The sequence below is a fragment of the Macrotis lagotis genome, chromosome 5, assembly GCF_037893015.1.
Source record: "Macrotis lagotis isolate mMagLag1 chromosome 5, bilby.v1.9.chrom.fasta, whole genome shotgun sequence".
NCBI lineage: Eukaryota > Metazoa > Chordata > Mammalia > Peramelemorphia > Peramelidae > Macrotis > Macrotis lagotis.
In genome coordinates, this window is record NC_133662.1 from 78,491,162 (window position 1) to 78,635,340 (window position 144,179).

At 34.5% G+C, this 144,179-nt stretch overlaps 1 long non-coding RNA gene across 2 annotated transcripts; it reads left to right on the plus strand.

The window, feature by feature from the left end:
- The first annotated feature begins 5,912 nt into the window (after positions 1-5,912).
- On the plus strand, positions 5,913-101,187 carry LOC141487661 (uncharacterized). Of its 2 annotated transcripts, XR_012468489.1 has the most exons (7): positions 5,913-6,598; positions 6,664-6,768; positions 17,361-17,514; positions 18,466-18,594; positions 23,973-24,095; positions 62,893-62,971; positions 100,800-101,187. It is a non-coding gene; the product is annotated as an uncharacterized LOC141487661 (long non-coding RNA). The 2 variants fall into 2 exon arrangements; XR_012468490.1 differs by lacking the exon at positions 62,893-62,971.
- The last annotated feature ends 42,992 nt before the right edge of the window (positions 101,188-144,179 follow it).

The window sequence follows — 144,179 nt, forward strand, 5'->3', positions numbered from 1 at the left end:
CTCCTGACTCCAAGGCTGGTGCTTTATCCACTACACCACCTAGCCACCCCCAACCTTTTCCTTTTAACATGTATTGACTTTATTAGATTGTTGCATTACTAAGCAAAAACCAATTGTTCAGAAGCAAAAACAAGTTTTCAATCAGCAAAACCTTATTTGATTCTTACTGCATATCAACTGTGCTAATCACCTAATATATAAAGTCAAAGAATGATTCTCAAACATCTTACATTCTAAAGGGAGGAGTAAATATACATATCCACAGGTATGTAAAAAATAAAGAGAATAAAAATAAAATAGCTAGATACACGATAGTTTGGGAAGGATAGGACCAGAATTTTGAGGAGGGAATGAATCTGGTAAGTCATATATAGAAGTGGCATTTGTGAAAAGTTTAGAAGGATGACAGGGATTCTGGGAAGTAGAGGTGAGGAGGGGGTGTATTCCAAGTATGGACACAACGACTATAGCTAAGACACTTGGAAAAAAGATTGGGCTAATTTGGTTAAATATTAGAGTATGGGAAGGGGAATAATATACAATAAAACTGGAAAGAAATGTTGGGGTCAGGTTATAAAGAGATTTAAAAGCCAAATGGAGGAATTGATACTTTATTTTAGAGATAAAAGGGAGTCACTAGAATTTATTGATCGTGGTACAACATAGTCAGGGCTGATCTTAAGGAAAATCACTTTCCCAGTTGTTTAGAGAATACATTGGAGCCAGGAGAGACTTGAATTAGGGAGACCAATTAGAAGTCATTGATAAAGATGTGAACTAAAGGGGTAGCTGTGTATGAGCAAGGAGAAAAGATCAGATTCAAGAGATGTGAGAATAAAATAAGTTAAGTAAAGCTATTTGTAATCCAAAAAAAGTACAAATGACTATTATTACTTGGCAAGGTCAGTTGAATGGTCATCATTTCTAACTTACAGAGGACTTTCCTTTCCACTTGATATACTTCAATACTGTACAGTCTATTAACTTTTGAGATCTCTGGAAATTCTATTATGTTTCCCTTTATTAGCAGATTAAATGAGATCCCCAGCAGTTGGCCCAAGGTTTGTGATATGTGTTCTCAGCAAGACAAGCCAAATATTAAACGCTGTATGAGATAGCTTTGTCTGAGTCCATTTGAGTAAGTGTTACTTTTTTATATCCACATGAAGCAAAAACCTATTCCTTTTTTTAGTAGCAATAAATGAAATTAATGAGTCATCCTTGCTCCTAAGTGAACCATCTGTAATCTGCCACTAGACCTAACTGGAAGGCTGTAATCAGAACTTTTGGACAAATGTCTAATATCTTTATGGGGCACATGCAGATAAATTAACCCACGAGCTTGAATGATCAACCTCTGAAGGATGTTTGGATTTAAAGAGAACAAAGCCCTTATTGGAGCTTGCTTCCTACAGGTTGAGTTATAAATTGTTCTTCAATTTTTCTACCATGTAATTTTAAGTGATGTCAGTGTGTCCCTGAAGTCAAATAGTAGAGGAACAGTTATTATAAATTAAATAATTAAAAGCAAACTATTTATAGCAAAATAATATTTGATAGGACAAGGCATATAAGTAAGAATTAATTTGTGTGGTATGTAGAATCAACTTTTCTTCCAACACATATTCATATATATGTATGTGTGTGTATATCATCTATCTCTATCTCTATCTCTATCTCTATCTCTATCTCTATCTCTATCTCTATCTCTATCTCTATCTCTATCTCTATCTCTATCTCTATCTCTATCTCTATCTATCCCTCTCCACACAATGTATATATACATATATATGTATATACAAAGTTTGGGAGACGAGGATGAAATTTTGACCCAAGGATAGAGAAGAGCTAATTATACTTGTTATTAACTATTCAATAAACATTTATTAAATGTCTGCTATATGCTAGTCACATACAAAGGCTAATAATATAAAGATAATAATGAAATAGTCCCTGCTCCAAAAAGCTTATATTCTTTTGGAGAAATAACATGTATACATGCAAGAGGTACATTAAGAAAATTTCACATAATTCCAAGATGGAAGTGCTAGCAACTAAGGGGGTCAGATAGGAAGCTGTGGGCAAAAGATGGCACAGTGGATAGAACACTGGGCTTGGAATCAGGAAGATTCAGTTCCATGACTTCCAATCTAACCTCAGACACTACCTGTAAGATCCTGGGCAAGTTACTTAAACCTGTTTGTTTCTGTTCTTCATCTGTAGAAAGAAGTGAATAAAGAAATGACAAACCATTCCAGTTTCCTTGCCAAGAAAACTCCAAATGAATTCACAAATATTTGGACAGTATTGAATGACAACAGGAGGTTGTACTTTGATCTTTGAGAGAAGCTTAAGGTGGAGGTGAGGAAGGAAATCATAACAGAAAACCTGCCCAAAGGTATGGGGACAAGGGATGGACCACCAAGTGTGAGGAAAAGGAGACCAATATGATTGGATCATCTTGTTCATGAAGGGCAGAAATGTAAAATAATCCTAGAAAGATAAGTTGGAGACAGGTTGTTCAAGGATTAAAATGTCAGGCAGAGGAATTTGAATTCATTTTAATGGTCTTATTCTCCTTAAGGTCCCTAGGGAGATGTTAAAAATTACTGAGCTGAGGAGTAAGATGGTTAGATCTGTGTGTTAGGTAAATTGGCAGGAATAAGTATTACTCAAATAGGAAGCTGAGAATTGAGACTAGAAGGCAGAGAGATAGGAAGAGAGTCAATTTGTTAAAGAATCTACAAGTGATAGGGGTTATCATTCTCAGGATTTTAGGATGGAAGCATTGACTTAGTTACAAAAGGTCAAGTGTCCACTGAGAGATCTGTATTCAAATAAAAGGAAACAATATAAAATAAGTCTTTTGCTAAGGACAGTTTGTGCTATAGTCCATGTGGGAGTAAACAGCTACTTTTTTTTCTTTTGGAAGGCAGTGGGGTTAAGTGGTTTGCCCAAGGAAACACAGCTAGGTTATTATTAAGTGTCTGAGGCTGGATTTGAACTCAGGTACTCCTGACTCCAGGACCAGTGCTCTATTCACTGTGCCACCTAGCTGCTCCTAACAACTACTTTTGATCCATTCTTTTTGACCATAGTCTTCATCTATCTAACTTGTATTATTTCAAAACACTAAAAAAATGCCAAAAGAAGAGCAATTAAAAGCGAAGATAGAAAAGGAAAATCCTATAAGTTAATTACCATAGAAAAATGGTTAAAAAGCAGAACCATTTATTCTCTGTCATTATTTCAATTTAGTTCAATTCCATTAATTTTCATTCAATTCAACAACTTATTAAATGAAAATTTTGTTCGAAGCACTAGGGATGCAAAGACAAAAATTTTTTTCAAAAAACTGAAAACGAATATATCATACAGATGGCAATGAAAAGGAGCATGTGTAGACAACAAATGAGCAATGATGAATAAAAAGTCTGACCATGGAAATGTCTAACAGCATAGAAGATGAGTTGGTCACATGACAAGTATGAAGGATGACAGGTGGATAATCAGATTCTCTATCTTGATAGATGGTAAAAAGGATTGAAGGCTTCCAGCATTTTAGTTTGGACTCTCTTTATTGAATTTATGGAGAGCAGGAACAGGAGTCTCACAAGAGGGGAAAATATGGATAGATTTTTGTCTATACCATTGGAAGAAATATCCAAAGAATTTTATAGGAATTTACCTTCAGTGGGGGTAATCAATGCACAAACTGACTTATATGAATGGATCTGTACTTTCATGGATGTGGGCATTTTCTTCAGCATTGTAATTTGTAAACCACTTTTTTCTAATCTTTATTCAATTTGTGTGGAATTCTTGTTTAAATCTCCCATAAATTCACCATGAAGGACCCATACAATATTCCAAGAACTTTAGAAATAGTTATTTTTGAATAAAATCTTGTATTTCCAACTCAACAAAGTAGTAGAAATATTAGGGGAAAAAGAATGGAAGAAACATGCTAAAGGATTTGTGATCTCATCAGTTTGGATATCCCTCCAGTGGTATAGACTAAAAGCTATCTATGCTTGCCCCTCCTGTGAGACTCTTGTTCATGTTCTCCATAAATTCAATTAAGAGAGTCCAAACTGGGGCAGCTAGGTGGCACAGCAAATACAGCACTGGCCCTGGAGTCCGGAGGACCTGAGTTCAAATCAGACTTCAGACACTTAATAATTACCTAGCTGTGTGACCTTGGGCAAGTCACTTAACTCCATTGCCTTACAAAAGCAAAAAAAAAAGAGTCCAAACTAAAATGTTGGAGGCCTTCACTCTTGCTGTGTGACCAGTTTATCTTGTTTTAATATTAGACATTTCCATGATCAAATCTTTTATTCCTATTGCTTTTGTCTTATCTATACACATCACATTCTTTTCTATTGCTCTCTGTGTGATATATTCATTTTTATTTTTTTGAAAACATATTCCATATCTTGCAATCAAATAACAATAGTGGCGAATTAATGGAATTTAAAATTCAGGGAGAATCTTGGGGTCATTAAAGCAATTTTTCAATTTCTTTTTGGTTTTTGCAAGGCAAATGGGGTTAAGTGGCTTGCCCAAGGCCACACAGCTAGGTAATTATTAAGTATCTGAGGCTGGATTTGAACTCAGGTACTCCTGATTCCAGGACTGGTGCTCTATCCACTGTGCCACCTAGCCACCCCAATTTTTCAATTTTCTAAATGGAATCTAGAATTCTTTCCTTTTCCTGTTTAATCTTGAGTCCAAAGCATTGTTTATGTTTATTAAGTTTCAGATATACATATTGATTGACAAGTTCTATAGATTTCCTATATGCCATATTTTGAGTTGCTTACCTGGTATAGTCCTTAAGTTTGTATATATCATATTTCCCAAATAGAACACAGCTTTGAGGATAGGAATTGTCTTGCCTTCACATTTCTATTGCCTGTTATGTTATCTCACATATGGTAGGTAATGAATATTTATTGGACTGAATTGCATAGGAAGGTATGAGACTGGTTGACATTTGGGAAATTATACTTTGAATGATCCTAAATTGCTATTGCTACAAAAGTACATCTCTTTAACATCAATAATATACTGGGAATAGGAAGCTTTGTCCTCATACAGGCTTAAACCTCTTCTTCTGAGTTCCAGATGTAAGTACTAAGAGCAGCTGTAGTCTCTCTGTCTCTTCTTCCCTCTCTCTCCTCTTCAAAAAGTCATTAACCTAGTACAACTGTCCTAGAGGAAAATTTAATGTTGGTAATAAACTTTACTATGTGATAGGCACTGTGCCAAGAGCTGAGCAAAGAGCTTTCTATTTGCAAATAGAAAGCAAAAGGAAAGATAGTCCTACTTTCAGGAGCTTAATTGCAGTGAGGTAAGACAAAACATGGGAATGGGTGGGGAGTTGGATATTGACTCCATAATCACCTAAGAAAATTCTTTTGTATTTTATATTTTGAAAGTTAGTGGTTAAAAAGTGAGAGAAAATATCAAATATCCTAGGGACATTTTACCACCAGAGAGTAAAAGAGTTCTAATATTTTTAACCAAGCCACCAGTTAAATAATTGCATTGTTCTTTTAGAGAGACCACACAGAGAGGAACTAGGAACTAATGTATGGAAATGGAGGATCGTGGCAGGGGTCTCTTGTATGCTTGCTGAGTGGAGTCATGGGGGAAATGAGGGAATGAACAAAGTCTGACCTCTCCGTCTTTGGAGGGAGTACTTAGGAAGGTACTTTGAGTTAAAGGAACTGGCTAAGTCCCTGGGAGGAAGAAAATCGAGTTCCTTTGGGATAGGGAATCTCTCTTGACTTTTTGTTGGACTTGGTGTCCTTTGCTGAATAAATAAAATATGATCTATGGTAGATACCTTGTGAACCTAGGTATTTATAAAGGGATCTAGTTGGTAAATGTCAGATACCGATTTTTGCAGATCCTATGTGGGTTGAAGCAAACAAGCAAGAAAAGTAAGAAGTCCTGGAAGTGTACCCTAGATCTTGCCTGCAAACCTCTGATATCAGGGTCATGCCTGTCTTTTCCTGGTGAGCCTATCACATTATGACTCATAAAATAGTATGATCTCGGAAGAAGATAAAATCAATACATCCCCATTCCTTTGCCTTTTCTGGGAAACTGATAAAACAAAGATTTCAGTAACTCAGAGCAGACACATAGTAAGCCTAAGTAGCTTGCAAGATGTTACCAATAAGGATGTGTAGGAGAAGTAGAAAAGATACATTTCAAGGGTATGAAGGAACAGTAGCTTAGTCGATTGGTAAGAATGAAAGATAACAAATACAGACCAAGTATTATTTTGGCCTCTGCTCTGTTCTCTTTCTAACACCTCCAAGCTAGAGAAGAAGACTTTGAATGTATTGGGTAAACCTTCTATAGAAGATTTACAGGAGGATTCTCAGGCTTTGTTTTCCCCCAACACTTGATATAGTCTCTGACAAATGTTTATTGGTTTATTGAAGAATTGTACAGGATAAGAACTTTTGGAAGCATTTTTTTCTACTCTTGTGTAAGAAGTACCTAGCCCGATGTTTTCATGGATCTAACAAGAATTAAAATAATGAGTAGCTCCTAGTCCAATGGGAGTGAGAGAGGGAAGGTAAGACTGGGAAGGGGGTGAGGGACATTTCTGAATCTTCATTAACTTGAGCATCGGTATTACAGGGCGAAGTGAGCTGACTAAGTGGAAGATGAATCCAAAATGTTGTCTGTGAAAGCAAGAGGAGTCAATGACCCAAAGGAGGGAAAGGAGAAGAGAGGTGAAGAGGGGTAAGTGATGGAAGCTGGAGACAATCTGGATCACATTTTACTATGTTCCAAGTTAACTGTTGGGATACTTCATTATATTAAAGAAGTTTTGGTTATGTCCTCTGCCTTTTTTCTTGATGGACAGTAGCTATGACATTGCTATCACTGTCCTCAGGCAGCCATAATTCTTCCTTTAGTTGTGTACCTCAGTTTCCTCATCTGTAAAAAGAGAAATTTATAAGGATAATGAAATAATAGGTATAACTTAGTGAAAATAAAGACTTAGAGTCAGCAAAACATAGATTTTAATGCTTTTAAAAATGCCATAGGGGCACTTTGACCTCCAGAGAGTAAAAGCATTTTAACACTTTTAACTGAGCTACCAGTAATTGGTCTCTTCTTTAAGAGAGCTGAAATATATATATATATATATATATTTTTTTTCTCTTTATGATATTTTTATTTTTATGTCATCCAGATCTCTCCATGTTCCTTTCAAAGTCATACCTTATAACAAATATTTTTGAAATAAAATAAATTCAGTAAAACTGACAATACATAAAAAACTGACATTATAAACAAAGTTACATATTTATGGATCAACTTTTCCACCTTGTATTATTTACTTTTACAGAACAGACATAATTACTATGCATATTTCTTTGTTCAGAATTTTATATGATAAGAGCAATTCCTTTTTTTCTTTTTAACTTATATTGCCAGAAGATTACAAATGGGAAAAGAGAAAAATACATTATGTGGATATTATGAGTTTAGGGTATTTGTTCCAAAGAGAATGAAACAATTTCTCTGAGATAAATGTATAACTGTCAGACAAGACCAGTTGGTCCCTGAAGTCTTTAACTAGGCTGGATTTAGAGCATTTTCTAAATCTTTTCTATTTTGGCACAGGAATCACTGGTTTCAGTTGAAAGGTGTACACAAGATATAACTACAAAATAATGTCTGATTTTTTTAACCTGTCATAATTTATACATCCAAATGAATGTCATATATTGCAAAATAGTCATTTGGGAGGTATATTTACTACAGTGATATTGTAATTCTCACAGCATTTTTGGGAATGTCTGTTTTTTTAAAAAAACATTTCAAATAGCATATTCTTTTCAATTTCCTCTGAGATGATACTATCTTATTTTTCTTTGGATAAGAGAGAACTTGATAAAAGAGACAGGAGGACATTCAGAGAGAGCTATAGGAGCAAACAGGAGCCCATTGAGCTCAGTGTGGGGCTTACTCAATAGTTAACCGAGTAAGGTTACTAACCCAGTAATAAACAGTAGTTTGGTTTTTTACTCTTTTCTGTTATCACTTGATCAATATAGACTAACACACCCTTCCTCAATACTGTCTGCTTTCATAGAAACACTAAGAGAGGACCTGACTTGGGCAGATGTCTAAGCCTTTGATTCAGAAACTTACATAAAAGGTCAATTAAGGGAGGAATCTTAGAATGCATAGGGAAGGGACTCTGATGTGTACATACAAACATCCACACTCACCTCTCTCTCTCTCTCTCTCTCTCTCTCTCTCTCTCTCTCTCTCACTCACTCACTTACTTTGTCCCTGCTCCTCCCCTCTCTCTCCCTCTACATAAATACATTCTTCTATAAAACATGCACACAATTGTGCATGTATGTACACATGTATAAAACATACATCTGCACATAAATGATTCATTTGCACAAACACAAAAATATACAAGTATGCATTTATGTGTGCTTATATACACATACATCTCCATATTTAACAATAGTTAGTAGCATAGGGCCTGGAATCAGGAAGACCTGAGTTCAAATATAGCCTGGGCAATTAACTTAATTTTTGCCTCAGTTTCCTCAAGTGTAAAATTAGGATTTTTGAACTCCTGTTTGTGGTCTTGTTGAGAGGGAGCAAATAAGATAATATTTGTAAAAAAGCACAACACAATATCTGGCACATAGTAGAAACATAAATGCTAATTTCTTCTCCCCAACTTACCATTTAAACAGCAGATCTCTTCCTTGGAGATGAAAAAATTTCTGTATTTGCTTCCGGGAAATAAGGGTTGGAGACCCAATGATGGTAATCTCATCACCGGACTATATAAGTTTTGAGTGGAGAAAAGGCAAATGATGAAAAATGTGGTTCTGTTTAAATCTATTTTGAAGGTTGCTTTTAAGATGTCCTTCTTTGATTGCCCCTCTTGGCTAGTCAAATTTTGCTGCCAGCTGGTTTTCTTGACAATGTTTGAAGGGATGACTTGCTTTTGTAGCAGGTCTGTGCTTCTGATGCCAAATGGCAGTGATAAGACACAAGTAGTAGTGGCAAATCTTCTTTTGAGGGTGGAATTGACTTTTAGGGAAAAGGCAACAAAAATAGAGGGAAGTCTTGGGAAAGAAGAGATTGATTCCAATATAATACATACTTTGGGGTCTCAGCACCTTGCTCTGGAGTGATAGAGAAAGGCTGATTATTTTCCTCTTAAGGTTAAAGGGAGTCCTGATAGTATGAAATGATGATGACCTAATTCTATTGCTCATGAGCCTTTATCAATGTGCTTTTTCTATTGATTATCAGTTGATATCAATTAGCAAGTCAGACTTGATTAGTTTTTAGAAGTGGATATTTATTAAGGTATAGAACAATTGGTGCAAACATCCTCCTACCTTCTCTCATAGTCTGTTTCACAGTATATAGAGTCTAGAAGACCCAAAGGGTATATTTTAGTTTAATGCCTTTGATTGATTCAATAGAAACTTTCTTATCTGATAAAGGTATCAGAGCTTATATATATATATATATATATATATATATATTTGTATATTATATATATATGTAGGCACACACACATATACACATATATTAAGCTTCTGTAAGTGAGAGTGGGATGATTGATTTAATTACTCATTTTATGTAAAAAATAGCATGTATAAAATTATAAATCAAGCATTTTGGCCAATTTTTTTCCATAATTGATAAATTTCTTCTGAAGACTATTTCAGGAGTTCTAGAAATATTCTGAATGATGGTAGCATGATTGGAAAAAGTTTTTGAGACTGTTTTTCTCTACCACTTTTCTGATTACCTTGTATCTTTTTATCAGAAACTTTAAAAATTATATTTTGAAGTTCTTACATTTTATTACTTTAACTTCCTATTTACTCCATCCATTTCAACTCCAAATTGCACTCTCTCTTATTAAAAAATGAATATAGTCAGGCAAAACAAATGAACATATTGGTCAGATCTGAAAATGATGTCAACTGCATTTATATAGTCCATTGCCTCTCTCCTGAGATGTGAGAAACTGCTTCCCAATCACTTTTTGAAGTCAAGATAGGTACTACCTTATTCAGAATCTGAAATTATTCATTATCTTTTTCCTTTACACATCATGATGTAAATTGTCCCACTGTTTCCTTTACCTATACTGTGCATCAGTTCATATAAATTTTCCCAAGTTTCTCTGAATTCTTAACATATTTTTCATTTCTCATGGCAAAATAAAATTCAACTATAACACATTTTGGGTCACTCATTCTTAAACTGATGATCACCCACTTTCTTTCCTTTGCCATTGCAAAAAGTGCTACTATAAGTTCTTTTGTTTGTGATATCTTTCCTTTTTTTTAAAAATCTTTTTTTTGGGTGGGGTTATATGCCTAGTAGTGGTATTTCCTGTGTCAATGTATATTCATTTTATGACTTTTAATTTTAGGTTTCACTTATTTATGCAAGTTCTAAATTGTTTTAATTGATTTTCTTTCATCTTGTATGCTAATAGAAATAATTTTTCCCCTCCTTTACCACTGCCTGTTTCTTTAATTTATTTGTTTTGCTTTATTTCTATATCTAGGATTTCTAGTACATATCACATTATAATATCTAATAATATCGGAAGATATTTTTCCTTTATTGGATATTGTTTTCTATATTAAGGAAAAATAACTTTTATTCCTTTTTAAAAATAGTATTTTGATATGAATGGGTGACTTTTTTATCTTCTGACTTAATCATGTGATTTTATTATTTTTGCTAATATCATTATTAGGTATAAATTCAACATGGTAACAATGAAATAATATTTTGATTATATTTCTGTAGTCTCTTTGCTAATATTTTATTTGATATTTTTGTGTTATTATTTATTAGAAATATTGATCTAAAATTTTCTTTCTTTATTTCTTCTTTCCTTGACTTGGGTTTCAGGATCATATTTATTTTTTAAAAAGAACTTGTAATATAACTTCTATCTCATTTTTTGAAAAATTTGTGTGCATTTGGAATTAATTGTTCTTTGAATGCTTGATAAAATAGATGGTATTTGGGTCTGGGTTCATTTTTTTGAGAGTTGAAATATATCTTCTTTAATTTCTGTTTCCAAGATTGGAAGATCAAATTATATGTTTCTTGTTCTGCCAATATGAATATGCCATGCTTTTGGAAATGACTGTCCATTTTATTTAATGTTTTAGTTTTGTTGCCATACATTTGTTCACATCTTTCCTTAAAACTTATTTCCTCCTCATCAGGTATGAATTTCTATTTTTAATTGTTGATTTTGGTGATTTGGTTTTCCTCTTTCATTAGAAAAAATCAAATTAACTAATGGGTTATTTCTTTTTCTTAGTCTTTTCAAAAACCAACTTTTATTTATTAAATAGTTTATTTAAAAATTTAAAAATATTTTCATTCTTTTCTAGAATTTCTCCTTTTGTATATTTTTATTTATTGAATATTCTAATTTTATTCTCTTATTTTCATGCTTCATTCATTTCTTCTCTCTTGTTAATGAAAGTATTTATGTATTTGTACTTACATATGTAAACATATAAAGCATGCATTTCCATATTGTATCTAAGACTATTGTATTACATTAAATTATTTGCATCATGTTACATTATATTGTGTTATGCTAGATCTTCAACTCATATTCTTGGAAGCTATAGTTGTTTTGATTGGAAACCAGTAATGGCAAGGTTGAGGGTATTTCTCCTCCTCCTTGGTCCTGATAGCAAATTCTAAACAGCCTGTCAGAAACTGGATGCTATACGTTAATTATTTTGCCAAAGATGGCTAAGCAGCAGATTTCTGATGTATCCTATCATCTTCTACATTGTCTACTTAGAAGAATAACACTAACTTGGAAGCTAAAACTCTTAGTTTTGTAATGAATAATGCAAATAGTCTTTTGTATACTGTAAGTAGAGAGAATAATTACACCTGCCTCCCTGGGTTGTTTTGAAGATTAAATGAGATAATATTTGTAAAGTGCTTTGCAAATCTTAATGTGCTTTATAAATAGCAGCACTTATATTACCACAGGTGTGTGCAGGAATTCCCATTATAGATTATCTCAAAATTCCTGATATCAGTTTAACTCATCAGTTCTGTTTTTGTAATCCATGGAGGAACAATAAGAAAAAAATAGTTTTTTCTATCTCCAAAAATTTTATTAACAAGAAATAATAATTTTGAACTGTAGTCTTCATCCTTAGGTGGCAGGAATAATGTGAATTCTAACTTGGTTGTTTTATGCTCGCAAATCCCCAACACCTGAGATTCAACCTGTATATCAAAAGTTATGGTTTTAGAAAATGGTTTACAAATATTTACTTGTCCTTTGACCCCCTTTTGACAACAATAAAACAACAGCAACAAGAAACAAATATATTTTATAAAACTCCAAGGATAATTTCATCTATTTTTTGGAGTTAGGAAGATCTGAACTGAAATCTGGTCTCAGATACTTGATCCTGGGCAAGGAAAAAAGGAAACAAATATTTATTAAGTGATTGTATGCTAAATGCTTTACCAATATTATTTCATTTGATCCTCCCAACAATGGTAGGAGGTGAATGTTATCATAATACTTATTTTATAGTTGAGGAAACTGAGGCAGGCAGAGGTTAGGTGACCTGCTCAAAGTCATACAACTAGTAAGTATCTAAGACTTGATTTTTATCTCAGGTCTTTCTGACTTCAGACCCATTGTTCTATACATTGTATAACTAGCTGCCTCAAGTCACTTACTGCCTCTACTTCCTCAACTGCAAAATGGGAATAATCATCACATCTACTTTACAAGATTGTTGTAAGGATCAAATGAATGTAAAACCTTGTTATTGGGTCATTTCAGTTGTGTTCAACTCTTTATGACCCTATTTGGGATTTTCCTTTGACCAATATACTGGGGGTAATTTGTAATTTCCTTTTCCCAATTCATTTTATAGATGAGAAAACTGAGGCAGAAAGGATTAAGTGACTTGCCCAGGGTCAGACAGCTAGTGTCTGAGGTCAGATTTGAACTCATGAGAAGGAATCTTCTGATTCCAAGCCCAGTCCTCTATCTACTTTACTATCTATAAGGCACATTTATTGCTCTTCAGTCAGTTCAGTCATGTCCAAGTCTTTGTGATCTTATTTGGAGTTTTCTTGGCAAAGATAGGAGTGGTTTGCTATTTCCTTTTACAGTTTGTTTTATAGATGAGAAAACGGAGGCAAACAAGGTTAAGTTATTTACTCTGATTCACAGCGTCTGATTCACAGCATCTGAAGCTGAATTTGAATGCAGGAAGATGAATCTAAGCCCAGTGCCTTCAGATGGCACATAGTAAACACTTAAATACTTATTCCTTTCCCTTCCCTATCTTTACTCATAATATTCTTTTTAATTATTTACTGCTTAAGGCATCATTAAAGAATGTTTTGCTCAAACCCACTGGAACATCACCATGAACCACTAAATAGTAATTGATGCCTTTGAGGTTTACAGAATGAACAGAAGAAGAAGAGTTGGGAAAGAGCAAGAACAATGGACTTGAATATAAATAATAAGACCCCTCCATGTGATGGAGAACTAGAAATCTTGTTCCCAGTTGGAAGTGTAAGGAAATTCACAGTTCATGCCATTATTCAGAGGAGTGTTGAGAGATCAGTGCGATTCTTTGAGGCAGCCTGGCTCTTAAAAACCTTCCTCCCTGCATGTATATATGTTGATCTAGCCTACAACCTGATTTCCCTTGCCAATTTCTTCCAATTATTGATTCCTGACAGCTGACATTTAGAAAAATACACCCCTCTATACTTAGCACCTCACCTTTAATATCTCTATAACCTCCCCTTGCCTCTGTGTGTGTGTGTGTGTGTGTGTGTGTGTATGTGTATGTGTGTATGTGTAACAGAGGAGAAATGTTACAAGATCACATATGAAGAAGTTTAGGGCTTACAATTTCATTTTTTTGAGGGGATACATGGGGGGATCTTTAGCAGGGCCAGTCTCAGAAGACGCTTATCTGAGAAGTAATGTCTTCCATGGTCCAAAATTTTTTCTTGTGGTCTGTGAGTTCTGCTGTTAATCATACTTTTGTCTAAACATCCTACCAGTTTTTATTCATTAATATCCAACATCATCTATGATTATTAGTTCCTTTATCATTAAGAGGGGGTTCCAAGGAAATGGAAATGGGAACAAGTAAATTTTGGGCAGGTGAGTGGGACCAGAATTCAGAGTATCTCTGAGACTGTCAACGAAAAGAAGGAAATACTGAGATGTGTTGCAGGAATAGGAGACCTAGACTAACCTTAGCAGAGGGTTTGGAAGGAAGGCACAATGAGAGTAGATGCGGAGGGCAAACATACAGATGGAAAGATTCAAAAGACAGATTTGGTTCAATCTCCTTCCATTCTTTACTCATTTTTACTTCCCCTGAAGCAACAATATTTTGCACAAAGAAGGCAAGCAATAAATATTTGCTGAATGAATGGCCTACTTCAAAATTTTGCTTTGGTTTCAAGAATTCTCAGTTGAGAGTGGGGAATAGGAAGGAGGACAAGGAGAGAGGGGGAGAGAGAAGGAGTGAAGGAGAGAGAGAAACAGAAATGGGAAAATGAGACAGAGAGATAGACAAAAACACAGAGAGAAATAGACAAAGATACAAACAGGCAGTTGGAGACAGAGGAAAAGGGAGAGGGGAAAGAGAGACAGGAAAAGAGATGGAGGAAGAAAAGGAGGGAAAGACAGATGAAAATAAAGTTAGGTTGAGAGGAAAAGAAGATGAATGAAGAATGGAGTTGGAGAGGGGGGAAAAGGGAAAGAACAAATGAGGGAGAAAGGATGAAGAGGGCAAGAGAGAGTGAAGGAAGGGAGGAAAAGATGGGAAGAGAGAAGAATAGAGAGAGACAGAAAGGGGAGAGAGAAAACAATGGAGATATAGAGAGGGGGAGAGAGGAGAGAGGAAAAAAATTAGAAGAAAGTTGGAGGAGAGAGCAACCACAAGAGATAGCAACAAATAGAATGAGAATGATATTAAGATTCCAAAGTAGTTGACAGGAGAATGAAACAAAGCATTCCAGATGAAAGATATTAGTAATAATAGCTCAGATTTACACCACAACTTTAAATTTTACAAAGCACTTTCCTTACATCACCCCTGTGAGGAAGTATCAAAATTTTCAATATCATTATATTTTAGATGAAAAATTGATTTTGAGTTTCAGGGTTAGTAAGTGACCAACTGTTCTAGCTTTAAAGTCCAATATTCTTCATATAGACATTTGGAGAAGTTTTTCAGACAAGTTATAAAAATGTTGCTTAGTCTTTGGTAAGGATTATTGCCCCATTTGATCAGAAATTCAAACTCCATTAGCTCTAGCCTTGGACTGTGGATTGAAACAAATGTCTATAATTTATTTTCAGAAGTTGAAATCTTTCCAGTACTCTGGCCGACCATTCATTGACTGTGATCAGCTATAATAAGACCCACATGTTTTGCATAAAGAGTATGTTGCATTTGAATGGTTGTTTTTTTCCCTCTCCACATCTGTTGCTCTGCTGCCTTGTCTATTTGGTTTATGTAGAAATAGAAGTATCTTTCTTGTTCTTCCTCTGATATTTGTAATGCTTAAAGTTTCTTATGGGCCATGAAATAAAGGTTTTATTGATGGTTTCTGGAATAACATTTATTTTAAATATCACTATTTTTGTTTTTTTTTTGAAAGGCAGTTGGGGTTAAGTGATTTGCCCAAGGTCACACAGCTAGGTATTTATTGAGTATCTGAGGGTGGGTTTGAACTCAGGTCCTCCTGACTCCAGGGCTGGTACTCTTATCCACTGTGCCACCTCACTGCCCCTAAATATATATATTTATATGTAATGCAGTGAACAGAAGCACTCAAGTCTGAAGAAAACCAGAGTTCTAATACCAGCTCTGCTTCGTAAGAAGCTATGTTACCACAAGCTTTTCCTTTCTGAGTCTCAGTTTCCTCCTAAGTAAAAGCAGGAGATTGGGTTAGATGACACTGAGTCTTTTCCAGGTTTAAACCTTATGATCTACATTTAACATTTTGTTACTTACAAAACTGTTCTTTTTTTTTGATAATATTCCTATGAGGCAAGCAGTGCCTCTTCTAATTTGTATCCTTGCCTATTGTTATTCATCCTTCATTTTCGAAGAGGACCAGTGACATCACAGACAATATCTTGATTTACTCATAAATTGACTTTTGTTTTTATTTTTATTTTTTGAGGGGCAATGGGGTTAAGTGACTTGCCCAAGGCCGCACAGCTAGTGTGTTTCCAGTGCCTGAGGCTCCTCAGGTCCTCCCCAAAATGAACTGAATTTAAGTGAGGCAATGTTGTCAGCCTCACTCTCTTTCAGAACATCAATCCAATGGCAAGACAAAAGTCAGGATGCAGTTGATGACCTTGGACTCTGTCACTGGACTCTGATAACAGCCATGTCTCACTTAAATCCAAGTTGTTTGCAAGTCAAGACACCATTTTACTGATGTCATTTGTCCTTTTTGTCCTTTTTGAGAATGAAGAATGAACAGCAGTTTAGGGGCTCACTGTATTTGTGCAGGATTTAATTCAGCTACTTGCTACTTCTCAGCTTGAGCAATCCATCAGCCTTCATCTCTCCAGTAGCAAGGATTACAGGTCTATGCCCAGCCTCATGGTTTTTTTTCCCTGAGATCAGTACTTTGTGAAACTCAAAATCTTTTATAAATATCACTTATTTTATATATATATATATATATATATATATATATATATATGTGTGTGTGTGTGTGTGTGTGTGTGTGTGTGTGTATACACACATATGAGGTAGAGGTCCATGTGCATAGGGATAGTGGTGCTATGGCTAAGATTCTAGTCTTAGTTGCCTTCTCTCCTGAAACATCCATCATGCCCTGTAATCTCCTTCTCTCATTGGTTTCCACAAGGGTCAAAGTCTTATCCATCCTTTTGTATGCAAACTTAATATAAGCTTGGTTATCAGTCTTCTTGACTCTAAAGTCAGAAAACTCTGGCACCCTAGAGCAGAGGCCCCTCAGTCTAGTCATGAATAGAACAAGACATCCCAGGTTTCCATGTAATGTATTAAAAACCAGGCAGGTAATATGCAGACTCTAGAAATTGGCTGCCAATTGGCCAGCCCTCTCATTTTTTATGCATAAATACAATGCATATATATATGTATGTAATGTTTGTTCTTTGTTCTCAAAGAAGATCATGACATCAGGGAGATGATATCATGATAAACAAGTGAATTGGATTTGAGGGAGGGGATATTGTGTTAACTCACCAGTCTTACTTTCTCCTCCAGAGCCATCTAGGTCCAATGGCCAGATGTGAATCAGGACAACTGGAGATGACTTGGATATGAGTTTTTCAGGATTAAGTGACTTTCCCAAGGTCATACAACTAATAATTTCAGTTGTCTAAAGTTGGATTTGAATTCTCATCCTCCTGACTCCAAGGTCAGTGCTCTATCCACTGTATCTCTTAGGTACTCCACACATATGTGTGTGTGTGTGTGTGTGTGTGTGTGTGTGTGTGTGTGTGTGTATGTATGTATAAAGCTGTATGTTAGGCACCATCAGCTAGTGCCTAGAGAAGGCTATTTGAATATTTGAAGACAGGAAGACCAGGTTTCTGAAACACACTGGTAATGTGGTTTTGGGTAAATCATAAATGACAACTTTTTAAGTTGCAGAGAGGATGCTGCAGGAAATTATAAAAGGAAATTCTCCCCCCACCCCAGAGTTCCCTATTCAAATGAAATCACAGGTCTAATCTCTCTCATTATGTATGTGTATTACACACACACACACACATGCACACACACACACACACACAATATCTATATGAAATACATACAATGTAATTTTCTTTGCCAAGAAAACCCAAAATGTGGTCATGAAGAGTCAGACAGGACTGAAATGATTGAATAAAAATGGGGAGGGAAAGAAAGAAACACTAATCCTAGCAGCAGATGATAGTATTTGAGTTGAGTTTTGAAGGAAATTTGATATTCTAGAAGGTTGAAGTGAAGAAGGAGTGTATTCCATGCATGAGGAACAGCCAGTGTAAAGGAATGGGGAATAGGTAATACTGTATGTGAGGAGATCTAAGATTAGTTGGTCATAATGGAGAGTGAATGTGGTCTATATTTTGGTGTAAATTTATCTTTTAATTGCAAAAATATCATTTTTGGGGGGAATTTATGTAATGCATTTTATATTTCCCCTTTAAACTTAAGGCTTATATTAGGTCTGATTCAATAATTTTTGCAAGGTAATAATTAATGAGACATTGAATTGTCAGTTGATTATGATTTGGAGAAAGAAATCTAGAACATAGCGCTAGAGGCTAAGAATTGTGTGTGGATGCATGTGGATGCACTTACCATTTTCTCTGTCTCTTTTTAGTTTACTCTCTAATGGATGCCTTAAGCTCCACCCTTAAAAAGGAGTTCCTGTAGCCATGTATGGATGGGATAATGTGGAAGGCAATATGACTCAAAGAGAATCCAGTTCCTTCAATAGCCAGCAAAAGAGGTCAATTTATTTTGATCTAAGAGACAACCTAGGTTTTAGCTTTTTGATGCTTTGAACTGGAGACATGTTTGAACTGGAGCAACACTCACAACATACATCACTGTCTGCCTCACTTGACAACTCTATTCACAAAAATGAGACAAAAGGATCTGAAGCAGCTAAGATTGATGACTTTATATAGTAGACAAACTCGAAACTAATTAATCAGCAGTCAATTCTTATCATTGCTTGTTTTTCATGATTGATTATTTCCCTTCCTCTTCAAAGGGATATTGTTCTTTTAAGAATGACTTATTTTCTATAATCCCTAGATGCCCATTCATTTAGAAGCTGAGGATCTTCTTCATGCTTAAAGAGAAATATACTTCACATCCTTGATATACAATATTACTGACATTTTTCATATTATCAAGTCATTTTCCCAAGATGATTAAATGATGGAGGACAGAAAAAGCTCATATTTCTTTTATTTCACATGTGCAAGTTAGATTCTGGGATTTGAAGGAATGGAAGCAGAACCTTACGCTCAGTTACCCTAACTATAGCATCTATTGAATAATAGAAAATTTCCATAGACATATTCACTCATACAGGGAAATTAAACTTCACACTGGGTCACTGTCATTGTCTGTCCTAGAAAGATGAAGTTTAACCTATAATTGCTCCCCAGACGCAGCTGAACTGCAATAGTTCAATAACTGAATAGCTCATAAATTATAGGGATTCATACTGAGAAAGATAAAGTCAAAATCTCTAACAGAGAAATAAATAAATAAGCAAATAAGCAAACAAACAAACAAACAAACAAATAAATAAATAAATATGACACTCAATAAGACTGGTGGGGGTAGAGTTGATAAAATCCATTTAGAATAAGGGGCAACCTTCAATGATACTTATCAATAATTCCAATTGTCTTTATGTATAATGTCCTACTATGTATATGAAGGATCTGGCCTTTCAGATTATATTATTTGCCACATCAAGGACAGTGCTAGATATACTTGCTCCATAAATGTTTGTTTATTTATTGAAAAATAACAGGGGAATTTCAGACTGGACAAGAAAAACCTAATGTATTTAGGGAAGAAAAATCAGAGTTGTATTCTGATTTGAGGAACATTATAGATCAATTTTTTGAAGATGCCAACCAAAGTGATGTTGAGCCCCCTCTCATAATTTGATACCACATCTATCTAGTGTCTTTAATTTCTGTGAAGCCTCTAGTTTGTATTTAAGGAAAGTGCAGAATTTCAGGGGTAGAAGCTTTAAGAATACAGGAATGGGGAGTCAGGCAACCTTTCCAATATAATTAATGAAGCTCCAAGGTAATATTTATGGCTCTGCATAATGAAAGGAATCAGAAAAAAAGTTCTCATCTGAAACAAAACTTCAAGCTTGCATAGGAGAAAGTGTGATTCAGTGGAGGGAGTGCCAGACTTGAACTATTTGATTTGGAGGTAGAGTTTGAATTCTGTATTTGCCATACTAAGTATGCAACCTTGAGCAACTATGTCCTCATGGGCTCAGTTTTCTCATCTGTTGCATCAGATAATCTCTGAGATCCTTCCTGGTCTAACTCTATAATACTCCCACTTTTTCCTGAAAAAGAAGATAAAATGTAAAAAAAAGTGCCAACAGGAAGAGGGTAGCTGTGGGTATGATGAATAAAAACTTTAGAAATAATACCAAGTCAATGAACAATAAAAACTTACAAATACAGAAGCAAATCGATAGCGATTCTGGGAGAAATAAGAGTTGGAAATCCAAGAAAGTACTCCAGAGATGATATTGCCAGAAATACAAAGAAACTTTAGAGGTAGAGTCATTTTTGAACTAAAACAAAACCATAGGAGGATGAGTTGTTCCTGTTATGAGCATTATTTCTCTCACAGGTAGCATGAGAATCAGAGAAAAAAATGTGTTTATTTTGGGGGGGTATGTTTTCTTCCTTGTTATTTTTCTTACTGCTTAGTTATTATATGCTTTTGCTTCTAATTAATACCTCAGGTTTGGGCTAGTAAAAAGAAGTGTGAAATTTAGTTCATGAATTGCAGTTTTAAAAACATGCTAATTGAAACAATATCTTGAACCTGAATATGACTTTTCGGGAGCCACCAAAGATATCCATAAACAATTACTTCTTGAGAAATGTTATGTATTATGAGAGAATTCTGAGACAAGGAAGGAGAGACATGGAGAAAATAAGAAAACCATAGAAAGGTATTCTTACCATACCCATATTCCTGAAAGTCATATTAAATCTTTTCCTGGTACTTTAAAATGCCCACAAAATTGGTGAGGTTTGAGTGGAAGGGATGCACATGATAAGATATTAAAACACCTTTTTTAAACCATGGGCTGTGCATATAGTATGCTGATAAATGTTTTTATAATAAGATCTCTGAGAAACAAGTGTACATATGATGTATTTTTAAATTTAATTTTAATTTTTTAACAGTTTTTCCTTCATTTAAATTGATAAATCAGCAAATTAATAAATTAAGTCTTGAATTGTAGAATTTGCTGCTTTCTGAGGGGCAAATGCTTATAGTAAAAATTTAACAAATGACTTGCCAGAGTAGAAGTGAGCCATCAGACTACTGCTTATGCCTCACTGGGAGATAGGAATTAAATAATTTATAAAATTATTTTCATATATAACTCTTGCAAAAAACCATATCTACTTCTTTCAATGAAAACAAGAGTTGAAATAAAAGTCAATAAAAGCAAGAATATTATGTTGATTTCATTCCAAGTGACACTGAATGCAGTACAGGGATTAATGTAGTATGTGTAAGCAAGGTCAAATTTTAGTATGGATGTGGTAAATCTCAATGCATTCACAATCTGCTCCCTTCACCACCAATTAATATAGATTCATTGTAGAGGTGACCTATATCATCAAAATTCTTGGAGTAAATATAAAGTTTATAAATTCAAAATTGTCTTTTTATGGAATTCAAAAATACCTTAACATCTTTTTCTTCTCCCTATTATTTACTTGGTTAAGTACATCACAATTTTCCTTTCAAAAGAAAACAAACCCCCAAAACTAAAAATAATTGAGATCATCTGAAAAAAATTGTAGTAATCTGAGATGTTCAACAATTTTTGAAAATGAAATTACATTTTTGGGGGAATATATAAATGTACAAATAATTTCAAAAGAAAATCTACTGTAACAACTGGGAGAAGTAGAAAGAAAGATTGAGGAAATAGCTTAAATAGGCAAAATACAGAACCAAAACAAGAGTCAAATCTAAAATGCAAAATCCACTATGTTTATTATTGAGATCCACAGTTATTATTATGGCTAACTGGAAAAGTCTGCTATATGTGCTTTGATATTTTAGCTTCAATTAACCATAACCTAAAAAGTTGAAATGATATCTTAAAAGAGTATATACAGAAAGTGACAGCCAGACAGGAGCATCATCAAGTTGAATTACCTGATTGTAATAAGCAACAGTCAATTTTCAAAAATCATACCAGTAGCATCAAAAAAATGACTTACATCATTTATAGAACTATTATGTGTAAAAGTCTCCTTTAATGGATTAAATAGTACTGCCTGTAGCTATTTACAGGTTTGAAATGATACTTGATGAATCATATGCAAAGCAGTTTTGAATGGTAATTTATAGATATAAATAATATAGTGGGAGGGAGAACTGCTTATCTTTTTGAGGATATTTGCTTTCAGTTAATTAAGAAACTAGAAATTTCCTATTTTGCGTGGCAAATGGATGAAATGTAGTTATAAGTACTCATCTGATTGTATATATTTAGGATATATTGTTGAAACTGATTTTGAAAAGATTTTTGGTTTTTCAAATGAATTGATGGAAATCAGAAATTTTTAATATAATTGAAGCATTTTTGAATGAAAATAATGTGATAAATTTTTATTGAATACTTCTCTAATATAGTTCAGTCAATGTCAGGATGAACCAAAAATCCACAAATACCAGTTAACAAATGTTGCCCCTTGTACATTAATAAACCATATAAATGTATATGTATATATGCATATATATATATATAACTACATATCTGATCTATAAATATCTTCTTGGGGTGCTAAGAATTGGAATTTGAGAGCATGCTCATCAATTGGTAATGACTGAACAAGTTGTAACATATGAATGTGATGGAGTACATTTGTGGGGGGGTGGTTCCTGAATATAACAAACATGGAAAGACCTATATGAACTGATTCAAAGTGAAGAGAAATGGGAGATCATTGTGCACAGTAACAGCAATGTTCTAATGATGATCAATTGGGAAAGACTTGGTAACTCGGATCAATACAATGATGCAAAATAATTCCAAAGGACTCATGATCAAAAAATGTTAAGTGCACCTCCAGAGAGAAATGATGAACTCTGGGTGCAAACTGAAGCATAATTCTCTTCCTTCCTTCCTTCCTTCCTTCCTTCCTTCCTTCCTTCCTTCCTTCCTTCCTTCCTTCCTTCCTTCCTTCCTTCCTTCCTTCCTTCCTTCCTCCCTTCCTCCCTCTCTCTTTCTGTCATTCCAGCTTCTATTATTTTTTTTAGGTTTTTTTTTTGCAAGGCAAATGGGGTTAAGTGGCTTGCCCAAGTCCACACAGCTAGGTAATTATTAAGTGTCTGAGGCTGCATTTGAACTCAGGTCCTCCTGACTCCAGGGCCAGTGCTCTATTCACTGCACCACCTAGGTGCCCCAATATTTTGGTTTTTAAACATATAAAATGAATCCACCACAAGGGCTTTTCCAAAGTCTTGCATCATTGGTGGACACCCTGAACTCTCAAATTCCAAGGCAGTGGAATAGAAATACTATTAATTATTATCATGCTTGAAAGACTTAGAATATATATTTTTGGCTACAGGAAACCCTCCTTTCTGAGGACCAGCTAGTCAATAAGAAAAACTTCACAAGACATATGCCAGTAACTTTCTTTTACTGTAGCAACAATGAAACAAAAGAACTCAATTAAAAAAAAGAGAAATGTAAGACCTAATCATTTGTTAGACACGTGATTAAATTCAAGGCACTATAACAAGCAATGGGGATACAAAGAAAAAGGAGAAAAAAAAGAACAGTTTATAATCTTATATCTACTAATGGGAGAGATAACATAAACAGAAATTTTTCATAAGACAAATAATTCCTTTGCAGGGAATGCATAGAGAGAACTTTCTAGAAGAGATGAGACAAGATATTTTCAGTTGATGGGGGGGGGAGGAAGGATTGGATATTTAAAGACAAATTTTCAAATTTCCTGGATAATTATTTTGAAATAATTCTTGTTGGAAGAAAGGGTGTTCACTAAGCTTTAATTGACTTTACAATAGAAATTAATCTGTACATTAATGAGATTCTTCTCCTTTCAGAGTTATCCCTTTGAGGGGCAACTAGGTGTTGCAGTGGATGAAGTACCAGCCCTAGAGTCAGGAGGACCCGAACTCAAATCACTGCCTCAGTCACTTAATAATTGCCTAGCTGTGTGGCCTTGGGTAAGTCACTTAATTCCATTGCCTTAAATAAATACAAGTTTTTAAAAAAGAGTTACCCCTTTGAACTGATTTCTTTTTAAGAATCCATGAATTTACTTTACTCAGGTTAGAGATTTTAACAAAGTTAATCAATTAAAAATAGGTTTGAAAGGAATGAAAAGTAAAATGGACAGCACTGCTTCCTGAAAATTGACTGGAATTAAATTATATCTATCTATCTATCTCTCTCTATATTTTTTGCAAAGTAATGGAGTTAAGTAACTTGCCCAAGGTCACACAGGCAATTATTAAGTGTCTGAGATCAAATTTGAACTTAGTTCCTCCTGACTCCAGGGCTGGTGCTCTATCCACTGTACCATCTAGTTGCCCCCCAAATTAACATATTTTAATGAATCATGAGTGAACCAAAATTTTTTTTTTAAGATTTTATTTTGAGTTTTACAATTCCCCCCATCTTACTTCTCTCCCCCCCAGAAGGCAATTTGCCAGTCTTTACATTGTTTCCATGGTATACATTGATCCAAATTGAATATTATAAAAGAGAAATCATATCCTTAAGGAAGAAAAATAAAGTACACAAGATAGCAAGATCAGACAATAAGATATCAGTTTTTTTTTTTCTAAATTAAAGGTAATAGTCTTTGGTCTTTGTTCAAACTCCACAGTTGTTTCTCTGGATACAGATGGTATTCTTCATTGCAGATAGCCCAAAATTGTGCCTGATTGTTGCACTGATGGAATGAGTCAGTCCATGAAGGTTGATCATCACCCCATATTACTGTTAGGGTGTACGATGTTTTTCTGTTTCTGCTCATCTCACTCAGCATCAGTTCATGCAAATCCCTTCAGGCTTCCCTGAATCCCCATCCCTCCTGTTTTCTAATAGAATAATAGTGTTCCATGACATACATATACCACAGTTTACTAAGCTATTCCCCAATTGAAGGACATTTACTTGATTTCCAATTCTTTGCCACCACAAACAGGGCTGCTATGAATATTTTTGTACAAGTGATGTTTTTACCCTTTTTCATGATCTCTTCTTGTACCCAAGAAGTAATGTGGAGCCAATTACATTTATGGGGTAGCGGAGTGGTGGTAGTGGTATTGCTGGATCAAAGGGTATGCACATTTTTTTTTGCCTTTTGGGCGTGGTTCCAAATTTCTCTGTAGAAAGGTTGGATGATGAACCAAAAATTGTTTCAAAAAATTGACCAATTTGACCTAGTCCTCTCTGTTTCTCTCTCTCTCTCTCTCTCTCTCTCTCTCTCTCTCTCTCTCTCTCTATATATATATATATATATATATGTATGTTATATATTTTAGTTTTTGCAAGGCAATGGTGTTAAGTGACTTGCCCAAGGCCACATAGCTAGGTGTCTGAGGCCAGATTTGAACTCAGGTACTCCTGACTCCAGGGCCGGTGCTCTATCCACTGCACCACCTAGCTGCCCCCATATCTATATATTCTACCTATATTCTTCCAATGTAATTATCAGATGATAAAGAGTACTTTTTATACACCATATATTTCTTATAACAAAAACCTTGTAAAATAAAGCACAATAAATTTTTATTTGATGCTGTCTGTTAAAATTTGTAGATATTTTCATTCTCATTTTATAGATGGAGGAACTGAACCCCATGGAGGGGAAGTAAAATATAATGTCACACAGTAAGTATCAGATAGAATTTGAATTCAGGTACTCTGACTTGAGTTTGTGTTCTTTTTACTCAAATTGTTGAATTGAACTGAACTGCTGAGTCAGAGGAAGTCAGGGACTTCAAAATTATCTATGAATGAAAGCCTAAACCTGATAGGTATTTCATTTGATTTGAATCCCTGGAGCACCATCTTTAAATATATTTATTTTCATCTTGATCGTTCCTTTATTTTTAGCTAGCAACAAGCATGATTTCATATTAACTTCCAGCAGCTTTGGCAACCACAATTAGTCACACCAGAAACACCAGGCAAAGGACTAAGTTATATCATTCCGAAGGAAATAAAAGTGTCAACACTGTTGAGGGAAGATTAGTGGCTGTCAGAGTGGATGTACTACACTCTATCCTAATTAATGACTAGTTAGTTTGATGATTGGAACTCATTACACCTGTTGCATTTTCTTTTAAAGAAGAGCTCAATGCATGTATCTAAGTTTCCAGGACCAGCATCCTCATTGAAATATTAAGAACTCTAATCTTCCATGGATTCAGTTAATACTATTAAATGCCTGCCATATGCAAGACACTGTCCTGAACCTGGGAGAGTCAAAGATCAATATGACCCAGTTCCCCCCGCCCCAGGAAGTATAGTCTAATTTGGATTGGTAATGGTAGGGAGGGACAGAGAAAAAGGATTGGCAATGGAGTTAAATGATTTACCTAAAGTCACATAGCTAGGCAGTTATTAATCCAGTCTGAGGTTGGATTTGAACTCAGGTCCTCCTGACTCCAGGGCCAATGCTCTATCCACTGCTCCACCTAGGGGCCCCAACATTTTGATTTTTAAACATATAAAATGAATCCACCACAAGGTCCTATTCCAAAGTTTTGCAGCATTAAAAGCATCATTTTTTGTTGGCATAAAGATTACAGAGGAAAAGTCAAAACAATACCCGTCTACCAAAAAACTTACATTTGACTATTTACAGAGTATATAGAGGGTATAAATATGATAATTTCAGGAGGAGTAGGTAGAGAAGGGAATATGTACTAACAACATTTTCCATAGGAGATGGCGAATGAACTGAGTCATATAAAAGCTAGGGGTTCTGAGAAGTGAAGGAGTGAGTTCTTACTTTGGGAGATAGCCATTGAAAAGGTTCAAAGATGGTAATTGGTGGTGAGCAGGTTGGTTGAGACACAGAATCTATGATAAGAGTATTGTTCAGTTAACTTGGGGAGACAGACAAGAACAAGTTTATGAAGGGTTTTAAATGGAGACCTGGAGTTTATCTTGCACCCAAGAAGTAATGTGGAGACAATTACATTTATGGGGTAGTGGAATGACATCGTCAGATTTGTGTTTTAGGAAGGTTACTTTGGCAACTGTTTAGAGAGAGAAGAGGATGGAAGCTAGGAATTTAATTAGGAGGATGCTACAATAGAACTGACAAGATATGGAAAATAATGGAGAGGGAAGAGTGAAAGATGAATCTTATTGCAACTTGGATAAGGTAAGAATGATGGTATATTTAACAGAACTATAGGGAGATTTAGAGGAGCTTATAAGGTCCACCAAAATGCTATAAGAGTGTTGAGAAGAGAGACATTAATTAATTAATTACAGAGATTTGGGGTAAATGAAGGACGATAGCATCAGAATCAGTCCTTGAGGAAAGGGGAATTGTAGTAGAAAATTGTCCATTTTTTTGTCATAGAAAACTGTGTGATTAAAGCAATAGAGATGGGAAAAGGTGAGACAAAGAGAAGATAGAGGGTAGTTCATACTGATTGGAACATAGGACTTGTGAGGGGGAATAGTAAAATAGGACTGCACAGGGAGCACAAAACTAGCTTGTGAGATAGCTTGCTGGTCATTCTTCATGCTTTGAAAAGCAATAGGGAAGCACTGAAAGTTTTTGAGTAAAAGAGAAACTTGGTCACAGGGTTGTTATGAAGATAAAATGAGAACATATTTGTAAAGTGCTTTGCAAACTTGAAGAACAATAAAAATGCTAGCTATTGACTTTAGGATATAGTTATTACATAGGATTTTTTGTAAATTATAAATGTTATTTGTTTTCTTTGTGAATAGGCTAACACGGCATGGTAGAAAATGTATCAAGGGAATACTGTAAACTCCTTAGGCAAAGGTTTCCTTGCTTTACTTGGTAGAACATAGCTCAGAGCTATTTTCTTGGCAGTAAAGTTTTTTGGAAATAAAGGAAGATTTTGGAAATTTAGAAAGATTGAATTCTTAATTGTTTGTTTCAAGATGGGATCCCATTGGCAGCCTTATTTAAGAATTAGAGGCCCCCTTTTCTAGTTGAGTTTGAAACCTCTGCTCTATAGTATAGATTTATGCATTCTGAGTGGAGGAAAGAAAGATAAGTGTTGCTGATCTTGTATCTGCCATCTCATTTAGCCAATCTTGATCTAGAATGTTTGGAAAATGGAAAACTGAAAATCCTACCACTCACATCAGAGCTGGGACTTTTCCTGAGTGAAAAAGTAAAAGCTGATGAACCATTTTTGGTGCATCCTGCTACCTCTAACCCCACCCTAGGTTGCTATCATTCATCTGAAGTGCTGCCACTCCCCACAATTGAATCTGAAGCTGCATATTCTTATGTACATTATCATGAATATACAGTATCAATATATAATACTATTTGACCTTATTTTAATTATTCATTTCCTTTTGAGTAAAGAATACTCTTTCAGAGCTAAATTATAATTATAACAACATGCTCCAGTGTGACTGAGTTCCTCAACTTTTCCTCTATTACACCTTCCACTAATGGTTCCATCTGAGCTCTGACCTACTCACTCATGTTTTCAGTCCTTGTGGAGCCCTGTCCTTAAATGGGAGGGGGCTATCAATCTCTCTTTTTTTCCAAAGTTTGGCTCTTTATACCATCCCCTCCCTGAAGTCCCATCAAAGTGATTTAAAGCTTAGATTTGATTTCCAAAAAAGGGAAGGAGTAGAAAGATACTCCATGTACAATATAATTAATTGTGTGACACACATTATAAATTTTATTCTACATGGGAATGAGTGGTATGCCACTGAATTCTATTATGGTCTGCCCCCCCTCTGAATATTATTTTATGGAAGTCTATTTGATTACTCTAACAGGATGTATTCTCTGCAAATTCATTTTGGAGACTAAGGAGTAGTCTCTTTTCAACTAAGGAATGTCTTAAGAAAGTGATGAAATGTAGGAAGATAAACTTGATTCTGACCTTTCTAGTATAGGTGAATGAACCCTCAAATACTATGTAATATATAGAAAACACTTAAATGATGCTATATTTGAAATAGTAAATACTCTTTAGTGATTTTGTGCAATAACAGATACTGTAGAGTGGGTAAAAAGAATATTAATTTCATCATATCCAATTTGTATTTCCCATGATTTAACAAGGGATTTTTGTAACTATGAAATATTTCTATCATCTCCTCTTGGGATAGAGTGTAATTTTTCTTCTTAATGAGATAATTAGTCAATTTTTGAGCCATTTGTATTATTATTGTCTGAGAATAAAAATTATTATCTAGCAAATCGACGTCATTTTTGTCTCTGTTTAAATTTAGAAGAAATAAATTTTGACTGAAATGATGTCCTTTATTCTTCAGTAAGAATGTGCTAAGTGGCACTTTCCACCAGTGTAAAAAGTACTTTTTAAAATGATATTAGGCTATTTTTGTTGTTATGTCATCCTCATTTCCTCACATAGCAATGTCTTTTCTCCATTCTCGGAGAACTAGCCTTCATAGAAAAGAATTTAAAAAGAGAAAATAAAAGTTCAACAAAGCTAACATATCAAAAATTCTGACATTGTATTCAGAGTCCCACTTCCACAGTCCCTAACCAGTGCAAAGAAGGGGTAGGGGAGATGCCTTTTCATATATCTTCAAGTCAAACTTAGTCATTACAATTTTGTAGCATTTAGTTTCTATAGTTTAGTTTTGTACTTTTCATATACATTGTTGTAGGTATTGACTATAGCATATTACTTTTCTGGTTCTGTTTATTTAACTTGTCATTAGTTCATATAAATCAACATACCTTTTCATAAAGATATGGAAATATATCAAGGGGAAGACCTTTTAAATCACATGCCCCTTTGTCAATGAAAAGCTGTTATTTGGAAGGAGTTCTTAGATGTGTTGTTTAAGTTATTAAATTAATCATGCACCCAAAATAAAATGTTTGCTTATATTTTAAAACCCTGTATAAATATTAGCTATCATTATAGAAGACATTACAACATTTTTTATATCATTTTCTTTCCTTCCCCAACAACAGCCTTATAATATTAACACCATTTTACAGATGAGAAAACAAAGTCAGAAGGGTTAAGTGATTTACCTGAGAAATCACAGCTAGGATGATCCCAGGTCTTTAGACTTTTGAGTTCAGTATTCACACCATTATATCAGGTTGTCTCAATGATGTAATAAAGTAGACCATTGACATCAAATAAATACAAACAGCCATTTATTAAGTGAAGCCCTTACTTTAAAGAAGGCAGAAGGATAGAAGTAGAGTGCTGACCTTGGATTTGGGAATGAAGACCTGGTTCAGGTCTCATCTCTGACACAAATTAACTATGATATCCTGGACAAGTGATTAAACCTCTTGCTGTTCCAGGTAAATCTTTAAGATGATAATTACATTGGTGGATAGGTGATCTTTAGTGTGAGTTACTTATATCTCTGAAATCACAAGTCTGGTTCCCCCAAAGTATAATAGAGTAAGTATCCCTTCCCATCTTCTCCTCCCCTTCCTCCCCCAAAACATGTAAGGTACTGTGCTGAATCCTGGGGTTGCAAAGCTAGGAAGAAAACAAGATATTTTCCCTCAAGAAGCTCAAATTTTATAGGAGCAGCATGTGTAGAAATAAGATAATTTAAAGAAGAAAGCATTAGAAAATAGAGAGAACAGGAACTCTCATTGGAGATGATATTTAATGGTAACCTTGCATGTGACTGGGGTTTATAAGAATGGAAGATAAAGAAGTGTATATCAGGAATAGGGGCTAGTCTGAGCAAAAACTTGAGGATCAGCAATGAGATTAGTTTGGCTGGGGATCATGAAGTCCTTGAATGGAAATAATATGAAATAAAAGAGCCTGGAAAGGAAGACTGGAGACTGAATTTCTTCCCATCAAACCTTTTGTGGTAAGTAATGTAAGCATATTATCCCTGGTTTTTCTTTTGGTACCACTGAAAAAAAGTTGAAACTCAGAGAGAGGTGAATGATTTGCTTAGGGCTATAAGTATCAGAGTCAGGAATTTAGTTGATTTTCTCCAGACTATAAGTTCATTTCAATTACTACTGTCCCAGTTCTCTAGAGCAAGGGGGGTTCCTAACTACTTTCTCTCTCTCTCTCTCTCTCTCTCTCTCTCTCTCTCTGTGTGTGTGTGTGATAGGAACTTTGGAAAGTCTGATAAAGCCTGTGGACTTCACAGAATAATGTGTGTGTTTTTAATTATCATTGAGAGAGATGCCAAACTTTAGTCAGAGGCTAGTAATAATAAAGACATAATTTTCTTTATTGACTCTCTAAATTCTATTCATAGACCATTAGAATTTCTTGTGACCCCACATTACAAACCCTGGCTATAGAGAAAGTCTTCTACGTGTTAACCATTCTTGCTATCAGGAAGTTACTATTTCTAACAGTGTTCTCCCCTCCATTCCCCTTCTTATTTGTTGTATCTCATGTACTGGGCTATCATTCTCTTCTTTTTCATTAGTTTCTGATATTTTTAGGCAGGAGTTCTTTTTTTAAATAACTTAGTTGTTTCCCCAAGACTTCCTTTCTTTTTATGATTTCTTTTTGTAATCTGCTCATTACTCTCCAATCAGACTTGCCAATTTCCTCCAGATTCCTACTATTTGATATGTTTTCCATCTTGTTAATGCCTTCCTACACATACCTCTTTGAAATTTTAATTGCTGCTTGCTAATGGACCCATGAACAATTGATGCCTATTTGTGTTCTGGAGGCAGGTGCTCAAAATTGATCCTGCTGTGTACCTTTGTGACAAACAATATTTATGGAACTGACAGTATGACAGCTGATCTAACAAAATTACCCATGCCCTTTTTATGAATTGGAGTTTAGAGGAACATAAATCCTGTCACTGACTTGGACAGAATATTTGCCAATGGAGGAAAACAATAAATGATCTAACATTTGAAGAACAGGCATGTGAACAAGTTTTACAAATATCGCTTTCTACCTATTTGTCTTAGTTTTTACAAAAGTAGCAGTTTTGCCATGTTGTGATTATAGAGGTCTGTATAAAGTAGAAAGGACTGGGAAACAACCCAGACCTCATTTACCTCTTTTGAGTCTCAATATAGTTTTTAAAATCCGACACTGATTCCACTTCTCACTAAAATCCCAAATAAGAGGATTTTTTGACTTCTGACCTATTGCTGTTTTCTTTCTTGTGATTTCTTTTTCTCTGTATTTTCTCTATGTAAAATTCACAACATTCAATTTGTATTCAATAGCCAAACTGCAGAGGGTAACAGATGGAGAAATGATTGAGTTCAGAGAGGTCCATTTCTGAACATGCCAGATTCTCTGTACTTGTCTTAGGACACTGAGCATTTATCTAGAAATGTACCTTGTGAATTATATACTTGAAATGATGTGGAAATTCAGGAGCTATAAGAGGGGGTACAGTTATGATGGGATGGTTGTTGCCAACTGACTTAGATAATTCATTTGTCTGAGAATAATAGGTAACAACCAAAGTTCAACCGGGCAGCAAAAGATAATTAGCATCAGATGAATTAGATTTCTACTTAGATGACTATTGCAAAGCTTCTTTTTAAAAAATACATTCTATTAATGCCACCACACTTCCCAATAACCTCTTCCCCAATCAAATGCTGTCAAAACAATAATAGTTGCTAAAATGTATATATCACTTTAAAGTTTGTAAAGCTCTTTTCATAGATTATCTTGTTTAATCTTTAATAACAGCCCTTGGAGGAAAGTACTAATATTATCCCTAGATTAAGTGACTTGTCCAGCATCACCCAGTTGGTGATTCAATTGAGGTCTTCGTTATTCTAAGTCCAGCACTTTACTGTCTATCATTCTACCTTGCTGCCTAAAACCAAGAAATAAATTAACATTCTAGAAATTAATTTAAAAAATTTTACTTTACATCCATTAGTGATCAATAGAAAATTCAAATGTCACATATATTCAGTTAACACCAGTGGTACATAAAACTTGCAGGTTTTGAAGAATTGCAAGTTTCTTCTATTATTTGTTGATTTTTTACCATCTGATTTCTTGCAATCACTAGTGATTAAAATCCATAGAAAAACCTAAAATATTGTGCATTCCCTTGAGAAACAGAAGGGAAAGGGTAGAATGGAAAGCTGTCTCTCTTTTCTACAGTGTGCCTGTACTGGAATCCGGGTAGAAGAAGTGTGATTGCTAGTCACTGAAGCATGTGGGCCAAGCCTGGTCACCAACATCTAGCTCAAAATCTTGCAGGTTTGCCACTATTGGGAGGTGGTAGTGGTGATGAATGAAGCACCCTCCTACTCTTCTCACTAAACTTGCTTATAGTCCTTTGGAGATGAGTTTTCCAAGAATTCTAACTACAGCATTGCTTTAAATATTTAATTTCTATTAGTTACTCTCACCTAATCTTGGGGAGGAAAAAAAAAACTTGGTAGTTGAAAACTAATTAGAAGAATGATTTCTCTTTATCTGACAATTAGTAGGTGCTTAAAAATAATTCTCTCATCTCTCCTTCAAATTAATAATGCATTGGGTTCATAAAGCAGATACCTCTTTAGCCCAGAAAATTGCTGCTGTTTAGGGTAAGTTTAAGATAAGACATGTGGGTTCTGCTCAGTTACTTTTTAGTTCTGCTTTGAACACAATAGAATCTTTTAATAATAGTAGCAGTGGTGCTGACATATAGACTAATTGGAATCTCAGTAATTTTTTATAGTCAAAACTATGAAAATAAATTAAATTGAACAGGTACTATTATTTTTCCACAATGCAGTGGAATAAAATTTCACATAGGCACCTAGGTTCAGTCAAGATTTTCATATTTCTATCATCTATAATCAGGACATTAGGGTTTTTGATTTGGTTAATAAATGATTTTGTGTCATAGTGGCACATTAAATGTGACTTAATGAACTTATTTGTTTTCTCTGCTAAGCCTATATTGATTCTTAATCCATATTGGTACATAGACATGGAATTCTTCTTTTATATTCCTTTCTCCCTATCAATCTTGGTGGGACAATAGGTGTCCACTGAGATCTCTTTGGATCCACCAAGAATCAAATGTATTGGAAATTTTATGTAGTTAATAGGCAATTATCAAATGAATGTATGAATATACATCTAATCCAATATTTAATCTCAGTTTATTGATATTTAGTTTTTTCTTCTTGTTTATGAGACAAAACATGGTATAATTAATCATTCAGCATTTATTGAGGCTTACTTAGTAGCAGGCAGACAACTAGGTGGTACAGTGCCGGTCTTAGAGTCAGGAAGTACTTATCTTCTGAGTTCAAATCTGGCCCCAGACACAGACTAGTTGTATAACCCTGGACAAGTCCTTTAACCTCATTTGTAAAATGAGCTGGAAATGGAGATGGCAAACCACTCCGGTATCTTTTCCAAGGAAATCCCAAAACAAGAAGTTGGATGCAACTGAAATGACAAAACAAGAGCTGTATGCACAATATTAATCACTAGGGATATAATAAAATCAAAAACAGTTTCCTCCTTTAAAGAGTCTACATTCCAGTATACAAATAGTGAAAATCTTCTGATGCCCAGTGAAACAAAGAATCTTAAAAGGATTTGTTATTCAGTCAATTAATCAATACATATTACAACCCTACTATGTGTTCCATATGGTGCTATTATAGTTTTATATTAGCAAGTATTTTGATAAAGAATGATAATTTAAAAAACAAAACAAAATTCCCATCTTCATCTGCAGACTCAAATAGAATAACTTTCCATTCTATTTAATAACTAAGTGCTTCTTGTCTTTCCTTTGACTATGACTGTAGAGGTCAGTCAACCAGAAAATTTTAATTAATTAGTTAGCTTTGTATAGAAAGCTAGTGAGTGTGCCAGTTCTGTCAAACTATTGTTTTCACTCAATCATTTTTATGATTGTGGTATTTATATAAGGTGAGAAGGATATGGTTGAAATAGAAAGCTTTCCACACTCCTCAGCCTCTTCTTCATAAAGTTGCCTTCAGCAGGGGGTGGAAGCTGTCACTTGTGAGACCCACCAAGTTGGCAAAATCTATGTGATTTTTTTTTTCATTTTTGGAAGAACAGGAAAATTTTCATTTCCCTTGGAAACAAACATGACATCTTATCTCAGCAAACAATGTAAAGTAGCATAGAGAGCCCAATAGGAATATGTTCAGGGGTCAGTGATGAGGCTACCTTCCTCCTCATTGTGCCTTCATATAAGCCCCTTACCAGTTGACACTATACTGATTTTGAATCTGCTGGATCATTACCCATGACCTTCACCCCTTAATCCATCTAGACTTTCAGTTCCTAGTTCATCTGTTCTTCTTTCTCCTTACTGGCTAATTAAAAAGTCAGCAAGACACAGGAGATGCATTATGGTTATTAATTTCATTATCATCAACATCAGTAGCACTGTTGAATGTTATGCAAGAACCAAAGAGCACAGGGATGTGTGATAGAAACTGCATAATGAAAACTAGATAGATGTTACATTGTCCTCTAGGACATGGGGTTCTTAATCTGGCTTCTATGAATCAATGGTTAGATTTCAAGGGAATCCATGAAGTTAAATGGGAAAAAGAATATTTGAAATTTAGTATTCCTTTCAGTTTTTTCAAAACATCATTCTAAGAAGAAATCTGTAGCTTTCACTAGAAAGACAAAGAGATCCATGACAAAAAAAAGATAAGAATACTTGTTCCATACTATTATTCTGTAAGAAAAAATGAGAGGATATCTCCGACTGGCCAATATGACCGGAAAGGACAATGATCATTGTTGGAAGGGTTGTGGGAAGTCTGGGACACTAATACATTGTTGGTGGAGCTGTGAACTCCTCCAAACTTTCTGGAGAACAGTCTGGAACTATGCCCAAAGGGCAACAAAAATGTGCACGCCCTTTGATACAGCAATACCAATCCTGGGTCTGTACCCTGAAGAGATCATGCAAAATGGTAAAAACATCACTTGTACAAGAATATTCATAGCAGCCCTGTTTGTGGTGGCAAAGAATTGGAAATCAAGTAAATGTCCTTCAGTTGGGGAATGGCTTAGCAAACTGTGGTATATGTATATCATGGAACACTATTGTTCTATTAGAAATCAAGAGGGATGGGAATTCAGGGAAGCCTGGAGGGATTTGCATGAACTGATGCTGAGTGAGATGAGCAGAACCAGAAAAATACTGTATTCCCTAACAGCAACATGGGGGTGATGATCAACCTTGATGGGCTTGCTCATTCCATCAGTGCAACAATCAGGGACAATTTGGAGCTCTCTGCAATGGAGAATGCCATCTGTATCCAGAGAAAGAACTGCGTAATTTGAACAAAGACCAAGGACTATTACCTTTTATTTAGAAAAAAGACCTGATATCTTCTTGTCTGATCTTGCTATCTTGTTTACTTTATGTTTCTTCCCTAAGGATATTATTTCTCTCTCATCACATTCAATTTGGATCAATGTATACCACGGCAAATTGCCTTCTGTGGGGGGTGGGGGGAGAGAAGTAAGATTGGGGGAAAATTGTAAAACTCAAAACAAATAAAAATCTTTAAAAAAGAAAAAAGAAAGAAATAAGAGGATGGACTTTGGAAAAGCCTGGAAAGACTTGCATGAACAGATTCTGAATGAAATGAATAGAAACAGGAGAATATTGTATACATTAACAGCAACATTGTGAGATGAGCAACTATGATGGATGAAGCCCCTCTCAGCAGTTCAATGATCAAGGACAATTTTGAGAGACCTGTTTTAGAAAAATGTCATCTTCATCTTCAGATAAAAAACCATGGAGTCTGAATGCAAAGCAAAGCAAAATATGTTCACCTTTCAAAAGTTCTTTTAGGTTATTTCTTTCTCTCTCATGATCATTTACCCTCCTTGATTTTTTTCTTCTTTCACATGCCTAATATAGAAATATGTTAAACATGATTATACATGTGCAAATTATATCAGATTGCTTGCTGCCGTGGGGAGGGAAGAAGGAAAGACTGATTGTTGAAAACTATCTTTCCATGTAATTGGAAAAAAATTAAGAAAGCAGGGAGAGGAAAAAGAATTTTTGCTTTGATTTTTAATTTACTATTAGAGACATCATAGAATGACAGAATGATGAGTCAGAAAAGACCTTTGAAAATCATCTGGTCTGACCTTATTTGACCTTTGTCTGGCATGGTGCAGTGGGAAAAAAGCAATGAATGGGGAGTCAGGAGATCTGCCACTATCTACTCATGTGATATAATATAAGATGTCATTTCTCTGAATTTCTGTATCTGTAAAATAATGGATTTGAGTCAAACAATCTTACCCAAGATCACACAGCTAGGTAATTATTGTCTGAGGTTGGATTTGAATTCAGGTCCTCCTGACTCCAGGGCTGGTGTTCTATCCACTGCCCTGTACCAAACAATCTTGATGATTTCTTCTAGTGCTAATATTTTTTCCAAACTCAGGATCATCTTTTCATCTGTGGACCTTTTAATTGGATTCTAAGTCAAACATTGACATTTTCACAATGTGAATGACCATGTCAGATGAACTACAACAAGAAGATTCCTGAGTATGAATATTAAAATGTGCTAGGGTGACATTTTGTTAGCATTTTAATTAATGTTGCTGAAAATAAACTAATTCCTCTAATAATCCTAAAATGAGTAAAATGCCTTTGCTTGGAGTTACAGAGGGGCAAAATGTCTAATTTATCAGGCACCCCTAAGAAGTAACTTTTTGTTTCAGTCTTCATCTGAATTTCCATTTATATATTTAGAATGTCTTAAATAGAAAATTTTATAAATGAAAAACATCCATGATTTACACAAGGGAAATGCAGTTTGGAATTTAGAAAAGTCAAGTGGGAAGCTTATGGCTGAAATTAAGGATGAAATGACAAGTAGGGAGACAAAATCAAGGGGAGGAAATAAATTGGACAATTATGTGCTAATGCTACTTACATTTTAGGGAATGATACTGAATGACAGAATGTTAGAGCTGCAAGAGACCTAATAATTACACATGTCCAAGAATGGAATGGATGGCCTTTGCAGACAGTGATTTTTCTTTTACTAGGGAGGACAATCCTGATCATGTATTCTCCATGTTAAAGATTTCCTAGGATAGTTCAGGGAAAAAAGAAATAGATTTGAATTTGAGGATCTAGATTTTGGTTCACCTCCAGTTGTTGCTACATATATAAGCTAGATAGAGCATATGAAAGATGCACACAACACATAATTATACACAATAGCATTCCTCCAGGTGTTAATATTGGCCCTACTGACTCAGTAGATAGAGAACTGGACTACCAGAAGAACTACCTAAGCAGCTACCTGCTTAGCTCTGGACAAATCTCTTAATCTTTTTTTGCTTCACTTTTCTGTAAGATGGGGACAATAAGGGTTGTTGTGAGGATAAAATGAAATGATATTTGTAAAGTTCTTTGCAAATCTTGAAGTGATATAAATGCCATTAATTTTATATCCATGAAAAGATATTGTCTTTTTTTTAAAGATTTTTCAAGGCAATGGGGTTAAGTGGCTTGCCCAAGGCCACACAGCTAGGTAATTATTAAGTGTCTGAGGTCGGATTTGAACCCAGGTACTCCTGACTCAAAGGCAGGTGCTCTATCCACTGTGCCACCTAGCCACCCCATGGATATTGTCTTAAATAAATCACTTTTTAAAATCTCATTTTTCTTATATGTAAAGTGTTAAAGTTGAATGAAAAGATCTCAAAGTTGGGGGCAGCTAGGTGGCACAGTGGATAGAGCACTGGCCCCAGAGTCAGGAGTACCTGAGTTCAATCTGGCCTCAAACACTTAATAATTGCCTGGCTGTGTGACCTTGGGGAAGTCACTTAATCCCATTGCCTTAAATGCCTGGCTGTGTGACCTTGGGGAAGTCACTTAATCCCATTGCCTTAAATAATAAATAAAATTTTAAAATAGAAAATATAAAAAATATTAAAAAAGAACTCAAAGTTTTCTTATATTTCTAAGTCTGGGACCCTGATCCTAAGATTTGGTTCTTCTTCAGAGCCTATCCTAAGCATTTTCTTTTCAAAATAGCCAAGCAAGATGTTAAGGGTAAACCTGTCACTGGTACCCTGTTAGTTCAGGTTTGATTTGGAGGCAAAATATGGTTAATAAAAAGGGGGTTACATAGTCCAAACATAGCAAAGGTATGGAACAAGGATAGAATATTATTAGCTTCTATGTATGAGGTTATCTCTATTTCCATATAGAATTAAGTTTGTTCATCAAGGCAAGGCCCATAAACTCCAGTGTATTTTTAGATATCCATCATGTTAGAGGGGTTCTAACTCCATGTAGAGGAACTATTTATGCTTTTAGGCAACTAGGAAGTCACCTCAAGGGAGATTAAGTATAAAAATTTAATCTTATATTCTAGGAATAGCACCCTATGACTCCCTACTTCCCACCAACAGGAATCAGTTTTCCTTTAAAGGCAAAAAAAAATTGTTCCCTTTTGGAGACTAATTACCATTTAGAGGAATATGGGTAGTGGTTGGGAGGGAGCTTATTCTTTCACATATCCTTTTGTTTAAATGCCTAATTCAGATAAATGGTGTAAAATAAAGACATAGACTGACTGACTACTTGTTGGGGGTATAATAGAGGGTATTCTTGCTCAGATATGGGTTGGACTAAATGCTTGAGCTCTGAGATTCTGTGATTTCATGATTTTAGAGATTATGTAATTTAATCACTCATTTTGCTTTTTAAAATTAAGCCCAGAAGAGTGAAATGAGTTTCAAAGTTACAACTGTGGTAAGGGGTGAAGATGAGACCTAAACCTTGGTCATCTGATTCCTTGTTGGGGTGTAGTGTGTGGTCAGAAAAGATAAGTATTTCTGATATGAGGGCTGATGAGCCCTTTTTGGACTGCTTTCTACCTTTGGTGTCCACCTGAACCACTCAACTCTCACCTGTGACTCCAAGAAACTGTAGCATTCCCAGTAGCTACACCTTGGAAAACCATTTTGGCAGATAAGTTAAACCAGGTAGAGGATAATTGATGGGTCTCAATCTTGTCAGTGTGTTAGGGTGTGTGCTACCCCAAGTGTGTGAAAACTTTCCCTGGTGGAAGGATGGATGAGAACAACTTGTTCCAATGGATATGAAGGTAGTTAATGCAGGTTTTTTTAAGAGCTTGGCTAGACATCAAAGACACAAAGGACATCTACTACATCTAGAGCCTTCACCTTTTGTCTTGACTGTCTGTTACTGGACTGTGATGTCTCTGGATGAGTGAGTGAGATTGACCACTTCATGAAACTCTGCCTCACTTAAATCTAATTTATATACGAATCAAAAGACAACATCTTACTATTTTATCATTCCTATCTCAAAGTCCTGTGGCAATAGGCAAGCGATGAAGCGATAGGTGTGAATACATTATGCTGTGTAGTCACAGTCCTGCACATAAGTGACCCAGGCCATAGGGTTATATCACAGGAAGCAGCACTGGATATCAGCAGTCCCATAATTTGTCTGAGCAGTTTTGAAGTGCCTTACTGCTCACTTTCTGGTGTGAGGAATGAACTAGAAAAGATGCCCCCACAATTGGCTGCTCACCCAATTCTGGCCTGATTATTATAGCAGGTTGGTGGTAGGGCATATTCAAGGAAGACTAGTACTGCTGATATGAGGACTGCTGGGCCCTTTTTAAGGTTACTTTCTGTCTTTGATGTACTCCTGAGCCACATAACTCTCCAAGAAGTTAAAACCCAGTAAACCTTTTTAGGTAGATGGGTAAATCAGGTTGGGGGTAATCAAGGAGATCTCAAACCCATTGGTGAGTTGGGGGATTGTTTACTCCAAGCATGTGAAATCTTCCACTGGTGGAATGGATGGATAAGAACCTTTCATCCATGAAGATGAAGACAGCTAGAGCAGATGCTGTGGAGTACTTAGAATTTGGTTAGACATTGAAGACTCCAAGGTCATCCACTGTTCAACAACTTCACATGACTCTCTTAAATTTTTCACATGAATCAAAAGTTATATCATTTTAACATTCTGATCTCAAAGGAATGATACATGTGGTGTTAGGCTAGTGATGAAGCAGCAGGTGTAATCAACCCTTGACACACACAGCCCAGGTTATAGGGTCATCTCACTGGAAGCAGTAGTGAAATCCAGCAGTCCCATGCATATCTGAGCAGCCTTTTTTGTTTACTTATTTATTTTCATATTATTACAATAATTTTGCTGTGAAAGTGAACATAAATCCCCTCTCCCCCAAAGATAGAGAAATATCAAGAGAAATGAAGTGACAGAAAAAGTGTACTTAAGTCTGTGTTCAGATTCCATCCGTTCTGTCTAGGATGAGTTGCCTTCTTTATTATAAGACTATCAGAGAAGTTGTGTATTTCCCTCCATTCTGTTCCTTCCCACTCCATTTATTCTATTCCCTCTCCCTCTCCTTTTATCCTGTCCCTCCTCAGAAGTGTGCTGTATCTGACTATACTCTTCCATGATCTTCCCTCTCTTCTATCACCTACTCCTCCCCCCATCCCCTCTACCACTCCCCTTATCCCATCCCTTTCCTTTCATTTTTCTCTAGGGTGAGATAGATTTTTATACTCTACTGAGTGTGTATGTTCTTTTTTCATTGAGCCATTCCTAATGAGAATGAAGGCTCACTCATTCCCCTTCATCTTCCCCCTACAATGGTGTAGACTCCATTGCAAAAATCTTTTTCTTGACTCTTATGTGAAATAGCCCATTCTACCTCTGTTTCCTCTTCCTTCCAGTACTTTCCTTTATCACCATTGACTCCATCTTTATACTTTATCGTACAATTCCCTCCTGTGCCTTGTCTATATATGTTCCTTCAAATTGTTCTTATAAATGAGAAGGTTCATATGAATTATCAGTATCTTCTTCCCATGCAGAAACATATGCTATTCATGATCATTAAATTCCTCATAATTAGTCCTTCCCATCTACCCTCTCTATGCTTCACCTAAGTCTTGTACTTGTAGATCAAACTTTCTGTTCAGTTCTGTTTTTTTCAACAGGAAAGTGTGAAAATCCCCTGTTTCATTAAAAGTCCATCTTTTTGGGGCAGCTAGGTGGTACAGTGGATAGAGCACTGGCCCTGGAGTCAGGAGTACCTGAGTTCAAATCGGGCCTTGGACACTTAAGTACCTAGCTGTGTGGCCTTGGGCAAGCCACTTAACCCCATTTGCTTTGCAAAAACCTAAAAAGGCCATTTTTTCCCCTGAAAGAGGATGTTCAGTTTTGCTGGGTTGTTAATTCTTGGCTGTAAAGCAAGATCTTTTGTCTTTTGCCATATTCCAAGCCCTATGAGCCCTTAATGTGAATGCTGTCAAATCCTGTGTAATCCTGACTGTAGAGTCATAGTAGTTGAATTGTTTGTTTTTGGCAACTTATAATATTTTCTCTTTGACTTGGGAGATCTGGAATTTGGCTATATTATTCCTGGGAGTTTTTCTGTTGGGATCTCTTTCAGGAGATTACCCTCTTAAGCAGCCTTTTAAGTATTTCACTGCTCATCTCCTGATATAAGAAGGGGCTAGAAAAGGTGCCTAAAAACTCATCTGCTTACATAACCCTGGCCTGATAACTCTGGCAGGTTGGGTTCATTCTGTGTCAAAGCACAAAAAAAAAATTTCTTCAAAGAAAATTCTTCTCACCATAGGTACTTGAAATGTTCACACACTCATAGACAATACAAGAGTCAAAAGACCTGAAAGACAACAACAGCTCTTTCGCAAGACAACTCAGCAGGTTATCATATCCAAATAACAGCCCTGAGTAAAACAAGGCTGGCAAACGAAGGCCAGCTTCCTGAAGTCAGAGCTGGATATATGTTTTTCTGGACTAACTATAGTGAAAGGGAGCTCTGTGAAGCAATCAAAACTGACCTACTCAACAAACTTGTATGACTATCAAAAGGGATGAATGACAGACTCATTACAATAAGATTGTCACTTGCAGGAAAATACCACATCACCATCATTATGCTTCCAACATGACGAACCATGATGAGGACAAAGAAAAATTTTATGAAGATCTGGAGACTCTTATTATCAATGTACAAAAAAGGACAAACTTATAATTCTGGGTGACTTTAATACTAGAGTAGATTCAAACTACTAGACATTGCAGGAAATCCTTGGGAAGAATGGAGATGGAAATTGCAACAGCAGTATCACCTACTACTGAAGACATGCACATCTCATGACCTTCTTTTTTTAAAATTAATTTTTATTAAAGATATTGAGTTTTACAATTTTTCCCCCAGTCTTCCTTCCATCCCCCCCTCCCCGCCATGGAAAGCACTCTGTCAGTCTTTACTTTGTTTCCATGTTGTACCTTGATCTAAAATGGATGTGATGTGAGAGAAACCATATCCTTAAAGAAGAGAAGAGAAGTCTAAGAGGTAACAAGATCAGACAATAAGATATCTGTTTTTTTCTAAATTAAAGGGAATAGTCCTTGCACTTTGTTCAAACTCCACAGCTCCTTATCTGGATACAGATGGCACTCTCCTTTGCCTAAAATTGCTCCCGATTGTTGCACTGATGGAATGAGCGAGTGCTTCAAGGTTGAACATCACTCCCATGTTGCTGTTAGGGTGTACAGTGTTTTTCTGGTTCTGCTCATCTCACTCAGCATCAGTTTATGCAAATCTCTCCAGGCTTCCCTGAAATCCTGTCCCTCCTGGTTTCTAGTAGAACAGTGTTCCATGACATACATATACCACAGTTTGCTAAGCTATTCCCCAATTGAAGGACATTTACTTGAGTTCCAATTCTTTGCCACCACAAACAGGGCTGCTATAAATATTTTTGTACAAGTAATGTTTTTACCCTTTTTCATCATCTCTTCAGGGTATAGGCCCAGTAGTGGTATTGCTGGGTCAAAGGGTATGCACATTTTTGTTCCCCTTTGGGCATAGTTCCAAATAGCTCTCCAGAAGAGTTGGATGAGTTCACAGCTCCACCAACAGTGTAATAGGGTCCCAGATTTCCCACAACCCTTCCAACAATGATCATTATCCTTCCTGGTCATATTGGCCAATCTAAGAGGTATGAGGTGGTACCTCAGAGAAGCTTTAATTTGCATTTCTCTAATAATTAATGATTTAGGGCATTTTTTATATGGCTATGGATTGCTTTGATCTCATCATCTGTAAATTGCCTTTGCATATCCTTTGACCATTTGTCAATTGGGGAATGACTTTTTGTTTTAAAAATATGACTCAGTTCTCTGTATATTTTAGAAATGAGTCATTTGTCAGAATCATTAGTTGTAAAGATTGTTTCCCAATTTACTATATTTCTTTTGATCTTGGTTACTGTGGTTTTATCTGTGCAAAAGCTTTTTAATTTAATGTAATCAAAATCATCCAATTGGTTTTTGGTGATATTCTCCAACTCTTCCTTAGTCATAAACTGTTCCCCTTTCCATAGATCTGACAGGTAAACTAGTCCTTGATCTTCTAGTTTGCTTATAGTATTGTTTTTAATGTCTAAGTCCTGTAACCATTTGGACCTTATCTTGGAAAAGGGTGTGAGGTATTGGTCTAATTTAAGTTTCTTCCATACTAACTTCCAATTATCCCAGCAGTTTTTATCAAAGAGGGAGTTTTTCTCCCAATGGCTGGACTCTTTGGGTTTATCAAACAGCAAATTACTATAATCATCTCCTGCTTTTACACCTAGTCTATTCCACTGGTCCACCACTCTATTTCTTAGCCAATACCAAACAGTTTTGATGACTGATGCTTTATAATATAATTTTAGATGAGGTAGGGCTAAGCCACCTTCTTTTGCACTTTTTTTCATTAAGCTCCTGGCAATTCTTGACTTTTTATTTCTCCATATGAATTTACTTACAATTTTTTCTAACTCATTAAAGTAATTTTTTTGAATTTTGATAGGTAGGGCACTAAACAGATAGTTTAGTTTTGGTAGAATTGTCATTTTTATTATATTAGCTCTACCTATCCATGAGCAGTTGATATTTGCCCAGTTATTTAAATCTGATTTAATTTATTTATAATTGTTTTCAAAAAGATTCTGAGTCTGTCTTGGCAAATAGACTCCCAAATATTTTATATTGTCTGAGGTTACTTTGAATGGGATTTCTCTTTCTAGCTCTTCCTGCTGTATCTTGCTAGACATATATAGAAAAGTTAAGGATTTATGAGGGTTTATTTTATAACCTGCAACTTTGATAAAATTGCTAATTGTTTCCAGTAGTTTTTTGGATGATTTCTTGGGATTCTCTAGGTAGACTATCATGTCATCTGCAAAGAGTGAGAGTTTTGTCTCTTCTTTCCCAATTCTAATTCCTTCAATTTCTTTTTCTTCTATAATTGCTGATGCTAACATTTCTAATACAATATTGAATAGTAGTGGTGATAATGGGCACCCTTGTTTCACCCCTGATCTTATTGGGAATGCCTCTAGCCTCTCCCTATTGAATATAATGCTTGTTGATGGTTTCAGATAGATACTGCTAATTATTTTAAGGAACAGTCCATTTATTCCTACACTTTCTAGTGTTTTTAATAGGAATGGATGCTGTATTTTGTCAAAAGCTTTTTCACTATCTATTGATATGATCATATTATTTCTGATAGGTTTTTTTTAATATAATTGAGTATAATAATAGTTTTCCTAATATTGAACCAACCCTGCATTCCTGGAATAAATCCTACTTGATCATAATGTATTATCCTAGTGATAACTTGTTGTAATCATTTTGCTAAGATTTTATTTAGGATTTTTGCATCTATATTCATCAGGGATATACGTCTATAATTTTCTTTCTCTGTTTTAACTGTTCCTGGTTTAGGTAACAGCACCATATTGGTTTCATAGAAAGAGTTAGACAGAGTTCCATCTTTCCCTATTTTTCCAAAGAGTTTATATAGGATTGGAACCAATTGTTCCTTAAATATTTGGTAGAATTCACTTGTGAATCCATGAGGTCCTGGAGATTTTTTTTTAGGCAGTTCAATAATGCCTTGTTGAATTTCTTTTTCTGAGCTAGTGTTGTTTAGGTATTTAATCTCTTCTTCGTTTAACCTGGGCAACTTATATTTTTGTAAATATTCATCCATTTCACTTAGATTATCAAATTTATTGGCATAGAGTTGAGCAAAATAATTTTGAATTATTACTTTAATTTCCTCCTCGCTGGTGGTGAGTTCACCTTTTTCATTTATGATACTAGCAATTTGGTTTTCTTCTTTCTTTTTTTTTAATCAAATTGACCAGAGGTTTATCAATTTTATTGGTTTTTTTCATAATACCAACTTTTTGTGTTATTTATTAATTCAATAGTTTTTTTGCTTTCAATTTTATTAATTTCTCCTTTAATTTTTAGAATTTCTAATTTGGCATTTAGGGGATTTTTGATTTGTTCTTTCTCTAATTTTTTTAGTTGCATGTTTAGTTCATTGATTTCCTCTTTCTCCAATTTATTCATGAAGGCATTTAGAGCTATAATATATCCCCTGAGAGTCGCTTTGAACGAATCCAACAGGTTTTGGTATGCTGTTTCATTATTATCATTATCTAGGATAAAATGGTTAATTCTTTCTATAATTTGCTTTTTTGGTTCACTCATTTTTTAAAATGAGGTTATTCAGTTTCCAATTTGTTCTGGGTCTATATCTCCTTGGCCCAGTATTGCATATGACTTTTATTGCATTGTGATCTGAGAAAGAAGTATTCACTATTTCTGCCTTTCTGCAGTTGATCATTAGGTTTTTATGTCCTAGTACACGGTCAATTTTTGTATAAGTGCCATGGACTGCAGAGAAAAAGGTATATTCCTTTCTATCCCAATTCAGTTTCCTCCATTAGTTTACCACATCTAATTTTTCTAACAATCTGTTTACCTCTTTAATTTCTTTCTTATTTATTTTATGATTCGATTTATCCAGATCTGAGAGTGGGGGGTTGAGGTCTCCCACTAGTAGAGTTTTGCTGTCTATGTCTTCCTGTAGTTCTTTCAGCTTCTCCTCTAAGTATTTGGGTGCTGTCCCACTGGGTGCATATATATTCAATATTGAAATGACTTTATTGTCTATGGTACCTTTTAGGAGGATAAAGTTTCCTTCTTTATCTCTTTTAATGCTATCCAGTTTTGCTGCTGCTTTGTCTGAGATAAGGATTGCTACCCCTGCTTTTTTTACTTCAGCTGAAGCAAAATATATTTTGCTCCAACCTTTTACCTTTACTCTCTATATATCTCTCTGCTTCAAATGGGTTTCTTGTAAGCAGCATATTGTAGGATTCTGGTTTTTAATCCACTCTGCTATTCGCTTACATTTTAAGGGAGAGTTCATCCCATTCACATTCAAGGTTATGATTACTAATTCTTTATTGCCCACCATGCTATCTTCCCTCCGTTTGTATTTTTCTCCCTTTCTCTCCCCTTTCTCCATATTTCCCAGTATTTTGTTTCTGAATACCACCCCCTTCAGTTTGTTTGCCCTCCTATATCACACCCTCCCCTTTCTTTCCCCTTTCCCTTTTTCCCTCTTCTCTTCCCTTCCTTTTGTTATTTCCCTTTTTCCTCATGACCTTCTTATCACAAACACTGTCTTCCATTTATCTAAAAGCAATAAAACTTCCTGGATGCACCATCATAGCAAACATTGGCATCTAATAGACTATGTGATTGTAAGGAGAAGAGATAGACAGGAAGTGAGAGACTTATCCTCTCCAAGTTAAATGTTCAACCAAAGCAGTGGCTCCAAGACAAAATGATTATAACTGTGTCTCTGAGCTGGAACAGTTTGTTGCTAACTTGAAGGAAAAGTTGAACCATCACATAGTTGACAACAGTGGGGCAGAGTGGGCAACTTTCATAGAATTGATATATAGCACTGCATTTTTCTCACTAGCAAACATAAAGATGGGTTTTAGGAAAATTATGGGGAAATAAAGAAGCTGCTAATGAAAAAACTAGTTCATCCATTTCCAAGAAGGCAGCATTTGATTCCATCAAAAATAAAGTAAAAATGAAGCTTAGAGAAATGCAGAACTTTTTGCTCAGAAAGAAGGCAGATGAAATTCAATTTTATGCTTATAGTAACAATCAAAAGTGCTTTTGTGGTGTCCTGGAAGTTCTTTATAGGTTAAAGATATATGGTGCATCTCAACTATTCAGTGTTGATAGAATTACATTGATTAGTGATAGGGATATGATCCTAGAGAAATGGGCTGAACACTTACATAGTCTTCTTGACAGACTATCATCAATCAATGCAGAAGTCCTGGACCATTTACCTCAAGTTGAAATAAATCTGTTTCTAGTTAAAATTCCAACTGAAGAAGAGGTTTTGAATGCCATTAGGCTCCTTTCATGTGGCAAAGAACCTGGTGCTGATTTTATCCTTGCTGAGATTTACAAGATGGGATTTTCATTGTTCATATAAAAGTTTACTGAAATTTTCCAGGTTATATGGCATAAAAAGGCTTTCCCCTAGGAATTTAAGGATCCCTCCATTGTACATCAAAATAAAGGTAAAGGGACGATTGTCCTGTGACAATCACAGAGGTGTTTTTCTTTTAGTCATAGCTGAAAGATTCTTGACAAAGTCCTTCTCAAAAGGTTGATCATTCACCTGGAAGATGATCATCCAACTGAGAGTCAGTGTGGCTTCAGAAAGGGTTGAAAAACAGGTATTTGCTGCCAAGCAACTCCAGTAAAAATACTGGAAGTGGAACAGAGATCTATATAAAATGCTTTTATATCTGATCAAGACATTTTATATTGTCCTTCCTGAGGGCTAATGGAAAATCATGTCAAAATTTGATTGCCGGGGTAGCTAGGTGGCACAGTGGATAGAGCACCAGCCCTGGAGTCAGGAGTACCTGAGTTCAAATCTGGCCTTAGCCACTTAATAATTGCCTAGCTGTGTGGCCTTGGGCAAGCCACTTAACCTCATTGCCTTGCACAAAAAATTTGATTGCTCAGAGAAGTTCATCATTGTTGTACATCCAGAGGAACTCAGATAGCAGTATTATGTAAGATTAAATCATAGTGGTTCTCTGTCTTATTGAAAAGATTGTAGCTAGTGCCTCTCAGCTCATCCAAATGTTGTAAATAGTCACGTCTTCTCTGCAGAATGGGTATTTTGAGAGGGCTCAGTCACTTGTAAGTGGAGGAGGGGGCCTTAAGAATTGGAATATAGCAGAGATTCTGGAATTTTCCCCCCAAAAGTGATGGAGATATAATGGGGAAAGATATGTCTCTGGTTAGGAGGAATAAGGGGGAAGGGGATATTTATTGGTGGTAAGGTTGAAGGAGAATAAATCCTGTTGGTAGTTCCTTTCATAGTCACTCTAATGGGATCTGAGTAGTCAGGGTAGAAGAGGATGGAGGAGAAAGACCCAATACCCCAGATGGAGTCCAGGTAGCCTGCAGGAAGGGAAGGAAGAAAATTGTCAATTGCTGACAGTTGTTCCCAAATTATGTTCCAACGGGTTCTGGATAGCCAGTGTTAGGTAAGAAAACAAATCTGATTATCAACCCCTCATCATTACTTTTTCATGTTAGTAGATATTTTGTGTTTGCATGTTGGGAGGATGGGGTTGGGTATAGATTTTCACCCAGAGTGCCTCTACTATAAAGATTTAAATATATCTCTTCTGTGAACTCTCTGAAGTCATATCACTCACAGCTTCACTTATTGAGTACTCTCTCCTCATTAACACACTACTTGCTCTTTCCAGGTTACTATATTTATTCCTCTCTCCACAATATGTTCATGGAATCCTCTCATGATTTTTTCTGTTTCTTATATCAATATAGCTATCTCCAGGGTCTTTCCATCCCTGTCTCTTCTCAAGAGCCATTATGTATAACAAATACTATATTTTTAAAGAGGAAAAAATCAACAAAACTGATTTACACATTGAAAAAGTCAAAAAGCATATTTCCCATTGATATAGGTATGGATCTCCCACCTTCATGAAGGGGAGGATTGGGGCTATCTTCTCATATCTCTTTATCCTACTCATGTTTGATCTTTATAATTTTGTTATATTTATTTTTGATTTTTGGTATATGGTTGCTATTTCTGTTGTATTGTTGTAATTGTGTTTGATTGAATCTTCTTTCTTCACTTTGCTTCAGGACATGTAAATCTTTTCATGCTTCTTTGTATTCATTATATATAATATATCAATTCTTACAACACCATAATATTTCATTACATTCATGTTACCACAATTTTTTGATCATTTCTCAATTGATGGATGTCTACTTTTTTCCCAAATCTTTGATATCACATGAAGTGATTTTGGTGTATTTGAGAACTTTTTTCTTGTTGAACATTTCCTTGGAGTCTAAGCTCTATAAGGGAATCTCTTGTTCAAATAGCATGAAAATTTTAATTAATTTATTTACATAATGATAAATTGCTCTCCAAAATGGTTGTGCCATTTCACAGTTATGCCAAATATGTTATTAGTCTGATATTCTCCTAAGAAAAATAGAGTAATTCATGTCAGTATCCCCTAACCGCATTCAAGACAACCTTCTTGCTTTGATATGATTTTATGTAGTAGTCATTACAGAAAAGTGAGTTCTAAACCTGATTCTTCCACTAAATTTGATACTCTCAGAAGTTCAATGTCATTTCTCCAACATTGAGTATGGCCATTTTTGCCAGTTTTCAGAATGTGAGATCAAATCTCAGTGTTCTTTTGTTGGGCATGTGACTTGGAACATTCTTTCATGTGGTAAAGGTTATTTTACAATTCTTTTGAGAACTGTTTATTCATATCTTTTACTTATCTATTGGAAAATGACTTTTAGTTATATGGGAAAATGTATATATATATATATATATTTTTTTATATGCCTTGGATATCAAACTCTTATCAGAGAAATTTAATAAGAATATTTCCCCCCTTTAACCAATTTCCTTCTTATCCTATTAATGATCTTTGTGCAGAAGCTTTTCAGTTTCAAGTGAAGTTATCTATTTTTGTCTTTTGTAAAAACCTCTTTTCCTTCTTGGGCTAAAACTAAATGTGCTACTCATAGCCATGAGAGATATATGATCTATTTCTTTTATATTCTTTTATAGTATGATCTTTAATATTAAAGTCATGATATATCCATTTAGAATGCATCATGGAATATGGTATAAAGGATTGTTCTAAACTTAATTTTTTGCCAGACTGCTTTCCAGTTTTCTCAGCAGGTCTTGAAATAAAGTAAGAAATCCCAACCGCCCAGTCCCTTATATTTTCCACCTACTCAAACACTGGATTATTGACTTCTATTGTTTCTGATTCTCTTTTTCTCTTCCATTAATCCATTTCTCTATTTTTATTCAATTCCAGAGACCATTTTTATGATTACAGTTTTATGATATAGTTTGGGTTCTGAAAGTACTGTTCCCCCTTTGTGTTTACTTTTTTTTGTCATTTCAGTTTTTTGTTCCTCCTTCCAGAGGAGGTTTTACTCACTCTCTTTCATATCCATCTTCTTTTTTCTGTCCACTTTAGATTCTCTGGTATTTGGTCCTTAAAATTATTAAGTCTTGTTATCCTCTGTGAAACTCATGGGATCATAACTTCCAAGTTATTCATTCTGGGCTCCTCTTTTTTGACAATTTCTTCTACTCCTTGATAGAACATACCCTGAGCATTCCACTTTTCCATTGTACCTCAATCCCAGAATACAGCCAATTCCTGCAGGTAACTGAGAAGATACCGCCTCCTGGTAGAACCCCTTCTCCTCCAGTATTTCTCTAATTATGCATTGATCTATACTTTCCCCTTGTTAACTTATTTTTTTTGCCTCATAATATTCTCCCTCTGAGTTTATAACCTTTCAGTCTCCCAGTTGCCAATTACTCCCAGAACATCAAATTCTTTTCCTCCCTTACTCTCAAGGTATGAGTAGTTTTTTCAAATATCAAATCCTCTAGATCACAGGTAGTGATCTCCCTTTCACAGAATATCTTTATTTACCCAAAGGAACCTTCATCAAAGAAACCCCATCTCTTTACTAAAGCAAGACTTCCCTCCTCTCCTTCTTGCTACTTCCTTAACTACTCCCCTGTAGGTTCTTTCCTATGACTACCAGGGTGACTTGGCCTTCACTGTGAAACCTTAATTTGGCCTTTATACATCACACACTTCCCTCTACTCTTCTACTCCCATTTCCTTTTTCATTCATAACCTTTCTCCCAACATTTTACAATGTTCTCCCAAGGGAAAAATTGATTCATTTGTAGATTGCTAGATTCATTCTATAATGCACTAGGCCTATCTCTTCATTACATCCATTGGAATTTTGCCTTTATCTCTTTCTCTTTCTATATATTTATATAGAAGTCTCTTACTGGTCTCTCTGCAGTCATTTTGTTGTTGCTACTACTGTCCTTGGTTGCTGAATTCATTCCATTTGAGAAGCAAAACATCCCTTCAGATCTGCTGGTTTTTCCTAAGAATCTCTCAAATGCATCTTTATTATTGAGCATCCATCTTTTTTCATTTATGATTAAGCTCATATTTTCAGAGTAGGTCACTCTGAACTGTATTCTGAGCTCCATTACTCTTTAGAACATATTAGTCCTTTCTATGTTTTCTAGTGGGAGAAGAATAGTCTTGCTTTTTAAACATTTTTTCCCTTTGTATTTGAAGATATTTTTTCCTGATTTGTTTTAGAACTTATTTTTCCAAAGTGAATTATTAAATTTTACAATTATGTGTTTTGGAGTTTGCAGTTTTGTGTTTTTCACTGGAGGATGATCTATGAATTCTTTCAATTAGTATGTCATTCTCTATTTCCAGAAGTTTTAGCAGTTCTCTTCTATTATTCTCTGCATTTGTATGATTAAGATTTTTTGTTCTTCTGGGAACTATGATACTTAGGTTACCTATATATACAGTCTGTTTTTGAGGTAAGTGTGTTTTGATTGAATGGTGAGTATATTTCTTTTAGTCTTTTTTTGCTTTTATTTTTCTAGGTTATCCTCTGTTTATGCATATTTAGATTCCCAATTTATTGTTCTTTATTTTTCTTCCTTTGTAATCTGTGTTTTTTTGCTGAGCAGGTCATAAATTCTACTCTCATAATTCTCATTTCTCTTTTTAGTCATTCTTCAAGTTCTACATACTCTTCTGTACCATTAAGTTTTGGATTATTTTTCTTTGTTTTACAGTATTTTATTCATAGATGCCAGAATTCATTTACTAGATTTGGAGGTCATTGTTCTTTCTGCTGTTAATGTTTTCACAGTTTATCTATTTGCTTATGTTCAATACCTTTGCTATTTCTTCTTCCTAATATCTTTAGTAATTTCAGTCTTTTACTGACTCTGACTTTTCTTCCCTCATCTCTATGTTGGCGATTTTCTTGGAGGGTTGAATTTCAAAGTATCTCAAACATTGACAATTCTTGGTTTTTCAGTCCAGATCTCTGCCCCAAGTGACCTTATAATGGACAGAAATGGTCACAGTTGGATGCTGAATACTTTAGCTTAGGGGAGTCCTGCATATTATCCCTCTCTCCAAGAAGCGAATAGACACAAGTCCCATCTTGCTGTCCTGTCCCACTCTCTGGTCTTCGGTTCTCTGGTCTGGCATCAGTAGTTTCCATATGCTATGGGTTTAATTTTTATAGTTTGAAGTCTCTGAGACTCTTGGGAAGGAGCAATGATGCGATATGATGCTGAGCTTTGCTTCCATCCCAACACATGTATCCTGCCCCATTCTCTCTATTTCCAGGGTTTTTTTTGAGGGATCTTTTGCAACATAGAACACTGTCCTAGCACTGGTTTATGTGGCTCCAGTGAGCTTCCATTCATTGTCTAGAACATTGTAAGAGGTATACTGCCTCTCTGTACTAGCCATAGCCATCTTCTCCCTGGAATAAGGGAGAAGAGATAGGGTATATGGGGGGCTGTCGGAGACTTGCAGGCAGTGTAAAGGATTTGGGGAAAGGATTTTAATTAAGCTCATTTAAGTCATTTCATGGTTTGTTTTCAACCTTATTTTAGATTCTGGACGTTCTAAATCGCAGAGAGAGATTACAGAGGTTTCTTTATCTTTACATATAATTTCTGTTTTGGAGAGGTCTGAAAGGTCAAGAGAATCAGAGAAAACTTCAAGACCTTTAACTAGTTTGATATTTGACATGGAACCATTCAATTATATTTTAATCTCATTTAGACTGTGCTTGAGAATATTATAGGTTTAGCATGTTTGAAACTCTGTTAGACTACATAAAATGTACTAAGTTTTACTTCAATAAAGGCTACACTTTTGCTGAAATCCTAAGGCTTTGAAAAGAGACATTATGGTGAATAAATACATATATCAGTATTTTAACCCTTTTCTTTCCCTCCCTCTATCAATAATAGTAACAATAATAGCACTTTCATAAAATTCCTTCTTTAATGTCACATTATGATATGGATATGATTTTGAGTTCTCAATAAGATGAAAGCTCTAATTTAAAAAAAATCAGATTTATTATAGTCAACTCTGAGTCAAAGTTAACCAATTTTGTTTAAAGAATTTTGGTAATATGAACTAGTATGTTCTTTGATCAAGATTATATAAACACTAACTTTTCTTTTTTTAGAAAATTTATTTATTTTGTTTTTTGCAAGGCAATGGGTTTAAGTGACTTCCCCAAGGTCATACAGCTAGGAAATTATTAAGTGTCTGAGGTAAGATTTAAACTCAGTTCCTCCTGACTCCGGGGCAAGTGCTCTATCCACTGTACCACCTAGCTGCCTAATACTAGCTTTTCTATAAGAAAATTATTTTACAACAGGATAGATAACTGGTTACAGAAATTGTATACTAATGGGAGAGGTAACAAAAGAAGTGATCAATTATCTAACTCTTAAAAAAGGTCTTTAGTATGGTGTTGGGTAAAATCTGAAATGACTGGGGAACCAAAGGTTCAAATTTCCAAGCATATTGATTTATTAAAGAATGAATGAAATTGCATACCAAATCAGGACTAGGCTTCCCCAGTTTGGCACTAGATTCTGAATACAGGGGAAGACAGATTTATTTTTATGCATTTAAATGATAATGATTAACAGAATGTAAATCAGGATACAAAATTAGGTAATCTGATTTCTAGTTAGAGGAAAAATTAGGCACTTTCCAAGTTGGAAGGGAGATGAGTGAATTTCAAGAGCTGGGAATGGGAAGAGCTATTTGATGACATCAGAAAAAGAGGTTTCCCATTCATTCCCCACTTCCTCCCCATCAGGTGCCTGAATTCAATCAAGGAAACAGTAACTGATTGACTAATTCAAGGTTAGTTTTCAGATAACATATGGATTATTTGAAATGTATAATTTTGAGAAAACTTGTATCAATCTTTGGATTTGACTGGGTTTCTGGTCAGTATAACCTAGGTCCTTAAGGGGTCTCTAAGCAATGGTAGAGGTGGCTCAGTTTCCCAGCCACTCAAATGCTAGGTTCAAACAATGTAGCAAAGTTTTCTCACAATTCTAATAACTGAATAAAGTTTTCTCACAAGACAAAAATTGGACTCATGATTGAATAGAAAAGGAACAGAGCTAACCCCAAAACTGAGTCACAAGATAGAGTCAGTGTGGTTTACTCAATTCCCCAAATTCCCTCAGTACAGAGGTCTGATGGACCATATGTCTGCCTCTGATGATCAGCCTAGTTAAGCTCTAAAAGACTTATTATTAGCTTGGCTGCAATGCAATGAATTTATCAACAAAAACAACTTCAAAAGACAGTTTACTAAGTTGCAGGAGCTGGAGGGATACATATCAGTGGAAGGCATACTCATATCAATGGAATCATTTCTCTGAGAAGCATTGAAATAAGTAAGAATAATATAGGCAGTTGTCAATATGCAACAAGAAGCATTATGGAAGTTCATTTTTAAATTGGTTATTGGGTAATAGAAAAGCTTAATTCAATTAAAAAAACATGGTGATTAACTTTTTAGGTAGTTCACAAAACTTTATTTAACTCTACAAGGTGGAAGATCATTTAAATGGAAAATATTGTCAAATAGTCCATGTAACACTTTTGCTACTTCATCTAAAAATTACTTAGGTGTGATTGATAGAGAAGTTCTCTTTCCTGAAGAATTAAGAGCTTTGTGGACTGCTCTAAGTCCATGACTACCACCTATGTTGTTTCTAAAGGAAAATGCATTCTAAATTGTGAGGGTTGTACAAAATGGTTACACAAGGAAGCTATCTCTTCATCTTTTCTCTTTCTCTTTCTGTTTCTTTTTGTGTTAGTCTCTCTAAGCCTCATATATTCCAGACTCTGGTTCACTTTGTAAGATTAACTCAGTCTTATAATCTTTACGGGTCTCAGTTTCATCAAAATAAGAGGGATGGACTCAATGACCTTTAAGTTCCCTTTCTTCTCTAGATCTATGATTGAATGGGTTTAAGAATGTAGAGTATGGAGACTACTTCTTGCTGGTTAGCAATTTATATGTTTATAGTTATACATTTACAGTTTTTTTTATAGTTTTAGCTTTTTTCAAAGTCTTTTCACTTTAGTGCCCTCATTTTATTTTGACAAAGACTCATTTTGCTACCTGAGGCTTCCAAGATGACATGAAGGCTAGGGGATATTAGTTGATTCTTTGCATGGTTGGGTAAATGAGAATGCTCTGACATGTCTCAAGGCAGGGAACCTTGTACAGTGGACTGACAGTTTGTTGGAGGACACTTAGTTTCAGACATCTGCAATGATGTTCTTTCTGGCCCTAAACAAGGGAATTTATTAGTTATGCAAAGAAATGTCCTTGTGGTAATAACAGATGACTCTGGCATAGCTGCTTTATGAATCCAGTGTGTCTTATAATTATTATTATTACTATTATTATAACAATAGCAAACATTTATATAGCTAGTGTTTTAAGATTTGCAAAGCATTTCACAAACATTTTAATCTATGAAATAGGTGCTATCACTCTCCTATTTTGCAGATTAGGAAACTGAGATAGAGAGAAACTCATTTTGTTCAGGTTCATATATCTAGTTAATGCCTGAAGAAGATATGACCAGAGAATTTCCTGACTTTATTTCCTGCCTTTTATTCTATATCACTCTTTTTAAAGCTGAAAATCTTTTGGTGATTAATTTGTTTCTGTTCTATGGGATTTGAAGCACAGATGGTTAATGTGTATGGTCAGTCCTCTCTGGGTACAATCCTTGGCTGTTCATGTCTAGCTTTGGAACCCAGAAAGCTTTCTTTCATAGAAACTGTATGTCAGAGATCACTGCTAGAAATAGAGACTTTGCAGGGGAATTAGAAACAGTCAGTATTAACAGCAACTGACCCTTTTATTTGCTGTGTTGAAGGGAAGGTCCCAAAGTTCTATGGGCACACGAAGGAAAGATACTGGGGAATAGTTCAATGAGCCTTTCACACCAGGGTGGGAATTGAGCTCCCCAACACAGGGCTGGGATAGGGTCGAGAAAAATAAATTCAAGGATTTCTGAGCACAAAGACCCTTGAACCTTGGTAGAAGGAGAGAGAGTGCAGGATGGCTGTGGAAACCTGGGAGGAAGTGGGGAAGGTTTGGATGAGTGTATCATCCCTTTATTATTCTGAGCATTTCAGGATCATGCCATAGCAGCTGTTGCAGCAAATGTTTAATAGGAGAGCAGGAATCAAACTCAGACAGGTCTTATTGTCTTACCATACCTGATGTCAGGGAGATACCAATCTCTTCTAACCTCAAAGAAGCTTCCAAAGTTAAAAGATTTAGCTAAAAAAGGAGCAGGTTAGTATAGGGGGTACCAGAAAGGAGGGAGTTGGACTAGAAAATGACAGACCATTGGACATAATAAAATTGAGTTAGAAAAACTTTAATTTTATTTTAGGCTAAATATTTTAAGTCTGTAATTTCCCAGGTCAGATCAAAAAAATTGACCTCCCATGTAGTTTCAGGTAACTACTCTTGGAAATGAGTAAACCTCTTCTATTGTTCTATCCCAAGAAAACTTTCTTTTTTGTAAGTTAAGCTGTCTGTGAAATTCTTTCAGGGAGTGGATATCTATCATAGTTGATTCAGAGGGTGGTGGATGAAAAAAGGACACCATTTATAAAATATTGCTTAGGACATAGATTTGAAGTTACTATTGCTGGGATTTATTCTCCAACAAAATCAACCAAAACCCTGGGGCCATTAGACTTCTCAAAAGCTATTACCCAGCTGGGGCTGAGGCAGAATCATTCTAATAGGGTCATTTAACACAAGAAACTGGGCCTATTCAGACCATTACTTTCCCCAATATCATTCAGTTATATATTTGGTTACCAAAGCTCACAATGACATCATGCCAACTACTGCAGAAAGACTGATTTCATTATCCAAAGCATTAAAGCCCCAACCAGTGTATATTCTTGGCCAAGCACATTCAAGTGAATTAGGCAGGGGCTATTTATGATCTCTAGAGAAGTGCTACCCAGTCCGTCTGTTGCTGGGACCATCTTGGTTTGACTTTCAGTAGTCCTCCCAATTATTCCTAAAAGCATCTCTGAAGACTGCTTTTAATTTGAAAACTAACATGCATTATGCACATTGTATGTTGAGAAGTCTGAGACATCACCTGAGGTAATTAAAGACACATTGGTGTGTTACATGACCAATCAAACCATTTTTCTAGAGACATAGGCAAAACTATTAGGGACTCATAGTAAACAAATACAATTCTTTAAGCAAATACAGAATTAAATTAAATATAAACAGAATATTCACTGCCCCTGGGGTTATTTTATAAACAACACAAAACTGTAGTTTTTAAAAATACATGATGAATAGACAAATTATTGATTTATTGATCTTGTCTATGTCAAAGGATATATTTATTCACCAGAATATCTTGTTTATGAACATAAATATATGAATACAATAATATTTTCCTGAATGGAATTTTGAATTCACAGTGTATATGCTTTTTTATTTTATGAGAATAAAAATTGTGCTCTGGTTTAGTCTAGGACTTGGAATCAAAGTCATGACTGAAGACATAAATAGCATGCTTATGAAGATGAAGTAAAGTCAGTAGACACAACAAATATGATAGAGGTCAGAGATGGGATCTAAAAAGATCTAGAAATATGGACTGAATTTTATAGAGTTAAATTTAACTAGGTTAAGTGTAGACTTCTACATTTAGATTTTTTAGGAAAATAAATGATATAAAAATCAATGACCTAAATAGATCAATGAAATAAATGAATGAATCTATAAATGACATTTATACCAATGATATAATTGGGAAGTTTAATAGTTTCTTTGAAAATGAGATGTTTAGTGTATTGCAAGCTTAATTTGAGTCAGTGATGTGATATGACAACTAATGAAAGTAAATGCAACACCAGAGTTTATTAAGAGACGCAAAGTGTTAATGAGGAAGGTAATAGCACTGTGCTTAGCCCTACTAAGGACATGAGCAGATCTGTGTTCTATTCATGATGCCAACATTTAGGAGGATACTGACAAATTGAAGAATATCAAGAGGAGGGTGACTTTGCCAAAGAAAGGTTGGTTGAAGGAGCCAGGAATTTTAAAGAGAAGAAAAGATTTAAGGGGAAATATGATAATTGTCTTCAAGCATTTGAAGATTTTCATGTGGACAAGCAAAAAGTTTTTTTTAAATGATCAGCATTGCCAGAAAGAAGTATGAAAAATGAGTACAAGCTGCAGAAAAATCTAGATAATTAGAACACTCAAAAGGGGGAATGAATTGCTTCAGGAGGTTACAGGACTGAGATCTCTGTGAGGGTACATTTAGATGTTGTATCTGAGTGTTGTGTTGTTGTGCCCACGTCTTGGGTATGGAGTACACAAAAGCCTTGAAGCTGACTTTTCACCCTCCCTCAATCTTCATATCTAATCAGTTGCCAAATTTTATCACTTCTGATTTCATGACACACCTTGTGATTGTCTTCTTCTCTTCACTCATGTAATCACCATTTTGGCTCATGTTCCATCACCTCTTGCCTGGGTTATTTGAATAGTATCCTAATTGTTCTTTCTGTTTGCAATTGCTTTCCTCTTCATTTCATCCTTCACAGGGCTGCCAAAATAGTCTCCTTCAAGCAGAGTTCTGATGATGTCATTACTGTTCAAGAATCACAGAATCATGCATGCAGAGTTGGAATCATTTTACTGATGAGATAACTGGTACCCAGAGAGGGTAGATAACTTGCTCAAGATGACTTACACCCAAGCAGAAAGTGACAGAAGAAGAATTTTAATCCAGATCCTTTGACTCCAAATCCACTGATAGGGCAGTTAAGGGATAGAGTACCAAGCATGAAGTCAGGAAGACTTGAATTCAAATTTGGATTCATATACTTACTCTCTGTGTGATCCTGGGGCTGCCTCAATTTCCTTATGTGTAAAATGAGTATAATAATAGCATGTACTTCCTAGGATTGTAGTGAGGATAAAATGAAATAAAATCTGTAAAGTCCTTTGCAAACTTTAAAGCACTATGTAATTGCTAATTGTTAGACACATTTAACCCCCATCTCTAGGGTGGGGTGGGATGCCAGAGGGCAATGACAAGTTGAAGGGGGAAGGGTTCTAATCATATTAGGAATGAACACTTATTCTGTGTGCACCCTATTGATGATCAATTGGCATTCAGAGTTAATTTTTTAGAAAGGAGCATTTATTAAGCAGGGATGACTTGAACAGTTGTTATTGACAATTAACTGCATAGAAATGATAATTGAACCTATTGGAGTTGATGAGATTGCCAAATAAAATCATATGGAAGGAAAAAAGCAGAGTTTATGATAGGGTCTTTAGGGATAGTCACAGTGAGGGAATAAGACATGAGTTACAAACAGAAAAGGAGACTAAGGAAGAAATAGGAGAACCAAGAAAGAGAAGTGTTAAAAAAACAACCTTATACAGGAGAAGGTCCATTTCAGTGTCAATGCTCACAAGATTTTGAAAATAAATTAAAAAAATGTGAATAAGCCTCTTAACTTGCACAAGCAAATTAAAACTAGTGGGACAACAGTTCAACATTTGCCACATGTCAGCTAATATGTATACTTTGGGTTTATTAATTCTTATTGAATGAATAAAACATAACTATCCATGCATATGTTCAATGTCATGGACTTCCTATAAAAATTCTGAAGAAGTTTGGAGAAAGGACTGTTGCCAAGCTCAGTTAACCATCCATTGTTCCAGTTAAATTTCATGGAATATATTACCTGAGGTTGACTTGGAGACAGTTTCTGAACTCCCTGCCAATCATCCTTCATGCTTGTATAGAGAGGCAAGCAGTGGACACTAATCATCCCTTTGACACAACTGAGAAAATGAGCTCTTATTTTATCTATTCCACCAAAGTGAGAAACTGACAAACCAAAAATTCTCCATGTGAATTTAAACTTGAATTAGCTAGGTTAGATGTATCCCTTATTCTTATATAGAAGGGTTCTCCAACTGCACTTGAACAAAAGTTCCTTCTGTTACATGAATCAGGAAATGTTCATCCAACTCTACTCCTGAAGGTCTCTAGTGAACAGGAACTCACAACCTTTCAAGCAGCCCATACATTTTTGAATAACAGTATGAGGTTTCTTCTCACATCAAGCTTCAATCTCTGAAATTTCAATCTATTGCCCTTAGTTTTTCCTTCTGAGGCCAAGCAGAGTCACATAGGGCATCCCAAAAGAGTTGGTGTTGTTTTAATCCATGAAACCTGGGATACCGGCACTATGATTTTGGGGATACCTTATGTAGCACCTCTTCCACATTATAATTATTCAAAATACTTAAGGATGACTGTCATGTTTTATACCTTCCCCAACCCAAACTTTATTTCCTCCAAATTAGATGCCTTCAGTTCCTTTCATCTGATTCCCCTGAGACCTTATCTAAAAGTATTTCACCATCTTGCTCTTTCTCCATTGGATGTTTTCCTGATAATCAATATTCTTCAAAAAATGGTTTGCCCCAAACTGACCACAATACTCCAGATGTCGTTTCAACAAAGCAGAGTATTATGACAATCATCTTCCTTATCTTGAACTCTATGTCTCTAAGTGCAATCTGAAAGTTGCTATGCCTTTTGCCTTCCATGTCACATCATTGTCACATGACCAAGTTTCAGGATGAATATCCATGCTCCAGGTAATTAAGGAAAAGGGGGCATGCTTACAAGATTGGCCAAGTTCCCAGTAAAGACTCCCCTCCTTCTTGGGAAATGACTAGGTTCCCAATTATACAAGTGTTTTACTACAAGGTCACCATATTCCTAACTTGTTTTACTATTTTTGTTCAGTTCAGACAAAGGACATGGAAGAACTTCATTAATTAATCATTCACATGGTCTCTCAGTTCTGGTATTCAAAATATTAATTTTTGGATTCTCCAGAACTTTCATTGGCATAGGTATTTCTCTGTGTGCCCCCTTGGGGTGCCACTTCTTAGAATAGTAGTCAAAGAAACAATGTTTTGTGACTGTGTTCTGCCTTCTTTTAAATGTCTGTGTACTGTGACTATACTTGCTACCTTCCTGTTGGTTGGAGATCAACTATTGGTACAATGAAGTCTGTGATGATAAGACCTTCTGCAAAGAGCAAAGGTTCATCTCTTATACAGAAACCATCTGATACTCAGTCTGTTGGCCTCAGGATATATTTTAGATCCTCAAATATGATAATTGGAACTTCAATAGAAACTTAGATTGTCCCACTCCTACCACGAACTTCTAAGTCAGAAACTATTCCCGAGCTTCAGAGTCAATTTATCTGGAATACAGTTGTGAGTATTGAATTTATCACATTCTCTTATTGTTGGTAGGATAATCCAGAAGAGACTTCTGAGCAATTCCTGGAGTCAAAGTTATGGAATATAGGGACAGAATATAAATTCCTTGATGGTAAGAACTATTCTTTAATATGGTGCCTTAATGTGATGCTTAATAAATGCTTGTTGATTAATTGATCTTAATCTTTTAATTAAATTCTAGTCTAAGATACAAAATGGCTAAAATATTCTGGAAGTGATACATCCAAACATTAACTAGTCAGCTTAACATCATCACCTGGAAAGACATCAGAATAGTCCATCAACTAGTCAGTTTTGCATCAAGAGAGTCCTATAGGATACTAACCAGTGCTTTCAAACTAAAATGTTTAGTTATGTGACCCATAAGGCATGTCACTTAACCTTGATTTCCTTTCCCCAATAAATAAAATTATTTTGATAACTATTAAAAAAACCCAAAAACTAAAGTTATCAAGTTTTGCCTCCACATTTCATAAAATGATATAGAATGAGCTTAAAGGATAGAGCCTATGATATTTATTGTCACATTCATGACTTTATTTCTATTTCAGCTTCCAAGAGGGACTTATGTATTTTCTAAAAAATAAGAAAACCAAAACTAGACGTATAATTTAGGCTGATTTACACCTGAATTGAGTCTCAATTCCACTGTCCAGGTAGTAAGACAAAAGTCATAAATATACTTAGGGAAGATAAGAAATTGGAAAAGTTTTCTCTACATGTTTTGATTATTAAAAAAAAAACCAAAACCTATCAGCAGCTAACCCTAAATAACTATAATTAGTAAAGAAAATGACTATTTCAGTAGGATTTATTTTGAAAAAGATCTAGATACGATTTTATCACTTTCTTGTCTGTCTCAAACTGCTTCTTTGTTAACTTTCTGAGAGTTCACTCTGAGTCAAAGACCTTCTCAGTGGTTTGTCCTTAATTATCATACTGACTCAGTTTCAAAGTGCTCCATAGTCTATCAGTGATTGTCCAATTTCTCTTAATGTTTGCCATAAGTCTCTGGATAAACCATGATTCAGCTCTTTGAGCTAACTGCAAGGAAGGTTTTAACTTAGCTTTTTTCATCTCCTTGCTCTTTGAATTAGTTCTTTCTTTGTCTTTATACTGCATATCAGAGAAAGAAAAATAACTAGATTGGGTAGCTTGCTGCTAAATGAATACTCATTTTCCAGACTTTCTCACCAAATCATGACTTTACCCCCATTTATATTGCCCCACACTCAATTTATCTTCCCTTCTCTAATAGCTACAGGATCTTAATTTATGCACAATAGGTAGAATCAATTACGGATAAATAAATTGCCAAATAATATCATCAGTGACTTTTCAGCCTCCAAGCAAAGTCAGATACAGAGTGCTTCAGAAACTTGTTTTTCAAAGGGCTCTTATCCCTTGAATGTAAGTGGACATTTATGTTAGGTTTAATTTTGTATTTTATTATGAATTCAATAACTATGAACATTTTAATATATAAGTAAGAACATATTAGAGAGCTGTATATGAAATTGAATTTCTGTAAGGTATATTTTTTCAAAAAGAAATGGATATTAAGTTTAATAAGAGTGTAAATAAACTTTCCTGTTTGTCCTTACCTACTTCTGAAGATTGTTCTCTTTTCTTCTATGTATTTTTATTTCTTCATTGGTACATTTCTATTATTTTGCACCCCAATCACTTTTTTGTTTTTTCTTCTGCTTCCTATCCCAAGACTCCTTTCTTTGTAATGAATAATAAGGTGGGGCAAAGAAAAAAAATCATCTCATTAGCTGTATTTGGCAATATTGGTCTTATTTAGCATCTCACCAGTTACCCCTTTGCCAAAAGAAAGGAGGCACATTTCATCCTCAGTCTTCTGAAGTCATGAATAGTCACAGATAAGAATTTTGAAGTCTTTCAAAGTTTTTTCCTTTACATTATTTTAATTGTATGCTTTTCCTTAGGTTCTGCTCATTTTATTCTAAATCAGTTTATGAAAGTCTTTCCAAAAGTCTTTCCTCTGAATCAATCCTTTTCATAATTACTTATGGCACAATAATATATTGAATTCATATCATTTTCAGCATTCACAAAATTGGTTGGCTATTTTGTGACTACTTCTTTGCTAAAACAAAAATTCTGCTGAAATATTTCTGAAATTTTTTATCTTTCTGTCTTTGATTTCTTTGAGAGTATAAGCTTAGTAATGAAATTACTAAGGCAAAATCTGTGTAGTTCCAAATATCTCCATAATGGTAGGTCTAATTTGCTGCACCACCAAAATATATCATTGCTTATGTTCTGTAAGTGGTCATCTAAAAATGGACATTTTCCTTTCTTTTCTTTCTACTTTGTCAGTATAATGATTATGACACAAACCAAAGAGTTATTATAATTTTAATGTCTTATCATTAGGGACTTGAAGTATTTTTTCATATGGTTGGTCAGTCATAGTTTTCTTTCTTCTTCTAGGAATTGCTTACTCATATTTATTGATCATTCATCTATTGGGGAATGGCTTTTGTTCTAAAGTATTTGGACCAATTCTCTATATAACTTGGATGCCAGATCTTTATCTAAGAAAAAAATTTGATGCAAAGATTTTTTTCTCCAGTGAACCAATTTTTTAAAAAAAATTCTGACTACATTTATTTTACAAAATTTTACAAAAATTTTACAAAATTGTTCAATTTTATATAATAAAATTATTTTATTTTTATGATAATTTCTACCCCATGTTTGATTAAGAAGTATTCTGTGATAATTATAAAAAAATATCCTTCCCTTCTCTAATTTGTGTGTGTGTGGTATGACCATTTGTCTTTAGAGCTTATTGTGGTATATGGTGAAATGTGTTGTTCTAATCCTCAAGTCTCTCAATACCTGTCCATATTTTTGACATGGGAATCTATAGTAGTCAAGATTTTTAATCTTATCTTATTATATTAAAAAAGGATTAGTAACAACAATATCCAAATGCTTCTAGGTCTTGCTGATCTAAGCTTTTCTAATGATGTTTTTCTATTTTATAAATGAGTGCCAAATAATTTTGATGATTGCTCCTGTATAGTAAGAGAAATGTTCTAGATTCCTATCAATATTTTTTTCATTATTTTCTTTGATGTTCTTGACATTTTTATTCCTCATGATTATTAAAAATTTCTGTCTAGTTCTATGAAGTATACCTTTGGTAGTTAAATTGACATTTCACTAAATCTATGAATTAATTTGGGAAATAATCTAAATTTTAATGTATTAACATGGTACACACGGTCAATTTATGTCTAATTATTTTCTTTTTTATATTCCTGAAAAGATTGTTTTCTAATTATAGTCATATTAATTCCCAGGTATATCTTGCTTGAAATGTTGAGCTCCAAGATATTTTACATATTATTTGTTTTTTATAATGGAAATCTATTCATGTTTTCTGGGTAATCTATGAAGAGAATAATAGTATCAATGAGTTTATTTTATATTCTGTGACTTTACGAAAGCAATGAATTATTTTAAATAAGCTTTTAGTTGAATCTCTAGGGTTTACAAGTAAAATATATCAAATGGAATAGTAATAGTCTATTTTTTATCTATATTTATTCCCTGAATTTCTTTGTCTTATATTATTAAAATAGTTAGCATTTTTAGTACTTCAAATAATAGTTGTAAAAATGAATATCCTTGCTTAATCCCTGTTCCTTGTTCAGGAAGACTACTAGTATTTTTCCAATACAGATAATAATAGTTTTTAGTTTAGATAATGTTTATCAAATTAAGAAAAGATATATATATATATATATATATTTCAATTGAACAGCCATAACAAGTATTCTAATTTAGTAAAATTATTTTCTCATATATTGATAACAAAATGTGATACTTATTGTTTTTGTTATTAAAGATGATCTATCATATTTGTGATTTTACTAATGTTCAACCTAGTCTATTACTGGTATAAATTCACTGTGTTCGTAGTGTATAATATACTTCTGTATGCCCCTTTATTAACATATTATTTGATACTTTTGTATTGATATTCATTTGAGATATTCATCTATTATTTTCCTTCTTTCCTTTTTAGTTTTTTAGTAAAATATTCTTATATTTTTGTTACTAACCACACACTTCATTTAAATAATCCATTTGGTAGGTATAAAAATGAGTACAAGAGTTTCTTTATTTCTTCTTCATGTATTGTGAATTTTACTTTTTGATTTTGGCACTTTGGTTTTCCTCTTTCTTTTAAAAGTTAAAATAACTAATGTTAACTTATTTATATTACTTTTATAAATAGCTGCTAGTTTTATTTATCAATTTATTTCTTTTTTATATCTCAACTTTGTTTATCTCTTCTTTGATGGTCACAATTTTTATTTTTGTATTTCTTTTGATTATGTTTTTCTAGTTTTTAAATTGCAAGTTTAATTCATTGTTCTACTCTTCCTCTGTTCTGTTGATTAAATATATCTAAATATATATATCATGTAATATGCTACATTTCATGTGATAAATTACAACATCTAAGGACTATTTAGCTATAAACTCAGTTTTGATATATTGAATTAATGTTTTTATTTAATAAAATTATTTTAAAAATTTATTCTTTAACCCTATTACTTTCATTCATTTGAATCCTTCTTTCAAGTACTTATTAGTTACAATTTTTTGTTGTAATCAGTAAATTTTATGCTTAATAATTTAATTTTATGTACTTATTTATTTTTATACCTTATTACATGGTCAGTTTTTGTACCATTTCCTTGTTACATTTTTTTGGGGGGGTATGAATTCACTTGAAAAATAAATTTGTTCGAGTCCTTCATTTTATCTCTAGGTATACTTTTCTGTTTCAAACATATTTCATGTCAACAACATATTGATAGATTCTGGGTTCTAATCAACTATCTTCATCCATTTTATGGGTAACTTCATGTGCTTACATTCATAATTTTAATTAACAACATTCTTCCTTAAATTATATTCTATTATAATTTTTCTTTTTTTTCTTCTCCCTTACTCCCTTTTAACAAGGAAAAAAGAATGTGAGGAAAGAAAGACAGAGATAATGAAAAATAATACTATATAATTGTATTAATTTGAGGCTATTTTTCTTTCTCTTCTCTCATCACCTAGACCATATTAGATTGCATGTTTGTTACACTTACTATCTCTCATTTTAGAACCATTTCCTTTTGTGATTTGCCTTCCATAGTTAAGATTGGCTTTTCCTGTAACCCTTTTCTCTGAAAGTTTATCCTTTTTCACAATTACTTCACTTCAACTCTCCCTATTTTCCTATTAAATTTCTCTCTCTCTCTCTCTCTCTCTCTCTCTCTCTCTCTCTCTCTCTCTCTCTCTCTCTCCTCCCCATCCTCTGCTGGGGTTTTCTTTTTCAAGTTTATAAAAGCAAGGCTCATGAGTTGTCCACTGTTTGTGCTTTTATTTACACACACACACACACACACACACACACACACACACACACACACACTTCTGTTAGGAGAAATAATGATTTCCTCTACCTTCTTCATTTCTTCCATAATATGCTCCCCCCTTTTTTTCTTTATTTTTTAGGGTTTTGCAAGGCAATGGGGTTAAGTGGCTTGCCAAAGGCCACACAGCTAGGTAATTATTAAGTATCTGAGACTGGATTTGAACTCAGGTACTCCTGACTCCAGGGCCAGTATTTTATCCATTGTGCCACCTAGCCATCCCATGCTCCCCTTTTCTTACTTGTTATTTATATATAAAAAACAATAAAAGAGAAAAGAAATTATAGTCATTTACTACATTTTCTATCTTTACTTTCCCTCTGACTTTTGAATGGTGGGATGTCAAAGGAACAAATATTTATCAGAACATGAGCACGTGATTAATCACTGTATTTGCTTAATTCCAACTATTTTTTTCAAAATGTTCTACCAACAATATATTAATGTGCTTATTCCACAATTCCTTAAACATTGAGTTAAATTGCCTTTTTTAAAAAATTCAATTTACAATCTTTCCCATGTTCCAAGAGATAACCAACTGAGGCTCAGCTATCATATATATATATATATATACATATATATATATATGTATACATATATTCTTTCAGTTCTCTATGATGTAGTTTGTCAAAATTTGAATTCTTTGGAAGCAAATACATGCTCTGTTGCTTCATTTTACTTGTATTTGCACTTCTGGCTTTGTTACAGACTTTTTAGTATAAAATGATTCTTCTTGGAAGAGAAAATAGTAGCAAAATAAATTTAAAGTAGTACATTTTCTACCATCATCATATGATTAATAGGAAGTCTTGGATTTGGAATCAAAGATCCCTTTTAGCTTGAAATCATCTGAACCTTGTATATTGTCCATGTGCTTGGAAAGCAGTTTCTGTTGATCCATTTGAAACCCTTGATAACCTCATTGTGACTTAGTAAAAAGAATTCTAGATCCTGGAGTCCTCAGGGAATTCATCACATACAGAATCTAATTGGCTCCAGTCATGTTCAACATTCTATTTTTGATTGTTTTTTATTCTAAATTTAATGAATATAAAATATACGAACTTAATGAATTCAAAAATATTGAAATGCAAGATGGAAGAGGGAAAAGACTGCATTTGAACTTCAAATCTCTATTGTATACGCATAACTTTTAAAAAGAATAAAAAAACAACATATTTTAGAAAGAAGCTGGGGTCAGTGAATATGAATTTAATTGTGACTTTGAAACTCACAACCTTTAAGATATGAATAATACACTTTACCTCCGTGAGTTTCAGTTTCTCAATCTGTAAAATGAACAATTTGCACTAAAATTCATTCCATCACTAATAACAATTAATCCTAGGTTATCCTATTCTTGTTTCTTCTTTTGTTAACTTAAAAAGCAAAAATAAAATCCATTTCTTTTTCTGATCTTTTTATTCATTACTTTTCTCAAGTCATTCTTGGACGATGCTGTGATTTTGTATTCATCTATTACCTGCCTTTTCTTTTCTTTCTTTTTTTTGTTGTTACATTGTTTTAGTTGTATCTGACTCTGTGATCCAATTTTGGTAATTTCTTGGCAAAGATATTTAAATGGTTTTCCATTTCCTTCTGCAGCTCACTTTTCAGATGAGAAATTGAGGCATATAGGGTTAAGTGACTTGCCCAGGGCCATTCAGCTAATTAATTTCTGAGCTTGGATTTGAACTCATATAGATAATTTTTCCTGATCCCAAACCCAGTCTTCTTTCCACTGTGTCACCTATTTGCCCTATTTCTTTTTTTTACATGTATTTTAAAAATCTGTCAATGGGTTTTCCATCTAGCCACATTAATCCTTTTATAGTGTTTTCTCAACTCTTATGGCACTGATTCTGTGATTTTTATCTTCATTGGAATAATTTGTGCTTCTTTCATATATTCTTTTGTATGTCTATTTTATTAATGCCTTTAACATATCACTTTTTACCATATTCTTCTCCACCGAACCTTCCCTAACAACAAAGAAAAACCATCAAGTAAAATGGACTGACAAAGTAACTACTTCTGGTGATTTTAGGCAAGTTAATACTTATGAGCTTCTATTTCTATTTTGAGAGGAGGGGAATATGATCATCACCATTAATTTCAATCCAGTTGCCTTTTAGAGTTTTTTAAAAAATTTACATAATTTAAGTCATTTTGTTTGGGTGTGTGTTTGCTTCTTATAGGTCAACCCTTTGCTTCTTTCTTTGATATATATCTATTCATAAAAGTTTTCTTGTTTAAAAAATTCTGCATTCTTCTCATTTGTTATAACAAACCTATATTCAATTATGTTTATATACCATAATTTGGACAGTCCCTCTATAGTGAATCTACCTACTTGTTTTTCAGTTTTCCTTCTGTTTCCACAAAGCATGCTATTATGAATATCAGGGAATATGAAAGACCCTAATTTCTGTCATTAACCTCCTTGGGATGCATTTCCTGGCATTGAAATTGTTGGCTAAAAGGGTATGAACTGTCCTTTCTCTTTTATCAGTTAGGCATCATATTAGTTCAGGCCCTCATCACTTCTCTCTAGGATTATCACTATTGCCTCCTTGGTGATCTCCCTGCTTTGAGGCTCTCCTTTCTCTAATTCATAGACCACATAATTTTCAAAAAGATATTCCTAAAAAACACTTGATCATGTCACTCCCTACTACAAAAACTCACATGGTTTCCCATTAGAATTAGTATAAAATACAAACTTTTCTGTTTTGTTATTTCAAATTTCACAGTGTCACTACACTCCACTTTTTTGAACTTATTACATCTTATTCCTCTTCACAGATTGCATTCTAGCAGAAAAATCCTTTTTAATTATTCTTCATACCTAATAACACATTTCCTATCTTCATGTTTTTGTACAGATTGTCTTTGATATCTAGTATGTATGCATTCTTATTTCTATCTTTTAGAATCTTTAGTTTTCTACAAAGTTCAGCTCCAGAGTCACTACATGAACCCTTCTAATCACTGCTACCTCCTAATGCTTCTCTCCTCACAAATTACCTTGTCTTTGTTGTTATTGTTGTTCATTCATTTAACCATGTCTTTCTCATTATAATTCCATAGACCAAGCTGTTCACGAGATTTTCTTAGCAAAAATACTGAGTGGTTTCCCATTTTCTTCTCTAGTGGATTAAGAAAACAAAGAATAAGTGATTTACCCAGGATCACACAACTAATAAGTTCTGAGGTCAGATTTGAACTCTTTCTGATTCCAGGTTCAGCTCTCTATCTACTGAGCAACCTAACTGCCCCCTACGTTGTGTTTGCTTTATCTATATGTATATCATCTTTATCTATATCTACATATTAATATTTACCTTAAGTAAGTATCCATGATTTTTCCTCAACAAAATGAAAGTTCTCTTGAGGGAAGTTCTTTGTATTCTTAGTATCTAATACTTTGCTGGGCACATAGCAGATGAGTAAGTACTTGTTGATTCATTTATCAGAATAGGGTAAGAGAATTTTTCTCCTTGAAAAAGAGAGTTCCCAGACCCTTCCCCCACCTCACCTCATGCTAATGTGTTCCCATCTGTGATGTTTATCCATGTTTATTTCCACTAGAATGTAAATTCTTGAGAACAGTTTTATATGTGTCCTTATTCCTAGTAATGTGCCTAGCACTTAGTGCTCAGTAAAAGCTTATTGATTGATTGCTAATATAAAACTCAAAATTTTCACAAAGGATCAACATTAGTTGGCTCTTTGTCTTTCTGGAATTTGACAAAGGGAAGGAAATTGATTTTTCACTTCAAAAGATTTTTGATTTTGCCTATACTGGGTAAGTGACTATGTAAGTGAAAAGTATTTTTGAGTATTTTACATATATTTCTGCTATCCATTAAAGTAAAATTGAGGGAAGAGAATGGCAGGTTCTAGTGGTTTTCTAACTTTAGTATTTAGAGATAATCATGGTTATCACTTCCATTTCAAAAAATTCAAAAGTGCCTAGAAAAGTTCTAATTTATTTTCACAAATCTTTGTTCTAGAAAGATATATTTGTTCTCTGAAGGAAATTGAATAGCCACAAGTTTAAAAAGTCAATAGATAAATAAAAAATGTCATAAACATTTTAAAAAGTGGTACAAAATTTGTGTTTAGAAAGTGACTGTTTTTTTTGAAAGTATAATATGACTTGTCAGACTTCAGGGAAATAAGTTTTGCCTATAGACTTCTGTGGAACTGAGAGTCCTGCACAGCATACTTTGTCCTCTTCTTCCTCACATTAATCTTATTGGATTGTGGGATTAACCTTTCCCTGTTTTACCCATTGAATTCCTTTCTTTTTTTAAAGGTTTTTGCAAGGCAATGGGGTTAAGTGGCTTGCCCAAGGCCACACAGCTAAGTAATTATTAAATGTCTGAGTCTGGATTTGAACTCAGTTACTCCTGACTCCAGGGCCAGTGCTTTATGCACTGCGCCTCCTAAACACCACCATTGAATTTCTATTGATGTTGTTCAGTCATTTTAGTTTTTGTCTGACTTTGTGATCCTATTTTAAAAAAAATTATTGACCTTCATCTTTTCATCTTTTTGTATTACTGTAATGTATCAGTAATCAGTAGAAGGAATTTCTATGAGGATGTTAAGGTTTTATCAAATGTAGATATGATAGTTACCATTTAGATTTAAAATGAGAACACTAGTCTACACTGATACAGTCTTCCTTACCTTCATGTTACTTTTCCAGCCTTTTTGGATCTGAGATGCTTATAATCTATAATAGATACTATTCACTCACAAGAAGTCCTGAATAGATCTGGCAAAGATATTGGAGTGGTTTGCAATTTTTTTCTACAGCTCATTTTACAGATGGGTTAAATGACTTGTAAATCATTTAACTAAGAATTAGTAGGTGTTCAAAACCAGATCGGGATTCAGGAAGATGTCTTCAGAATTCCAGGGCCAAGCATCTTATCCATTTGCCCCAAATTAAATTTCTACTAGCCTTTAAATTCTAACTCAGATAGCACTTCCTGCATGAAAACCTTTCCTGAGTACCCTCAACCCGTGATGATGTCACATTCCTTAGATCTCACAGAGCATCTGGTTTTGTTGTTCTCAAATATGTTTATATAGTTATAATGTGTGTTTTTATATTATTCCCTGAAGAGTCCATAAAGGTAGAGACTATGTCTTATTGAAACATTATACCTCTTCCAGCTCTTCATAGAGAAAGCTGTAGAATAGATTTTGGGTTAGGTAAGGGTTGACCTATAATCATTCCAAAATGTCTCCAAATTCTGGGATCTTATGGTTTTTTTAAAAAATTTTTTCTCTTTCATGAAGGTGCAAGATAGAGGAATCATATCCTTTCCATTTCTAATAGTTGTTGCTTCTGACCTAGGATATTATCCTTTCCTAGTTCATTGAAGAAGGAGAATTCAAATGTTTCTCCTTCCTCTTATTGTCCCCAAAGCAATCTGTCTTTGGGAGTTTTTAAATGTATTATTATTCATCATCTAAATGTGAAGAAATGGGAAGGACTTAGATATATAAATTGAAAGAAAAAGTTTCAATTTTAAGAAGTTTCTTAAAAGCAGTAGCTCATATGAATGTATTCAAGTTATTTCAGACTCTTTGCGACTGTGGGGATTTCTTGGCAGATACCTGGCAAAGATTCCTTCTCTAGCTTTTTTTACAGAGGGACAGACAGGTGGCACAGGGGATAGAGCACTGGCCTTGGAGTCAGGAGGATGGGAGTTTGAATCTGACTTCAGACACTTGACTGTTACTAGCTGAGTGATCTTGGGCAAGTCACTTTACCCTGTTTGCCTCACTTCCAGGGCCATCTCCAATTATCTTGATCCATATCTAGCCACTGGATTCAAATGGCTCTGGAGGAGAAAATGAGATTGGTGATTTAGTATAGCAACTCCTCATTCAAATCCAAATAATGTACTTATCATGGTCTTCTTCAAAAATGAAAGAAAAAAACATTATCATTTTATAGATGAGGAAACTATGATTCCCAGAGATAAAGGACACATAGTAAGGAGAAGAGTCAGAATTTGAACTCAGTTACTCTTTCTAGCACACATTAAACAGACATTCAATAAATTAAGAATAATCTGAAAAATATTGCGCTAGGATATGACAAAACAGATTCCTTGCTCTCAGAAAACTTAAATTCTCCTTATTTCTATACCCTAAAAAAATGTAAATAATTATAAGGTAAAGAAAGAGCTAGTACTAATAACAGTGCGATGGATGAAGAAAAGGTTCCATCAAGTAGTAGGACCATTTATTTAGAACTGCAAGAATCCTTAGAGATTATGTAGTCCAACTCTCTTATTTTATGGTTGAGGAAAATGAGGCTCAGAGAGGGTTAGTAATTTGTTCAAGTGCTTACAGTAAATGCAGAACTAGGATTTGAATTCAAATGCTTTGGTACCAAATCCAGCATCCTTTCTACCCAGTTGCCCAGTTGCCTCCATTAGGTGAGTAAATGATCTAAACATAGAAATTCCATAGTAAGGGCAAAGAATATTGAGGGAGTTCATTCTAGGCATGGGAAAAGACATGATTTCTAATAATACAAACTGATTAGAATAGAGAGCATGGGTATTCATTTGGAAGAAAAAGATATTATGAAATAAGACTAGAAAGGTGGATGGGAGCCAGATTGTAAAGGTCTGTAAATATCAGCCTGGGGATTTTGCAGAAAGAAATATGAAATAAATAAAACTGTAAAAAAATTCATCTTCATCTTTTCATATTTTTGCATTACTGTAATGCAACCTAAATCAGTAGAATGAATTTCTATGAGGATGTGAAAGGGTTTAACAAATGTGTATATGACAATTACCATTTAGATTTAAAATGAGAACACTAGTCTACACTGATTCAGTCTTTTTTACCTTCTTGCTACTTTTCTAGCCTTTTTTTGGATCTGAGATGCTTATAATCTATAATAGATACTATTCACTCACAAGCACTCCTAAATAGATCTCCTGATCTTTTGGGAAATTAGTTAGCTTCATTTACATTAGAAAAGAATGGAATAATCCATGTGTCTTAGCTCTTTCATCATTCTCTGAATTAATTCTTTTCCCCAAACTACTCTGCATTTGAAAATTTTGTGATTCCTTTCCCTAATATATAAATGTATAGCACACATATGTAATTTTCTATTGTTCATGGCAACTAGGAAAAGTCTTTCCTTAGAGTTTAGCTACACTTAATTTAACATCACTGGTCCCTGAAAATGTTGAGAACTCATTCTGAAGCCTCTTGTTACTTTGCTGTAGTTCAGTGTAGGTTGCATTTGACAATCAGTTTTGTAAATATAGTCTGAGTATCAGCAATACACTATTCTATTTATTGATCCCAATGGGAAAAGTGTTTAATTATGTTTTGTAACACAAATTACAAGAGGAAATTAGACATTCTTTACATGTTAAGTAGTAGTTAAGAAATCTTCATAAATGGGCAAAATGTTTTACTTCTCCCATGATGATGATGGTTGAAGACAGAATGCTCCTCTACCGAAGTTACTGAGAGATGGCAAACTGATTCCTCAGTGCACAGGAAGATGGCATAAGGAAACTTCAAACACTCTTCTAACCTGTTAGTATGTCTTTAGAGCCTTTAAAGCTAGATTTGGCTTGGTTTTGGTTCTGGATTGTCAATTTATTCACCATGGAGTCAATGTCTTTCAATAGAAGTTACAATACTGATACCTCCCATTTAATAGACTATAGTCTACAACATTAGATTGCCTCAGTTTGCATTTCTTACTCATGCCTGTACAGGACAATTCAGGATTCCTTTTTACATTCATCTCCTTCCTTTCTTTCCATTCTCAATTTTCCAAGATTTTGTCCCCCTCTTTTCTTTTTCTTTTTTCAGCTTGTTCTTCCGCTTATCCTTTTTTTTTGGTCCAGGTTCAAGTACCCCAGGTATTCTAATGATCTGAAACTTTGTCCAAAGGACATCTTCTTTTTATGATGGAAACTTGAAACTATACCACTGGAGAGCTCCTATTAAACTCAAAGACTATTCCAATCCACATTACATTAGGATTTTTAATAGGAAAGGACTTAAATCATTTAATCCAGCTCAGTATTGAACCTACAGAGGTGTGTGTATGTCTGTGTGTGTGTGTGTGTGTGTGTGTGTGTGTGTGTGTGTGTGTGTGTGAGAGAGAGAGAGAGAGAGAGAGAGAGAGAGAGAGAGAGACAGAGACAGACAGAGAGAGACAGACTGAGAGAAAGACAGAGAGACACAGAGAGAGAGAGAGAAAGACAGACAGAGAGAGACAGAGAGAGAGAGAGACAGAGAGACAGGGAGAGATAGAGAGAGACAGAGAAACAGTGACAGAAACAGATAGTGGTTCTTTACATTTCCTGAACTTAACAATTTCTCATGATTTAAATTGTAGTGAAACAGCAGTTTTCCCCTCTTTACCTTTCCTCTACTTTTGTCTCCAGCCATTCATTTTGCTGTTAACTCTTCTACAAATTGACTCCTGAAGGGAATATGAATGGCACTGATGAGAGGTTAAAAGAAGCACTTAAAAGTGGGGAGCTATTCTTAGGGACACCTTGAGCTTCAGAGATTTCTGTAATAGTTAAGGTAGGGTAAAGGGAAGGGACTCCTAGTGCTCCATACCCAAGGCAGTAGGGAGGGAAGATGACTATCTGTGGCAGTCTGAATGGGATACAATTATTATATAATTGTATATATAATAATTAATATATTAATATAATATAACACAATAAACATAATATAATATAACACAATATGATATAATATGATATAATATAATATGATGTAATATAGCATAATATAATATACTATTTATGTAATATTATATATATACATTATATATATATATGTATATATATATATATATATATATATATACACATAGCTGAAAGAGATAACTGTATGGGACTCCCTTATTGGTGGTATTGATCATTCAATGCCCTGTTCCTTTGAACGATTTGGTGCAATTGGTGAGAGTAAGAGAGAAAGGAGATCTAGATTCATTTTGATTCATTGAGAGAGAAAATGTGCAGTTCCAACCTCTTCAGGTCCATGAAGGAAGAAAAGCTGAAAATAAGCCAATATGTAGAGATACTGGACAATCTCTGTCATGTCACTATCCCTGGCTTGCTACATTAGAGACTTTCCCTTGAATGAGATCTGGGACTTAGTCTCTTAAATGATTTGACTTATTTCAATCCTATGAGTAAAGCTAATTTACTTTTTCTTTTAGGTTTTTGCAAGGTAAATGGGGTTAAGTGGCTTGGCCAAGGCCACACAGCTGGGTAATTAGTAAATGTCTGAGACCAGATTTGAACCCAGGTACTCCTGACTCCAGGGCCAATGCTCTATCCACTGCGCCACCTAGCCACCCTGCTAATTTACTTTTTCCATTGTTCCATCTGGGCAGCTTGTACAGTGTGTGTGTGTGTGTGTGTGTGTGTGTGTGTGTGTGTGTGTGTGTGTGTGTGTGTGTGTGTGTGTGTGTGATGGACTTCAGTCAAAAAGACTCATCTTGAGTCTAAATCTGATCTCAGACACTTACTAATGTGTACTCTGGCCAAATCACTTAATCCTGTTTGCCTCAGTTCCTCATATGTAAAATGAGCTATAGAAGGAAAGGGAAAACATTTCAAAATCTTTGCCAAGAAACTTCAAATGAGATCACAAAGAGTTGAACAGACTGAAATAACTGAACTGAAGTTAGGTGTATACTCTCATATTATGTTTTCCCTTATTTCTATATGATATAATAAAGTTATTTGCTATTGACTTGGATAAATGAATTTATTTCCTATGTGTTTCCATTGTGGAATTGGTATGGTAGAAAGAAATTCAGGTCCTCCTTTCCTATTAATGACTGTTGAGCAGGAGTATAGCTTGACTCTAAAAATTACTTCCCCTAAGCAATATTTAATGGAGCATATAGATATAATGCTAGCCCAGTGGAAGAGGAGAGAGTGGCTTACTTTTATCTCTAAACTCTTGATTCTTCTCATGAGAGGCATCAAATTCTTTTTTGGAAAAGGGATGAAGAAGAAGATACTAGAAGTGTCCATTCTTGCCTCCTTGTCAACTACAGTTAGATAGACCCAAGAGGACATACAGAAGCTCCATGGACAAGAACATATAACTATTACATACTTCCACATACATGTGAATGAGAAGGTCCAATAGTTCATTCATCTAAAGGCAAAAATAGACAATAACATAAGACTAAATATCATCTTTTTATTATTTGTTTCATTTACCAAAGAGACTTTTCAATTACCTGGTCTAAAAAGTAGGTAATAGGAATGTTTAAATTTCTTTAAAAATTAAATTAACTTTGTGTTTTTATGCTCTTCATTAAACTTATTTCCCATAAGTTTCTTATTTTTTCCATGAAAGGTATCTGTGTGGATAAGAAGGGAAAAATGCTCTAATGATTAATTCTAATAATCAGTGTTGCTTTTTATGAAGAAAGTGATCTTTACATTTGGGGAGTAAAATAATAACTTTTAGAGTCAATTTTTACTAGTCACAGGGACAGAACCTAACATTTCAATTGAAACTAAACTATATGGTATCAAACAGCAGAGTGCATTAGCTTGAGGGGTAATTTGGGTGGACTCACAGGTTTAATACTTGATTCCCAGAAGTTCACTCATGAGTTCCCCCATCCTTTAAACCCACAATGTGGATAGAAGAAATACTTTGACAGTGAAAAATAACTAACATTTGCTGATTCATTTGGCATGTCCAAAGAAATTTCCCCCAGTGACTTGGTCAGGAAGATGTTGGACTTTGGGAACAGAAAGAGTAGAAGTGTGGGGTGAAGAGGATAGAAATCAGAGACACATAAAGTAGGGGAAAGGTCAACTTCATTATCTTTAGCCTTCAGGACAGCGGAGAAATTGAAAAAATCTGGCTATTCCTTTCCCCTCTTTTCCAACTGAAGCATCAGCTTACCACCTATGAAGAAGACCAACCTTTGATACTGTTATTTTTTCCCCCCAACTGTTTATTGAGAAATGAGAAAATGTTCATTTTATTTTATTTTTTTTTTTGTTATTAGAACCATTCTTAACATGCTACTCCCCAGACAACTTCTGATGTCATTGCTATTGGATTCTAGCCACCACCTCCTACCCGGGCTTCATCTCTAGCCCTGCCTCAGACCCAATATAATAATACTCCCTATCCATTTTATGTCAAACCATTGTATTATAAATTTCCCTTGTCCCCTTCCTAATCTAGCTCTGAGAACAATGATCAAATCAACATACTATTCCTAAAAAAGACATGTCAAGCAATTAACCATTGATTGCACTAAACATCTCCTTGACTTTTTTGAGCAATCCTTTTCTCTGATTGCCCCATTCATTATTTCCTTATATGTATGTCATCCCCATAAGGGTTGTAAATTTCTCCAAAATATGAACTATTTGTTTGCTTATGTTTGTATCTCCAATGGTTAGAAAAGTGTCTTACATACTAAGAAATTAATAAATGCTTTTTAGTGCATTAATTAATTTACTCATTTATTCACCCATTATGTTGAGAGAAAAAATTCAAAACATCCAAAATGCATAACTTATTAGAATTCAGGGAAGAATGCATGCTTAAAATAGTTAAAAGGATTATCCATCCTGATTAAGGATGGTTAAACAGATCACAAATCATAAAACCAGAAAGGAGAAATAGCTATAAAGGTCTTGAAGGAACTGCGATGACTAATAGCCTTTAGAATAGGAATATAGATAGATTTAACACTAAGCGAAAAGCTTGGTATTAGTACAAGAAAATGTGGTGTGGTTCATTAGATCAGTCGGTTAAGAGTATTGTGCTCAAAAAGTAAAGATTCTATTGTCATTGGCCTTGTTAGTTTTATTTCATTATTTGATCATCAGTGTTTCAACCCTAGTTACCTCAGTCTCCTCATCTATAAAATGAACTGGAGAAGGAAATGGAAAATCACTTCAGTATCTTTGCCAAGAAAAACTCAAAAAATTGAATATAACAAAAAAATTGACTGAACAAATAACAACTCACCTAATATTTGGGTAGTTAGGTGGCTCAGTGGATAGAATGACAGATGTAGAATCAGGAAGACTCATCTTCCTGAGTTTAATTCTGACATCAGACTTACTGGCTATGTGACCCTGGACAAATCACTTAGCCATGTTGCCTAGTTTCCTTATCTGTAAAATGAACTGGAGAAGGAAATGGCAAACCACTTTAGTATTTTTGCCAAGAAGATCCCAGTTGGGGGTCACAAAGAGTTGGATGTGACTGCAACCACACTGATGGCAACAAAAGCCTTTGGAAAATGTTCATCATCAATCATAGGAAGAATTGATTGAGATAGTGCTTGGGGCAATCAGCACAGGGTTCTTGCATTTTCAATGGTAAGGCAAAGTGGCATAATAGCTAGACAGTCGGTCTCAAAGTTTATAAAAACTAGATTCAAGTCCTACCTGTCTCATCTGACACCTATAGTCAGTTTTAGTCTGCATAATTGACTTAACTTTTCAAGACACTGAGACAATTCTCCAAGACTGTAATATGTAGCTGAGAAGGTGGCTATTTCTATTAATAAAGGATCTGAGTTCCTTACGCCAATAAAATCACAATTTCAGTCCTTATCCTAACTTTAAAGGAAGTATTCAGAGGTTAATCACCTTTCTCAAGGTCAGGCAGAACCTCAGCAGCAGAGGCAGGAATGAACCATCTCAGGCAATCCAGAAAATGCCTCAGGACTTGCCCAAAAGAAAGGTTAATGAGAACAGCTGCCATAGAAACTGACCTAGCAGGAGGGGAACATATTCATGCAGCTACTGGGGGAATCACAGGTCCTGAAGACCAGACAGATTTTAATGACTGAGTGAAGTTCATTTCTGTGTCTTTTTCCTGACCTCTTCTGTTTGAAATGTGCCCCTTATAATGTGGGAACATCAAGCTGTCTTATAAAAATCTAAAGGCAGTTCAAAGTTAATTAACTTACATCTCATTCTCCTTCTAATTTGAAGTAGAAGAGGCTGAGGATCTAAGTAATTCATTTTTATTTTGTTTGTTGGGGTTGACTTATTATATCAGGAAAGATTAAATATTCAGGGAGTTGTAAATGAGTTTATATTAATGATAGTAATAATATCAGTTAACATCTCTATAATAAAGATTGCAAAGTATTTCACATATCTCATTTGATCCTCACAACAATCCTATGAGGTAGGTGTTATTGTTGTCCTTATTTTATGGATGAAGAAACTGAGTCTCACAGATGCAGAAACTTGCTGAGGGTCATATAGCTAGCAAAATTTGATGTAGATCTAAAATTCAAGACTTTTGCTGCCAAATCCAGTGTTCTATTTATTGTGCCACCTAGCTGTCAATCAAGAAAAAAATCCTAGGTTCATTGAAGTTTATGATAGATTTTTGGCAATATCAAGGGCATCAACTTTGAGATTTGGTGGAGTCTTTGCTGGTTCCAGTTCTTTCATTTTCATTTTTAGCATCTGACTTTGGCATAGTATGGAGTGTTCATCCCTGGAATTGGTCAGGAGAACTGGGTTTAAATTCTATTTCTATAACCTAGTACTATAGGCAGCTCAGCTAACTTCTCTATCTCTAAGTTTTTCATCTGCAAAATGAGGATAATAATAATAATATAAGTACTGCCTATCCCTTTTGGTGATTTTGAGACTCAAAGGAAAAAACTTTTCAAATTGGATATCATTATGGTAGGGGAAGAATGATAGAATAAGAGTCAAGAGATAAAGATACGAGCTCTGTCTTTGAAGCTAGTGATTGTTTAAATGACAAAAAGCTAGTTTTCTTTTCTAAATTCATGTAATCTCATTTTTAAATGGGGGTTAATAATCCTTAAATTCCCTAATTCATATCTATGAAGAAAAAACTTTGCTAATCTTAGGATGCTATATAAATAGAGAAATAATTTTAGTTTGGCACTCTTGTATCAAATAGGGTCAAAGTTTTTTTTGTCTTTCTACCTACAAACCTCATTGTTCCTTTGTTTTCTAGGATGCTATTTCAGTTCTTTGGCAGTCATTTTGGGATAGATGCAAGACATAATCATTTATTGATTCAAAAAGCATTTATTAAACGCCTATTATTTGCTAGACACTGTATTAAGGGATTGGGATACCTTCCCAGAGGGAACTAATTCTATTAATGAAAATTGCTAGGTTTTCATATAATAGGTATGCTTATATGCTTATATGTATTTGTAACAAAAGACTGATCTGTGAGAGCCCACAACTTAGAGTGTGCTTGCTATTTTGTACCATCTCTTTCTCTGAACATTTTTGAATGAAGAAATTTAAATATTTTAAGCCTCCAAGTGAGAAAGTTCATTCCCTCCTTAGTCACTATGTAGCCCTAAACATACGTCTTTTGTTTCTTCTCTTTCTGCCACATTTATTCTTCCCTAGAGCCCAGGACATGAGTCAGTACAGGCATACCTCACTATATTGTACTTCACTTTACCACACTTTGCAGGTATTGCATTTTTTACTAATTGAAGTTTTGTGACAATCTTGCATTGAACAAGTCTGTCAGCACCATTATTTTCTACAAACATGTGTCTACATTATGTCTCTATAACACCATTTGGTAATTCTTGTAATATTTCAAACTTTCCCACTGTTATTATATTTGGTATAGTGATCTTTGATCATCTTTAATGTTACTATTGAATTGCTTTGGACTGCCAAGACCTCAAATTTAAATGAAAAATCTTATTTGTCATCTCATTGTTTTGCCAACCAAACAGGAAATTTTTGTTGCTATCTTGTGTTTATGTATACATTTTAAAATATATGAAACATATGCAAATAATAATATATATTAGAAACTAATAAAAGAAACCATTTTCTTATACAACATTCTTTCTTCTCTTTGTATTTTGGCATGTTGGTGTTTGCTGATATTTATTAATTAATAAGGAAAAATAGAATTTAAAAAATAATTTATGTGAGTGAATAACAAGGTTTTTCTATCAAGGATTACCTTCAGAAATCATTGAATATATGCTTTTTTTAAGTTTTTTGTAAGGCAGATGGGGTTAAGTGGCTTGCCCAAGGCCATGCAGCTAGGTAATTATTAAGTGTCTGAGACCGTATTTGAACCCAGGTACTACTGACTGCAGGGCCAGTGCTTTATTCACTATGCCACCTAGCCATCCCCATTGAATATATTCTTCTGGACCTAGGCTGAGAGGAAGATAGAATGTCTCTTTCCTTAATCATTATTGTTATTTTTTTTAAAAGATAGTCTTGTAAATGGAAAGAACAGGACAGGAAAAGGTGGTGGAAAATAGAATCTGAAAACTGAAAGTCAATTCAATTTATTTCCTTCCAAAATTATAGAATGTGCTATTAAAGGAATGGTTAGTTAGTGAACATCTAGAAAAAGAACCAATAATCACAATCTGGAGAGTTTTATTCTATGAGACTAATCAAAAAAATAACTTTTTTCATTAGGATGACTAGAAAAATCAAGAGGGGAATGTTCTAACAGATCTTAGCAACACATTCTCATGGTACTAGGTGGAGAGATATGGCTAGATTTTTACTACATTAGATAGATTTATAACATAATTCTTCTCATTGTAAAATGTAAGGAGATCTCTAGCTGAATACATTGGGTTTGGTCCCTAGGGATGTTTAATATAATCAAAAAACTAGATGAAATAATTTGTGACTTGCTCTTCTAATTTACTGACACAAAGCTGAAGAGCATATAGTTAACATGTAAGGGAGTGTCAGGATTCCAAAAGATATTGGACCAAAATATTGGACCAAATCTAATAACTGAAAATTAAAAAAGGATAAATTTGGTTCAAAAATTATTTCAGCAATACAAAATAAATGAAGTATAGCAAGATAAAGTTCATCTCAAAAAATATCTGAGGATTTGAATGGACTGAAACTCTGAGACCAGTGTGACTGGGCAGCCAAAAAATTAGCATAATGTTAATTTGAACTAAGAGAGGTCTAGTGTCTGGAACAGTAGCAAACTAAAATAAAAACATATGCTGGCAGCTGCACATTAACTTAGAAAAAGCACAAATTATCATGACATATATTGTTTTGAGCTTTTGTTTAGTTTGTTAAACATTTTCCAATTACATTTTGGTTTGAACTTCACTTAGGAGCTCTGTGGCAGCATACTATATAGGTTGTGTTTTGACATCTCTGTCCAAAATAAGTTTAGGAGACAGTCATAATCTATTATACCCTTGTCAGACTGGATCTGAAATATACTCCTTTCTGGGTGATGCATTTTAGAAAGGATATTCATAAGCTAGAGTGTTCAGAAGAGGATGATCAGGATGGGAAAAGGACTTGAGGTCATGCTCTATAAGAAAGAAATGGAGCAAATTGAGTTATCTACCTTGGAAGCAGAGAAGAGTTAAAGGCAGCAAGATAGGTATCTTGAAGGAAAGAAGGAATTAGGTTTCTGCTTGATCTCAGTGGAAAGAAGTATGAGCAATTGCCTCAAGTTATCAAGAAGCAAATATAGGTTCATCATAAAGAAATACAAATTAACAAAGAGACATATTCAAAGATAGCAAGCATTCTCCCAAGGATGCAGTAATCTCCCCTGCCCTTCCTCTAAGCAAAACCTTGATGATCACTTATTGGATATATTATAGAGAGCATTTGGGTCAGATACAGGTTAGACTTCATTAGCATTAAAGAACAGAATCTAGTAATGGTCAATGTCATTTAATTATTTTTTTTAGAGCAGAATTAGGGAGTATGTAATATTCCAAGGTATATAGGCAGGTTAAATTCCTATAATTAATCTGAGACACATTACTTTTCTAATCTGGTAGCATGACTATGTTATTTTTTTCTAACAAATATTCATCAGTTTAATTTGTTTTCATTTTTTTGATCATATAATTATAAAATTTCTGACTATTCCATTTGTCTTCTCATTGAATTTTCCCTATTCATTTTTTAATTTGATGATTTGGCTTTCTTTTCCCTCTCTCTCTGTCTTTTTTTAGGTTTTTGCAAGGCAGTGGGGTTAAGTGGCTTGCCCAAGGCCACACAGCTAGGTAATTATTAAATGTCTGAGGTCGGGTTTGAACTCAGGTACTCCTGACTCCAGGGCCAGTGCTCTATCCACTGTGCCACTTAGCCACCCCTTTCTCTTGTTCTTTTAGTGAAATTGGCTAATATGGTTATTTCATGTTTCTTTAAAAAAATAAAATGGACCATTTGTTCTATTTATTTTTTAAAGTTTGTTCATTCTAATTTTTAAAATCTTTCATTTTCAAGATTTCTATTTTTGTCCTTGGAGATTATTAATTTGATGGATTTTTAGTTTGTTCAAAAAAAAAGTTAAATGCCCAATTTATTGACCTTTTCCTTCTTTCTTTTTGATGTGTTTTTTTAAAGAGATATAAATTTCTCCCAAAGCCTAAAGTCTATACTAGTTGCATCCAACAGATTTTGGTATAGTGTTTCATTGTTATAATTTTCCTTTGTATAATTATTTGTTGTTTCTATGATTTGTCCTTGCATTCACTCAGTTTTCAGAATGAAATGATCCATTTGATCTCCATTTAACTCAATTTTTTTAATATTTCTTTTCTTGATAATTTTTTAAATCATATAATGGTTTATAAAGGATATGCTTAATATTTCTCCCTATCTACATCTGTTTAGGAGTTATTTGGGTTCTGACATAGTTTTTTTTGCTAAATGTATCATATAATATAGAAAACTGTGCATTACTTAATACTTTCATGATCATTGTGAAAGTTCTACCCTAATTTTCTAATATTTTGGTTAAACACTTAACTTTTTTCTTATTAGCTCTGTCTGATCCGGAAAGAGAAAATAAAAACCTAATAATTATAATTTTACTAAATTTTCCTTCAGTTCAGTAAGTTTTTCCTCAAGTATAAAGATGCTATTCTATTAATAATCACACAGGCACAGACATATTTAAGTTATTGTTTCATTTTCACTGATGCCTTTAAATAGTTTAGTTTTTCTTTTTATCTCTTTTAATCATTTCTATTTTTATGTTTCCCAGTTTTACTGCTTTTGATTTTTAGTATTCAATTGTGACATCATAAATTTTGTTGAAACCTTCATTTTCATTACATAGAACTATGTTTTAAACATAAAACATGGTGTAAGTTTAAACATAAACAAGTGTAAGAATAGAGTCAAGACCATCCCATACTATTTTAACCTCAATAGTTTAACTAAATGAGAATGCATCTTAAATGAATGAATGAATCAAGCATATGCTTTATACCAAGTGCAAAAAATTAACTGGTGTGACTTTGAGCAAGATTATATTTGGAAAGATCAAAGAAAGTTAACTCTGTCCCAAGGATCATCTATTAATTATCAACTTGTTGAAAGAGTTCCATTCTAGAAATTGCAACAAGTATGGCATTCTAAATAAAGCTTTCTAAGAAGAAAAACTTTGGGGGTGGTTTTGAGGGGAGTAGTAGTCTCAGCTTTAACATCAGTTCTCCTCACCTTCCCATTGGTCAGAGAAGTCCTTGCAATCTTTGAAGGATTCAGAGGATTTTAGGTCTTTTTTTTCAGTCTTGAAATTATTTATTTATAATTTTTAACATTCTTTTTTAAAACTAATTAATTAATTTATTCTTATTTTGTACAAATAATGTTTTTTATACATTAATAAAATATTCTTGTTTAAGAGTAAACATAATACCTCCTCCCCCCCAAAATATAGGTCCATATGAGCGATAAAGGGGAGAGAAAAAAATTAAAATTAAAGTTAAAAAAATAATAGTAACAATTATAGGTATGGCCAGGTGGCAAAGTGGACAGAGCACTGGTTCTGGAGCCAGGAGCACCCGAGCCCAAATCTGGCCCCATACTCCCCAAAATAACCCAGCTGTGTGACCCCATGCAAGCCACCTCAACCCCAATGCCCTGCAAAAACCAAAAAAAAGGCCCAAAATAAAATAAAATAGTAATAATAATAATAATAGGGGCAGCCAGGTGGTGGACAGAGCACTAGTCCTTGAGCCAGGAGCACCTGGGTCCAAATCCAGCTTCAGACACACAACAATCACCCTGTTATGTGGCCCCAGGCAGGCCACCCAGCCCCATTTGCCCTGCAACACCCCCCAATAATAATAATAATAAATGTGCTTCAGTCTGTGCTCCAACACCACCAGCTCTGTCATGGGTGGATCACATTCTTTATGATAAGGCCATCATAAAAATTACTTCCATATTTTTTCCACCATTGCCAATGCTGATTGCAACTCCAATTTGTACTTCTCTACTACCATGTACTATATTTTCTGTCTCCTTTCACACTGTCTCTACTGTAGGGCAGCTGAGTGGCGCAGCAGACAGATCCCTGGTCCTGGGGCCAAGAGGCCCTGAGCCCACATACCACCCCTTAGGCCCAGCATCCACCTGGCCCTATGGTCCCCGATAGGCCATCCAATCCCAGCCCCATGCAAGAAGTAAAAAAGAAAATATGTTGTATCTGACCACTCTCCTCCCAGGGTCTATCCTCTCCTCCATTACTCACATCCCCACCTTCCCCCTGTCCCCCTTCTCTCCTTCTTACTCTAGATGTCTATACCCCATTAAGTGTATATGCTGTTGACTCTCCTAGCCCTCTGATGAGAGTGAAGATTACTTCATTCCCCCTTGCCTTTCCCCCTTCCATATCATTGCAATAGCTCATTGTAATAAAGACAAATCTTATATGAAATATCTTAGCCTATTCCTCCTCTCCTTTTTCTTTCTCCCATTACATTTCCCTTTTATCTATTGACTCCATTTTTACACCACATTTATCTTCAAATTCAACTTTCTCCTGCGCTTCATCTATAAAAGCTCCTTCTACCTGCTCTATTAAATGAGAAGGTTCATATGAGTATTATCAGTATAATTTTTCTATACAGGATTATGTGTAGTTCATCATCATTAAGTCCCTCATATTTTTCCCTTCTCCTCCACTCTCTATGCTTCACCTGAGTCTGGTATTTGAAGATCAAACTTTCTGTTCAGCTCTGGCCATTCCAACAGGAACATTTGAAATTTCCCTGGTTCATTGAAAGTCCTTTTTTCCCTGGAAAAGGACATTCAGTTTTGCTGGGTAATTGAGTTTTGGTTGCATTCTAAGCTCCTTTGCCTTCTAGAATATTATATTCTAAGCCCTATGAGCCCTTAATGTAGTTGCTGCTAAGTCCTGTGTGATCCTGACTGCAGCTCCACAATATTTGAATTGTGTCCTTCTGGCTGCTTGTAATATTTTCTCTTTGACTTGGGAGTTCTGGAACTTGGCTGAACTTGGCTTTAATATTCCTGGGGGGTTGTTTTATTTGGATCTCTTTCTCAAGGAGATCGGTGGATTCTCTCCATTTCTATTTTGCCCTCTGCTTCTAGGATATCAGGGAAATTTTCCTGTAGTAATTCTTTGAAAATGATGTCAAGGCTTTTTTCCTGATCATGACTTTCAGGTATTCCAATAATTTTTACATTATTTTTCCTAAATCTGTTTTCCATATCAGTTGTTTTTTCAATGAGAGGTTTCACATTTTCTTCTAATTTTTCATTCTTTTGGTTTTTAAGTATTGTTTCCTGATTTCTCATAAAATCAGCAACCTCCCTCAGTCCCATTCTTTGTCTGAAGGATTTGTTTTCCTCAGAGAGCTTTCTTATCTCTTTTTTCCATCTGGCCAATTCTGCTTTTTAAAGCATTCTTCTCCTCAATAACTTTTTGAATTGCTTTATCCATTTGACCTATGCTGGTTTTTAACATGCTATTTTCTTCAGCATTTTTTTTGGATCTCCTTGACTAAGCTGCTGACTTCTTTTTTTCATGTTTTTTTTCTGCATCTCTCTCTCATTTCTTTTTCCCAATTTTTCTTCTATCTCCCTCACTTGATTTTCAAAGTCTTTTTTGAGCTGTCATAGCCTGAGCCCAATTTCTATTTTTATGGAGTCTTTAGATGCAGGAGCTTGCGCTTCCTCATCTTCAGATTGAATGTTTTGATACTTCTTGGGATCACAGGCAAAGTATTTCTCAATGGTATTCATCTTTATTCTCTGATTACTCATTTCCCCAGCCTGTGCCTGGTTTTGGGGTGCTTTCTGAGCTTCTGAGTGTTATTGGTACATACCCCAACAAGGATCTCCGTGTGTGAGGCTCTGTCTTCCTTCCTGGTCTGTGAATGACCATAAGTTTACCCATCTGCCATGGGGCTGAGGTGGGGGGGCCCTGCTGTTCTATGAGGGGCCTAGACTGTGATCAGGATCTGAATGTAGTCAGAACCCCAGAGTCCTGTTCCAGGGACAGAGGACAGAGCTTGGCAGTCTCTCTTCATTCGCCTCCCTAGGCTCAGCACTCATTCCCTGGGGGCTCCTGCTTACTGGCTTCTGCTTCCTTTTCTTGGATCTAGGCTGCTGTAGCCACCAAGCTGCTGCTGTGTGCCCTGAGGGCTGGGCTTCATGTGCTCTGTTTGGCAGAGGTCCCCCTGCTGATCCCTCAAGTTGCGCCCAGTGCTTCCCAGAGTGTAGGTCAGGAAACTCCCCTGCTGTTATGAGCTGTGGCTGCCAGCACCCTGGGGCTGCCTCCAGGAGGCTGAAGTTCTTTTGCTCTGGTGGGCCACCCCTCTGGCAGGCCGCACCTCCTACCCCGGGGAGCAGAGCCTTTCTGCTCTTTTCCAGGTTACCTTGAGTAGGAGAATTGCTTCACTGGGTCCCTCTGTGGGTTCTGTCTCTCCAAAATTTAGTTAGTCCTTAGCTTAGAAGTTTTCAGAGAGACCACCTAAGATACGATCCTCTCTTGTCCCCATCTTGGCTCTGCCCCCCAGGATTTCAGATCTTAGTAGCATCCTCTGATCATCTGAGGATAACCTGGATAAAGAGACATTCCTCCATAAGCAATTAGGCAAAGTAATTGCACCATGCCTGGGGAAAACTGTGAATCTTTCAGAAATGGGGAGAAAAAGGATTTATAGTAAGAAGAACTATTATTCCCTAGTCACATAAGCACTCAGAGATTGCCTTCATTTTTCCTTGGGAGCTATATGTACTTGTGGGAGAATGTAACAAAGACATTTAGGGATATGTTTTGTTTTTTTGCTACTACTATAACCTCCATAGTAAAAATCCCTTTCTAAATGATTCTCTATGGAGAATGGAAGGGACAGAGAATCACCTTTTACTGCTCAGGGCTATCCAGTGAACTCTGAATGGGAGATGTAGCCTGATTTCAGGGTAAGAAAAAGGAATTAGAATTTATATAATCTCTATTATGTACCAGATAGAGTGCTCTAGGATCTGAGCATATTGGTTAAAGTAGGCATTGAGATAAATATCCTTAGGACATATATGGGCTACTTATGTTTCTTTTTCATAACAAATTGTTGTGGCTTGCTTTCTAATGTATTACACCTTCTTTCATCTTATGATTCGGGTTATCCCAATTGTTTTCACAGTTATAATAAAAAAATTTCCTTTATATTAATTCTGTTAAATATTTTTGTTTTGAAAGTAATATATGTACATATGTTTTATAAGTTTTACTTATAATACATAACTGCCATGTTTTTCTGTGCTTTCTTTTGAACTTGCTTTTGTTTTCTTCTGCTCATTATTTTAAAGTGTTTCAATGGCCATCTCCTTTGAGTATCCGCATTACTGCTGTTCCTCTCCCATTAAAATTGAGAGAAAGAAGTCTTGTAACACATAGTCAAGCAAAATGGATTCACATAATCACTACATCCAAAATCAAATCTCTTTCTTCACTTTTCATATATCCTCTCTGTCAGGATATGGGTAATATGTTTCATATTTCATTATATGGTTGACGATTGCATTAACAAGAGTTGTCTTATTTTTTTAGGTTTTTGTAAGGCAAATGGGGTTAAGTAGCTTGCCCAAGGCCACACAGCTAGGTAATTATTAAGTGTCTGAGACCGGATTTGAATCTAGGTACTCCTGACTCCAGGGCCGGTGCTTTATCCACTATGCTACCTAGCTGCCCCAAGTTGTCTTTTTTAAATTGATGTTTTGTTTTATTTTTCCAATTATATGTAGTTTTTGCAACATTCATCCTCTTGCCTATTTCTAAGAGACACAATTTTCTTCCACCTTTCCTTATAAGATACACAATTTTCTTCCATCCTCCCTTCCCCACCCATCTCTCTGCAGTGGCAAACAGTCTCATAAGCATTGTACATGTTCATTTGTATTTAATGTATTTCATATTAGTCATTTTGTTTAAGAAGAATTCGAGCTAAAGGAAAAGAAAGAAAACCATAAAATAGGAAGGAAAAACATGACAAAATTTTAAAAAAGTGAATAGTTTTCATTCAGATTCTAAGTGTTTTTTTCCTTCTCATTGTAGATGGTATAATAGATCTCCCAGTTTTATCCTAGATGTCTGAACTGCTGAGAGTTGCTGCATTCATCATAGTTGGCCAGTTCACAGTGTTATTATTAATGTATACTTGGTTCTGCTCCTTTCACTCATCACCAGGCCCTATAATTATTTCTATGTTTCTCTAGAATATGATCATTCATGGTTTCTCATAGAACAATAGTACTCCATCACGTTCATATACCACAACTTGTTCAGCCATTCCCCAATTGATGGGCATCCCCTCAGTTTTCAATATTTTGCCACTACAAAAAGAACCACTATAAATATTTTGGAACATGTGAGACTTTTCTCATTTTTTTCTGAATATAGGATTTCTTCTGGATATAGGATTAATATAGATATTTCTGGGTCCAAGGGTATGATCAGTTTTATTGCTTTTTGGGCATAGTTCCATATTACTCTCCAGAATGGTTGTATTTGTTCACAAGTCCACCAACCGTGCATTAATGTCCCAATCCTACTATAAGCTCTCCAACACTGATTGTTTTTCTGTTTTTTGACATCTTAGCCAGTCTGATAAGTATGAGGTACCTCATGATTTTTTTAGCACACATTCTCTAATCAAAAAGTGATTTGAAATATTTTTTGATATGATTATATATTACTTCAATTTCTTCATTGAAATTTGTGTTTTTCATATCCTTTGATCCTTTATCATTTGGGGAATGACCTGTAACCTTATAAATTTGATTCAATATTTTATATAATTTAGAAATGAAACTTATCAAAACCAACAGCTGTGAAAAATTGTTCCCCACCTTTCTGTTTTCTTTCTAATCTTGACTGCATTGGTTTTATTAGTGCAAACCCTTTTTAATTTAATATAGTCAGAATCTTATATTTTGCAATTTATAACATAGTCTATTTCTTATTTGGTCATAAATTTCCTTTCCATAGCTCTGACAGATCGATCTGTTAATTGGTTTATGGCATCACCTTTTTTTTTTGTCCAAATCCTGTTCCCATTTTGACTTCATTTTGCTATAGGGTGTGAGATGTGGGTCTATGCCTAGTTTTTGCCATACTATTTCCCAGTTTTCCCAGCAGTTTTTTGTTGAATAGTGAGTTCTTATCCCAGGAACTGCCTTTTGATTTGTCAAACAATAGATTATTATAGTCATTTACTACTTTTTTTGTACCTATTCTAATCCACTTGTCCATTACTTTATTTCTTAACCAGTACTAGGCAGTTCTGATGACTACCATTTTATGCTATAGTTTTAGATCTGGTACAGCTAGACTACTTTTCTTTGCAGTTCCCTTGATATTCTTGACATTTTATTGCTCCAGATGAATTTTGTTAATTTTTTTCTAGCTCTGTAAAGTAGTTATTTGGTAGTTTGATTAGTATGCCTTTGAATAATCAATTTAATTTGGGTAGTATTGTCATTTTTATTATATTGGCTCAACCTAACCATGAACAATTGATTTTTTTCCAATTGTTTACATCTGACTTTATTTGTGTGAAAAGTGTTTTGTAGTTGTGTTCATAAAGTTTCTGGTTTTGTCTTGGGAGGAGGAATCCCAAGTATTTTATGTTGTCTATAGTTATTTTAAATGGAATTTCTTTTTATTTTTCTTCCCTTGGGTGTTGTGGTTCATATATAGAAATGTTGATGATTTATGTGAAGTTAATTGTCTCAAGTATTTTTTTTAGTTGGTTTTCTAGGGTTCTCTAAATATCCCATCATATAGCAAAAAGAGACAGTTTTGCTTTCTCATTGCCGATTCTAATGCCTTCAATTTTCTTTTTCTTTTCTTATTGCTAAAGTGAACATTTCTAATATTATATTGAATAGTAATGGTGATAATGGGCATCCTTGTTTTACCCCTTATCTGTTTTTGGAAATGCTTCTAGTTTTGTTGATGGTTTTAGATAGATTCTGTTTATTATGTTAAGGAAATGTTAAGGAAAATGTTAAGGAAAACTTCATTTATTCCTATATTTTCTAGTTTTTTAAATAGGAATGGATGTTATATTTTGTCAAAGGGTTTTTTTCAGCATCTATTGCTAACCATATAATTTCTGTTGGTATTGTTATTGATATGTTCAATTATGTTGAATGTTTTCTTAATATTGAACCATCTCTGCCTACCTGGTATAAATCCTACCTGATCATGGTATATTATGCTAGTAATAACTTGTTTTGCTAAAATTTTATATAAGATTTTTTTCCATCAATGTTCATTAGGGAGGTTGGTCTATAATTTTCTTTGTCTGTTTAATAGGTATTAGCACCATATTGGTGTCATAAAAGGAACTTGATAGAACCCTTTTTGTACTATTTTTAAAAATATTTTATATAGGATTGGAATTAATTATTCCACAAATGTTGGTAGAATTCATTTGTAAATCCATCTTTTTTTTTTTTTTTTTTTTAGTTTTTGCAAGGCAACAGGGTTAAGTGGCTTGCCCAAAGCCACATGGCTAGGTAATTATTAAATGTCTGAGGCTGGATTTGAACTCGGGTACTCTTGACTCCAAGGCCTGTGCTCTATCCACTGTGCCACCTAGCTGCCCCTGGAAGCTTTTTCTTAGGGACTTATTGATGATTTCTCCAATTTCTTTTTCTGAAATTGGGTTATTTAAATATTTTATTTACTTCTTTGTTATTCTATGTAGTTTGTATTTTTGTAGCTGCTGAAGCATAATCTATTTATTCCAATCTTTTACCTTTACCCTGGGTGTATCTTTCTGCTTCAAATGTGTGTCTTGTGAACAACATATTGTAGGATTCTGTTTTTTAATCCATTCTGCTATCTGCTTCTATTTTATGGGAGAATTCACCCCATTGACATTTAAGTTAAGACTACTAATTATGTATTTACTCATGCTATCTTTCCCATTTATACTTGTCTCTTTCCTTTCCTCTTATACTCCTCACTAATGTTTTGTTCCCTTTCCCCTTTAACTTTTCTTTTAAATTTTAACTTTACTTTTACTTTTATCTTTGTTTTCCCTTTTATCAGTCCCTTTCCCCCCTTTCTTTCCCTTTCCCCCCTACTTCCTTATAGTATAGGATAGATTATTAAACCCAACTGAGAAGGTATGTTATTCCCTCTCTGGATCAAATCTATTGAGAGTAGGATTTACTCAGATTTCAACCCTCCCTACTCTCCCCGTATTATAACAGACTTTGTGCCTCTTCAGCTGGTGTTATTTATCCACTAATGCCTGTCTTCTAGTATAGTCCTTTTTATGTCTTTATTGATTTCATCCTATTTTGTACCTACAACCTTTTTGTCAAAATATATTCTTTTTCTCTGCACTGCTTGATTGACTGATAAGCAGCATTGGCTCATATTCACTAAGTATACTCCATTCTTCTATTCCATTAAAAATACACTTCTCAAGAATCATAAATCACACCAAATTATAATTGATTTATACCATACCCTCTTTTCAGGTACTCTCCATGGATACATAATACTCATCAGGCAAAGCACAATATCTCTCTTCCAAACACAAAGCAAAATCACTTCATGACTTCTTTCAAATCCTTCTAAGTTCACTCTCTTCTTTTGTCTCAAAAGTACTCCACTCTTGGACCTTCATCTCTCCAGCTATAGCATTATAACCCTTGCTTACTTATGTATTAAGACAAGATCAATTCCTAATTTAATTATGTCCAACCCTTCTAAGTAGGCTCCCTCTGTCCCAATTTATACAAATCTCCTTAAATAAAGTATCTAGTAAAGACACTTAGTGATTTAATCATGTATAGAGCCTCTAATCTCTCTCTGTCTGTATATGAAATTCCACCTTCAAATTCAACATCTCATTCATATCTATATCCTTTAAATATAACACCTTTAACTCTCTTAAGAAAAATAAATAGGGATATATACAATTTAATGTTCTTGACTAGCATCCCCCCCCCCCATATATCTCTTGAATCTTGTCTTTGAAGATTAAATTTTCTCTTTACTTCTGGTCTTTTCATTAGAAAAATTTGAATTTCACTGAAAATTCTTTTTTTAAAATTTTATGTTTTTTAGTTTTTGCAAGGCAATGGAGTTAGTTAAGTGTCTTGCCTAAGGCCACACAGCTAGGTAATTATTGAGTGTCTGAATTTGAACTCAGGTACTTCTGACTCCAGGGCCAGTGCTCTATCCACTGTGCCACCTAACTGCCCCAGGGTAGTAAATTCTTAGTTGTAATCCAATGTCCTTTTACCCTCCAAAACACCATATTCTAGGTCCTCTGATCCTTTAATCTTGAACTTGATAAGTCCTGTGTAATTCTGATTGTATTTCTTTTATATTTAAATTGATTCTTTTCGGTGGCTTTGCAGTATTTTTTTCCTTTAGATGAGAGTTCTGGAATTTGACTGTGATATTCCTTGGTGTTTTTTTTTTCTGTATATGTTCTGAGTATTCTTTCAAGTATTATTTTGTCTTCTTGATTTAGCGTATTAGGACATTTTTCCATGATAATTTCCTGAGCGATAATTTACAGGCTCTTTAAAATTTTTTTATATATTTAAGGCAATGAGGTTAGCCCAAGACCCCTCAGCTAGGCTATTATTAAATGTCTGAGGCTGGATTTGAACTCATGTCCTCCTGACTCCAGAGTCAGTGCTTTGTCCACTGCACCACCTACCTGCTCCCTACAGGCTCTTTTTTGATCTAGGCTTTTGGGTAGACCAGTAATTTCAAAACTTATCTTTTCTAGATCTATTTTCTTTGTTGTTTGTTTTTCCTAAAAGGTAGTTTACATTTCCTTCAATTTTTTTAGCCTTTTGGTTTTGTTTGATGGAATATTGGTATCACATAGATTCATTAGTTTTGATTTGTCCAAATCTAATCTTTTTAAAATTCTGATATTTATTTTAATTGAAATATTTAAATGCTTTATATTTCAGTTATTATTTTTGCTAGTTTTTTGCATTTATTTACTTTGTATTATTGTTATTCCCTTGCTATTTTTGTCAGTATTTTGGTTTATTTATTTTATAGATTACAAAATCTTGTTGTGAAATTAATCATAACCCCCCCCTCACCCCCCCAAAGATAGAAAAACACTAAGAATAGTGAGAAAGGAAAAAAGTGTATTTCAGTCTGTGTTCAGATTCCAATGGCTCTCTGTCTCTGGAATGAGTTGCCTTCTTTATCATAAGTCCACCAGAGAAGTTTTCCCACAGTTGCTATTACTAGCTATATTTCCCTCCATTCTATTCCTTCCCTTTCTCATTTATTCTATTCTCTCTCTCTCTTTCACCCTGTCCCTGCCCAGAAGTGTGTTGTATTTGAGTAACCTATTCCAGGATCTTCCCTCTCTTCTCTTACCTATTCCTTCCTCTCCTCTTGTCCTCCCCTTATCCCAATTCTGTCCTCTCATTTTTGTCTAGTGTAAGATAGAGTAAGATAGATTTCTATACGTGTATGTGTATGTTTTTTCCTCTCTGAGCCATTTCTAATGAGAATGAAGGCTCACTCATTCCCCCCTTATCTCCCCCCATTCCACCCCATTGCAAAAGCTTTTTCTTGACTGTTTCATGTGAAATATCTTAGCCCATTCTAACTCTCCTTTCCCTTCCTCCAGGTACTTTCCTTTATCACCCATTGATTCCATCTTTATACTATATTATACCATTATATTCAATTCCCTTCTGTGCCTTATAACTGCTCAGGAATACATATAGTTCAACATTATTAAGTTTCTCATAACCAGTCCTTCTCATTCACCCCTTCTATGCTTCACCTGAGTCCTGTACTTGGAGATCAAACTTTCTGTTCAGCTCTGGTTGTTTCAACAGGAAAGTCTGAAAGTCCCCTGTTTCATTGAAAGTCCATTTTTTCCTGTGAAAGAGGATGTTCAGTTTTGCTGGGTAGTTGATTCTTGGTTGTAAACCAAGATCTTTTGTCTTCCAAAGTATCATATTCTAAGTCCTATGAGCCCTTAATGTAGACACTGCCAAATCCTGTGTAATGCTGACTATAGAGCCACAGTAGTTGAATTGTTTGTTTCTGGCAGGTTTTCAGTAGTTTCCTCTTTGACTTGGGAGTTTTGGAATTTGATTATTATATTCCTGGGAGTTTTTCTTTTGGGATCTCTTTCAAGAGGTTATTGACAAATTCTCTCAATTTCTATTTTTGCCCTCTGATTTTAGTATCTCAGGGTAATTTTGCTACATTTTTTGAAAAATGATGTCTATGTTCTTTTCCTGGTCATGACTTTCAGTAGCCCAATAATTTTTAAATTATCTTTTCTGAATCTGTTTTCAGGGTCAGTTGCTTTTCCAATGAACTATTTCACATTTTCTTCTAATTTTTGGTTCTTTGGCATTGTTTTATTGTTTCTTGATTTCTTGCAAAGTTATCATCTTCCTTTAGTTCCATTCTACATTTGAAGGAGTTATTTTTTCAGAGAGCTTTTTTTATGTCTTTTTTCAGCTGGCCAATTCTGCTTTTTAAGGCATTCTTCTCCTCATTTGGATTGTTTTTTTTTTCCATTTGGCCTGAACTGATTTTTAATATGTTATTTTCTTCAGTATTTTTTTTTATTTCTTTCACCAAGCTGCAGACTTGGTTTTCATGATTTATCTGCATTGCTCTCATTTCCCTTCCCAATTTTTCTTCTACCTCCCTTGTTTGCTTTCAAGATCTTTTTTTAGCTCTTCTATTGCCTCAGCCCATTTCTCATTTTTCTTGGAGGATTTGTATACAGAAGCTTGGAATTTGTCATCTTCTGAGTATATGTTTTGATCCTCCATGGGACCATGATCAGATTCTTCTTTTTCTGTTGTTTGCTCATTTACTCAGCCTATGACTGATTTACCACACTTCCAAGGCTTTGGGAGGTTTTTAGGGACACCCCACAGGGACTTTAATTTCTCCAAGATCTTATGAGAAACTCTGACTACTCTCTTGCCTGTGCTCTGGTCTGTGGATGACCACAGGCCCTCCCCTCTGCCCTGTAGCTGTGAGGAGGGTCCCTGCTCTGCTATAATAGTATGGGCCCCAGACTGTGACCTGTATCTGAGTGTAGGCAAACAGCAGAGTCCTGTCCCAGGGAAACCAGAGAGAGAGAGAGAGAGAGAGAGAGAGACCTACCTATGCAGTCTCTCCCCAACTTCTTACTGTCTGTGGGCTGTGCACTCTGGAAGTGCTGGATGGCTCCACTAATTTTTGCTGCAGGTTCTCACTATAGGGCTGCTCTGAGGCTGATGCTCCCTGCTTACTCTGGTACCACAGTGTTCTCTCCCTGCCCCTTCAAGCTGTCCCCAGTGATCCCTAGGACAAGAGGTTTGGAAACTTCACCCTCTGCCATGGATCCAGGTACCCCATTAGCTGTTCCTGGAAAGTTGGAGCTTGTTTTCCTCTGACCCAGCTGTGCTGCGGTGTGACTTCTCTGTGGCTCTTCATAACCCTGGTCGGGGTAAAACAGACTTTCCCTGTGGAACTTCTAAGTTATCTTGGACTGGGAAATTGTATCACTTAATTTTTCTGTGGGTTCTGCCCCTCTAAATTTTGGCTAGAGTCATAATTTGATGGCTTTTGGAGTTTTTTTGGGGAAACGAGTTTCCAGAAATTCCTGCCTTCATGCTCTCATCTTGGCTCCACCCTTGAATCAAATCTTTAGGGTTTTATTTTCTTTATTTAGATTTTTGTGTTTCTTTTTCCAGTTGGTTAATTTTACTTTTAAATTAGTTGTTTTCATTTTCCAATGGGTTAATTTTATATTTTGAATAGTTGCATTCCCTTTCCAGTTGTTTGATTTGACATTTAAATGAGTTACATTCCTTTTCCAGTTGATTGATTTTGCATTTTGATGATTTGCATTCTTTTTCTAATTGGTTATTTTTACTTTTAAAGGAGTTGATTTCTTTAATCAATTTTTCATATTTTTCTTACATGATTCTCATTTCTTTTTTCATTTTTCTTTCACCTCTCTTTTTTTTTTAGTTTTTAAAATCTTTTTTTAAGTTCTTCCATGAAGTTTTAGATTTGGGTCCAATTCATAAACTCCTCTGATACTTCTCATTTAAGTAATTTATCACTGCTTTTTTTTCTTCTGAGATACTATTTTTATCATCTCTATCTAAATAGTAGCTTTCTATGGGAAATGTTTTTTTTTTGGGGGGGGGGAGTATGCTCGTTTTCATAATTGAGCTCTCCATCTGGGGTATAGAGAGTATAGTCCTGAGTTTTTTGTGTATTGCTGACCAAGGTGTTGGTAACAGTACAAAAATATTCTTTTACCTTCATATCTCACACTTTGTTTATCCTTTCCTCAATTGTTTAAGAGATTATCTATACCATTCTCTTAGATTCTAATTCTTACTTTTTCATTCCAACTTTTACTCTATCTTCAGAATAAAGAATTTTGTTTTGCTTGTAGCTTCTCCTTCCTAGGCTTTATCCTTTCTCTTAATATTTCCAATCCATGCTTTATCTTCTTCTTTCTTTTTTTTTTTAGGTTTTTTGCAAGGCAATGGGGCTAAGTGGCTTGCCCAAGGCCACACAGCTAGAAAATTAATAAATGTCTGAGGCCAAACTTGAACTCAGGTACTCCTGACTCCAGGGCTGGTGCTCTATCCACTGTACCACCTAGCCACCCCTATTTTCTTCTTGAGTTTGATGAATTTCTCAACTGAAGTCTGTATGTGCATATATATGTTTGTTCAATGATCACTTTTTCCCTTCAGATTAGAATGATAATCATTCAATACTTAATTCTTCCAGACTTGTTTGGATACTCATCTTATCTTTGAACTCCAATTATAAGAAATATGAAGCCCTATTCCCTGTTACTTTCTGTTGTATGCTAATATATTTGTTTTATACTAGTGTATTAGTTTTTATGTTCCCTTATTCTTCCCCTCTTAAAAAACTTAGAACAACAATTATCTATTCCCATGACCTCTTTTTTATATGACTCTTTTAATATTCTCTGAAGACATTAAAATTCTGAAGGAACAATTATTTCTTTTTCCATTATTGGAATGTTAGCACTGCATCATCAGCTTTATAGTTGCTTTAGCTATTGTCTCATTGTTTCCTCAGGAGCCTAGGTGGGAGTAACATCTGATAACCATGACGTGCCCTTATTCTTTGGTCTGGAGTGCACACCAGATGATCTGGAGGCCAAGAGCTGTGTGGAAGCCCTCCACCTTCAGCAAGAGTCTTAGTACAGGACAATTCAAAGAGGAAAACTACTATCGTCATTCAAAATCCTTTCCTTTCTCTCCCCTGAGGACTTGTATTAAGGTAATTTCAGAATAAGGATAACTATCTTCCCCATTATCTTCACCTAGAGTAAAATAATTGTTAGTGGAGTAGAACAACAAGAGCAGGGTTTGATTCCTTCATCCTTAAATCAACCTCTGGAGATGAACATTTGAATCTTCTATTCTCATTTCCTCATTTTTTATTTTTTGCCTCATTTAGCAATTTTCTTATTGGTACTGTGATTGTATAGTTGTTATCTATACTTGGAAGAATTCAGGTTACATTTATGTGCGCTTTATACATTTTATCTTTGCAACAATTTACCAAATGGAAGACAAAGAATAATAAAAATGAAATGACTTCTGGTTATTTTCTCTCAATCTCTTCTTTTTATGTAGAAAACCAGAATATTAAAAAAATCCAAAATTTTAAAGTTGTTATTAGAAGTAAGCTGGAATTTAGATTTCAGAGATTCATTTTTTATATCTATGAAATGAAGAGGATTAAAAATATAATCAATAAAATCTCTTCCAGATTTCAAGTCATTTACCATTAAGAATAGGGGAAATGTTGACATATTAGAATTTATTTTTTAAAAGACATCAGACAACTAAAAACCAACTAATAAAATCATACTAGGTGTCAGATACTCTGATAAGTATTGAAAATACAAAAATTGGAATTCTAGTGAATGGGGCTGTGGTTCTTCTTACTTTCCTATGAGCCTGAGCAGTTGAAAAGTAGAATTCACTCAGATTTTTAAATAAATCTTTTAATTTATTAACAGAATTATAACTGAACTCTTCATTCATATGAATTGCTTTCATAATCATAGCCATACCTTTTTGAGCCCTAAAAGAGTAGTGGTAGGCAGTTACTGGATATAAATTAAATGAGTATAAACATTCCATAATCTTCTCAAAATTATTGTCTTTATATTGAGAAAAAAATTAGGAAAATTTAAAACCATGTTTTGTGATTTTCTTCTTACTTTGAATATTTTATCTAGTTTGGGGTGCCTAATTTTAGAAGTGGCATTGACAAGATATAAGGTATTCAGTAAAAGGGAACTAATGTGCCTATCTATCTGTCTGTCTGTTTAATCTGTATATCCACATAATATATATATATATATATATATATATATATATATATATACACACATACATACATACATATATAATTGGTGGAAGTAATAGAGGAGAATTGGGTGGTGAAAGAAAGGGAAAATAATAGGTATATTCAGATTTTTGAAGGTTTGTTATAGGGAAAAGGATCAGAGTTATGAATTGAATTTCAGAAATTAGAGCAAGTGGGGATTTCCTGTACACACTTAAAGAGTAATTGTGTGTGGGGAGGAAGGAGAGGTCTCAGTTTTCATTTTGGACAGATCTCTGCCCCATCTTGTCTATAAGAGAATTTTCAAGTTTTGAAGGGCAGGGAGGGTAATGGACTTCTTACTACTCCAAAGATAAATGGGCATAGATTCACCATGTTTTGGATCTTGAATAGCCCAGAAATGGGAGAAAAGGACTTATAAGAAACACAAAAATCTGAGATGACCTTTTGTTTCATGTTTCTTTAGGCTTGAGTTCAGATTTCTCTGGAGAGTATGGGAGAGTATGTCACAGATTTTGAGGTGGATATGTTGTGCCAATTATCCTTAGCAAATACTACTTTCTGAAAACTACTTGAAATTGTCTAAATAAATAGATTTCTTTTTTTAGTTTTTGCAAGGCAATGGGGTTAAGTGGCTTGCCCAAAGCTACACAGCTAGGTAATTATTAAGTGTCTGAGGCCAGATTTGAACTCAAGTACTCCTGACTCCAGGGCTGGTGCTCTATCCACTGCACCACCTAGCTGCCCCCTAAATTGATTTTCAACTGATAATCTTGAGGGACAAGAATATCAATGGGTGCTTGAACTGCTAGTATTAGAGAATCAGCTTTGCTTTCTTAGTTTCCCCTAGGAGTATGTAGCTAATCAAACTTTGAAAATCTGAAAGGGACTGGGAGTTGTAATAAGGATTCTGAGAGTTTATAATCACATATAGAAAGGGAAACTCTGGTCCAGAATCGTTAAATGAGTTTTCCAAGATCATGCCAACAGATCTTTGAATTCAGGTCCTCTCACTTGAAATCCAGTCATTTCATGTCACTATGAATGATGCTTTGTAGTTCATTCCCATGATTTTACATTTTAATAGGATGTTTCTTTGGTACCCAGAGTTATGAACAGAAGTAGAATGGGCATCTGCATAATTGCATGTCCCTTTAAGTGAACATGTCTCATTGCACAACAAATGATTCTAATTTTAAAGTCACCAGAGGCTAATAGAGCTTGTAGTTGGCTAATTAAGGGTTCAATTATTTTGCATGGAAATAGGATATTAAAAAAAGGCAATATGCCCTTGTAAAGTCTGGTCTTTAACACAACTTCTTGAGTGTAGAAAACATTGGGGAAAAAAGGATTCATGTGAGGGATAGTGACAAATATTCAGAAATGATGGTGATGGTGATGGAATAATTCTAATAACAGTAGCTCTACTTCAAAAGGTGAAAATGAATTCTTACATTAAAAGTTATAACAATATTTTGTTTGGATTTTGGACCATTAAGGAGGACCTAGTTGCTGAAGTTGAATTGATAAGAAAGTTGGATTGATGTGACCAATCTATCTTAGATTACATGACAGATGGCGAGGGAAAAAAACCTCATAGGCATTACTTCTTGATTTGGGGTGAATTAGGTTTCAAAGCATAAATAGAAAGAATGTGCAGTATCCCATGATTCAATATTTCTTTTTAAAAATAAGATGTTTTATATATATATATATATATATTTTTTTTAAATTATCATATTTTCTCTAAGGATTTTTTCCCCCTTCTGAGAGTCATACCATATAGTAGCATTTTTAAAACAAAAGACAAAAAGAAAAAAACCCATAATTGATCACTATATTGAAAATGGGAAAATATATGGAACATACAATACTTGTGAACCTTTTGCTTCTGCAAACTGGGTACATGTGTCTTCTCATATCTTTTCAAATCAACTTATTCTGCAAAATTTTGTAAAATTTACTTCTGATTTTTTATTATTCTTCCCATTTACATTATTATAATCACTGTATATTTTGTTTTCTTAACTTGGTTAACTTCATTCTGTAACAGTTCATGGAGATCATTCCATGCTTCTCTGTATTCATCATATTTGTTATTACTTCCTAGCACAGCATTTTTTCACTACATCCACTACATTGTTTAGCCACTCCCCAATTGATGGACATCTATTTTGTTTTTAATTCTTTGCCATCATAAAAAGTGCATATAAGAACTCTTTTCTATTAATGGCCTCCTTGGGGTTTAAGCCTAGTAATAAAATATCTAGGTTTACAGGTATAAACATGTAAATAACTTTATTTGCATAAATTTAAACTATTTTCCACATGGTTGTACTGATTCATAGTTTCATCAACAAAACACCTAGGTACCCATTTTATCACAACCTATCCAAAAATATTTTCATATTTTCTTGTCATATTTGCTAATTTGGGTGGTATGAAGTAAAATCTCAGGGTTGTTTTGATTTGTATTTTTCAATTATTAGTACAATGAAGATTACTTTCATGTAGTTATGAATAGTTCTGAGATTTGTTTGTTCAAATACAGTGACCACTTATTGAAATATGAATTTAGGCCTGATATTTATCTTTTAGTTATTTAAAAGGGGATTTTTCTTTATGCTATTTCTTTATATCATTGTCTCTTATTTTGTTAATATTATATAGAGATTCTATGATTTTTGAAAGTTTATTTTATAATCTGCAACTATGCTAAAGCTACTGTCTCAATTTTGAGACAATGTTTATGAATCATAAGTAAACCATAATAGCAGTAGCAAAGAAGTCTTATTTCCTCTTAACCTGTGTCTGTGTCTTGAACATCTTCCTTTTGCCTTACTGCTTTTGCTGTCATTTCCAGAATTATATTAAATATCAGTAGGGAGGGTGAGCATCTTTGTTTTACTCCTATATTAATTGGGACAGGGTCTATTCTTTACCTTTTACAAATTTGTTTTTTTGTTTTAGTTAAAAACTTTTTGTGATATTAAAAAAACTATCATTCTTGTCTATACTGTGTATATTTTGTATATTTTTAATTATAAATAAAATTGTACTTTGTCAAAACTTTCCTTTGAACTATTGAAATAATCATGTGCTTTTAGACATTTTTATTTTAGTTTTAAAATAATTAATTTCATTGGTTGTTTCTCTAATATTTGCATCCTTGGTATAAATTCAACTTGGTCATATTTCTGTGGCTTGACAGGGCTTTATTAAAATTTTTTAAAAGTCAATGTTTATTAATTATATTAATTGAGAAAGCTCCTATTGTGCTTCATTACTGCCTGTTTTCACTATTGATATAAGTATAACATAAAAAGAAATCTGTGGTACTTTTTTTCCTTAATTTTTTTAGAATAATTTGTATTGTATTTGTATTAATAGGACTTAAGAAGTTTGGTAGATTTCTCCTGTGAATCCAACACAACTAAAGATTTTTCTCTTTGCAATTTCCTTTGTGGCTAGATGGATCTATTTCCTTTTTTGACATTGGGTCTTCTAAAATTTATATTTCTTCTATTAGTTTAAGTATTTTATATTTTGATAGTATTACCTGATTATTTTTTTGTTAACAGACAGCTGGATATAGTAGGTACTGATTATATGTTTTATTTTTCCTACTTTTATTAAAATTTCATATTGATCATTTACTATTTTGTAAATTTGCTTTTTTCCCCCCCTCTTAAATCAATTAGTTTAAGGACTATCTTTTTTAGTCTCTTCAAGCAACTAGTTTTTAATTTTATTATAATTTCTATAGATTATTTTGGTTTCCATTCTTTTGTTCCTCCTCCAATTTTTAATATTTCTTCTTTTGCTCCAATTCTGTTTATTTATTTGCTTTTTTCTAATTAAAAAAATGTATATTCAGTTCATTAATCCTCCTAGCCCACTTATTTTGTTAATGTATGGTTGCACCAATATGATATTTCTACCTGAGAACTGCTTTACATGTGTTCCAGAAATTTTGGGATGTTGTTTTATCACTATAATTTTCTTTCATTATTTCTATTCATTATTTCTACGACTTGTTATTTGACCCACTTCTTATTAGGATTTTTGTTATTAAATCTTCCTTTTGAGTTTATGTCACTTGTGTTCCCTGAACTGATTAATATTTTTCTGCTTTATGGGTTTTAAAGGAAATTGATTAGCAATTTATATAGTTTTGTTTTTCCTTTTTGTTTATGTAACAGTGACTACCATGGTGCACACTGTCCAAAAACCAAAGATGTTACATTTCACCCTATCCTTAGGTCTAGTCTCTGCTACTGTCTCCAACTCTCACTGATGGCACTCTTCCAGTTTTAGGGAATCTCCTCACTCCAGTTGCATTTGACTACTTGACATTCTAATTAGTTTTTATAAAGTATTATTTATTTTAAATCTATAACAAGAGCAAATATACAAATCTTTCCTCTAACACCAGGGAGTATAATGTCCATCTCCCCTTCCCACCTCAGACTTTGGGGAGAGGAAGGCAGGTTCAAACCTAGCTCAGCTGCCAAATGGAACAGTCCCACCAAGTTCTCAGGTGGTCTGACTTCTTAGGGCTTCCCAATTCGTCTGGCTAACTGGAATCCTGCTTGCAGAACTTCAAAGGACAAATAAAGGAATCCAAAACAAAATGCAACTACCATTTCTTGGTTCATAGGTTAAAGGGGGGGGGGAAGAAAGGGATATGATCATGCTTTCACCATTGTAGATGTCAGATAATAGATCTATTAATCCTAAATGAAGAGGAATGTTCCAAGTAGGAGAGAAGAAAGAAACACACTTTATTTTTACACCCTCTTTTGGACCATTAAGGAGGACCTAGTTGCTGTAGTTGAATTGATAAGAAACTTGGATTGATGTGCCCAATCTATCTTAGATTACATGACAGATGGCGAGGAAAAAAACCCCATAGGCATTACTTCTTGATTTGGGGTGAATTAGGTTTCAAAGCATAAATAGAATGTACAGTATCCTATGATTGAATATTTCTTTTTTAAAAATAAGATGTTATCTATCTATCTATCTATCTATCTATCTATCTATCTATCTATCTATAGGTTTTTAAAAATTATCATATTTACACCCTCTCTCTTTTCTCCAACAAAGTGGAGTGAAATGCCTCAGAAGTAATCCTTTTCACAGTGCATATCGAATGACTACTTGTAAATGATTATCTGGTTGGATTAGATGGCTTTTGAGTTCTCTTCTAATTCCAAAATTCTATGATTTTGTAGAATGGGTAAAATGATTTTCCCAAAATAATGGTTTGATCATGACACATCCTTGCTCAAGAATCATTATTGGTCCACTATTGCCATAAAAAAATAAATTGATCAACCTGGCAAGTAAAGTCCTTCACAAACTGGCATTATTTTATATTTTCAGATCTTTCTCCCCATTATTATCAGTTTCATAGTTTTAATCATCTGAATTTTCCTATTTCCATAGTCGAAGTCCTCTTTCTTCCAAGTTTCCTTTACCTCCTCATGTTAGAATCTCTTGACTTTAAGGCCCAGTTCACATGTTAGCTCCCTTGGGAAGGCTTTCTCATTATTTTCTTTTGTTGTTAGTGCTCTCTTACATTGAATTAGTTTAATTTATTTAGTTGCAAGTTATTTCTTTTATTTCTTATTATTTTGTTTATTATGAGACTCATTGTGTAGAGTTTTGAATCTGGAATCAGGAAATCTTGAGTTTAAATTCAGCCTCAGGCATTCCTAGCTGTATGACTTTAGATAAGTCACTTAACTTCTGATTGCCCGTGGATCCATGAATCCACTGGAGAAGGAATTGGGAAACGATTACAGTATATTTGCCAAGAAAATCGCAGATGAGATCATGAAGGCTGGGTTTGACTAAAATGACTGAACAATAATAACAACTTATTTGTTTAATTGTATGTTTACTTATTCGCTAGATCATACCTCAATAATTATGAATTCCTTGAAGACAATGACCATTTAAAAAAAATTTGCCATCATATCCCCTGATCCTGATTCTGGTGATTTACAGAATGGAATTGATGTAAACTCCTTGTAGATAGAGAGTTCAATTTTTCTATTTTAGTTTTCTTTGCTCAGACACTAAGTGTACAGTGTCTTGGCATGATAAAAAAAAACTTAATAAATGTTTGACACTGTGATAAAGTAAGAAAGAATATTGGCCTAGGTGTCAGAAAGTCTGGTTTCAGGTTCTAACTCATACTTACTGGCTGTATTGACCCTGGGTAGGTCATTTAGTCTCTCAGTGCCCCAGGTAACCAAGGCTATAAATTGTACCTCAGGAGTTCATATACATTTAAAAAAGAGTTATATCTTAGAGGTAGTCTCACATCCAAAGCTTCTTCCAAAAAAGAGTATAAAGTTACTCAATATACAATATAAATCAAATTAAGGACAGGTAGTTTAATCCTACACACAAAAGAGGAATACTAAAATGAGACTAATAGGGTGCAATTAATGGAATGATGTAAACAATTCAGTAAAATAACCTATTTGATGGGGCAGCTAGGTGGCACAGTGGATAAAGCACTGACCCTGGAGTCAGGAGTACCTGGGTTCAAATCTGACCTCAGACACTTAATAATGTGTGGCCTTGGGCAAGCCACTTAACCCCATTGCCTTGCAAAAAAAAATAACCTATTTGTACTATTTTTTTTTTTTTTTGGCAAGGCAATGGGGTTAAGTGGTTTGCCCAAGGCCACACAGTTAGATAATTAGTAAGTGTCTGAGGTCAGATTTGAACTCAGGTACTCCTGACTCTAGGGCTGGTGATCTATCCACTGTGCCACCTAGTTGCCCCCCCCATTTGTACTATTAATCTATTATTTATTATCAATCTATTATTATTATCAATTAACCTCTAATTACTATTATAATCTACTGGAAGGCTAATACTGAAAACTCTTCAAAACATAAATCAGTTTGAAAAATTGCTAATTAGGCATTTTATATTGCCCCTTATTTCTGTGTTGTCTAAATAAAAAATGTCATATACTTCCTGTAAAAATAGCCGGGTATAAGGGGTGACTAGGTGGCTCAGTGGATAGAGCACCGGCCTTGGAGGCAGGAGTACCTGAGTTCAAATCAGACCTCAGACACTTAATAATTACCTAGATGTGTGGCCTTAGGCAAGCCATTTAACCCCATTTCCTTGCAAAAAAAAATAGCCAGGTATGAGCTAATTCTTTTTTCAGGAGTTGTCTGATATAAAAGATTCCCTTGACTCTAGTCAGTTTTTAATAGGCATCAAGATTTCCAAACCTCATAACTCATAATTATACTACCAAGCTTAGACATGGAATAATACCTCACCTGGGAAAGAAAATACAAAACAGAACAGGAAACTGGTGGTCCAAACACCAACTTATCTAGTGGAGTGAATGTGCAGGAGTAATGGAAAGAGGAAAGAGCATAGACCAGTCCCTCATTTCCCACTGAGGGAAAATCTGGGAAGAAAACACAAAGTAACAGAAGCCGAGATAGAAGCTTTTAACTGACCCTGACCTTACAGCCCTCCATAGGTAAGGACTTTCTACATCATAGCAAAACACCAATTCCTTTAGGCATGATATCATCATCACATTGTTACATAGAAAGTATTTAATAACTGTTTTTAGAGTGACTGACTAGATGCCTGGAACAGTTCTCAAGGCACTCATATACCAGGGAGGACAACTCCATGTGTGCTTTGTGGGATGGCTCTTGCTAAATTCTATTTTGTGCTTCTATCTCTTTGAATTGATGACACAGTGGATAGAGCACTAGCCCTGGAATGAGGAGAATCTGAGTTCAAATCCAGCCTCAGACACTTGACTCTTACTAGCTGTGTGTCCTTGGGCATGTTACCTAATCCTGACTGCCTTGCATCCAGGGTCATCTCTAGTACCTGATTCCTATCTGTCCACTGGACCCAGATGACTCTGGAGGAGAAAGTGAGGCTGGTGACTTAGCACAGTATCCCCTCACTCAAATACAATTCACATGCTTGACAAGGCATCCCCTCCCTTATGTCATCTTCTTTGAGAAGGGAGGACAAATAGCAACAATTTGCCCTCTATTAATTGCTATATTTGACAAGTAATCCATTTTCCTCTGATATATCATGAGGAGCTTATCAGCATTTTATCTTTTATTTTTAAAGTCATTTTCAAATCAGGGCACAGTTTTAGTTGCTGGGAAGGGAGGGAGAAGAAAGGGAGAATGAGGAAGTGGAGAGAGAAAGGGCAAAGGGAGAAGAGGGAGTAAGGGGCAAGGGGAAGGGGGGGAATGAGGAAGAGGGAGTGGAAAGAGGGAAATAAATGAAACAGAAAAAAGAAAGCAAATAGAAAAGAAAGGAAACAGATCTTGCTGTCAAGGAACCCAATATTACTATAATATTTACCTAATAAATAATGGTTGTTTATTTAATTCACTGAGGAGAGGAGCATAACAAACACAAAATAATATCCCTTGACTAAATTTTCCCTTGACATAGTTTACATACTTGATACAGTTTACATATTTAATAGCACAGAATGTTCTATCATTGCATAAATGCTACTGAGTGGTAAGATTCATACTTAATATTTAGAATAGTAGTCTTTTGGAGATTATCTTGTCTAACCAATTCAGTTTAAAAAAAAGAAACTACTGGTGTAGAGGAGTAGTTTAACTTTTCTAAAGCCATGCAGTAAATTAGAGAATCATGGAAAAGTATACAGTATGGACTTTAGAATCAGAAGACCTGAACTGAAGTTGCTAGTGATTTACTAGTTGTGTCATCATGGAGATGTCATAAACTATCTGAGCCTTAGTTTCTTCACTTGTCAAATAAAGGGTTGAATTAGTTTCCTTATAGCTTCAAATTCCATCCTCTTTTGGTTTGGAATGGTATACAATTCAAGTCTTTCCATGTCCAACCCAGTGGAGTGATTTTCTCATATACTACATCACCTTGAGCATTATCATTTTCCTGTTCTAGTCTTTGATGACACAGACGAAAGTGATATCACATTTCAATGTTGTTATAGCACGTATATATCTTTATATATAACTTGTGCAAAGGTTTATTTCTTTCATCCTGCACAGTTTTGAATGTCTAATCAGCATTGATTAGAATAATGTAAGAAAAAAGCCCAGAAAGGAGAAACAAAAGAGACTAACAATTTTGTGTGTAAATCAGATATCACTAAAAATAATGGCACAATAATAAATAATCTGAAAGGAGCTAAAAAAAATCAGAAAATGAAGCTTTCCTGTCCCCTTCAGCAAAGTTTGGCAATGTTTATATTATACTGCTTAGATGAGAAAGACATGTCTGTGCAGTAATGTTTAATTTGTGTTAATTCCAGGGTATGAGTTCCATATAGTTTATTTCTCTTGAGTGTTTTTATGACAATGGCTTGAACAGCACAAAAGATGGAGAAAACTGCATAATTTTCTTTTGAGAAATTTTGCATCAAACCTTCCATCACCAGGCTTAACATTCCATCATGTGTACAGTGCTAGAGATAAAACCTTGAATGCCAGCATTTGGGGTAGGTTTAGTTGACTAGGTTGGGATTGTTGGGAGAGAGGGTTTGCCTGGGGTGAGGAATGATTACTCCTGGATATGACTAAGGTGGAGAGAAGGCAGAGGTCATGAGATTGGGGAACTAGGACACCAGACCATTCAAAGGAACCCAGGGGAAAATAGTGAGTCAGATCCTAAACTTATTGGGGAGCAGGGAGAGTGACATCGTTTCATAAATTACAATAACAAAAATATATTACAGAATGAACCAAATGTTATGGCTGTTGAGTGAAAGGGGAAGAAGGAGACTTTGTAAATGATAGTGGGGAACAAGAATTATGTATGCCCATTCCTCCTCCTGATCCTATATTCCAGAAGAATGTTAGAGAAGAAGCCATCAGTCTTGAGGAGCATGCAAAAAATATGATGTCTTTCAGAGAAATCTGAGAAAAAACAGTAAATTGAAGGAATATTCTAGGAAGAAATCTAGGATAAAGGGAAGTTTATTGACAATGGAACTGAGCACAAGTAGAAAGGAGGACAAAGAAAGACCAGGAAAGGCGAAGACTAGGTCTGAATTTATTGTGTAAGGGAGAGGAAGGAGTCAATGACTGACACACAGAAGGCTGATACTGCCTTCACCAGTGAACTGTTAAGGAGTTTTAATGATGTCAGCACAGTGGAGAAAATCTGTCCTGAGTGGTTGGCAGCCCAGGTCAGTGACTGTCAGAAACTGATGGTGAAGGATGAATTGCCCCTTTTTAGATATTGGCACTCAGTTCAAAGCTTTACCTATTCTGTACTAGTTCTGGTCTGTAAAGTGACTTTGAAAGAGTAGAGAATGAGCTACCTTAGCCCCTAAGTATACTAAATCACTACTCTGTATTTTGAAAATGATTCAATATTTTGAAGTCAAAATCTCAATAGTTAATTTTTAAAAATCTACCTTAAAAAACACAAGTATTCTAATTGTCTGAAATCCATAGGAAAGTTTTACTTATACAATAAAAGCTAGCATTTATATTTTAAAAATATCATTTCATTTTGTCCTTGAAACAACCCTGGGAGGGAGATATTATTATTAACCTTATTTTAAGCAATGAGAAGACTGACACATAAGTAACTTGCTTAGGGTCATACTGCTATTAAGTATCTGAAGCCAAATTTGAACTCAGGTTTTCTACATATCTATTCCATATATTTTAGTAGCCTCTAAAAAAATATTCTGAAGCATTTTCATTTCATTTTATCTTACACAGAACTTGGAAATAGAAGACTTGGTTTGAGTCCCTTGCCATCACTCGCTAGTTATATCACATTGGAAAAGTAATGTAAACTTTCAAAAGATAAATTGTAAAATGGGCACATGCTAATTGCCTCAAAGGGTTAACTCCCTTAACTCTCAGCTATTTGGTGAGTGTATACAAATTTAGATTTTGAATTCTATATGATATATGATTTGACCTTGGTCTGGTGCTCTCTGACCAAAAGTTCTTTTAAAAGCATTTGGTTAGAATGGTCTCATCCATTAGTAGTTATATTATAAGATAATGACACTGAAGTTACTATCATGTTCTCCCTGTGTTTCTTAAATTCTCTTAGAAAAAGTCAATGAGGGCAGCTAGGTGGTGCAGTGAATAGAGCACGAACTCTGGAGTCAGGAGGACTTGAGTTCAAATCCAGACCAGATACTTAATAATTATCTAGTTCTGTGACCTTGGGCAAATCACTTAACCCCCCCCCCCCATTGACTTGCAAAAACAAAAAAAAGTCTATGGAAACTATACAAACTGAAGAGTGCAAAGGGCAAAAGGAAGAATGATGTAAAAAAGGGGGTCAACTTTACAAAATTTCAGTTTTATAAATGCAATGTAAATTTCTGAAGCATAATGGGATTTGTCAGCTACCTTCTATAGGCTTTCAGGTCTTTTTGAAAAGAAATGGATAAATTTGTTTTGAAAGCTGTACTCTAAAATTTCCAGGGAGAAAGTATCTCCTGAGCTCTTAGCACTAATGTTCTCTCACAATGCATAAATGCACTGCACGTTTCATATTTCTGGAATGAGAGAAAATAGGACCATTTTTTTTCAAATTCTTTATGGCATCATGCTTGAGAGAAGACAGTCAATTTTAATCATTAAGGGAAAATTAATGAAATTGTTAATGGAAAATGGAAGATTGCAGCTCTCAGCAATATTAGACAAGTGCTTTTAAACATTTTAAAAGTGAATTTTCCCCATAGGATCCCTTATGTCTAATTTCCAACTTGTCAGTGCCTTTAATTTATTCCAGCTGCTCTTTAATTAGTTGTCCTTTTTTTTTAAAGCTTTGCTTTGGGTATACAGATTGATTTAGCAAAATGTGCTTTGAATTGGTCCTCTAGATAAACCTAGGTTGTAATCCCAGTTTTAATCCTGTATAGTTATTTGACAATGAGGAGGTCACAATTTCTGGGTCTCAGTTTCCTCATCTATAAAATGATTAAAATGGACGAGTACAGAGTTATAAAATGAATTTAAGCATAAGAAAACTCGAAATATGACTAAGCAGGTAATATGCAATGAGTTACTCTTCTCTGCACTCTGGCTTTAGCTATTGTGTATGTCTAATTTTATTTGTATTGCAGATTGAAATCTTTCTGAGTCTTGCCCCTTGCCTCCATTCTCCCAATGCTGCAAGGGATCATCTTTACAAGATTCTATGGCACAGCTCCCCTGAAATAAGTTTGGGGGTGTGAGACCCCCACATGGGGAATTAAACAGGGTGTCACCTAGATTTGATAGCACTAAGCTATATAGAAAAGAAGGTTGCTGACATCCCTATGCAGTCTTTAGAGATTAGGAACAAAGTTCAAAAATAAATTTAATCTATTGCCTTTGAGGATAAAATACAAACTTCCTCCCTTCTTCTCCCCCCCCCCAATCTTTGTAAGGACTGTCTACCAATCCTGGAACACATTCTGTCCTTAGAATTCATAACTGTTTTTCAAAATTCTGCTCAGAAAATCTCCTTCACAAATTTTTCCCTGAAAGACTACTTCTCTTAACCAGCAATGCCTCTATATTAAAGTTACCTTGTGTTTATTTTATGAACATTTTGTATTTATGCATGCTGTTGTTCAGTTGCTTCAATCATGTCCAACTCTTTGTGACTCCCAACTAGATTTTTCTTGGCAAAGATACTAGAGCAATTTTCCATCAGCTCATTTTACAGTTGAGGATAATGAAGCAAATAGGCATAAGTGATCTGCTTAGAGTCACAGAACTAGTAAGTATCTGAGGCCAGATGTGAATTCAGATCTTTCTGATGCCAGTCCCGGGGCTATCTATTGATCACCTAACTGCCTCTGTGTGTGTGTGTGTGTGTGTGTGTGTGTGTGTGTGTGTGTGTGTTTGCGTATGTGTGTGTTTGCACATCTATATACATGTATATTTGCCTATACAATACACACCCACCACACATACATACATTTTAATGATGATTCAATGGAGATGTCTAGTCTTTGTTCACATCTCTGCTTGATTGACCATTTATGTCCAATACAGATATCAGGACATAAAAGCATCTTGTTACCTACTTTAAATGGACAGGGACAGATAATTGATTAATTTTACTCAACTTGTTCCTGCCTCTATACATCAATCATTCTTTATGTATCAGCCTTTGTTCTACTTTACTTCTCCAACCTTTAACATTTGTTTAGACATGTCATCAGTTTCCCTATTAGCAAATCTAACATCTGTCATAGGGACAGCCTTCATCATTCATTTGTATTATAGTTACTCAAATGTGGAGATCTTTGCTAAAGAAAATTAGAAAATGATTGGGTCAACCACAAATTCACATAGTCTACCCTAAGCTAGGCTCCTACTGTTGCACTATAATCATTTTATTTCCTGAATATTTGTGTCCTACTCTATTCATTCTCAGTCCTTTGCTATCAGGTTTGCAGCTTCACCACTCACTATCTTCTTTCTCTCTTTTGAAAATTCTTTCTCTCATTTCCCATATGTAGATGTCCCCAAAGTGAAGTAGCATCAAATCATGGAAAAAATATTAGTTCTCTAGTGAGACAGGAATGTCATTTCAAATCCTTTCCCTGATGCTTAGTAACACAATTTCTTTGGATCTCAGTTTCCTTATCTATATAGTGAGGTCTTTCAAATTCTGGATCTATGTTTCTATTCAAACAAGGTTCTGTTCTTGGAATATTTTTTCTTATCTTTTCAGTATCTTCTTTACTCATCTCACACATTTCTGTGACTTTAACAATTGGAGATATTTAGTGATTATCAAGTCTATGGTTTCAGTCTTGACTTCTTCCCAGAAAATAGACCCATCACTTTCACTTAGGTATCATGATATCATATAATGCTCTAAATTACTAAAACTAAAATCAACTTGTCCTCACAATTTGACTTTCATTCTAATTTTCGTACAGTTATTAATTATATGAGTTTCTTTCCAGTTACTTAAAACTGAGACTGCCTCTCCCTCAGCATCTCTACACATTTGCCAAATCCTGTGATTTTTATCAATAATGGTTTCTTCCTTTAAATTTCCACTATCATGTTCCATTTCAGATTCTCTTTATCTTTGAAATAACTTTCAAAAATCTTCTATCCAGTGTCATTGCCCCTGTATTTGCTCTTAACTCAACTGTTTTATACATTCCATCCATTGATTATATTCTTAAAGGTTTGCTCTGACCATGTTTTCCTATTGCTTGAATGCCTTTAATGAAAATGTCTTAAATATATCTTTCACTATTCTGTTATGTGTATTCTTTAATCTTGAATGGATTTCTTAATGATTCACTGAGCTCATCCAAGTTTTTCTTGAAAAGCATAGGCCTCTGCTTACATCATATTCTCTACATCAATTTGTTGAATGTTACCCGGATTTTGGCACCCAGCTCAGGAAAAATCCTTATCCTCCATAATTTAGTCAATCAAAAATATTTATGAAGCTCCAATAATAAGCCAAAAGGTGTGCTAAATTCTTGGGATACAATTACAAAGAATGAAACAGTATTGACTCACAATGCAAGGAGGGAGAGACAAAAACGAGAGGAAGAAGAGAGGGGAGAAGTAAGAAAAGAAGAAGAAAAGAGAAGAGGAAAGAAAAAGAGGAAAGGGAAGGGGATGAGATGAGATGGGAGAGGACAGGGGAGAATAAGGAGTTCTACTCCATAAATTCTAGAGATAAAAAAAGAGAGTGAAAATCATCCCTCCCTTTAAAGTACCCAGACAAGGATGATTTTGACAATAACAAGAACAACTACTATGAAAACAATGATGACAGTGACAACTGCTACTACAACTTCTACTACTATAGCAATCCCTTTTATATACCACTGCTATTACAGAGATCAAGGGATTCTTGGGTCATTATTGAGTATTGAGCCCCACATGACATTCACCAGAAATAGCTCAGTGTCCTGCCAAACTAGAAAGCTATCAGATATAGTAATAGACTATGTCTTACTCAAGGACCAGTCTGAGGGCTTTGTAGAGGCTCTTCCTTATGTTGGTTAACTTATTAATTTATTTCTATTGTGGTAACAATCAAAGATAATTTGTCAAGTTGTGGAGAGATGAATCCAGAGTGATGAAATCATAAATTCTTGAAATACTGAAGCATTAAGCAAAAAATATCAGACCGACAGATTCTAAAAAATGAAAAGAACATAATATTAAGAGATTCCATTTAATTCAAAGTTTAATTAGAGGTAAATATCCCTCAGTTAATCAAGAGGATGGAGGTTCAAGTATGATATTCAAAATTCCTTTGAGGAAAAATAGTTTGCTGCTCTTCAAGCTTCTCTTCATGACAAGATTAAATATTCTAAGAAATAGGTTCTAAAAATGGTAATTCAAATATGCTCTCTATCACTTTAAAATTTCTAAAACCAATCTCAATTCAACATCTAATTTAATGTAAAATCTTTGGGGGAAAGAATTATCTCTTGTTTTTTTTTGTGTCCCCAATGTCTAGAAGAATATACAAGAAATCCCTCTACTTTTATAGATGACAACCCTCCACATCTCATCCTGTGCAATTTTAATCTTTTTCTTTTCATAAAAAATCCATAAAAATTTCATCCAGTACAAGGCAGGCCTTTCTACCTCTGGTTCTTTTAGACTTGAGGCTACCTTTGAAGCTCCCAGGTTGCCTATTTCTCCTTTATTCTTGGGAGATAGCATAATGTAGTGTAGAAAGTGGACTTGGATTCAGGATAGATAACCTTCATCATTTATTAGTTGTGTGGTCTTTGAAAAATCACTGTGTGCGCCTCAGATTCTTTATCTGTAAAATGTAATAATGTTAACAATTTATTATTAGAATTTATTAAATCATTTAAGGCTTTTAAAGATCTTTACAGGTATTATTTCATTCTATCCTAACAACAATACTAGGAGGAAGGTGTTGTTATTATTATTATTATTCCACTTTACTGGTTGGAAACTCAATCCCAACTGAGGCAATCAATTGCTTAGAGGCACAATGAGTATTTAAAGTTGGATTTGAATATAAATCTTCCTAATATCTGATCTAGGAATCTATACTGCAAAACCTAATTGTGTTTTAATAATAAAAACAACATATACACATGGAAATGCTTTATATTATATATATAATACATAGAATATCATATGTATAATTTTATAACAATAATGGATATTTTATATGAATATTATATAATGGTATTATTGTATATATTGAATATATATAATTATTATAAGGATTGAATAAGATTATATAAAATGACCTATATCCTTCTGTTCATATAGACACATACATATATTTATATTTGGTCTGAATCTATTGATACTATCAATCTAGAAGATTTTGGTTGAGGATATTTTTTCTTCAAATGCAGATAAGCAACTATTTAAAAATTTACTGTCTTTGTACGATCTCTTTGAGAGTCGGAAGGACTTTCAGGTTTTGCCTCTGAGATAAGTTGACTATGTGACTCTGAGTATGTCTTATTGTATTGTTATTATTATATTTTCCAAAAATTTTCATTATCTTCCCCTATGTCTACTTTTATATCAAGTTGTCTTTTATTAGGAGGATCTTTGTCATTTTTCCAAGTAATTTCTCTTTTCTTTCATTACTTTTCTCTGTTTCCTGTTCCATTCCAATCCAAAGATCACTGGAGTGTCTGGAAAGTCCCAACTGAGCTAAACCAAAAAGACTACCCTCTCCATTCTCCATCCCAGCTGATTGGACCCCATTACTACTCTCCCTGTTAATATTTCATTTCCATCTTTTTTTGGGAGGGGATCTAGAATCTTTTTAGTAGTAGGCTAGTTAGGAAGACTGATATTTTGGAGGAGGAAAGAACTCCAGGATTTTTCTAGTCTTTGTGTGGTACAGTACAAAGTTTGAATTTTTCAAGGTCTGTGGTTATTTTTAATGTTAATGTTTTTCAACAGTGTGATGAGTATAATCCTTGGCCTACTGAACCCACAATAAGCTATTGTGAGGAAAGTGCCTTGCAGCCCTTGATGTTCCATGTGAATTTGAGTTATTATTGTTATTATTATTATTATTACCTGAATGTACATGTTCCAAGTTTTTTTTGGAGGGGGGCTTTACTCCATTGAAAATGTAGAGTCAATTACATAAAACTATTTCTATATTGAATATTAGGTCCACAGGAATGAAGAAAATGCATAGCCCTCTTCATATAATCTGTAGAGTATCTAAGACTAGTAATTATTGTATTAATGGAAAAAATTAAAACTACAGCAGCAACCACAGTGAAAATAATGTTCAGCTCCTCCTGTTCACCTCAAATTTTTAGAGTTTGCATAAAGCCATCAAAGGATTGTTACAATTCCTTGGAAACTTCATCTAAACATATCTGCAAGCATTTTTCTTTTGCTGATGGCACTTAAAAGATTTTATCTACTATGCTTTCCATACTGGAAAGCTCTTTGCCCCTCTGGGCTGCCTTCTTGAATCTTACCTCCTGGTGAGCGGGAAGGACTGCAGCCAAGAAGGTAATGATGTTCTGAGTTTATCTGCTGATGGATAGAAAGTATGGCCTAAAGGGAGGCTCATGGTACTTAGTCTTTCACAGCTGTAATTCTCTTTCATGTAATCAAAGTGGCATAATAGGAGAGGAAGGGTAGTATGTGGCTCTAGGTTCCAATGCACACCTGGTCACTTTAGGTAGACTATGTTATGAGATGGTAGGTACCAGAAGAACTGGGTTCTACAATAATACTGGTAGTTGGACTACTGATGTTAATTCTGAGCTTCAGTTTTGTTAACTGTGAAATGAAAAGGGGAAGGGAAATTAGATCATCTTTAAGGTCCCTTCCAGTCCTGAAATTTTAGGATCCTCACCTTTTTTTAAAGTATCTTATTTTCTCCTTTCCAATAGATGGCACATTGAACCTGGAGTCAGTAAGACTTGCACTCAAAACTCTCAAATACTTACTAGCAGTGTGACCCTGGAGAATGAGCTGGAAAAAGAAAGGGCAAATCAATCCAGTATCTTTGTCAAGAAAATCCCAAAAGGGGTCACTAAGAGTCAGACACAATGAAGATAACTAAACTATTTTGAGATCCTGGCAAATAATAATACTTAGTATTATATAGCACTTCAAAGTTTGCAGAGTTTTTTTCATTTGATCTCCACAATAACCATGAAGTAGGTATTATTATTATCCCCATTTTATGATGGGGAAATCAAGGATAAGAGAAGTTAAATAACTTGTCTAGGTTCATATAGTTAGTAAATGTTTGAGAAAGGATTTGAATTCAGGGTCACCTGACTTCAAGTTCAGTATTCTTTTTTTTTTTTTTTAGGGATTTGCCAGACAAATGGGGTTAAGTGGCTTGCCCAAGGCCACACAGCTAGCTAATTATTACGTGTCTGAGACCGGATTTGAAGCCAGGTACTCCTGACTCCAGGACTGGTGCTCTATCCACTGCACCACCTAGCTGCCTCCAAGTTCAGTATTCGTAACACTGAATCTTTTAGCTCTTTGGAATAGATATGTGTTTACTAGAATCATAAAGTAAGAGTGCATAATATGGGAGATAAACAAGACTGTAACTTCTAGCTTGGTCTTATGATGGAAAGAGTTAAATCATAAATAGGCAGCTGTCCCAGGAGCATACTTGGAGATGGGGTATGAGAACATGATAAGGATGATTTGAGATAGGAAAGGGGACTGATGTGAATTTGATGACAACTCTGTTGATCTTATGACACTCAAGATAATTTTTTAGTGGTAAAGCCCAGGAACATCAATTTCCTTTCTGCAATTCTTTTTATATTACTCCCTAGCCTAAGATTTAATTTGGATCAACTTGTTGGTTAATTATATTCTTTTCTTTTATCCTTGGGAGTGAAGATGATGGGGAAAAAAAAGCTTCTCAAGGGCAGCTAGGTGGTGCGGTGGATTGAGCACCGGCCCTGGAGTCAGGAGTACCTGAGTTCAAATCCGGCCTCAGACACGTAATAATTACCTAGCTGTGTGTCCTTGGGCAAGCCACTTTTACCCCCATTGCCTTGCAAAAACTAAAAAAAAATCTTGTCAATATGGCCATGGTCTCTTCTATACAGAAGATTTATAGCATATATCCTGGGATTTGGAGCCATACATAGGTAGAATTATGCTTTCAGAATATCATATTTTTCAAGTCTATTTAGCACCCTTTCTTTCCTTCAACACTAAGGTACTTCTGCCCTCAGGTTCATTCCATGTTCTTGACTTTTCTGGAATGTAGTCCAACCATTTCTCTCTACCCACCTCTTCACCATATGATGACTCAGATGTTTAATACAACTGAGAAATTAAGGTTGAGGGAGGATTGCTAAGCTACAAAGAAAGAAACATCACAAAGTAGAAAAAGAAAATTGAGGCAACAATTGAGATGGATTTCTCAGTGACAGAGTAAGGAAGAGGAATACTCATCAATAGCCAGAATTATTCCATTGTGAGGGGAAAGATTGAATTTTGAGTACAGAAATAATTTGGATTCAGGAAATCTGGAAGGAATAGGATTTAATGAGAAGGAACATAGGGAGAAATGATATTTGCATGTATATGGGGAAGAAAGCTTATTTTTGGTGAAAGCTTCTGTTCTCTTCTCATACTTTAATCTAGAATATGTTAGATATTAGTAGACTTTAAATAAAATTTGTTGTAGAAATGAAAAGATGACAATAATTCAAATTTATATATAATGCTTTAAGCTTTATATATTACTACATCTTTTTGTTACCATGTCCATTTTTAATGTTTGATAGCTCTTTGAATTCTTTTTCAAAAATCTTGATGATTATCCTTCAATTCTCTTAAAACTTTGTTCTCTTTTCTGCACACCTGGCATGGTACGACCTCTCCCTCTATCTCTATTTAGTGCCATTTCTATTTCCTTATGCTGATATCTAGGGTGGTGATATTAGCATACCGATGAGATGAGTTTGCTCTTTTAGATAGAGAATAATATTATTTAAAATAAGAATTTTGAAAAAATTTAAATTAGAATTTTATCTATCTCCCTTTTTAACTTCATGCTTAAGTTTTCTTAGGATCATTTCCCTTTTTTCTCAACAAGACTTTTTGGTAAAGCTATTTTTCCCCTTCTACTGCTACTTATTGTATTATAATCTAAAAATAATCTTTCCTCTTCTTCTATAAAATCTTAGAAATAAAATTGTAACCTAAGCTAGTGTTACCTTTAATAGACTTATTGCTTCTTTTCAAGGAGATTATGTGTTTGCTAACTATGGTGGATTCTAGGCCACTTTGGTCTCTTCATTTGGGTGATTAAATTTTACTGTATGAGTTAAATTCCTGTAGGAAAGGGTGACTCTCTGTTTTGGTATGTCTTCTTTTATCTATTTCTCATCTTTTAGTGTTCACAGCTTCTTTAAATAGGACAACTTGGTGCTGTTATGGTATATTTTCTTATTTTAAATTCTTTAGTAAATTCTAATTTGTTGATTTTAATTTTTGCTTCAAGTTCATGGTGGTTTAAATAAAAACATAATTGATTTGGAAATAACTCCCACTTTTAAAACCAGCCATTATATTCAATGCATCATGAATATCTTTCTTCCTTTATATTGATGTTATATAGCAGGGGTGGGGAACCTTTTATTCTGCCAAGGGTCAAAACTTAAAAATTATCCTACTATATTTGATCAAACATTTATTTAATTCACCCTAAAAATTCTTAGATGTATTGAATTTTGAGTCCTACACACGGTTGCTTTGGCAGTACCATGACACATTATTTGGTGGGTCTTATATTGCCTGTGGGCTGGAGGTTCCCTGTCCTTGTTATATAGGCATCTGGATTTTGTGAAACCTATAAGCCTTTGACTTCTTTTGTTTGCAACTCTTGAATCTTATTTTTCACTTCTCTCCTTTATGTCCGTCCACCTTTCACATCAAATTCATTGAGTATTAAAATATGTGCTGATTTAATTTGAGGCTTGTATGATATTCTTTGTTGAATTCCCCTACTGCCTTATGCTGTGCAATAGTATTGGTGAATAAACTGCAGTGAATTTCATGGTGGTCTATTTAAGAATGTGGGAGATGTGGTCCATGAAATAGTTATAATGCTGGCATCCTTTCATTCCCTGTGCTTAGGGAAAGGACCTGTCTGGACCTGCAGCTGTGATCACCATTTACTGCACCTGGTGCTACTGGCTTTTTAGTTTCTTCAAACTTGGCCTGAAGCCTTTGCTTAAAAACAAATGAACAAACAAAGCCCAACGCCCCCATTACTTCATGCCACTCACCTAATGTTTTGATCTGGTAGACCTGGCACTCTACCAATTGGCAAGCATGCCACATTATTGATGTGCTATTTGAATCCTTGGAGGGTGCTTGTAATTTGTCTTCTCTGCTTGCAGATGCTCTTTTTTAGGATTGAATTGATGATTTGGGTACCAATTATTATCTTCCACTAGCTATACAATTCTACCTATATATGTTACTTTTCAATGAGCATCACTAAAACATATCATCTGTGTGATCTTGGGCAAGTAAATCCTTTCTCTGGGTCTCTATTTCCTTATCTATATACAAAGGAGTTAGAGAAGATTGTCAGTGAATTTTCAATTTTAAAATCCTATGGAAGATGTAACATTCCCTTGCTCCATATACCATTCTCCCAGGATATCTATGGATGATCCTAGTAGAATTAATTTATTTATCAGAAAATTTTATTATTTTTCATGTGTAACTCTGCTAGGTATAGTCATAGCACCTCAGAATTAGAAAGAACATATTACCTAATTAACCAGTTTTTTTCCTCTGTAATCCTTGGGTGATAATAATATATAACTTTAAATTTTAGTGCATATGGTTTTGTGGTTAAAAGTGGAAGTAGAAGGCATCATGTTTAAAACTATGCATGGACTTGAGTTCTATCATTTATTTTATATATATATATATATATTTATATATATATATATATAAATATATATATATATAAATAATTAAATTTCCAGTTTCCTCATCTGAAAAAAGGACTTAATTCTATAAGGTCCATTCCTGTTTTAAATCTTATGTTTGAAACACTTCAGGTGTTGGGATATTCAATTTCTGAATAACTCTTATTTTTAGGAAGTACTTAATTATTATTTGCACCTCCATAACTCCCTCAACTTCCTTGCCTTCCGGCATACCACAGTGCATTTCCTCTGTTCCTGTCTTGCCATTTTTTAAAGATCTTCAAGATATAACAAAACAACTTCTAGGTCTTGTCTGATTGATCTCCTTTTATGACCCCTGAAGATGACAGTGTTCATAAGACTCATGTATTAATATTTGAATATTTAAAAGTAAATTTATCATCATTGTTAATCCATGTTTAGTTTTTTATGTTTCTCTTCACTCCTTTTTGAACTTCAGAATTTTTAGCTCCAGTCTTTTCATCATCAATGCTTGGAAATCCTGCATTTCATTAAAGGTATCTTCTTCCCCCCCATCCCCATATTGCATTATAATTTTTTTTGGTAAATTATTTTTGACCTTAAACTCCTATCCATTGTCTTTTGGGATGTAATAGTGAAAGTTTTATACTCCTTTATGGTGGTGGCAGCTAGCTCATGTGAGACTGTGGCTCCTAAGAACTGAATTTTTTTTCTGACTGTAATATTTTTTTCTTTGATTTAGATATTTCTGTGAATTTTCATTTTGCGTTTCTTTCTGCAGAATACTGATGAATTCTGCCTATTTACACTTTCCTCTCTGGTTTTTGGAGATCTGGATAATTTTATTTTTAAGTTTTCTTGAAGTGGACTGTTTTATAGTCTTTTTTTTCTGGTTGTGACATTTAAATTGTCCCAGTGATTTTTAATTATTTTTTCCTTATAAGGAATGAGCTACACTGTTTCTGTAGGCTTCTGAACTTTCTCCTTGTTCAATACACTACTCAGAGTCTCCCTACCTAGGAAAAATAATTCCCCACTATCAACCTGTATTCCAGGTTACCAGCTTTGAAGTAGAACTGGGTAGTGGGCAACATTGTATATATATCCCTATCATGATGTTTTGCTCTGGGTTCTATGGTCTTCTGGTATGAGGCCAAAATCTCTTACCTTGGTATACATCATCCTCTTCTTGGACGTGAGTGCTCCATATGGACTGCTAAAGCTCAATCTTGTTTCCCTACTGTTAGGCTGGATAAATGACTCATTGTGATTTTTTTTCATTTCCCCATTAATATTTGTCTGGAATATTTAACAAAATTGGAGTTTTGCAGAAGAAACTTGCTATCCTGCCTTCTACCACTCCATCATCTTGAATCTGCCTTATACCATAGTATTTAATTTCATTCTTACATCAACATACCACAATCTACACATCCATTCCTCAAATGATTTACATTCTTTACATTTCCCGTTTGTTCCACCACAAAAAGTATTGATATACATATTTGGGCAGAATATGAGACTTAGTTTTTGACTTCTTTCAGGGATCAGAAGCAAGGAGGCAAATTGGAAGGCTAAGGAGAATTTGAACTATATTGGTGTCTATATAAGTACAGGGGAAATATAAAAAAGATTTTATGAAGGTAGAAAAGACAAACTTTTTAAATTGATTGAACATGTGGAGTGAAAGAGAATGCGAAGTTGAGGAATTGTTCAGTTGTTCACACTTTGTCCTTAAATTCTGTTCTTGGAACTTTATCCTATGGAGGGTTTTGTCTTCAAGAAAAGATACACAAAATTGTTAATAGTAATTTAATTTGTAATAATTAAAAATTGCAAATGATATAGATGCCCAGTTATTGGGGAATGGTTAAACCAATATCTTCACCATAAAGACTGATGAATACAAAGAATTCTGAGTCAATAAAGTACAGCCCAAAGAACAACTTATACAACAACAAAACAATATAAATGAAGTAAATACAAAACCCCCCAATAAAACTGTCAAATACAATGAATTTTAGTATCATAGTATTCAAATTTAAAAGATATATTTCTACTTTCTGTTTACAATTGATGATCTGTTTTCTTCAGGAACAGTACTCTATAAATAATTTTGGAAGTCTGTTGAGAAGCATATACTGTTTAAAAACTAGACATAATGAAAATTTTTTGAAATTAAATTGTTAGGCACACTCACTATTCAATCTTCTATTTTGGATTTCAATTCTCCTATTACTTTTTCTCTCTGGAGATTATTTTTGTTGAAGAAGGTAGTAACCATTAAAATCTGAATAGTTTTTTTGATTAACCATTACCATTACACCATTTACCCTCAACATCAAGCCCCTTTCTTTTTTATTTCAAGAATAATTATAATCTTCTTGTTCTAAGCATAAATAACAATGCAAGAAAATGAAGTTCCAATCATTTTGCCATTCTTCACCTTTTTCATCTGCATCAGACACTAGGTATTTTGTCTTCTTGACACTCTTGTTAAACGTTTAAGTCACCTTCATATTCATCCTAAATTATAATTTACATGTGTCCTTCTAAAATTCAAGTTTATTAAAGAACCCCTTGTATTGCCTAGTTGGTCCTTATCAAAGCTTTCACATTTATTTGTTTCTAATTCTCTTGAGCCATTTTCACTTTTCAAGTTTTAGGTAACAGAATCTTTTTTCTAAATTTTTTGAATTTTGGTTTTCTTAATCCTTGGATTCAAAACTGACTTGAATTCTTTTTATTAAAATTAAGAATCCTAAGATAGTCTGATCACTTTAAACTAAAGGCAATAATTTTTCCATTTTGATGAGACTAAGTCCTGAGTATCAGTACCCCCTGCCTACTCAGTCTTTAGGAAGATAAAAATTGTCAGCACGGCAGCTGTAGGAATATTTATTGCAGTGCCCCAACAAAACATATTTGCATTTTAATGATGTCCTTTGGTAGACAAAGAACTTTAAACCCAAATAGACAATTTAAAGATGGTCATGTCAGACACTTGTGGCAGGATGAGTTCAGGCAGACTTGTAGTATTCCTGAAGTCACATAGTGCAAATGATTGCTCATTTTATTTATGGATAAGGCTAGTCTTAATACATAGCATGGTTCATAGGTTATATATGACCTCATAATTATTTTGCATCTTATTTTAGGAGTATGTACCACCACTTTGTGTGGATTCTTCCTCTTCCTTCCCACTTCATGCACATGTCAGTCTACTATGCTCCACCTGGAATAAGAGGTAACTACTGGCTTTGTAAAAGTCATCTAATTGATTTTTTAAATAATTTCATTATCCTTTTTTTGTTTTTTAGGTTTTTGCAAGGCAAATGGGGTTAAGTGGCTTGCCCAAGGCCACACAGCTAGGTAATTATTAAGTGACTGAGACCGGATTTGAACCCAGGTACTCCTGACTCCAGGGCCGGTGCTTTATCCACTGCACCACCTAGCCGCCCCTGATTTCATTATTCTTGAGGAAATAATTTTTCTGTCATTCACTAAGGTTGCCTATTTCAAAAGACATGACACAAGTGCTTGTATAATCTGGTGGTTTCCTAGTATACAGCCAGACCATTCTAATTAGAAGAGGTATAACTGGGGATTTTTGCCGCTTCTCTGTTTTGGTTCTAAATCTATATTCCTTTAACTTATTAATACATCATAGCTACTGTAACATACAATAAAGAAAAACAGACAGAACATCATTCGGGGATTCTAAATGACATAATGAAAGGTTGCCAATCTTAAAGTGACTACCTTGCTAGCCAGTGACTAAAACCACACTATTAAGATTAACTACATGAGATTTTGAGATTTAATTCATTAATTAATTTAATTAATGAGATTTTGCTTTTTAATCAAAAAGCAACTCACATTTAAAAAGTGAATATCCCTGGGAAGAGAATAACATAGATAAAATGTTAGAATTGGAAGAGATATTTAAACTTACCTAGTCCAATTCTCTAATTATGAAGATGAGGAAACTTGATGCCAAACAGGGTTAGGTGACTTGCTTAGTCAAGATCACCAAGAACAGAAATAGAATCAAGATTCACATGTCTCAGTTCAGGATTCTTTGAACTATATATCTCACTGACTCAAATTCTTATTTTAACTCATTAAGCCAGCTATTCAAATACTTTCCAAACATAAACCTTAGCCAAGGCTACACCCTGAAGGAATCCCTATTAGCTATCTAATAGATTTTTAGAGAAAAGGAGGAGGTGTTGAAAAGAAAAGTTGGGAGATAAATTTCAATAACTTCACAATTATACCTGCTAACTGCTCTGGGTTTGTACAGTAAATAATCCTTTCTGGCACAAGGACAATTTTGTTTAGGACTATGACTCAGTGTGACTGGCCAGTCAGTCTAATAAGTTGATAAGCATTTATTAGCAGCTAATATAAGCAGTTAATTAGCATTCATTAAATGTCTACTATGTATTAAGTGCTGGGGATACAAAGAGAGACACAAGACAGTTCCTATTCTTGAGGAGTAACAGTCTGATTGGGGATATGACATATAAATAAATAGGTATATACAAGCTATGTAAGGGATAAATGGGAAATAATTTACAAAAGGAAAGTGCTAGAATTAAGAGGGACATGTAGAAGGTAAGATTTTTATCTGGGATTTGAAGTAAGTCAGGGAAACTAAGAGGTAGAGATGAGGAGGGAAAACATTCTAGATGTGAAGGACTGTCATTGAAAATGCCTAGAACTGAGGGATGAAATATTTTGTTTGGGGAACAGTCATTTAAGACTATGTAAAGGGTGGAAAATGAAAGGTTTAAGAAGACTGCAAAGGTGCGGAGGAGTCTAGTTTATAAAGGATTTTGAATACCAGATAGACAATTTTGTATTTGATCATGGAGATGATAGGGAACCATTAGAGTTTATTGAGGAAGAGGGTGACAAGATTGATTGGTACTTTAGAAAATTACTTTGTTGACTTAATGGAATATGGATTGGAGAGGGGAAGGATTTATGACAAATTGACCAATCATCAGTGTAGTAGTCCAGGAATGAGGGAGATGAAGTCCTGTACTAGGTCAGTGGCAGTATCAGAGGAGAGAAGGGGATATTGAACATCCTCTGAGTCAATCTAATGTTCTATTTCTTTAACTTACCCTTTGACACCTACTACTTCCAATCTACTTCAGTCCACCTTAGCTACATATAGACTGATTGCCATCAGTCACATGTTTTATACTTTCATGGTCATAAACTCTGAAATTCTTTTATTTCATTATACTCTTTTGTCATTCCACTTTTTCTTTTGCCTTACAACCACCTAATTCCCCTCTTCATTCTCAATGTTACTTCCAAATCCTTCACCTCTCAGTTTTTTCTCATGCCATTATCCATTCACTACCATACTCTCTCCGCTTCCCCATTTTGACCCCTTAGTGAACAAATTCAATCTTAAACTTTCTTTTTCTCTCAGGTCTCTTGCATCTTTACCTTACTCTGACAAGTCCTAGTCATGTATTACTGCTACCATCTGTTGTCATTGCTTTATTTTTTCACAAGCCACCAAAAGTAACTGGAGAAAATAATGACATCATATTGCCTAAGTCTGCTATGAATTTATATTATATAATCACAAAAGAATAATCCCTGTATGTTTTTGTAATTGATTCATTTACTCATTCACTATGGCAGCTTTCCCAAACCTTTTCATTATTCCTTAAACTTGCTAAGGCTTTTTTTTCTCTCTCTGCACCACCCGTTCATTTGAGAACCATTTCTCATTTCATTGAAAATATTGAGGTCATTTCTGAAAGTGCCCTCTTCTCCCTTTATCACCTTATATCATTCAAATGCCTTCTACCACTAACTCCCCTTCTCTTTGCCAAGGCAAACATTTCTGCACATACAAGTGTTCTTATATCATCCTATCCTCTCAACCAGATTGTCCTTTCTATCATCCCCATTCTCTCACTAATCTGAAATTTATCCTGTTTTATTGGTTATCTCTGCTACCTACAAACACATTTAGGGTTTTCCCATCTTCAAAAAGGCCATCACTTGATCTATCACTGCTATCATATTATATATCTCCCTCTTTCATGGCTAAACTATGAACAGACCATTTACAATTGGCTTTCATGTATTCAGTTATCATCTCTAGGCAGATGATTCAGTTCTCTGTATATTATAGAAATGAGTCCTTTATCAGAAATACTAGTTGTATAAATTACTTCCCAATTTACTACATTTCTTTTGATCTTGGTTACAGTGGTTTTGCTGTGCAAAAGTTTTTTTTAATTTAATGTAATCAAAATTATCTAGTTTGTTTTTAGTGATGTTCTCCATCTCTTCCTTGGTCATAAACTGCTCCCCTTTCCATAGATCTGACAGGTAAACGACTCCTTGATCTTCTAGTTTGCTTATAATATTTTTTTTATGTTTAAATACTATATCCATTTGGATCTTATCTTGGTATAGGGTGTGAGGTGTTAATCTAATCTAAGTTTCTTCCATATTAACTTCCAATTTTCCCCAGCAGTTTTTATCAAAGAGAGATGTTTTTATCCCAATAACTGAACTCTTTGGGTTTATCAAACAGTGGATTACTATAATCATTTCCTGTTATTGCACCTAATTTATTCCACTGATCCACGACTCTATTTCTTAACAAATACCAGACAGTTTTGATGACTGATGCTTTATAATATATATTTTTTTCTTTTTTTAAAAAATTCATTTAAGGGGCAGCTAGGTGGTGCAGTGGATAGAGCACCAGCCCTGGAGTCAGGAGTACCTGAGTTCAAATCTGGTTTCAGACACTTAATAATTACCTAGCTGTGTGGCCTTGGGCAAGCCACTTAACCCCTTTGTCTTGCAAAAAAAACACCTAAAAATTCATTTAAGGCGTTAGGGTTAAATGACTTGACAAAGGTCACACAGTTAGGCAATTATTAAGTGTCTGAGGTCATATTTGAGCTCAGGTCCTCCTGACTCCATGTCTGGTGCTCTATCCACTGAGCCACCTATCTGCCACAGCAGATGATTTTCAATCCTTTTATCTAGCCCTTATCTCTCTCTTGTTACCTAAAGATATCTCTTTTAAGATATCTTTAAAGATAAATCTTTTACCTAAGACAAAGAATTGGATGCCCCATACAATTCTTGAACTCAACAAATCCACAATTGAATTTGTTATCTTTCCCCTCAAATCCTTTCTTCTTTGTAACTTCCTTTTTATGACTGAGGGTATTAACATCTCTCCCAGTCACCCAGGCTTGCAATCTAGTTATCATATTTGATTCTTCATTCTCATCCTACATATCCAATCATGATGTTGTCAAATCCTTTTCTACTTTTATATCACTCCTATACACCCCTTTCATCCTTCTAACACTGCTACCACTAGGGTTCAGGCCCTCATCACTTCACATCTACACTGTTGCAATAATCTTCTGGTTGCCCCCTTGCTTCAAATTTCTCTCCATTCTAGTTCATCTCCCACTCAGCTATCATAGTGATCTTCCTAAAGTCCAGGTTGGAATTTGTTATTTTTAGATTCAATAAACTCCAAAGATTCCCTATCACCTTCAGAATCAAATATAAAATATGCCATTTGCGATCCAAAATATTTATAGAATATATTCATATTTTTCTCCTTCCTACATTTCTAGTTTTTTTACATCTTATTCCCACTCATATATTCTATGGTTCAGTTAAAATCTTTCTTTTTATCCTTTAGAATAAGAGCTCCATCTCTCAACTTGAGGCATTTTCTTTTTTTTTTAGAAAGATTTTATTTATTTTGAGATTTACAATTTCCCCCCATTCTTGCTCCCCCCCATAGAAGGCATTTTGTTAGTCTTTACATTGTTTCCATGGTACACATTGATCTCAGTTGAATGTGATGAGAGAGAAACCATATCCTTAAGAAATAAAAATTAAGTATAAGAGATAGCAAAATTACCCATTATTCATGGCATGCTCTCCATCTTCATCTCTACCTCCTTCCTTCAAATCTCAGCTAATACCCCACTTTCTACAAGAACCCTTTCCCTGTTCTTCATATTAGTTTCTTCTCTCATATTATTTTCAGCTTATTTTATATACATCTTATTTGGACATAGTTGTTGCATGTTGACCCCACCATGCTTATAGTTTTACTTTTTTTTGAGAGAGACAATTATTTTTATCTTTCTTTAAATCTGTAGTGCTTGGCATATAACAGATTCTTAATGCATTCTTTTTTATTTTAGTAAATCTAAATTATTCTGAATAGCAAATACCTGGTTTATACCTAGAAATGGTAAAAGTATCTTTAGCGTAAAGCACAAAAATTACCATGATGTACTTTTTAAAATGTTATTTACTTTTTATGAACTTAATTAAAAACAAGCATTTCCATAGCATAATAAAATAGAAAAAATAGATGATAGCATATGAAACTGTTATATGTAATTTGCTATTCCTTTTAAATATATAATATTGTAGCTTTTTCCCCTTTTTTCACCTCCTGTCCTAGAGATGTTTACCATTAGACACACATATATACATATACATGCATATTTATATGAAACCATTCTACACATACTTCTATTCATCAGTTCTTTCTGAATGTTTTTGATCAAGCTAAATAATGACACAAATTTGAGGAGGATCTCTGTGTTTTACAGTAGCATCTTAAAGCAACACTGGCATTTTGATGGCCTCTTCCTTTTGGTAGCAGCTGTGCTGGCTTCACCAATAAAATAAAATGGTATTAATTTTGGGGCAATAGGATAAGTAGTTGGATGTGAGTTGGTTCCATATTAGTGTTTTCAGATTCTAATTAGATAACATCCATGTCACCTGTTTTAGAAGGATCCACAGAGGAGGGAGTAAGTGCATATAAGTGGGAGTAGTAATCAATAAATATCAGAGCTAGGAAGAATGGTAATGGTTATTCCAGATGTTTTACCTACATTGCCATGTCTGTAAATGTGAAATAAATGCAGTTCTGGCCAATGAAACTCAAGAAAGTTATGTTATGAAAGAAAAGTTCTAAAAAAGTAATTAAAATCATCAAATGGATGGAGTAATCTTGCCCTAAGAGGGTTGTGATATAGTGGAAAGAATATTGGACATAGAGTAGAACATATGAGGTCAGATCCCATTTTATGCCTTTTTATGACCTTGGGAAATTCATCCTTTCTTTCCTCCCCTCTGTATTTTACGATATGCAATCTTCAAGATTTAGTTCAAATGCCATCTTCCATATCAAGCATTTCCCTATTTTCCCACTGCCATCATTACTCCAAATGCTAATTCCCTACTCTCCAAGATCCAGCCATCTTGGATCTATTTTGTATGAACAAATATGAGCAAATAATTATCTATACATGGTTGTCTCCCCTGTTAGATTATAAATTTCTTAGAGACAGATTATTTCACTTTTTCTCTGCATCCCCATTGTATAGTTGCAGTAGTTGTTGTTTGACCTTTGTTTTTGAAGAGGCAATGACAAAAGGGGTTGACCAACTTGTGGATAAATTGGATTTAAGTGAGGCAGAGTTTCATGAAGTCATCATCCTCATTCTCTCTTCCAGAGTCATCATTGAAGTCCAGTCGCAGGACAAAAGTCAAGACAACTTGTAATGGCCCAGATATAGTGAATTCTGACATCACTGATGTCTGATCAAGCCCTAAGAGCTCCACTGCCTTCATGGTAGTTGGAACAAATTGTTCTCATCTGCCCATTCACTGGGGGAAGCCTTCACAAGTTTGGAGTAGACACCTCTCTAATTCACCTATGGGTTTGAAGCTTATTGGTTATTCTCAACCTATTTTATTCCTTCTAGCAAGACAGTTTACCAGGGTACGACCAATGTGTATGCTCCATCTTTTTGCTTATTAACTGGGTGATCTTTATGAGGCTTATTTTTTTGCTCTGTCTACCTCACAGGGCTGATGTGAAGATCAGTCAGAAAATTAAAAATTTATCAAGGACCTACTCTGTGACACATGTATTAAGTATGAGGAGTACAAAAAAAGGTAAAAAAAATCATCCTTGCCCTGAAGGAGCTTAGATAAAGAGAAGGTAACATACAAAAGAAAGCTAAGGAGTGAGTAAGGCCTGGTATTGATAGAAAAGTTCAGAAGAGTACAACTGGTGAAAAATAAAATGATGACAATCTGGGAGTTCTACTCAAATGGAGGTTCTGGGAGGACAACTCACTTCTCTGCTCTCCAATCAGAGAAAGGAAATGGCTCCAAGGACTGAAGGTAGTGAGGAGGTATGAGTTTCAGGGTCAACCAACAAGATAAAAAGGTTCTTGGGGTATGATGGAGAAATCCAGAGGAGTGCAGACAAGTGGGAAATTCACTAAGAATCAACAAAGAGTAACAGGGCAGTTTGTAAAAAAATGATGAAAGAAGGGTGCAAGCAAAGAAATCTTTTTTGATTTACTCAAATTAGGAAATTTTGATACTTTAAATGACTTATGATTTCAGTAGCTTAGCTTGAGTTCTTCCTACACCAATGCAAATTATATTTCATGGATGAAGAGAAATAATTTTACACAGGAAGAAACTGATGCAAAGAGGGTAAGTGACTTCCTGGGGGTCATATAGCTACTGTGTCAGAATGGGATCCAAAAGCAAATCTTCCAGGCTCTAAGTCCATCACCCTAAAGAATGACACCATGGTGTTGCTCAATAAAGACTCATTTAGCCCTCTCATTCTGGTTTATTTTTGTTTATTTTTGTTGATATTATCGTTGGTCTGGAAAAATGACTAATGTGTATCTGATTGGTTCTATACTCCTAAATTCATGAATGGGAAGAAACCAAGCAGTTTAGAAAGGGGATAGTGGAGTGGTTTGCTATTTCCTTTTCCAGATCATTTGACAGAAGAGAAAACTGAGGCAAACAGGATTATCTTTGACCTATCTTGAGTCAAATAGTGTCTGAGGCCAGTTTGAACTCAGCAAGAGGAGATTTCCTGACTCTAGATTCAGTGTACCACCTAGCTGTGTCACATGGATTGTATCACCTAGTTGTTATGTGTACTGTGTTTTATGTTTAGCATGTCTCTGTTTATGTGGGAAAACTGGCCTTCATTTGATCTATATTTGTACATTGAGTATTTAAAAAAATTCCCTCTCCCCTTTAGGGAGGTCTAAGATATGAGCTATAAACAAAATTTTGGGGATATGAAGAAAAATGAGGGAACTTACTGAGTCAGACTGTGAAAATAGGATATTTAAACCTTCTCTTAGAGGCAGGTTCTCCCAAGACTTGACCTGTTTCAAACTATATGGCTAACTATAAAATTTGAAATAGACACAATGACTCTAGCCCCTGTAGCAGGTCTCTAGTATCTCCTCAAGATTAGAAATGGATCCAGGAATTAGATCTTATATGCTTTTATAAATATGTATCAAGTCATTTAAAAAGCAAGCACACTTAAAATAAATGATAAATGCCATCTTTCAATCCATTTTGATAAACATTAATTGAGTCCTTGCCATGTGTCAGACATTTTGCTGAGTGTTGGGGATGCAAATAATAGACAAAGTAAAATCTTGCCTTCAAGGAGTTTACCATCTAATGGAATTTAAAGGAAGCCAGAAAGCTAATGGGGTGAGCAGAGGTGAGGAAGGAGCAGATCCTAGGGGATATCTTGTTACAGGAAGTTTAGAATAAGCAGAGTTGATGATAGAAAGTGTAGTGAGCTGGAAAGTTCAGGTGCTGCCCCTCTATAAATGTAAGCTTTGTGGGGATTTTTGTGTTTCACCCTCTTCTAACTATGGCTTAAAGACCATTGCCCAGGGGACATCCTGGAGATGTCCTTGGTTGCATCCTTTTCCTATTTCCCAGGCTTCCTTTGGAAATTTCATTCCCAGTTTCATTGTGAGGGCTTAAGCAGGTTGACCAATTACTTTTCCCTTGCTGTGCCTGCCTCCTATTTCCTTACATGTCTCCACCCAAACCAGAAGATTGCTTCTTTAGGTACATTATCCTTAAATTCACCAAATAAGAGGGTCTATAGTTTTTGGAACTATCTATTGTCAATTCTTAGGCAAAATTCTTTTGGAATTGAGCACCAACTGTTACATCTTCCTCTGGGTCTTCTGGAGAGTAACCAATGTTTTGGGGATCATTAGTTTTTTAACATCTAGCAGGTTGATAAAATGTACAAAAACTCCAAATGCTTCCTAGCTTTATCTCTGAACTTGCCAAATTTGAACTCCCAATTCTGACATTTCTTTTTTAGTTTTCATTTCCACTTGCTTCTCTTTTTAGATCATACTTTCTTATTTGTTTTTACTCATTTATTCTTTTATGTCAATCACTAATCAGGCTTCCTATTCCCAGATTTTAAAATACCTCAGCTTTAAGGAACTATTTATTCACATCCTTAATTGCTACTTTGAGGAACACCAACATTTTATTTGTCATGGAAAAAGTAGACATAAACAAAGTCTGCCACAAATAATTTACATGTTGTGATTTATGAAATTCTAAAGTCAAAAAGGACCCGAGATCTAGAATTTCTTCTTATAAGTCATTATTTATCCTTTATTTAAATTTTAGCAATAATAGGAAGGTTAGTCAAGGTAGCCCATTCTATGACTGAATTAAGCCATTTAACCTTTTTTTTTTACTTCAGTGTCCTTATCTGTAGAAATGGGAATAATATAATAGTATTTACAAACAAAATTTGTATAAAGTGCTTACTAAGTGGTTGGAATATATCCCTCCCTCCTTCTCTCCCTTCTTTCTCCCCTTCTTCTTCCCCCCTCCCCTTTTTCTTTCCCGCCCCCTCTCCCCTTTCTTTTCCTCTCTCCCCCTTCTTTTCCTCACTTACTCCTTCCTTTCCTATCTCCCCCTTCTTTTTCCCCTCTCCCCTCTCCCCTTTTCTCCCTTTCCCCTTTTCCTCCTTTCTTCCTTTTTTCTTTCTTTCCTTTCTTCCTTTTTTCCTTAAATATCTTTTACTTCTTCAATTGATTTTCAAATAACATGATTTCTTGTTCTCATTTTATTTTCATTAACCTCTTTGGAGAAACAAGCCTACAGCTTATCAATGCTACTCTTAAAAATGTAGTCTCAAGAACTGTGATCAATATTCCAATATGTTCTAGTTCATCCAGAGTTCAGTGAAAATCTCACCTCTCTTATTCTTATCATTTTTTGAAATATTTTAGAAAAATTACTACATTAATTGGGAGGTTGGATTGGGAGATCTTGAGAAAAATGAATATAAATAACAAATGATTTGGGGAGATCCAGTGTACCTTCCTTTTTCCTCAAGTTGTGATTTCAAAAGTTTAGTCTCTTGAAGGACATTACTGATAGTGAGATTCAGACCATACCCAGGTGGGAAAGTAATTGGACTCATGTTTTTGTGGTGGTAAATTCTGTGAATAGATTGCACAAGTCTAGGGGCAACTTATAAATAAATGAATCAGTTAATTTGAATAGGTTCTGCCCCTCATTGTAATATTCAATCTCATTAATTGTTAAAAAAATCAAAATTGATTCCCCTTCTTCAGGAACACCTCTCTTCCCATGGGCATATAAGCTTTGAGCCTACAGTCATACATGTCTGGCTTAAGAGAGAGACAGTCAAATGACCATATTTTTATTAATAAATATACTAGCATTATTAGTAAAATAATTAAATTACTCAGAAATTATGTCTCTTGAAATTTTTAAATGTCATTTCTCCAAGATCCCTTCTAGTTCTATGATTTAAAAATCTTTTTTTTTAAGACTGTCACCATTTAATCAAATATTCTAGCCATTATCTTCAACTCCCAAGTGTGCAGGATAAAGACAAGGACAACTTCATTCTGTGAAAAATGATTACTAATAACTAATAATTTTGGAGATTCAGAGGTCTCCCTTCTTCTAAAGTCCTTTAAAAAATTCAGTCTGAGATTACACTGACTCAAATTGTCTTGGATTTATACCTCCCAGACACTATTCTTTTTTTAAATTTATTTTTATTAAAGGTATTTGAGTTTTACAATTTCCCCCCAATCTTACTTTCCTCCCCCCATGGAAAGCAATCTGTCAGTCTTTACTTTGTTTCCCATGTTGTACCTTGATCCAGAATGAGTGTGATGAGAGAGAAATCATATCCTTAAAGAAGAGACAAGTAGTCTAAGAGGTAACAAGATCAGACAATAAGATATCTGTTTTTTCCCCAAAATTAAAGGGAATAGTCCTTGAACTTTGTTCAAACTCCACAACTCTTTATCTGGATACAGATGGCACTCTCCTTTGCAGACAGCCCAAAATTTTTCCCGATTGTTGCACTGATGGAATGAGCGAGTCCTTCAAGGTTGAACATCACTCCCATGTTGCTGTTAGGGTGTACAGTGTTTTTCTGGTTCTGCTCATCTCACTCAGCATCAGTTCATGCATATCCCTCCAGGCTTCCCTGAAATCCTGTCCCTCCTGGTTTCTAATAGAACAATAGTGTTCCATACATATACCACAGTTTGCTAAGCCATTCCCCAATTGAAGGACATTTACTTGATTTCCAATTCTTTGCCACCACAAACAGCGCTGCTACCAGACACTATTCTTAAAGGGATAAATTCCTTTGAATTGGTATTTATTTTCATCTCTTATGTACTTCATTTAACTAATATAAATTTGGAAGGCACAGACAATGTCATGAAGGAATGAGATACAGTTTAGGTCAATGGCAGAGAGGAATATGCCATTAACAAGAGCCTTAAGAAATCTTGGCAGATGCTTCTGGTGACATAGATGGTGTAAGACCCACAGAAAGAACAAGGCTTAAATGAATTAGAATGGTAACCTCAAATGCAGGTGTACTAAAATGGAAATGAGAGAGGGTCTCCAAAGATGAAAAGGGTAGCATCAGTAAACCAACTACTTTTCAAGAGTGCTTATGGCTTGGGAATGAATCTTTCCCTTAGTTGTCACTATTATCTTATAGTGGTATGGTATATTCTGTTGTGAATGTGGAGTGTGCATGTACCAGATGTTCTGTACTTAACATTCTTGCAATTAGGCATAAAAGAAGAAAATTACCTTTTATTTATCTTTGAGTTAATCAATGCTGTTACATATGTGGAAAAAACACCTGGTATTTGCAGTATAATTAATGATGTTATGACTCCTGCTTAGTACTTTAAAATAACATTCGGTGTATGAGACTCCAATGTTTAAGTTAAGTAAGTGGGACAGTCCCATTTATTACTTGAAAGTACATTTTATTTGCATGTTTTTTGCAATCCAGTGATAAACTTGGCTTATATGTGAAAATATTCCCTCTACCCAATGAACTTTGTCGATGTATTTCTGTTCTTTTCCCTTAATGCATTTATCTTGTCTTGTACTAGCACAGTTCTGAGCACATAGAGCTCCACAACTATTTCTTGCCTTCTCAATTTTTATTTAATTGAGATAAAATACAATAAATACAAGTTCTTGAACTAATAGAAGATTATGTTCCCAGAAAAAGCCCATGCAAGTCAAAATAATGTAATTTAAATCTCTTTTCTTCATTAAAACAACATTAAAATATCCATCTGAACGATTCCTAAAATTTTATAAAAGAAATGACCATAAACAATATTTTAACTACAAATGACATGCATGCATAATGTAAAGCCTGGCACTTTCTAATGTGTATGCAAGTCAGTTAAGGAGGGCAATTTAATTACTGGTGACATTGATTTGCATTTTCCATTATCCCACATAGAAAAATAGAAAGTGTGAATGGGAAGGGAATCACTTAGTTTACTTGACCAGAAATCTCTATAGCATTTTCAGCAACTGAAAATTCAGCATTTATTTGATGGAGAACTCATTGTGTCTCTAGGATTCTAACTCTACCACAGTTATAATTATTGTGGATTTTTTTTTTACATTGAGTCTAAATTTTCTTCCTCACAACTTCAATCAATTAACACGCATTTGTTAAACCCACTATGGTATCTTGCCTTGCGCTAAACAATGAAGATACAAATATAAAAATAAAGCAATCCTTACCCTCAAAGAGCTTATATTAAAAATAGAGGAGCAATATATATATTTATAAATACATATAGAATATATAAAATTAATATGATAGTTTGTAAGGTAGATACTATCTAGTATCTAGAAAGATCAAAAAGCCTTTATATAGAAGATGACTCAAATTTTGAAGAAAATCATGAATTTCAATAGCTGAATATTAGGAAGAAGAGCATTTTAGATCTGGAAGACAGTCTCTGCAAAGTCACAGAGTTGAGAGATTATATATCATATGTGAGAGACAGCATGTTTGGACTAGAAAGTACTTGGAGGAGTAATATATAAGAAGATTGGAAATGAAAGACAGGTTTTCTTTAACTGTTAGATAACTGTGATGCAATACTAATGTGCAATAAGAAATGATGAGATCAATAATCTTGAAAAACCATAGATTTGCATGAAATAATGAAGAGCAGAACCAAGTGAACATTGTACACAGTCACAAATGAGTGAATAAATCATCTTGACTTTTATAAATACTCATACTGCAAGGGACTTATGAAGGAAGAAGCTATCTGTATCAAGCAAAAGAACTGATAAATTGAAGCATGTATAGCATGCTTTTGCATATGTATGTATGTATATATATATATATATATATACATATAATATGTATTTCTATTGGTAGCCATCTTTAGGGCAGAGGAATGGGGAGGAAAAGAAAGAAGAAAAAATATATGATAAATTTATTATATATGTAAAAAGATATAAAGTTGTAAACAATAAATTTACAGTTTCATATATAATAATTTTTTTTTAAAATTTCCCATATAATGGAAATGTTTGTTTTATTCCATAAATTAAAACAAAAATAAATAATAATTTAAAACTTAAAGGTTAGATGAATAGCTTACCCTAGAGATAGGAAGCTGCTGAAATTTATTAAAGAAGGTGAAGTGGGGGGAGATAGGAACTACAATAATTTCATGACATCTTGATCGATGAATAATGTATAAATATCTGAACTACCTAGTGGCATAACATTAGAAAATCTCCAGTTCTATGTAGGGACATGGTAAAGCAGATTTAGTTTTGTAACTATTGTTATATTTGATTAAGAGACTCTGCAGTTTTGTCTAAAAGATTTTTTTAATCATAGTTGTAATATTTTATCTAGTCCCCTTTTCTTCTGTTCTTTAATAATGTTTTCTTTATTCTGCTGATATATTCTGTCTCTTGAATTCCAACTATTTCTCTTTTCTCCCTTAAATAATCCCCTTCTTTTTCTACTTTCCCTCTTTTGTGAAATGCTTTACTATTTTTTTCTTATCCTAAATTGACATAGAATGGGTTAATTGACTGTATATACTAAACAAACCTGAAAAGTTATAAAAACTAAATCTATATAGCAGTAATTTGAACAGGAGCAGATTCTTTAGCATGCTAATATATCTTTTAATTTTTGGTTTAATCTCCTATCATTAATCATGGTCATTGAACCCCTCCTTTTGGGTATGACTCTCCTAAGAGAATTCCCTATAGAGGTGCTCTAGTCTTACCTTTGTTTTAGGAATTTCACCTTGACACATGTGAAGGAAAGACTGGAGTAAAAAGAGACTCAAAAGTAGGAAAACCAAATAGGAGGTTACTGTAATAAAACAATTGAGAGGTGATGAGGGTCAATGAGCGAAGAGAGGGTATGTATGGGACAGATAATCTGGAACTAAAGAATGTTTGGCAATTATTTATGTGGGATAAAAGTGAGAACACAAGAATGAAAGAAATAGAAAAATGCTTGATAAATAGAAAAGTGCTCAATAAATATGAATCCATCAAGTGAGGTAAAATTTGATAGGAAACAGTGCAATTATATTAGAATGCATACAGATCCATCAACGCATACAGATCCATCAACTATTTAAGGTAATTTAATATTAATTCTGTGACTGAATTTACATGGGAAGAGGATAAAAGTCAAGAAATCACATTTCTGGGCCAGCTAGGTGGTATAGTGAATAAAGCACCAGTACTGGAGTGAGGAGAACCTGAGTTCAAATCTTACCTCAGACACTTAATAATTGCCTAGCTGTGTGACCTTGCAGTCACTTAACCCCATTGCCTTAAATAAATGAAAAAATAAAGAAATCTCACTTCCCATATTAACTTCAATGGGAGGTGAGGAAGGCATTAACAGCTCTATGTCTAATTTTTTAAGAGCAGCTAGATGGTGCAGTAGATAGAGTGCCAGGCCTAGAGGAAGACTTATCTTCAGTCTGGTCTCTGACCCTTGCTAGGTATGTGACCCTGGGAAAGTCACTTAACCTTTTTTATTCAGTTATCTCATTTATTAAAATGAGCTGGAGAGGGAAATGGCAAATAATTCCAGTAGTTCCTTAAAAAAACCCTACATGGGGTCACAAAAAGTTGGAGACTAATCCCACTGATTTATAGAACAATTAAAAGTCCCTTCAATGTCTGGAGAGTCAAATGATATACATCTATGCATTTGTTATAGAATTCTTTTATAATCTAAGTATTATAGGATTATGAGACCTCTTTACCTGACTCAAGCTCTAAAGAAAGGCTCCTGAAGAAAGAGGTTCTATGCCAGATCCAAATCATCATCATCAAACTCTTCACAATATCTGCAATTTCCGTTGAACTTGTTTATTTTATTTATGAAGCACAGATAGGTGAAAGGGACCCAAAGTGACTGGCTGACTAGTTGAAGCAAGGGAACCCCAAGCATAGAACCCTTTGGGAATTCCTTGGATTTCCCAAATATACTTCTCAAATATAAATTCCCATAATTCTTTCAGGGATAAGTGATACTAGATTACCTCCCCATTGGAATCATAATTAAATTGGCTTTCTCATTCTTTGGTCCTGACAATCTATACGTCTATAGCTCCATTAACTATATCAGTTACTTTTAAAACCAAAATAACCCTCCTTGACACCTTTCATATATATATATATAATATATATATGTATATATATATATATATGTGTGTGTGTGTGTGTGTGTATGTAACCTCTTTGAGGGAAGACAATTAATTTTGTATTTGTATTACTAATGATTATTATTAACACAGTGTTTGACAGATAGTTAAGTACTTAATGCTTTCTAATTAATTAATTCAACTCCAAAGTTCATAGCTGTGAAAAATGGAGAAATTAGAACAGCAGATATTGCCTTATTGCTTAGTAATGCACTGACTTTTTTTAAAATACATATAAAATTAGAAGCAACAGTTCCTATATTGGGGAGGGGTGCTGTATAATTTTTTAAAAAATAATAAAGCAGGTTCATTCCTCTGCTGCTTCATACCTCACATCAATAAACTTAGACAATTCTGCCTTCTTTAGAGCTGCCCAACTCTCATTTTCCACATATCCCTTCCCAGCTTTCTTACCATTTTCAATGGCATTAAATCTTTATAAGCAAGCTCATAAAATTGCATCCTTTCTTTAAAAATAAAGCCCTTTAGGAATCAGCCCAGAAACATCTTTATCCTCTTTGATAAGTTTAAATCAGGATTGAAAAAGGGTAAACAGATTTCATAAGGGACTTATGAAAAGTTAAATGAATTTTACAGGAATATAAAAGAAGTTCACTTAAAAAAGCCTATTATAGGTTCATGACACATGAACCCATTTTCATTAGTACCTTTTTATGTTGCTTGGCAATATCTTTTGTTCAAATCATTTTTATATTCTATATTATATTCAATTGTAATCCACAGTCAGAAATGCTCTAGAGGGAGCTTTTAGAACCAAATGGAACCTTAGCATTCTCTGGGTCATTCAGCCTAAATCCACATTCTAGGCTTTTTATTCACTGAGAAAATTGTTTAGAAAAATAAAGCTAATTCATCTGGCTATATCTATTTGACTGTGGATAAAAAAGTCTTTGTTTAACTAAACTTAAAATGATAGTGGCTAAGTTTTAGGTGGATTAAATTAGAAAAAAATTGTTTGAGAATAAAAGTTATTAAATACTGGCAAACTTGGGGAAGGGCACAAAAATATCTTTTTCCCCCTCTAGAGGGCTTTAAAATTAGGAGAACAATATTTCCTTTCTTATATTAAAGTTGTGAACTGACGTTTCTTTCTGGATAAGCAACCAGTTCTTGAAATTAATGTGACTAGAAAACAAAGAGAAAAATCTTAATCTGACTTTATATAACAACCTTCCTATCTCTTATTGCAATGTGGATATTTGC